General features: G+C 39.6%; 1 protein-coding gene and 1 long non-coding RNA gene across 5 annotated transcripts; one reads left to right on the top strand and one right to left on the bottom strand.

Annotated features, from left to right (window-relative positions):
* Positions 1-23,065: 23,065 nt before the first annotated feature.
* LOC113898451 lies at positions 23,066-31,086 on the bottom strand. Its single transcript, XR_003512656.1, has 3 exons — positions 31,000-31,086; positions 24,404-24,483; positions 23,066-23,836 (listed from the first exon to the last, which is right to left on the bottom strand). It is a non-coding gene; the product is annotated as an uncharacterized LOC113898451 (long non-coding RNA).
* A 50-nt stretch (positions 31,087-31,136) lies between these two features.
* SGK1 (serum/glucocorticoid regulated kinase 1) lies at positions 31,137-143,242 on the top strand. Of its 4 annotated transcripts, XM_027551614.1 has the most exons (14): positions 31,137-31,451; positions 75,741-75,956; positions 114,768-114,843; positions 137,939-138,014; positions 138,457-138,532; positions 138,942-139,046; positions 139,150-139,233; positions 139,335-139,466; positions 139,731-139,843; positions 140,184-140,307; positions 140,747-140,842; positions 141,299-141,454; positions 141,558-141,647; positions 142,043-143,242. In XM_027551614.1, the coding sequence occupies exons 1-14, from the start codon at positions 31,383-31,385 to the stop codon at positions 142,208-142,210; spliced, it is 1,581 nt and encodes a 526-aa protein (XP_027407415.1). In that variant the 5' UTR covers positions 31,137-31,382; the 3' UTR covers positions 142,211-143,242. The 4 variants fall into 4 exon arrangements, with proteins under 4 accessions (XP_027407415.1, XP_027407418.1, XP_027407416.1 ...); XM_027551617.1 differs by lacking the exons at positions 31,137-31,451; positions 75,741-75,956; positions 114,768-114,843 and adding an exon at positions 134,312-135,137; XM_027551615.1 differs by lacking the exons at positions 31,137-31,451; positions 75,741-75,956; positions 114,768-114,843 and adding an exon at positions 136,577-136,896.
* Positions 143,243-144,179: the final 937 nt, after the last annotated feature.

Genomic DNA, 144,179 nt, shown 5'->3' with positions numbered 1-144,179 from the left:
GACTATAAGCCAATTTAAAAAACACATAAAGTACATTCAACGTGGATGATATTTGACATCACCTACAAACTGGCATTCACTACTGGCGCTTGTCATCTACCTCTGTAAGGATTAAATTATAAACAACTGTGGCTGCTGATGCTCAACCGCTCTTGAAAGCAGTTCAGGGTGCAGATCAGGAATGAAGCACTCAGTCCTCTGAGAAAATCTGACAGAGCAAGTGTTTCAGATAGTTAGATACTCTCAGGAGAAGACTTATGCACCCAATTCTTGCATTTCCTCATATCTAGAAAAAAAGCACTAAAATCCTCCATGATGACCTCTGTTCCTGGTGACTAGTCGAAATCTTCTGCAAAAAATATGCGCTTGACTGCATGAACTCCCCCTTCACCAAAATCACAGGTATACTGACCTTCCTCCTACCTCTTTGGAGCAATTTCTCAGAGCTATCTGGAATGCTGTCTCCCAGGCTATAGTCCTCATTTTGCCCCAAATAAAACCTAACTCAGCTCTCACATTGTGCTTTTTTTTTTTTTAAGTATTTATTTATTTGTCTGTACAAGGTCTTAGGTGTGGTGCACAGGATCATCAATCTTCTTTGTGACATATAGCATCTTCAGCTGTGGCATGTGGGATCTAAGTCTCTGACCAGGGATCTAACTCAGGTGCCCTGCATTGGGAGCTTAGAGTCCCAGTCATTGGACCACCAAGGGATTCCCACATTGTGCTTTTTTTTTTTTTTTTTAAGTCAACATATACATCTTTCAGTGGAACATGACATTAACAAACTGATGTTAACAATATCTGGGTTACAAAGTTTGAAACTGAATCATCTTCTTCAACTGTACCTTAAATCCTTAAACTTGGGTGTTTATCATAGTCTCTATTCTACTTCCACCATAGGTGCTTTTGAAATTGTTATTGCTGTTTGCAGTCATGGTTTGTAGTCCTGTTTACTATGCTGGGATTAGCATTCTAGAGAAACAAACATTTTAGAATTTGCATTGGCCTTGTTTTGACCCTCCTGATGAATCACCTTCAGCCGGTGGTTTCCCAGCACTACCACAAGACTGTTTTCCCCCATTACTGCAGAACGCTGTTTACGCTGATTCAAATTCATGTCCAGGCAGGGCTGTTTGAACTGCTTCAGGAAAGAGCACTAAGGCAAGGCCTATAAGTAGCTAACCCCTTTCCCGAAAGTCTAGATGGTAGGAGAGGGTATGAAATGAGACTTTCGAAATAACTCGCTTTCCAGAAAGCCTGAGGTTTTGTTTTCTTTGGATAGTTGATTCTGAGCATAATTCCATGACTTAAAAAAAAAAAATTATTTACTTGGCTGCACCAGGTCTTAGCTGTGGCGTGACGGATCTAGTTCCCTGACCAGGGATGGAACCTGGGGCCCCTGCACTGCGGGAACACCACCAAGGAAGTCCCAATAATTCCATGACTTTTCATTGCTTTGCTCCCAAATAGTTTATGACTGTTGAGAATGGTCACAAAACAGACGGTGGGACTGGGTGGAAGGATGCTGGATGACTAGAAGAGACCCAGCTATTGTACATCTTCTGCAAAGTCCTGCACCCAGAATAAGCACTCCGGTCTGTGTCTGTCAATAGATAATCAAATGAATGAACACATAAAGGAATGAGCAGAAACAGAATACTTAGCTAAACTGTACAGGGAATGAGACCTTGCAAACCCCAGAAGCTCACTTGGGCAAGGGCCTGCTAATTCTAAACACATTACAGTTGGATGGGTTTCCTGGCACTGATCAAGCCCCATCAAACAACCCAGGTCAGAGGTTAAGGATGCAACCCTTCTTCACTGTATTGTTGCTAAATCAGCATGCCTATGGATGACCCTCAATTCCACTGAAATCTCTATTTTACAAATTATCCTTGCTCCAGGCCACTGTTCCTCCACCCGCCTGCTACCTACCTAAAAGCCTTTAACTATTCATTTCAATCTCCTCCCAAATTAAAAGGATTAGGGAGCAGACTTAAAACCAGTTTTTCTTTGAATTAAACACTCTCATGAAAACGAGACCAGGAAATAGGGGCGAGGCAATGGTAAAGAGAAGAGGTTGCAAAGCAATTCTGCTATGTGACCGATTAAATCCCAGGCCTCCTATAACTAACACTGTAAATCTGATGATGCTGCAGGAGGGGCAAAATGGAATCCAAACAATAATAAATGAAGTGTAGTTCAAACAATTAAACCACACTGAAGGGGATAGGGGAGAAAAGAATTAACCTGAGTAACTCTGGGAAATACTAACAAGCTAAACAGATAATAAGAACTGTATTCAAATACACTCAAGTACACTACATCTCTCATGGGTGTGGGCTAGCAATTCTGAAACTATCTTGTATGGGAATACCAGACAACCTTATTTGCCTCCTGGGAAATCTGTATGCAGGTCAAGAAGCAACAGTTAGAACCGGAAATGGAACAACGGACTGGTTCTAAATTGGGAAAGGAGTACATCAAGGCTGTATACTGTTACCCTGTTTATTCAACTTATATGCAGAGTACATCATGAAAAATGCTGGGCTAGATGAAGCACAAGCTGGAATCAAGATTGCCAGGAGAAATATTAATAACCTCTGATATGCAGATGACACCACCCTTATGGCAGAAAAAGAAGAGGAACTAAAGAGCTTCTTGATGAAAGTGAAAGAGGAGAGTGAAAAAGTTGGCTTAAAACTCAACATTCAAAAAACTAAGATCATGTCATCTGGTCCCATCACTTCATGGCATCATTTAGATGGGGAAACAATGGAAACAGTGTCAGACTTTATTTTCTTGGGCTCCAAAATCACTGCAGATGATGACTGCAGCCATGAAATTAAAAGATGCTTGCTCCTTGGAAGAAAAGCTATGACCAACCTGGACAGCATATTAAAAAGCAGAGACATTACTTTGCCAATAAAGGCCCATCTAGTCAAAGCTCTGGTTTTTCTAATAGTCATGTATGGATGTGAGAGTTGGACTATAAACAAAGCTGAGCACCAAAGAATTGATGCTTTTGAACTGTGGTGTTGGAGAAGACTCTTGAGAGTCCCTTGGACTGCAAGGAGATCAAACCAGTCAATCCTAAAGGAAATCAGTCCTGAATATTCATTGGAAGGACTGATGCTGAAGCTGAAGCTCCAGTACTTCGGCCACCTGATATGAAGAACTGAGTCACTGGAAAAGACTCTGATGCTGGGGAAGATTGAAGGCAGGGGGAGAAGGGGATGAGATAGTTGGATGGCATCACCAACTCAATGGACATGAGTTTGAGTAAGCTTCAAACAGGGAAGCCTGCAGTCCATGGGATCACAAAGAGTTGGACATGGCTGAGTGATTGAACCGAACTGGACTGTTGCTGTTGTTTAGTCACCAAGTTGTGTCTGACTCTTCTGAGACTCCATTGACTGTGGCCCACCAGGCTCCTGTTTCCATGGATTTCCCAGGCAAGAATACTGGAGTGGGTTGCGCTTTCACTCTCCAAGGGATCCTCCTGATCTAGGGACTGAACTTGAGTCTTCTGCATCCGCAGCCTGATTCTTTACCACTGAACCACCAGGAAAGCCTCTATGTGTATATTAGGATTGAACAAAAAGAAAATCTATCATGGATAGTGAAAGAAAGATCTCTCAACTGTTGGAAAAATGAGTCACAAATCAGGAAAGGGGACGGTTAGGTAGAATACATCCTGTACTTCACTGACAGTGTAGGATCAGAAATAGAGGCATCAGTATAAACTCATGAATGTAAATGTGTGTACACAGGTGTGCACTCTTAACAGTGATGGCTTAGAATTTATCCCCTCTCCTTTTTTTCAGAGGGCTCCCGTAAGGTCCTTATAGACAGAAGGAAAATATATTTATTCTGTCAGTATTTTTAAGAGAATACCAGGTTCACACTAAGAAATGGCTTTCCAAATGAGGAAATGAGGGTGTTATTAATGAAAAGCAGAGCCTTAGGGCAGCACTGAATAATGGGGTCCAGGAGAAGTTAAGAAAATACTAGTAACAGTAAAAAGGACCAGTATTTTCAAGATGTCTTAATCTAGGAGCCATGTACTAAGTACTGCAAACTCCATCTACTCCATATAATGCTCATAAAATAGTCACACATTTAGAGACCACTGCTTAACTTAAATAAAATCTCTTGATCTGCAGAATTTGTTTAAAGGCTAGTCACACATTTAGAGACTACTGCTTAATTTAAATAAAATCTCTTGATCTGCAGAATTTGTTTAAAGGCAGAAGTCCTCTGGTTTAAAATTTTCAGAAAAGCAAATCTAAACTTTTAGGACACTTTTAGACCATTTTTGAATTAACAGTATCTGATCAAAATGAAAGGCACAACAATTCAAGAGTTGATCTGAGATTCTTCAGACTCAAGAAATTTAGTACAGCAACAAACTCACTTTCTCCAGAAAACTTTTCCTTCTATTAGTCACTTGCACAATTTGAATGAGACATTAGTCAAACAAAGAGGCTTGATACCACACAGAATGAATCACTCCCAATTCAGAGAAGGTGCTGAGGGGATACTGACAAGTAATCTACTTCTCTGTTTCTGAGGAAAGAGTTATTTGTGTGAGATCAAGAAGGAGAGAGGATAACTGTTAACACTTCATATCAAATGAAGACATGAATCAGAGAATTAGCAGGTACCCAAAGACTTAGGTCAGTGGAAAGTATGACGGCAGGCACTCTTCACAACATTGTCTGACCTAGGATTTTCTTGTTTTTGTTTTGCCACTGACTGTGTTGTCTTCCCATTGTCTATAGAAACCTTCAGTTCAGTTCAGTCGCTCTGTCGTGTCTGACTCTTTGCAACCCCATGAACTGCAGCATGCCAGGCCTCCCTGTCCATCACCAACTCCCAGAGTCCACCCAAACCCATGTCCATTGAGTCGGTGATGCCATCCAACCATCTTATCCTCTCTCGTCCCCTTCTCTTCCTGCCCTCAATCTTTCCCAGCATCAGGATCTTTTACAATGAGTCAGCTCTCCACATCAGGTGACCAAAATATTGGAGTTTCAGCTTCAAAATCAGTCCTTCCAATGAACACCCAGGACTGATCTCCTTTAAGATGGACTGGTTGGATCTCTGTGCAGTCCAAAGGACTCTCAGGAGTCTTCTCCAACACCACAGTTCAAAAGCATTAATTCTTTGGCACTCAGCTTTCTTTATAGTCCAAATCTCACATCCATACATGACCACTGGAAAAATTATAGCCTTGACTAGATGGATCTTTGTTGACAAAGTAATGTCTCTGCTTTTAAATATGCTGTCTAGGTTGGTCATAACTTTCCTTCCACGGAGTAAGCGTCTTAATTTCATGGCTGCGATCACCATCTGCAGTGATTTTGGAGGCCAGAAAAATAAAGTCTGACACTGTTTCCACTGTTTCCCCATCTATTTCTCATGAAGTGATGGGACCAGATGCCATGATCTTCGTTTTCTGAATGCTGAACTTTAAGCCAACTTTTTCACTCTCCTCTTTCACTTTCATGAAGAGGCTCTTTAGTTCTTCTTCACTTTCTGCCATAACGGTGGTGTCATCTGCATATCTGAGGTTATTGATATAAAAATTGTAGAAAATTTGTGCCCTACTAAATCTGCCTGCGCTGTACCAAACAAAAGCCCTAAGAGGCCAAAAAAGTTTAAATCAAACTTCAGTTGTTTGCTTCCTTTGCTTGATTGATCTTTCTGAGAAGTTTACAATAGGAAAATCAAGGAAATCTGAAAGATATTTGTTGTTGTTGTTCAGTCACCAAGTTGTATCCAACTCTTTGTGACCCCAAAGACTGTAGAACTCCAGGCTTCCCTATCTCTCACCATCTCCCAGAGTTTGCCCAAATTCATGTCCATTGAATCAGTGATGCCATTCAACAATTATATTGAAAGATATAATCATAAATAATTATAGACCCATCCAGGAGCTATTAATAAAATTATTGTGCGCAGACCTTCTTTGAATTTCAAAGCTATGGACCTAGAAAGATTACCACTATGTATGAAGTTTATATTACAGTTCAGCTGAGAGTTCAGGTTTTTTGAAATTTATTGAATAATGTATTTTAACTGAATAAATTAACATGTGTTGAATATTGAGTAATTGCTAAACCTAAAATCTAGAATTCATTTGTGCAACAGATAATAATTGTTTATGACATATCAGGGAGAAGGAAATGGCAACCCACTCCAGTATTCTTCCCTAGAGAATCCTGTGGACAGAGGAGCCTGGTGGGCTGCCATCTATGGGGTCACACAGAGTCAGACATGACTGAAGCAACTTAGCAGCAGCAGCAGCATGATGTATCAGAGACTCTATCTACTTACTGAGGAAATAGAGACAAATCAACTGGACACTGCTCTAATGAAGCTTATGAATGGAAGAGGCTATATAAACAAATTAAACAATCTGATGCAATATAAAGTGTGAAAAGGATGCAGAAATAGAAAAAGGAGAGAGATTTTCATCCTGGAAGTGTCAGGAGTCTTAAAGAGAAAGTCCTGCAAAAACTGACATTTGAGCTGGTTCTGAAGGAGAAATAGGAAGTGACCAGACAATCATTAGGAGAAAGGAAAGTGGAGGAAGAAAGGGGGCAGGGCTTTCGTGGAAAAGAACATAGTATGTACAGAAGAAACCATGAGATAGTGTCTCATCCTATAGAAGTTAAAATAGCATTATTGATGATTAAATGTGCGAGGTGATAGGGAGCAAGCAGAGCCCTGGGACGACAGGAGCAGACCCCATAGGAGGTCTTCAGCAGGTTGGAGCCGTCTGCAACACAAACACTCTCAGGCCCAGCCTTGAACTAACAGCCAACGGGATGCCAAGGAGAGGCTTGCATTAGTATGAACGTCTCTGGCTTCCCAGGTGGCTTAGTGGTAAAGAATCCACCTGCCAGTGCAGGAGACGCAAGAGATGCAGGTTTGATCCCTTGGTCAAAAGGATCACCTGGAGCAGGAAATGGCAACCCACTCCAGTATTCTTGCTCAGAAAATCCCACAGACAAAGGAGCCTGGCAGGCTACAGTCCATGTATACAGTCTGGTTAGAAATGTTTCTCCCCAGTGTTAATCTTTTAAGAATGTTCTAGCTGTTCTTACCTAATTGGAAACGCTCAAATCCCATCTTGCAATGCCTTTGTTACATGCCCACACTGTACATTATGAAGTTAGTTTGGGGGAGTTATGTCACTCCAAGTTTTAACCCACTCAGATCTTCACTGGGTTGGTATGTGTCTCTGTCTTTTCAGTTGAGGGTCCCTTTGTAATCAACTGATTAATTCAACCCTGTGAGCCCAGTCATCAGTACACATTTTAAAGTTCTTTCAAACAAGATTTGCTATAAAAGATGAAATAGGAAATGTACCTAGCAAGTGAATGAATAATGAAGTTCCTGCTGCTTTTTGTAGACATTCCATTAGATGGAGCAATGCTGGCTTCACCACCAGCGAGAAAAAGTACAAGTAGTTTATACCTGCCACCAGCTCATCCACTCAACATGCTCTGGAAGAATCAATCCCTTTAGAGAAACTCAGATTCATCCATGTTGAGAGCAATATGTTGGATGGCACTCTTAGGGAGCAGTTTTGTCAGCCATATATCACAGACAAGATCTCAGAAAGGCATGGGACAGGCTCCAAGCTAACCATGAGCTGAGATTGCTCCACCAGCTCTTACATCATAGCCAATAAGAAGTTTGTTTTCATAGGAAACTCTCACTACCAAAAGAGCAAGCAAAAAACTAAGCTTCTGGCTTTGACTTTAAAGGAAAGATGCCAGCTTCTAAGCTCATCCTTTAATTGCCTTATACGTAATAGAAGTGGTTGTTAGTGTAGTGAGCAAGCCGGAACAATGACGTGGAAGCCCACGGTTCTCTATTCCCACTATGGAAAGTTCACTGGGCTGTGTGATCTGAAGTAAACCAGAGGATGCAGGAGATTGGAGAAGAGCTCCCTTTCCTTTCAGACACACAGTGAAGTACGATGCCTTTTCTCCTTTGCAAAGCAACCACCAAGTCCTTCTCAGAAAGATGCTACAAAGACGCTTCAACCTAGAACAAGAGTGAGTCATAGTTTATAAAACTCAGTGGTGCTGCCAACCCGCCTCTGCCCTCCCTCACAGTTTTTGTTTTCTTGGTATGATAATTAGTTGTTGGCATTATGAATGTGTCTTCTGAGGGAAAAAAAAAATGTGGGCACGTGTTATTTCTGGAATGAGGATGTTATGTGCCCTACTGAGGTAAGCTATCCACTCAGAGGCCAAGTCCTGGCCAACATGTGGTCACCTAACCCAGAGCACCAGTTCCCTCATGTTATGTTTTACCATGGAACGTGATTTCCAGTTATACTGACTGGCTTGTGCTGAGTTACACAGAAAGCAAACTCTGTTCAGAAGAAGCAGCAGTGCTACAGTTACCCCAAACTTGAAAGTTGTCATCTGGTGGTTTCCAGCCTCAAGACACACTAGAATCACCTTGAGAGCTTTTGTGAAAATACCATTGCTGGGGGCCTCCTCTGAGCAAGTGAGAAAGAATTTCTGGGACTGGGGTCAGCCAGGGCATGGGTGTTCTTTCAAAGCTCCTCAAAGTGTTTCTGAAGGAAAGCCAAGGTTGAGAACCACTGATATCATCCACAAAAACCCTTCCAAATGAAACTGAGATCCAGAGAGGCTGATGGGTTGTCCTAAGGCCCATAACATGGCTTGTTGGTTAGCGTGCCCTCATCTGTGTCTGTCTCCTTCAGGATTATGAAAGCCTTCAGCATTTGAACCACATAAATTTATTTGAACCATATAAATCTAAGTGCCCCACAGTAAATGTTGGATGAGGGCAGAGCCAGGAAGGAAAAGAAGGCTCAGAATCTGTCCTGCCTTTGATCTCACAGCCTCTAAGAAAAACTGTTACTAGTATAAATGAACAGGAATGTTTTAGCCCCCAAATGAAATAATTAAATATCAGTTTCCCCAGACTTCTGACTTACTCATTTCTGGAAAAATCCTGAGTCAGATCACCCCTAAAATTTCAAGCTGAATAATTTACCTCAGCAAATCCAGCTGTTAAAGCCAAGAGCTCGACCTTGTTCAATACCTCAAGCTTCACTAAATTCTTATTTTGTGGCGTTTCATTTATTTCCCTGGTTAAACTTGACAGTTTTCAGTTAGTATCCACTCAAAAGGGCATATTGTCCTTCAGTACCAAGACTCCAGAGGGCAGAGAATCATGGCACATAAGTGCTGTGATTAAGGAGACATAGGCCTAGAATCTGAGAGTTGCTGAGGATTCAGCAGAGGCTTCAAGAGCGTTCTATGACATTATTGGCACTACACACTGCCAGCTACACATCTTTCGCCTTCTAGTCATCAACTCAAGTGAAATCCAGTTCATGAGGCATGGTGTGAGGACTCAGAATTGGGCCACAGACGTCGGGGACCCTGGAACTGTGCATCAGATATTACCGTGTTGGGTCACGTCCTCCCACTTGAAATTCTGACACATTCTGACCAGTTTCCAAATGCCTGCATCCTTTGTCTGAGGGTGTTCTTTGGACCTGAAACCCACTTTACCCACTCATGTAATACACTGGAAGTGCCAGAGAAGGAAAATCTCCCCTCACCCCGACCGTGGCTTTTGACCTCAAACTGGCAGGAACTGGGATGTCTGGCTCCCATTCCCCTCAGGTGCAGGAACTCCAAGGAAGACACACTGGCCTTGTCAATACATGGTCATTTGATTTTAGAAAACCACTTAAACTTTCTGAGCATCCCTGGCTTCAAATGTAAAATAAGGAGATGATTTCAGTACTGCTTGGTCATAGCAGCAGCCAAGGGCTGATTCATTTGACTGCCAAAGCCCTCCTTAACCAGCCCTGGTCTGCTTTCTGCTCCCTTTCCCCATCTCTAAGTGTACCCCTCCCCCATGCTTCTCTCCAGTCACAGAGAGTTTCTTTGAATTCTTACAAGTTGTACATTTCCCACTTGCCTTAGGACTCTTACTCATGCTGTCCCTCTGCCTGGAACACTCTTCTTCCTTCTGTTTATTTGGCTCACTCCTACATATCCTCCAGCTCTTAGCTGAAATGTCACTTCCTGCAGGGAAGCCTTTTCTGACGCCCCGTCTAGGATCCTGCTCTTACATGCTACTAAATATAGTATTCCTGCCATCACGTCTGGCATGCTTTATAGTAATTCCTATTTTCTTCTCGGAGTCCACCTCCCTCCCCAATAACCACCATCACTGGCTTTTAAGCTCCTTCCAGGCAGAAACCCAGTTTATCTGGCTCACCACTGTATCCCTGATACCCAGTCCAGTGGCTGCACGTGGAAGGTACTTGATAAATAACAGTCTCACAAAAAGCATCATTGTTTAGTAAACATTAGAGTTGATGAACCGGAGAAGGCAATGGCACCCCACTCCAGTACTCTTGCTTGGAAAATCCCATGGATGGAGGAGCCTGGTAGGCTGCAGTCCATGGAGTCGCTAAGAGTCTGACATGACTGAGTGACTTCACTTTCACTTTTCACTTTCATGCATTGGAGAAGAAAATGGCAACCCACTCCAGTGTTCTTGCCTGGAGAATCCCAGGGACGGGGGAGCCTGGTGGGCTGCCGTCCATGGGGTCTCGCAGAGTCGGACATGACTGAAGCGACTTAGCAGCAGCAGAGTTGATGAATAAGATTTTGGAATAGAAGTCAAAGCAAAGTTTCCCAACCAGAGGGTCAAGGTACTGCCTCAAGTGGTTTGCACCCAAGATACAACGTTTCCTTCAGCCCTTCTACTTGAAGAAGGGGTGTATGAGTTGGAGCTCCCTATACTCAGATGAGAACAGCTTAATCTTTTTATCTTAGTGAAGGCTGTCACTATTTTTAACATGAAAAATTTTAAAGTTGGAAAACACTTTGTTAAAATAATCCAGCCCAATACTTTTTAAAACGTGGAGTTGAAATTTGGAAAAGAAAATTTAGTAGTGGAGGGGAGGAATAAATTAGGTTAGGATTAATGTATATACACTACTATATATTAATATAAAATAGATAATCAACAAGGACCTACTGTATAGCACAGGGAACTATACTCAATACTTCATGATAACCTAGGAAATGACAACCAACTCCAGTATTCTTGCCTGGAGAATTTCAGGGACAGATGAGTTTGGCAGGCTATAGGCCATGGGATTGCAAAGACTCGGACATGACTGAGCAGCTAACACCTACTTACTTAACCTATATGGAAAAAGAAAGTGAAAAAGAATAGATACATGTATGACTAAATCACTTTGCTATATACCTGAAACTAACACAACATTGTAAATCAACTATTGTTGTTCAGTCACTCAGTCCTGTCAGACTCTGCGACTCCATGGACTGAAGCATGCCAGGTTTTCCTGTCCTTCACCATCTCCTAAATCAACTATACTCCAATATAAAATTTTAAAAAGAAAATTTAGAGCAAGCATTGTACCTGAGACATGTCTGGAAGCAGAAGGCATTGCATTCATCAGCTGTTAAGGTCAATACTGCCTTCATAGGTGGGGCCTTTCTGACATTCCTTGAGGCTTGGTGGCCTGATGGGGGTTATCTCAAAAATTCCTGGATCCTCCAGGGATGGGACCAAGTATTGATACAAAGAGCCACGCCCAACACATTCCAACAGCCATCTGTCCAGAGTACAGTCCAAATTCCTAGCATGCTTAGACCTGGGACCCAACTTTGCCTGTCTTCTCTCCATGCTCATCGTCCTCCGTATCCTGCCTCTCACTTGCCTTATCTGTATTTATCTCCAGGCATAATGCTGCGCACCTCTCTGTGCTGTTCGCCTTGCTCTTCTTCCCCAGTCATAGACTCCTCCCTCTCACAGTTCCCGCCCACTCATTACTCCTATTCATCCTCTGAGATGCCACTCAAGTGGATTGGACGTTCCACTCCAGGCTTCCCCTGTCTAACCCCCTGCCTCCCCCCACCCCACCCCCCGGCGTTTTCTTCCAGTGGGTTTACATATGGGTTTCCTGTGACCTACCTACTCCACCCTCAACCAGACGAAAGGCATTTGAGGACAGGACCCACATCATTTCCATCTCTATCTCCTCAGAGTCACAGTGCCTATCACTAAATAGGTATTCAATAAAAATTTGCTCAAATGCACTAAACATTATGTTTCGTGTGTGTGTGTTATGAGAGAGAGAGAGAGAGAGAGAGAGAAATTTAACCCTTGTCTGGCCAACAATCGGCCCACTTTAAATTAACTGAAGATAACTTGATTACTTCCAAATTGTAATAAAAAAAAAGTGTGCCATGTGCAGTTGAAGTACTATTCAATAATTTGCACAGATGGGCAAAAGTAAACATCTTGGCTTAAAGCCAAAGCAGAACAAAAAGCGAAGTTCTATAAGGTCTACAGGTCTCTTCATTTTGAGTGCTGAGATGGCAGACAACAGCCCTGGTGTGAAACACCTGGGGGAAGGAGCAGCATTCTGGACACTGAACTGCCAAGAATAACTGGCTATTCTTCAGGGTTCTCACACGTGCAAATGGGTGGCAACTGTGACTCTACATTGATAATTCCAAAGAAGTCTGTTTTCTGTTTTAATCAAGCTGAATAGAAGTTGTCCTTTGTTGAGATGAATGAAATCTGCAGTTATGTATTGGAATTCATTTCCAAGGGAGGGGTTATCCTAGAAGCCTTGCTCCATCTAGCACCACCCTGGCGCCTGCCCTAAGCACCAGACCAGCTGTCCACACCCTGGCCAGGAAAGGGCAGGGCTGCCTGCACGGATATCCAGACCCTGGGATGGGGGACCGCCACCCCACTGTCCTGTCCCAGGCTTTCAGCTCTGCCTGAGGTCTTGAGAGGTTGGGTTTGTAGGGATCTGGCTTGTTTAGGCCTTTGGCATACTCCCCACATCCCCTGTAAACCACAATATTGCTATTTATTGAGCAGTTGTCAGATAATGTGCTGCAAATTTGCATAAGACCTATCCTCCTCTCACATGTGGAGTAACTGAAATAATTTTTGAAATCAGTTTTCCAAAGCTGGAGAATAGAAGTGTTGGGTTAACCCCTGGGGGGCAGGGAGGTAGGGGTGATGTATTAAAACTGTAATAATACTTATAGTTTCTTTGTTTTTTCACATATATCAGCTCATTTTATCCCCACAAAAGTCCTTTTAAGCAAACAATATCATCCTCTTACTGATGAGACAGGAAATTGAGACAGAGATTAAGCAAAGGATGGAGAAATGCACTGGTAAGCACGTAATGGTAAGGCTTCCTGGTGGCTTAGAAGTTAAAGCATCTGCCTGCAATGTGGGAGATCTGAGTTCGATCCCTGGGTGGGGAAGATCCCCTGGAGAAAGAAATGGCAACCCACTCCAATATTCTTGCCTGGAGAATCCCATGGATGAAGGAGCCTGCTGGGCTACAGTCCGTGGGGTCGCAAAGAGTTGGACACTGAGCGACTTCACTGACTTAAGCGCGTAATGGGGGTGGAGAAGAAGACCACTTCTTGTCTTTTGTTTCAGAGTTGTACCTAACCCTTAACACACACACACATGTACACACATATGTACACACACACACACACACACACACACACACACACACACACACAGAGAAAGGTTTCACTTTTGGGAAAAAGAAGCCAGGTGGGAAAAGAATTGGAGAAAGCCAGATGTGTAATTTACATAACACAGGTTCTTCGGTACCATGGGAAATAAATTATAAGATCACTCATGGATAATTTAAGTACAAGCTAGGAGGTCTGGTAGACTTCAAAATTGGCTCACAGTAAGGATAACTGTCTGACTCTTTGCAACCTATGGACTATAGGTTGGAATTCCATGGAATTCTCTAGGCCAGAAAACTGGAGTGGGTAGCCTCTCCTTTTTCCAGGGGATCTTCCCAACCCAGCGATCAAACCCAAGTCTCCGCATTGCAGGTGGATTCTTTACCAGCTGAGCCACAAGGGAAGCCCAAGGATAACTGAGTTCTGCCCTGGTTTCTATCTATCTTTGCTCAAAAGAAGAGATTAAAATGATGAAAAGATGAATGTTTTTGCAATTTAACTCCACCAATAAAAGCATTCAAACTGAATTCCATAATAGCAGCAAGAATTCAACTTCAAATGAAGACAGATTGTCTCTTGCTATGAAGTGCAATACGTTGCCCCTAGATTCTGAAGATCACAAACTGTCCCTTAGTCTGAAGGCCTAGATTGTGGATGAGAATACAGGGTGAAAATAGCTCTTATAAAAATGAGCTATTGGTCTTATGAGAGCTGCCGGGGAGTAAAGTACTTTAAGGGATGAATAAACCTTGCAGTCGAAAGTGTCACTTTCATCCATGAAACAACAATGCTGGTTCCTACCACTTGCCCTGGTCCAATAGTTCCTCTTCCTAGATTAACATCACATTGGTTAATAATGACAAGCCAAACCATGCTGAGTGTCGACCTCCATGAAAGATTGTAAAACTATGTAAATCTAAAGGGGGACATCAAGGAAGGTGCATGACACTGAAAATAGTTTCCTTGTTACTCTGATGATTAAGGTTGACATTAGAATGAGGTCAAGCCATGACAATTTTTGTTTTAGTTTGTCAGTAGGCCATCAGGATTATAGTCACTGACTGCCATCATCACCAACTTTCTAGGTGCCAGTGTTAGAGAAACTGCCAATCCTGCTGGGATGACTTAATACTCTATTTCCAAAGAAGAACATAATACTATATTAAGAAATTAGGTCAACATTTAGCTTAAGCATCATTTGTCAGTAGATAATTTTAAGCAAAGGGCAGATGTAAATTTACCTTGACCAAAAGCTCATCATGTGTAATTTGCTGTTACAAATCTATTGAAATATTAAACCACTGGAATTCTGGAAACTTCAGTTTCCTGTACCACAATAGCCTTCATGTATCTTAAACTCGCTTAGGGCCTTGCCCTTTCTGGTTCCCTTGCTGGCTTGTTTCCCTTTGCCCATAGGGCTCATTGCATGGGCTCCTTTAAGCCTTCATTTGAAGTCACCTTCCCAGAAAGGATTTCCTGTTGTTCTTTTTATTTAAAATTTTTATTTTTGGCTGTGCTGGGTCTTCAATGTGGTACATGAACTTTCTCTAATTGTGGAGCACAGGCTCCAGAATGCACGGGCTCAGTAGTTGCAGCGCCTGGACTTAGATGCCCTGAGGCATGTGGGCTCTTAGTTCCCCAACCAGGCATTGAATCCACATCCCCTGCATTGGAAGGCAGATTCTCAACTACTCCACCATCAGGGAAGTCCCCCTGCTGTTCTTACATTTAAGCCTTCCTTCCATGAGCCCTGGCACTTCATATGGCCCTATCCCATTTTCTTTTTCTCTATGATCTGCTTCATTTTCTACCTATTTATTTTATTGCTTGTCTTTCTGTCCCCACTAAATATAAGCACCAAGGACTTTTTTCTCCGCTGCTAAAATTCCTTCTCTTAGATGAATTTCTAGTAAATAGTAGCCATTCAGTTGGATAGACAGATGAGTGGATAGACGGATGGATGGATGGATGAATAGATTGGGTAGGTGGATGGATAATTATTGGACCCATGAATTCTTTCAGTTAACTGGCATCCAACACAGAGAACACAGGTCCATAAGTAAGAAAAGGACAAGCTGATTTCTCAGTTCTTCTCTTGGCAACGTTGTCATACAAGTCAATTATTCAATTCTACCCTGTCAGTCCTGAAACCCTGTATTGATCATATTGCTACATGGTAATTTTTTCACTTATCCAGGAGAGCCATGTGATAATAATCATTTGAGTCAATCCTAACAGAACAGCATTTTATGATTTGGTTAAAAAGAGGGATTAAAGTGGTTATTGAAGATGTGTCTATGGAAGGATCTCAAGTCCTCATGTGAGTTGGATGTAGTATAACATAGACCTCATAGGCCAGACTCTGCATATAATAGGTCACTTGTCAGTGCCAGTTTTTATGCACTTAATAATTATTCAAATTGATCTATTTTAAATGCATTGGGGCTTCCCTGGTAGCTCGGATGGTAAAGAATCCGCCTGCAATGCAGGAGATCCCGCTTGGATTCCTGGGTTGGGAAGATTCCCTGGAAAAGGGATAGGCTACCCACTCCAGTATTCTTGCCTGGGGAATCCCCAGGGACAGAGCAGCCTGGTGGGCTGCAGTCCATGGGTCAAAAAGAGTCAGACACGACTAAGAGACAAAGCACAGCAAATGCATTAGATGCTAGTTCTTATACCTGTTCTTTTCTACTATATATTAGGGATCTTGCAGCCCCCAATGTTCTCACTGAAAGAGGAATTTCTTATTGGTTTTGTTGGGTCCTAATTTGATCTGAGAGTTCTGTCTTCCTCATAAGGTGTCTGTGCCCCTCTCATCTCTGCTGGAGGTGAAGTAGAAAATGGATTTGCAGGAGTTTAGCGCCTAAAGATGGTGGATCCTCCAGTCAAGGAGCAGGAGGGGAAAGAGGAGGCCATCATTCAAAGGCTATGAAGGGAGCTCATTAGACAATCATCTGCCAGATCTGCTTCTTCTCTGTTTCCTAGTCTTAAACATGGAAGGTTCTTCTCTTCCTCTCCAGTTTCTGTGGTAAATTAGTCCTCTCCTCTCCCTTCTCCAGATCTAGGTTTGTTTTTTTTTTTTCAGAAGGGAGTAAAACCCTGCTCCCTGCACAATAATAAGCTCCCACTTAGGACAGAGTTTTCTGTGAGGCTTGTTTTTGACTTCACTGTGGCTGGAGGTGGGATGGGGTTAGAGGAGAACAGCCAGATGAAAGAATATACCAAAAAAATACGCACATTAATATTTCAAGATATAATCCTTTTTTTAAAAAAATATATTTTAAATTCAGTTCTGTGTATTTAGCGCCTTAGGAGCAAAGAAAATTTCTGAAGATATTTTACAAACTGCTGTGCCTTACACACAGAAGATATTCAGTAAAAATCTGCGGATGTGTTCTTTGAAGGAGCCCCAATCTGGAAGCATCTGTGAGGAACACATGCCTAAGAGAGAACGGAAGCTAGTGAACACAAAGTGGTATTACCCATCTTTTTTTTTTTTAAGATTTATTTATTTGACCATGCCAAGTCTTAGTTGTGACATCCGGGATCTAGTTCCCTGACCAGCGATCCAACCCAGGCCACATGCATTGGGAGCACAGATTCTCAGCCATTAGACCACCAGAGAAATCCCAGTGTTACGAATCTTTGATGTAAACACTCCTATCCTGATATCATGGAGGTCCTGACACAAAATGCAAGGTAAGAGTCACACAGCCCAAAGAAATAATATGACAAAACTGTAGAGCAAAGTTTATATTAATGGTGATGATGTGATGATGATAAAGATTTTACTTTTAACTATGTTCCAGGCACTGTTCTAGGTCTTTTACATACATGAACTAATTGAATCCTTATAATAAATAGTCTATGTGATCTATGTTCTTGTAGGAAACATTTGTGTATGACATAAGACAATCGACTCAATATGAAATAGCAAAATAGAAATTGCAAAAGATTAAGGTTTTGAGTCAGTGTCATTTTCCCGTTAAAAGTCTTAATACTCACCCCAGGGAAGCAGCGTATTGCATGATATTATAGACATTTGCATTTTTTTTGTCGTGCTCTAAAGCTCTCCATTACCACAGAAGAGGATTTCCACTCAATTAGATCATGAAGCAGAAGATTATGCGAGTTGAGTCCCAAGATGTAAAAGACTTAAAGAGATTGTGTGTAGGGAAAAACTAATTGAAAGCAAGCAGAGCTGTACTGGAATGTGTGTTCATGCTGTAGTAGTGTCTGCTGTGAGCAGTCAAGTATTTATCCCTCTTCCTTTGTTCCTTCATCTGTGTATCTTGAATGGTACCACTCATTTCCAGTAGAAACGAATCATGCATCCTCAAGTTGGATGGGGCTAGCTGAGTCTAGAGGGTTTCAGTCCTTGAGTATCACCCTGTCTAATGTCAGCACTGTTTATTTAGAATGAAAATTAAATTTCTGAGCTGGGACAAACTTGGAGAGAGACAGCCCCTGAATTTACTGTGGTACGAGTGAACACCCTCAAAAAATATATTAAAGATGCAAATTAGGATAATAAAAATGTTGCCATTTTTATCAGTTATTAAATGTTGTTATTTAATCTGATGTTTCAGGACAGTGGAATTTATGGAGTTATAGGACCCCATGGAATAAGAAAAAGCTGAAGGAAGTGAAGTAAGTTGGAGAAAGACAAATACCACTTATATGTGGAATCTACAAAAATGGTGCAAATGACACAAATGACTTATTTACAAAGCAGAAATAGACTCAGACATAGAAAACAAACTTATGGTAATCCAAGGGAAAGACAGGGAAATATAAATTGGTAGTATGAGATTAAAATACAGCTTAAGCTAAGCTAAGTCACTTCAGTCGTGTCTGACTCTGTGTGACCCCATAGATGGCAGCCCACCAGGCTGCCTCGTCCCTGGGATTCTCCAGGCAAGAACATTGGAGTGGGTTGCCATTTCCTTCTCCAATGCATGAAAGTTAAAAGTGAAAGTGAAGTCGATCAGTCGTATCAGACTCTTAGCGACCCCATGGATTGCAGCCTACCAGGCTCCTCCATCCATGGGGGTTTCCAGGCAAGAGTACTGGAGTGGGGTGCCATTGCCTTCTCCAAAATACAATGTATATGCTACTATATATAAAATAGATAACCAGTAAGGACCTACTGTATAGCACTAAGAACTATACTCAATATCCTTGGAATCCTCCAGGCAAGAATACTGGAGTGGGTAGCCATTCCCATTTCCAGGGGATCTTCCCAACCAAGGGAAGAGATCAAACTTGGGTCTCTGCATTGCAGGTAGGTTCTTTATTATCTAAGCCACCAGGGAAGCCCAGATAAATATATATATATATACTGTATTTCAATAATTTTTTTTAACTGAAGGAAGTAGTATTAAATTCTTCATCTGATTTGGTGGCTGATTTCTTTTTAAATGTAATAACCTCGTGGTGGTCATTTTATTTTCTACTTGAATGACAGTAATAAAATGATGGTCAATTGTGGTATTTAGTTTTCTGAATGAGGTTTTGTTGATTGGATCATTTGATAGAGCCCTGAACTTGTGAGATCAAAGTTTCACGCCCTGAAATTCATCAGAGCTCGTTTACCTTCACTGCCCCACACTGAACCCCAACATAGTTGTACTGCTTGTCATCACAAGGAGGAACAGATGGAAGAGCGTGACTAGGGTAGAGTGTAGACGATGCTCAAGAAATAGTTGTAGAAGGAACGCTGGTTGAAATTACAGCCTCAAATGTTACATTTGGCAGCAGTTATCAATAAATGTCATCCCTTTTAGCTACATTTGGTTCTTCCATATTGTAGAGTATGTCTGAGGATGAAGCAATAGGAGTACGAAAGATACTAAAAATAGTCATTCCATGGGTAGCCAGTGAATCATTCCCTGACACAACTTAAAGTGCAATAAATGTCACCATCTGTTAAGAACCAGCCCCCTACACACACACACAGACACACACACACATACAGAGGGGGTCCAGATCTAGGGGGCACCCCACCCCAGACTATGCTATGTGACATAGCTAGCCAGCCTACACCTCCCCAGCACCCAGACCTGAGAAAACCGCAGCCCTTTCAAAATTGTCTTCCTGGAGCCCAGCAACCTCTTTCTTCCTCCCTCTTTTTGGTGGGGAACATGAAAGGAAATGATTTTATATATCCACTGAGGCAATAGAGAACCTAGAAGGGGCCACAAAAGGCTAGATCCAGCCTATAGATAAATTTTTGTTTCATAGAGAGTTTTTAAAAATTAGGAAATTTTTCAAAAATATATGGTTGTGCAACTTCTATAAAATGTCAGACAACCCAACACCACCAGACTAATGTTTCTGTGGGTGATAATGCACTGGCGCTGAGTAGCAGCAACCCTTTTCACAGGGCCCCATTCATCTCAGTTCCTGACAGTTTCATTCATTTTCTTAGCCCACCTGCCCCCTAACAAGTGTTAAGTTTTTGACTTGGTCTAAACATTGGTGGTGAGGTGGAACATCTATAATAGTGAGAGAAATCTCAAAAATATCAATTCGTTGATCAACATGATTGTAGCAACAGTTTTTTGAGTGTTTGCACACATAGCTTCCCTCTCTTTCAACTTCCCATAGCAACAAGCAAATAAATTGCATGAAACTTCTCATAGGTGTGGAAATATTCCAAATTCATATAATAACTCATTTCAATCTTCTCAGAAACTTTCTGAGGTAAGAATATTTTTAGCTCTATTTTTAGATGAGGAAACTATGGAGCGGAAGTTAAGTAACTTTCTCAATGTCACGTTGCTAGAACACAGTGCAGAGTGAAGAACAAAACCCAAGCAGTCTGACATCAGAGTCTTTGTTTTAGTCATAATATGGTTCCATGCCCTGCATCCATTCAGTTAAAAATTCTGTTCTTCAAAGCATCTCCTAATATCTATGAAATGGGCTTTCCCGATGGGTCAGAGATGAAGCATTCACCTGCAATGCAAGAGACCTGGGTCCAATCCTTGGGTTGGAAAGATCCCTTGGAGAAGGGAATGGCAACCCACTCTAGTATTCTTGCTGGAGAATCCCATGGACAGAGGAGCCTAGCGGGTCCATGGGGTCACAAACTGTTGGACACAACTGAGTAACTAACACTTCTTACTTCTCCTTATAAAGTGCCTAACCCAGTGTCTGGCAGTTAAAAAGCCTTCACAATCTAGTGTTTTAGATACTACTAGAATATTTCATTTAGCATCCTTTTTGTAAAGGCATAACCAGGTCCAACTTAAACTCCTGCCTCCAGCCTGCATGTGACTTCTTTCTCATCTTCTCCTTGTGTTTCTCCATCTGGCAACAAGGACAGAATGCCAGAAGCCACAAAAAAGTAGGTCTCAGCCCCCAAGAAAAGAAATTGTACTTGAGGACTTGTAGTGCAAGGTGAAAGAGGCATATTACTGTTATACTAATACCAGTGAGCATATATTATGTAATATAAATACAAAATTGGCATGTATTTTTCAAAAGATAAAACATGACTTAAAGAAAATCTTTACTTGCAGGTGGTTGCTTTGAGTTAATGTCCTCAGACCCCTCTAAAAACTAGGTCCATAGTCCTGTGAAAGTATGGTCCAGCTCCTGACAGAACACTCCAAATGCTTTCTGCCTTCCATGCCCTGAATGCTCCTTTGTAGTCACCGGTTTCAATGACATCTTCCTCTATGAATGTTTTCAGGTAACAACAGCAACAGCAGCCATATCTTGCAGTGTGCCAAGAACCCTGCTAAACAACTCACATATATCTCTCAATTATTCTAAGAACTCAAAAAGATAGGTACCACTGTTGTCTCATCTTTAAAAACCAGAAATAAGCTTGGAAGGCTTAAATCATGTGTTTCAAATCGCATAGCAAGGAAATGATGAAGACATTCAAACCCTGGCATATTTACTATTAACCATTAGACCCCACTGACTCTAGCACAACAACCCATTGTTTCATTATTCCTCTGTGGTTGATTTGAATATTGGGAAAGACCCTGATGCTGGGAAAGATTGAAGGCAGGAGGAGAAGGGGACAACAGAAGATGAGATGGTTGGATGACATCAGTGACTCAATGGACATGAGTTTGAGCAAGCTCTGGGAGTTGGTGATGGACAGGGAAGCCTGGCATGCTGCAGCCCATGGGGTCACAAAGAATTGGACACAACTGAGTGACTGAACTCAACTGAACTGATTTAAATATGCATATTGAATCAATGAGATAAAGAGGTGAAACTCACTGTCCTTTATTTAGACCATATTTCCTTCCTCACCCAAATAGTATTGATATATATCTAGTAGATGACATAAATATAGTTTAGTATATAGACACTTAAAATTAGAGAGGTCTCATTTTTCATAAGATTGTCATTTACCTAGAACGCCTGGCAACAAAACAAATTTATATTACATTTTAAAGCTTTTCAATGGTCCATTTTATTATAAAAATAGCACACACAGGGTAAAAATAAGAGTATTCCACTGAAAGTACACTTTAAGCCCTTTCAGAAAAGTTAAATATTAGTATTTTGTTCAGCCAAAGCTGAGAAGGGAATCAAGGCAGAACTCTCCAGTAAAACCCTATATTAAAAATTAAAAATAGAAACATAAAATAATAGGCTAGATAAGGAGTTTGTATTTTTAAAATATAAATAAATAAACAGGAGAATTTTTAAAGAATATACTGGTCTTTTCCCACTCCATTCAATAGCTTCTGTTCAAATGTCAAGCCTGTACATCAGTGACAAGATAGTGTAGAAGGAAAGGCCAAATCCAAGGAGAAACAGTCACTAAAATGTTTAACCATTTTAATAGGTGACCTTTCACAGTCCAAGTGATTTTGATTGCACATAACTTCCCCAAATAGCTAGCTTCTCTTCAGAATGTGCCATTATATTTTGAACTAAACATTATTTTCTCCATCCCATCTAAAAAAACCTAAACCTTCCATTCAAATTCTTATAACTCTCTTGACTAGGAACTTGGAGAAAGTTTCATGAAAACCTTATGACGCAAATTCAATTAAATTCTCAGTCACTTGCCAGGATCCTGTTTGTCTGAGCTTATCTCTTTTGATTAAGAAGGTTACTTACAGGGAGAGGTGGTTTGACTGATTTTGTAATCAGTAAAAAAAAAAAAGAAAAAAAGAAAAAGAATAGTCAATAAAAGAAGGAGCTACCACTCTTCACGCAGATTTTATTAAAGAGGCTGTTATAAAGAATAAGGATTGGCAGCCAAAGGCTGGATCTAGGGAAAACTGAGTCATATCCTAAAGAAATGTGACTGATATTTTGTCCTGAACCCTGTGCCTAAGAAATGATTGAATCATCAACAATTACTTGCTGTCCTATTGCTTGATGGATACATATTACTATATTTTTTATTCTCTCTTAAAAAAATTATTTATTTGACTGCATCGGGTCTTAGTTATGACACATGGATCTTTAGTTGCAGCTTGTCATATCTAGTTCCCTGACCGGGGATCAAACCCGGGCCTCCCTGCATTAGGAGCATGGTGTCTTAGCCACTGGACCACCAAGGAACTCCCTCTCTTCTCTTTTGTACAGATTTCATATATTCCTGTGACTGGCTAGATTCAAATGGGGAAGTCACTAACTGTGATTAACTTGGGGCAAGTCAGTCTCTCTCTGGGCCTCCCTATTATCATCTATACATGAAGGGTTTGACTGAAAGATCTCTAGGGTCCTTTGCAGCAGTATGTTACACTCTACAAGTCTAGGAACTGGCTGTGATGAAATACTATTCTTTGTAAATGTCCAAACACTAAGCATTGCACCTAAAATCTATGAAGTATATACTCAGAGATGAATAGCATTTTGTTATGCTCATAAATGCTATCTCTGCTCCACAAAGCCTGAGAGCTCAGCTGAAAAATTTCAAACAGCTGAGATGATTCAAATACTTCAGGGCTGGAATTATCTGAAACATTATCTCTTATGTCTGGTTCCTGGGCTGGGTTGACTTGAAAGCTGGGCTCAATTGAGGCCGTCAACCAGAGAACCTACTCCTGGCTTCTTCATGCAGCTTGAGGTTCCTCACATTGTGGTCTTTAGGCCACAAACCTCTTACACAGTGGCTCAGGACTCAAAGTAAGACAGTTGCAATGAACAAAATAAAGCAATTTGACCTTTTATGACCTAAACTCAGAAGTCACATAACAGCACTTTCACTGTGTTACATTGATTAAAGAAGACACAAGCCTAATCAGATTCAAAGCGAGGGGTCATCAACCAGATCCAACCTGTCAATGAGAGCAAATTGAAGTTTTAGCAACCATGTTTTAAAACTGTCATAGGCAGATATAAACACATAGATATAGAAATATGTACACATATGTGTATATCTCCTTTAATGTTCACAACCAACCAATTAAGTAGTATTATGTTTATTTTTAGCTTGCCTGGAATCACATAACTAGTAAGTTTCAGAGGCAGAATTCCAGTCCATCTATACAAAGCCATGCTAATTCTACTAAACCATATTAACTGGAGGGGAGACCCCATTCATTTCAATGTTTATTATTCCCACTCTAATAGTTTTGAGTTGACGTTATATACATGATGTCTGATTTCCCTTGAAAACAAAATAAGCCAAACTAGATGAAATTGTGTTCAATTTAAATAAGCATAATTTACAAAAGAGATAAACCCCAGTTAAACTCAGAGAGTTTCAAATTGAAGCCAATCCCATTCAGGGATCAATTCACCCTAAGGCACAGCAATTTCTAGGATACTAAGATATGAGGCTCCTGGTTCTTTGTCTCTTCCGGGGCCACTCCCACCATTGGATCTCTACCCAGATCACTTACCCTTTTGATTTGAATTATCTGAGAAGCTGATTCAATTTTTCACTGCATGGACCTCTTAGAGAAAAAGCCAAAGATAGTGCCTGTAAAATGGAGAAAACATAACTCTGTTATAGGCTGCTAATTTCCCTCTAGCATCTTCTCAGTCAATACCAATCCCAGTAGCCTATTGCATCATATACAGAGCATGGCGAGATGAATGACAAGAGCAACCCTCCAAGCCAGTGTTCATTTGTGCTCTCCATAGAGAAATGGTTAATGAACATCTTTTGGACAAATCAAATTGAAAATACAACTTCTGACCTCATTTTTAGGAGTCATATTGAACTTGATCTTAAAGGTTGAATATTGAGAGAAAAAGGAGAGACATTGCTAAAAATATTCCCCACTGCCCAAAATTGCATCCAATAATAAGGTTATAAAATCCATTACCATCTAGAGTTTCTAATTCATTTCTCAAAGTCATTCAGAAGGCAATCTAATTCACAGATGATAATGACCTTTATAGAATGCTCTCCTGACCTGCTCTATTCATTCCCCCTGAGTAGGTACACGTATGTGCACACAGAAGTCTGAATTTGTATGTTCTCCAGGTTTCCATCAATGAGACTTTTACAATGGCAAAGTCTTGCTGCCTGTTGAAAGCATCCTGACTCAGGAAAAAAGAGATCACTGTAATAAGGATCATCAAGTCTAAAGGGAGTTCAAAGGAATATATCTTCTTTAAAATAAACAAGCTTTGTAGGTTTTAAATCCCTTGTATGATTTAAGTGAGGGAGCAGAAATAGATGCATAAATGTGAAATCTGGCAGAGCTGCAAATTCACTGTTTATGTTGAATGAATTATCACTAATATTCAAATGAGCAATTACTAACAAATAGATTTGTCCCCTTGGGCTACATGTTGTCACATTGTCACAAGGAGGAGCCAATTTTTTTAACACCCTCACTTCAGAAAAGGCTACTTCATAAATATGTTTGATATCTTTATTATGTGGAAACAATGAAAGAAAAAACAAAGGAAGAGAGGTCAATGTGTGTGTGGGTTCCTGTGTAGGGGAGCAGGCCCAGGTTAAAAGCAAATAACAGAGAAATGTAGGGAGGTATCTTGAATTTTTAATCAGTTGCTACAGGGTCTCTTGAACTAAGGAACTAAATTTTGCAATTCTATCTAAAAATCTTTCAGGTAATAGAGATAAATAAAAGTCCAGTTTATTTGGTGATCTGGCTAAAACCATACCATGAAAAAAAATGTCAAGTGCCTTAAATGTGAACTAAATATTATCATTAGGTAAGATTTGCTAAGACAAATACAGGTCTTTGTATTAGATTGTTCTTTTTCTTAGAATGACTAGCATATACTTGACATTCAATAGATAGTCAAATCAGATAACATTGAAAATATATTTGCCAATTAGATCATTTTGCCAATTAGAGGAATATAGTTGATAAATATTATCTCTGTGAGGAAGCTGTATATCTCTGAATTGCATGCCTTTTTTTTCTTTTGTAAATATAGTTAGAATGAAAACCAACTCTAAGGCTGTAGTACTTTAGCCTTACTTAGTCTCTTATCTACAAAAGGGATGCCATTCTGCAAAGTTCCATGAACCCATTCTGGTATTGATTCTTCTTATGTACATAATTCTTTCTCTCAAAGAAAAATATCATGAACTGATATTCAAGGCTTAATTTTTCTTTTGTAACTTATCCTTTGATACATGCACGAATTAAATGAAAACTAATTTGGTGAAACCAAAGAATTCTAATTAAAAGAAAGATTCTTTCCTACGTACAAAAATAAATCCATAATTCCCAGTGGGCTCTCCTAACTCCTAATTGCATACCTACCACTATGGCTGGAGTTTTAAGCAAACGATCCAGTCATCCGGGTCAAATAGGAATGTAAAACGTTTCTCATCATGTGGTCTATTTGTGTCCTTTTCTCCTTAGGGACATTTGTCACTAGACAGATCTTTTGTTGTTTATCATTTTTTATGTTTTCCAGGTTGCTTTGGGGGAAAAAAAAGAATTCACATTCCATTTAGTAACTAAGCCTATGACACAAAAACAATTTGGTCTATGGAACGCGAACTTTCTAAAAAGTACTACAGCAGTATACCTGTCTTACTTCAGTAAAACCAAAAATGTCGAGTTAGGTATTATTTTACAAGGCCTTTTTATTAATACATATTATCTGATACTTTTGCTGCAACATGGATGGACCTATAAATTAACATATTAAGTAAAGTAAGTCAGAAAGAGAGAGAGATATCATATGATATCAATTATATGTGAAATCTAAAAAAAAAATAATAGAAATGTACTTAAACACAAAATAGAAACAGACTCACAGACATAGAAAATGAACTGATGGTTACCAAAGGAGAAAGCAGGAGAAGGATAAATTAGGAGTTTGGGATTAGAATATACATACTGCTAAGTCCCATCAGTCGTGTCCGACTCTGTGCGACCCCAGAGACGGCAGCCCACCAGGCTCCGCCATCCCTGGGATTCTCCAGGCAAGAACACTGGAGTGGGTTGCCATTGCCTTCTCCAATGCATGAAAGTGAAAAGTGAAAGTGAAGTCGCTCAGTCGTGTCCGACTCCTAGCAACCCCATGGACTTCAGCCCACCAGGCTCCTCCGTCCATGGGATTTTCCAGGCAAGAGTACTGGAGTGGGGTGCCATTGCCTTCCCCAGAATATACATACTTTTATATATAAAATGGATAACCAATAGAGACTTACTGTATAGCACAGGGAACTATATTCAGTATCTTGCAATAGCCTATAATGCAACAGAATATGAAAAAGAATATGTATATACATGCATAGCTGGATCACTTTGCTGTATACCTGAAACTAACATAACATTGTAAATCAACTATCTATTAATGAAATTTATTTTTTGCATTGATACTTATATGCATTGATGCATTTAAGGTCTCTCTAAGGCCTTATGAGGTAGACATAATGCATTTTGTTATTGTTTTACAGATGAAGAAACATGTTCAGTGAATTGAAGGGACTTATTCAAGGTCATACAATTAGGGAAGGGAGATTAGTAACCAGATCTTCCAAATCTCTCCATGTCTTTTATATATTGGTAGTCAGTCCTACCTATTTGCTTTATTTTATTATTTGTGTTATAGTCTAAACATTATACTTGAGAGGAAAAGTAAATATATTCCAAAAAGCAAATAGAGGATTAAGAGATTCTTTTTAACATGAGAGTTTTTTAATAAAAAAGATGTGTCATCCCAGGGTCTCAATGTCATTGAATCTTAAAGAACTGGGAAGAATTAAGGGTCATTGGGTCTAATTAGAGCTCAGTACATTAATAATGACGGGAGTTTACTTTGTGGTTTAAGAATTTCAAAAATATTTAACAATTCTTACTAACGGCCTGGTGCCAGAGTCACTGATGTTAGCTTTACACAGTGTTTTTGTTTTTTTTTTCAATTCATTTAAAAAACGTTCATTGAATGCCTAGCATGGTCCAGGCACTATAGTGTAGGCTGAAGCTACAGAAATGAATGAGCATGTTCAATGAAAAAAAAAAGTAAGAAAATAAATTACTTAAATTGAAACAAGTTTAATATGTAAGCAAGATGTTGTAAGAGTCCAGGAGTTATTTTCTGTTCTACCATAAGAGGTAGTCTATGGTCCTTTGTAGATACTAATGAGCTTGGCAAAGGAGAAATTTATAAAGAGCAGTCACTCTGAGCCTACCTGCAGGCAGTTTTATTTATGAAAAGAGAGGTAATAGATGAGAGATGCTTGCTTTTCCCTGAGAAGCCAACACAGTACAGTTAAACACATTATCTATTATTACAGATGATCAAAATATCATCTCAAATAATGGGCTACCTGATCTGGTCAGAACCCCTGCCCTTTGCTTCTCCTTCTGACCAGGGAGAAAGAGACCAACCTCTGACCAACCTCTACTTATTCTTTAAAGTTCTGAACTAACTTTGAGGAAAACTTCCCAGGCCTTCCTCTCTAAACCACTCAGCCACCCCTCCAAACCAAGGTGAAGTTAACACTTGTACATATAGAATCATATATAATTTATATCATTCTGATTATATAAAATATAAAGGCAGAAAGAGAAGATGGCAACAGAGGATAAAATGGTTGGATGGCATCACTGATTCAATGGACATGAACTTGGCCAAACTCTGAGAGATGGTGAGGGACAGGGAGGCCTGGTATGCTGCAATCCATGGGGTCACAAAGTGCCAGACATGCCTTGGTGACTGAAAAACAACAGTATATATTGCATAATATATGTTATTTCTAACACACAATAATATATCATTCTTTCAACAATATGTGTTTCTTTAGTGGGCTGTGACTTCATTAGGATATTTGCATTCACAGGACTTACCACAGGATCTAACATAGACTCAGGACAGCGTAGCAGCTCCACAGGGGTGGCATATAGTGGTGAGGAGGCATAGGATTTAGCTTTATCCTCACCTCCTCTATGGTTTCTATCAACCTTCCCTTTTCACTCCAAATAAATGTACAGTGCACTTAAAACCAGTATGTGTGCTGTATCAGTGTGGAATCAAGGCAAGGTCCCTAGTTCCCACTTCCAACAGGGTCTTAGAGAGGCCTTCTTTTGCATATCACTCAAATTCAATTACTATCTCTTAAAATACTTTTAAGGAAGGGGCAGTATGAGAAACAGGAAAGGATTTGAATGGCCATGATTTATTTTAATCAGGTTTATTGAACTGTAATTTATATAGAGTAACATTTTCTTCCTTCATATATAAAGTCTGATAAATTTTGACAAATGCATAATCATATAATCCACCCCATCATCATGATAAAGGACATTCCTACCTGCCTCAAAAATTCTCTTTGGGGAGTTCCCTGGTTGCTTAGCGGTTAGGATTTTGTGCTTTCACTGCCATGGCCTGGGTTTAGTCCCTGGTAGGGGAACTGAGGTCCTACAAACTGCCTAATGGGGACAAAAAAAAAAAAAAAATTTCTCTTCAAACTACCAGAGTTTTAATGAACTCTTTAGAAGAACCCCCAAAAGCTATCACTGCTGGAGTTTAAATAATATACTCCTTGCATCTTGCACAACTTAACATATATCTCCAAAATAAAGCACTTATTTTTCTTCAGTTATAATACCATCATGTGGTTGTGTTACATTTTCTTTTGGAAATCTCAAAGCATTTAGCTAACAAGATTTCATTGTTATTCCCCACCAAACCTGGTCTAGCTCTAAAGATGTATATTCCAATTCAATGAAATCAGTGCATCTCTTTCCCAGTTAACCTTGCCACAGACCGTCTTATAAATATGTTAACAATGTTAGGCATATCGCTTTTAATGAGCTGCCCATTCATTTTATCAAGTAGACATTGTGCCTTTCCCTCATTTATTAACTATATTCCTTTGTGGTGACATTGAAAAGGCTCTACATCCTGGGGACACTTGCTCCATTTGGATATAATAGATACATGGAATGACACAGCACACAAGTGAATGACTAAGTAAATAAATGAGTGAATGAACGAAGGAGTGACTGCCTCCATTTCATGGATGAGGCACCTTCTGAGAGGCACCATGAGGTCAGTTGACTGGCAGAAAGCCACACACTGATGTAGCAGTGCCCAATTGGATGCCAAGATTGTTTTCTTTGCTCTCTCTATTTAGCTATCAACTTTGTTAAAAATCCCCATAAAATATCGACAGGAAAAAGTAAACATGGAAAAATTGGCCACACACAAACTACGTGGCTCTTCAAAATGAATTTAATTTGTAAAGAATAACATGAGTAAAAAATGAGGAAGGGTAGATTTTCACTTAATGGGGGGAAAACGCTTTCCCCTCTTATTCATTTTGAGTCCTCCTTTCTGTTAAATGGATTCAGTGACACTTTTTGGTAATGCCCTTTGTATTTTTTGCATAAGACACTTTGGATATATGCCCATTGTGTTCTTTTTTTAAACAGATTCCTTTAGTGGAAAATACACACATACACACACACACAAACTAATGTTCACAGTTGCCTATTATATTATGACAAGTAGGAAGAGAACACTAGCAAGGTTCTACATAATGAGAGATCATCCATTGTTACACTTTATTTTTCTCCACATTTGGACAGATCGGGAATAAATTTGATTAAATTTCCATTGAGAACCGTCCCCTCCCCGCCCGCAGGAATATGTATCAACAGAATTTCAATGAGCATAAAATTAAAACATTCTGCATGTTATAAGAAAATCTGATTTAAAGGATCCTAACAACAAAAAGAAAAGGGGAAAAAGCTATTAAAGTAAACCTCCCGAAGGGAGTCAACTGCTTTTCAGTGCATCCTGCGCTGATGCCTACTCTCCATCCGCGCTGCTCAGATATTCATGAATCGCTGTGTCTTCCAGCACTGCTTTCCCTCTCCCTCTGCTTTTCTGGCGCGGCTCTCCCTCCCCCTTCCTCCCCCCACCCCCCCTTTCCTCTGGCTTCTGCTCTTTCTTACTCCTTCTCTCAGCTGCTTAACTACAGCTAGCTCCCACTGGAACTTGCACAATCAAAAACAGCTCTCCTCTCCGGCAGCCTCCACAAGCGCATCACCTGGAGCAGAGCGACTCTCCCAGTGCACACGCCGCAGAGCAGCCAGGTAGCTGGGGGCGCGCAGAGGGTGCCCTTCTCCTGCTGGGCAGCAGCCAGAGCCTCTACTCGGAATCCGGGGCATCCTGGGGTCCTGTTGCGGTGATGCCTGCCTTTCGGAGCAGTGATGGAAAGAGAAGAGCCACTGTCGGTGGAAACTGAGAGCGGGGAGAGGTTGCTGCAGTAGCCGGTGCTGCAGAATGTGTGAGTGAAAACCTAAGCCGCGCTGGATTCTCCATCCCGCTCGGTCTTCGTCAACTAGTCCAGGAGGCAAGTCGGGAACCAGATGCATTGACCAGGTGGGGGCCACCCTGGATCTGTTAACCGTGAAGTCCCCACCGTGGAAAATGGTAAACAAAGACATGAATGGATTCCCAGTCAAGAAATGCTCAGCCTTCCAATTTTTTAAGAAACGGGTAAGGACAGGTTTTGTTTGCTTCTTTTGTTTTCTGCTCTTGTCTGAAATGCCTTTGATTGCTTGCCGGAGGTAAGCCCGAGTTTCGGTGGCAAAGCCCCAAATGGAAGTCGTGTGTGTCTGGTCGCAGTTGTCCAGCTGGGAAATAGACCTGCCTTGATGCAGATTTGAGGGTGGGGGCACCTAGGCAGAGTTGCTTTGGGAGGAGGGGGTTGGGCTGAGATGTCCTAAGGATGGTTTAGAGCTGGGAATGGGAATTTCCCAACCAAAGCCACAAGATTACAAACAGTTTCAAAGAGAATTAGCCTGGGTACAGTTATCGGCTAGTTAATTTGGTTGGGGACTAATTCCGTGGTGCGCTCTCGCTCTCTCTTATCTTTGAAGGCTTCAACTTTTCCCACACCTTTCATTCACTTGGTCTCAAGTGCAGCTTTATCATCTTCCTGCCTCAGAAGCATCAGCTTCTAGCTTCCCAGATTCATCTGGCCAATAACTTGCTGAGTCCTTATCTATGGTAAAAATAGCAAAGGACTAGAATGACCTTTCAGAGAACTGATGGAGTCCAGCATTTTAAATCCTCTATTTCAGGTTGCCTCAATTTTACTTGGTACAACCGCCTTTCTTTTCATGGGCAGTGTGAATTCAAGTGATAATATGGGGTTATGCTGCTGTATACTTTTATTTCTTAAATTCTTGTTCTTCTGTTCAGGACGTTAATGATACATTGCTTGTAAATGAGCAAAGAAAAGGGAGGGGGCTTTCCTTGTGTTTCACAGTAAACTCAGTTCATTGTAATGGTCCCACTGGTGGTCTGCGTAAATCTGCAAATTTATACATAAGTGAGAGGTAAGAAATGAATGATTGTTAAGCAACTGATGACTGACATTCTTGTGGAGAGTTTCTTAAGCAACAGCAGCTTCCTCCAGCCCCCAGCTGCCCTGGTCTATTTGATACCCTAGGGCAATTCCATCAAAATGATTCTCTTCATTCATTCCCGGTTCCTTCATTCAGGTCTTCCATGTGCTGCTCCGGAAACACAGCCCTTCACTTAAACCACCAACAGAACACAGTGAACTACACACTGGGCTGGACTATGTCCTGCACCAAGTGGGCAAGCTGGGAAGGCAGGGCTGGGAACAGCATGTCAGTCCAGGTCAGAGGGCCAACACAGTTTCCCACACACCTGTGACTGAATTCCCATCAGTCGAGCTAAACCTTCCCTAAAGTCCATGGGTCAAAACATATTCATTAAAACCAAAGCAAAACCCACGTTGTCCTGGCTTCTGCACCGGAGGCCTCAGCACCTGAGGCCTCAGCACCTGGCAAGGAGGTCTCCCGCTGGAGGAGACTCAAGTTGAATTGGAGCAAGGCAGTGCCACTTCTCAGAGTCCACCATGTTTCTTCATTTTTCCCTGTAGCCAAGATATTTCTTTCCAAGGAAAGAGCACTTTGTAAAAAACAATTTCCAACACAGTAAACAAGTGTTTTGATAATAAATAAAAAATGCCATAGCTCATAACTCAGTATTTAAACTCTTTACTCTCATTTAATTAATTAACTAAATGAATGAATTAAACTCTTTACTCTCATTTAATTAATTGATTGGTGGTACTAAGGGGACAGTGACGGTGATTTTTTTTGGTTGGTTGGTTTTTGGTTTGTGTTTATTTATTTACTTTAATACTTCTCAATCAGATATATTTAATCAACTGAGTAACTGTCAAGTAGATTTTAAGTTTTCTCTTATTTTCTTTGCTATCAAAATGTGCTATAATAACTGTTAATTTACTATCTAGTTTCTTTTTTGCTTAAAAGCAGAATTTAACAGTAGCCTTCAGTTGCTGCCTCTGTAGACCTTGCATTTTGCAAAGAACTAGCCAGGGTACTGATGTCTAACCTGAGTGCTTGCAGAGAGAAAGAACATGAAACCAAGATATGTAGGAGACCTAAGAGACGTGGGTTCTATCCCTCCGTCAGGAAGATCTCCTGGAGGAGAGCCTGGCAACCCACTCCAGTATTTTTGCCTGGAGAATCCCATGGACAGAGGAGGCTGGTGGGCTACAGTCCATGGGGTCCCAAAGAGTCAGACATGACTGAAGCGATTTAGCATGCACACACCCATCCAACCCCGCAGCTTCATCTACCTTTGAATCTGGATCTATCATTTTCTGGAGATAGTATCAGAAACCTCCCCTCTCGATGTTCTTACTCTTCAAGGACAAAACAGCAGAATATGCCTTTGTGTCAAATCACGGAGGGCCCTAAGGGATAAAGTCTTTGATTCTTGTCCATACATTATCATTTCTGAAAGTTCATTTCAGTCTGTACCATGACTTTGCTATAGGTTTTGCTTTTTTATTCCTTTGTTTGTTTGGGGTCTTTAAGTACACAGCTGATATGTAAATAAATGCGTAAAACATTAAGATAATACCCAGGTAAATCCCTCTGCCTTTCTTATCTAGAGGTAAATGTTGACATCTATCTTTCCCAGATCTTCTCTATGCATCTGTATGCATATTTATATACTAGAATGCCTTTGTTCTCAGCTAAGAATAATCCATTTTTCTTATATTCTATTGTTGAAGTTCCACAGATTTCTGCATATTTTATTTTTAACCTACTTAGACAGTCTTACAAAATGAACCTTTGTCCAATGCCCACATTAAACCATGAATAGATCTTGGAAAAAACCCATAGATTTTTTAGGGCTTACTAAAAACATGGGTTTTTTAGGGCTTACTAAAAACATGGAGGTTTGGACCCAAATTTTGATGGCAGAAAGCTTAACTAGTGCTTCCTACGCCTCTGAGATATTTCACAAGAAGCCTAAGAAGGTCGCCAAAAGGGAAGGCAGAATGATCCACCCTGTGATTCATTTAGAAGAATAAGTGTAGCACCATTTATTGAGAGCTTGCTATGTTCTAGAAGTTATGGGTCAAGTGCTTTATACGTATTAGCTCATGAAATCCTCAGAGTCATCCTGTGAAGTAAGAAAACATTAAATGTGCAAAGCATGGCTTAAGAGAGATTAAACAACCAACCCAATATCACTTAACTAAAAAGTAGCAGAGCCAAATTTTTGATTTTCCTTGACCCAAAGCCCATATTCTTAATCCAGACTTTCTGTTTTTGAATCACATTCCCACCCCCTTTTTTCTTCCATAACAGAATCTTTTTTTCTCCCCAAGTAAAAATTTTATGCCATTATGCAATTTATAAAACCTACAAAGGGAACTAGTCTTCAGCTGACTCTCTCGAAGCTTCTTTCCAACCCTCAGTCATGACTGAGGCAGCTCTGGGGAACCCAGCCTCAAGGAACACAATCTAAAGAAAGGCAGTCCTGGTGCTAGTTCCCCCAAATCCTTTGGATTTATGCTTGCCACCGCCATGTCTTAAAAGCTCAACTAAATCAGCTTAATTTCATTTAGTTGAGAATAGCTAAGCTAAACTCGGTAAGAATTCTACTTCCATTCGGTATGTGTTAATGATAAGTTAACATTAAATGCCTATGGATTATTCTTTACTCTTAGAATCTCTGAAAAATTCATTTAAGATAAATGGAAAAATGTCCTTATCAGTTTTATTGTCAAAATCTAAGAGCTTTAAAAGGTATAGGGTTTGCTAAAGATAATCCATTTTCATGGATTTAAAGATTTGTTCATGGTTCAGATTCTTGCATGGACTGTAGCCTGCCAGGCTCCTTTGTCTACTTAATTCTCCAGGCAAGAATATTGGAGTGGGTAGCCATTCCCTTCTTTAGGGGATCTTCCCAACTCAGAGATTGAACCTGGGTTTCCTGCGTTGCAGGCAGATACTTTACCATCTGCGCCATCAGGAAAGCCTGCGTTATGACTCAGAAAACACCAAAAATGATATTATCTTCAACTTGATAACCCATTTTGGAAATTCCTTAGGTATGTAAATCAGTTCAGTTCAGTCGCTCAGTCATGTCTGACTGTGACCCCACAGACTTCAGCAAGCCAGGATTCCTTGTCCTTCATCAACTCCCGGAACTTGCTCAAACTCATGTTCATCAAGTCGGTAATGCCATCTAACCGTCTCATCCTCTGTCATCCCCTTCTCCTCCTGCCTTCAATCCTTCCCAGCATCAGGATCTTTTTAAGACTTCTAAAGACAGAATCACATTATCTTTCATAACATTTCAGAGGATAACTAGGCAGGATGGAATTTTGGATTTGGAATACGCACCTTAGAAACTCTTTCATTGACCTACCTATTTTAAAGATGTAGAAACAGTGCTTGACAGGTCAATCACTTACTCAACTAAAATGGGGCTAAGCCACTCCTCACAGGTAGGCTTTTCACTTCCAGATCAAGTGTCTTTTTTTCTTTTTTTTATGCTCTCAAACTGGTTCAGTGCTTCAGGCCTCATTCATTCATTCTTTAAGAAATATAGTAGGGACAAAATCTAGTTCATCTTCCTAGTACTAACTGCCTCGTGACCACCAATTTTGACAAGACACTTCTTTTGAACTTGTTTTGACTCAGTATATCATGATTTTGTGCATTTGAACAATCAATCTTGCATTATTCTTTGTTTTATAATGACCATCACTTATGCTTACCCCAGTGGCTCAGCGGTAAAGAATTCGAGTTCAATGCCGAAGATGCAGGAGACCAGAATTTGATCCCTAGGTCAGGAAGATCCTCTGGAGTAAGAAATGGTAACCCACTTGAGTATTCTTGTTTGAAAAATCCCATGGAAAGAGGAGCCTGGCGGGTTACAGTTCATGGGGTCACAAAGAGTCAGACACGACTGAGAGACTGACCACCACCATACTTACACAGCCCTAATATTGTTGACCACTGCTCTAAGAGGCCGAAGTATGTTACACATTTAATTTCTCAAACATGAAAAGTCTATGGGAGATACTATTGTTATCCCAATATGGTAGATGAAGAAGTGTCATGGGCCGAGGTAGAGGGAGTAATCCTACATCATACAGCTAGTTTGTGGGAGAGTCAGGGGTTGGATCAAAGCATATGGCTGCAAAGTCTGTATCCTTCACCACTGCACATCCTATCTGTGATGTTAGACAATCCAGTGTGGTCGAAAGAGACTTGAAGAGGTCTGATGGCCCTAGCTTCCTCCTTTCTCTAAAAATGATGGGGAATAAAGCAAAGGGTTTCAGGCTAGTTATTATGTTTCTTCTAGTGAAGCAGAGACATGAGATCAACCTCCTCTGAAGTGGTTATTCTACACCACTGTTTCTAAAACTTCATCCCTTTATATTTTACTTCCTTTGACTGTTCTATTTGTTGCTCTTCAGTCGCTAAGTCATGTCTGACCCTTTTTGACTCCATGGACTGCAGCATGCCAGGCTTCTGTGTCCTTCAACTCCTGAAAGCAGCTGAACTGGAATGATAATAAAAGTCATTTTCTTATGGAAAGCTCTTTACGTCTTCTCAGGGGGCTAGCGTTTACTGAATGTTTCCTAAGGGTCAAGCCTCGCTAGTATAACACTTTACTGGTATAATTGTCACAATCACTCCATTATTCCCATTTCACAACCAAAGAATCTGAATCAGAGGAGTAAGCAGTCCAAGGTCATGGTGCTAGAAAGAGGTATAGCCAGAATCCAAATTCAGGCAGTCAGCTTTAGCACCACCAGTATTTCCATTGAAGCCACTGCAGTAAATGACAGTGAGGCAATCACCTCTGTAGGGATGTAAATTCCATCCAGAGAGGATTATGTGGGGTGGAGGGAAGTGGGGAGATCGTGGTGGTCACAGCTGTGGTGAATGACATCTCCCACTGGACTCCTGGAATGACCTTCCACTGGAAGACAGTAGGAATCAGAAGTCTGTCTTGGATTTATCCAAAATATATTTAATTATACTTCTTGAACTCCTGGTGGCTCAGAGGGTAAAGCGTCTGCCCGCAATGAGGGAGACCTGGGTTCGATCCTTGGGTCGTGAAGATCCCCTGGAGAAGGAAAAGGCAACCCACTCCGGTACTCTTGCCTGGAAAATCCCATGAACGGAGAAGCCTGGTAGGCTGCAGTCCATAGGGTCACAAAGAGTCGGACACGACTGAGCGACTTCGCTTTCACTTTCCTGAAACCACAGTGGAGATTTCAATGGCTTCTACTGTACTGTCTTCAGAAGTAGCTAAAGTCTGAGCCATTTGAGTCACCCCTGTGTGCACTCGAGGGCATAGAACACAACTGCAGTCACCCTGTGCTGTAACCCAGGACCCACCTGGAGCTCCCATAGGGCAGGAAGGTCCTTAAGGATAGAGAACCCGTTACCTTGTTCTCTGTATCCCCTCCTGTGTGTGCGTGTGTTAGTTACTCAGTCATGTCTGACTCTTCATGACCCAGTGGACTGTAGCCCATCAGGCTCCTCTGTCCATGGACCTCTCCAGGCAAGAATAATGGAGTAGGTAGCCATTCCCTTCTACAGAGGATCTTCCCAACCTAGGAATCAAATCTGGGTCTCCTGCATTGCAGGCAGATTCTTTGCCATCTCAACCACTTCTATATTTCTAACTAGTCAAACCATATTTGTTAAATGAACGTATGAATCAAGTAAATCAATGAATCCTTGTATTAAGTGATCCCTAAGTGGTTGCCTTGTCCTCCTGTTTCTGTCTTGAGATAGATGAATGGCTTAGGAAGGTAATGCATTTTAATTCTGTGTTTAGATGTGGATATTATATGTGAGGACTTTGAAAAATAACTTAAATCCAACTCAAAGACAAGTTGTCACTACACTTAGCAGCTGGCAAGGAACCTTGAACTCAGCTCATTTTATGATCAGTGCTCACACCACAACTTCTTTTCTGTAATGATTTCCTTGTCAGGACAAACAAGACAGACACAGTCATGATTCATTACTCTCTTTTGATTTTATATTAATATAAATCACTGACTTCAACAGTATATGTTACGCATTGTATATTCTCTTACCTAGAATCCTTAAAGCACCTTCCCAGTTATTATGGTTTTTCCTCATTTTTCAAAGTGATCTTAGGAGCCCCTTAGTGTGAAGAGAACTTTGAAGTCAAGAGGTCTTTCCTGCTTTGCACAGTGAGTCTTAGGGGGTTTGGACTGGAGCAGGGACTGGTTAGGTTTGGTTGTGCTGGGGGATGACTCTTCAGTAGCACAGTACACAGGTAAGGAGTAGCAGATATTTGTCACTTTGGCAGTTCTCAAGAAAGCCCTGGATAGTTAGGCTCTCATTCTGACACAATGCTTAGAAAATCTTGTGAAAGGAAAGTGAGTTCCTTAAAAGTTCCACTTTTTGGAGAACAAGTACACATAAACTGTTGTAAGAGACATTCTGAGTGCACCCATATCTTATGATCTATAAATGCTTAACAAGATAAAGCAAATCTAAAACAGAGCATGGCGAGTCACTGAAACACATGCCCTCATTTGGAGATTTCTGATTATAGAAGTGTAAGGGGAAGAACTGATAAGAACTGAATGGATAGAAAAGCTTAATCAGTAATTTAAGTGATGCTAAAGATAGTTTTAGAAGTGTAAGGGGAAGAACTGATAGGAACTGAATGGATAGAAAAGCTTAATCAGTAATTTAAGTGAAGCTAAAGATAGTTTTTTATTAAAGGAAATATCATGATGTTATCTTTTTTAAAGTGTGATGTATTTTTATGCACACTAGATAATCCAAACAGTTAAGCAATACTCCCCCCACCCCCGCCCCCGCCCTGGCCGTGCCTCGAAGCTTGTGGGATCTTAGTTACCTGACCAGGGATTGAACCCCAGGCCACAACAGTGAAAATGCTCAGTCTTAACCATTGGACCACCAGGAAATTCCTGAAGTCAATGTTCTTAACACTGGCAGATAAGGAGAAGCCTCCTGGCTTACATGGGATGCTGTTTCCTACCTGCTAACTAGAACCTTGGTTCCTAGCTTGGAGCATAGAATCTTCACCAATGATGGGGTAAAGATGTATATCCCTTGCATGGAGTTGAAGAAGGCTAAGTTCACAGGGCATACAGTTTCTCAAAGGGCTTTAACTGGAGCAGTGGCCACTACTTCTCTGGAGAGTCCCATCCTTCAGAAGTCCAACCCTTCCTAGCAGAAAAGCAGGCTGCCCAGGTCCTTAGACTCAATGCATCCGCCAGAGCTGGGAACAAGAAAGTCATCTGCCAGACACCTCCCCAGATCCTTGGTCAAGGGCAGGTGGCCCCAGCCATTAGCCAACTTCCTCTGGCAGCCTACACAGTGAGCTGGCAAATTTTGAAAGCTTCTGTGTAGGAGGAAGAGAAGAAGGAGGCACGAGGAGGGCAATGGCGAGAGCAGACAGCCAGGGGGGCTAGGTGCTGCCTTGGCTTCCTTCTGCAGCGGCTCCGGCATTTGCGGACAGGATTACTATTAGTGTTTGTTTTCTCTCACACCTATTTCTTCGCAGCATTCTGAAATGATTTCATAAGTATTTACAACAAAGAGAAATGAAAATCAAGGCTGTAACTAGGACGGCAGGAGAATCTTCCCCTGGTGATGCAAGATGCCAAAATATTACTCTAATTGCTTCCCAGAGCCTGCTGTGACATTTTTCTGGGAAGAGTCCGCTGAGCTATTTTTACAGCACGGGGGTCACCTTGGTCTCTTTTGTCCTCCTATGTCAGGGCAGTCACCCAAAATGCCTTTGTTTGGGGGATGACTAGTCATAAGGTTCTTTTCTTTTTCTCTTCCTCTAGCCCTCCTCTTCTTTTCTCTTTTTCCTTTTCTCCCTCCACCTTCCTCCGTCTCTTTCTCTCCTGTCTCTGAAAGACAGGCTCACATCAAGGCCAAAGAGAGGAAAGCTTGACAGAAAATACCCCTAGACTCGTGTTCCACAGGAAACAGGGAACCTGTGTTCTTCTCATTCAGTGGCTTCAGGAATATCTTGCCACCTCCGAGTCTGGTAGAGTGAAATCAGCCAGTATCAAAGATCCTAACAGCTCCAAGATATTAGTTTCTAGAAACAGCAAGGTAAAAAGGGCCCCCAAATAGTTAAAACATTTTAAGACTCAAATTTTTGTGGAACGAACTTTAAAATATTCTGAGAAGGAAAAAAAATCAAATTGTTCGATATGTAAAAATATGTATTTTCAACGTTTTCTAGTCATAAATATCTTTTCTATAGATTGCTTTTTCTGAAAATTGAATATCCTTTGAAGCCTAAATCTTTCTAGACTAGTACTAATTTGGGTTATTTGTGGGGGGAAAAAAGTGTAAGAAAGAAAACTGAGTATGTAGCTTCTAGAATAGTTAAAAAGATTCAAGTAAAGCTAAGCTACAAAACAATGGAGTAGAATGAAAGTAAAGACATTAAAAATGAACTTTCTTTAGAGTCTCTTATAGCTTCTCTGAAACCTAGAATATAAACTCCCTGAGCCCAGAGATTTTGTCTGTCTTATTCAGAGCTTTGCTTGAGTGTCTGGTACATAATAGTATAATATGTAGTAAACATATGTCAATAATATATGTTTAATGGATCAATAAAAACAAAAGGGTTTGGGGAGGGCAGATGAAGTGTAATTATAATAACAATACTCGGTTAAACAGAGAGGGCATTGATAATGAGAAAGAATTTAAAGAAAATCTTAGTGTCCATTTTTCACTGCTTTAAATAGTGCCGACATGGCAACCCATAAAAGTGAAGAAGAACTAGAACGCAAGGCATTAATGAATTAAAATACTCTAACACAGGTAGTGAAACAATGTTTTTGTTTGGTCAGTCTTGGTACAAACTAGATTTGAGCACAGAACTTGAAACTGGATTCTATTTTGATGATTGGGTTAGTATTTTTATGCTGTTAGATGTAAATGATTTTTTTAATATCCTTGTAATAACAAGAAAAGCTGAATGAATATATTGAAAGTGAGAGTGAAGTTGCTCAGTCGTGTCTGACTCTTTGCGACCCCATGGACTGTAGCCTACCAGGTTCTACCATCCATGGGATTTTCCAGGCAAGAATACTGGAGTAGGTTGCCATTTCCTTCTCCAGGAGATCTTCCCGACCCAGGGATTGAACCCGGGTTTCCCGCATTGTAGGCAGACGCTTTACGGTTTGAGCCACCAGGGAAGTATTAGTGTTTTACTGAAGAATATGTTTAGCGGAATTGCAAGGCTTAAGGAGTTAAGAGATATCAAAGACATTAGTCAGTTCAGTGTAGTCGCTCAGTCGTGTCTGACTCTTTGCAACCCCATGGACTACAGCACGCCAGGCTTCCACTCCTGGAGCTTGCTCAAACTCATGTTCATCAAGTCGGTGATGCCATCTAACCATCTCATCCTCTGTTGTCCCCTTCTCCTCCTGCCTTCAATCTTTCCCAGCATCAGGGTCTTTTCCAGTGAGTCAGTTCTTCACATCACGTGGCCAAAGCATTGAAGTTTCAGCTTCAGCATCAATCTTTCTAGTGAACATTCAGGACTGGTTTTCTTTAGGATTGACTGGTTGGATCTCCTTGCAGTCCAAGGGACTCTCAAGAGTCTTTTCAACACCACAGTTTAAAAGCATCAATTCTTTGGCACTCAGCTTTCTGTATAGTCCAACTCTCACCGCCATACATGACTACTGGAAAAACCATACCTTTGACTAGACGGACCTTTGTTGGCAAAGTAATGTCTCTGCTTTTTAATATGCTGTCTAATGGGGGAGCTTGGTGGGCTGCCGTCTATGGAGTTGCACAGAGTCGGACACGACTGAAGCGACTTAGCAGCAGTAGCAGCAGCAGGTTGGTCATAGCTGTTTTTCTGGGAGCAAGTGTCTTTTAATCTCATGGCTGCAGTCACCATCTGCAGTGAATTTGGAGCCCAAGAAAATAAAGTCTGTCACTGTTTCCATTGTTTCCCCAACTATTTGCCATGAAGTGATGGGACTGGATGCCATGATCTTAGTTTGCCATGATTAAAGACATCTATGGCACTTAATTCATGGAGGTAGATTATAGAATTTCTAATTCATCTCTGGGTGAGAAGTAAGAAAAGCTTCCAGAAACTATCTTTGATTTTCATGGAAATGGAATTGTATCGGTTTCTTAGGGCTGCCATAACCAACTACCACAAACTGAGTGGCTTAAGCAATGAATTTGTATTGCCTCACAGTTCTGGAAGCTAAAAGTTTCAGAGGAAGGGATCAGCAAAGTTGGTTCCTCCTAAGGGCTGCAAGGAAAGGGTCTGTTCCAGGCCTCTCTTCTGTGCTTATGGATGGCCATCTTCTCCCTGTATCTTCCCTCTGTATTTATCTGTCCAAATTTTCCCTTCTTAGAAGGACATTGTGTGTGTGCTCAGTCACTCAGTTGTGTCTGACTCTTTGCAGCTCATGGACTGTAGCCTGCCAGGCTCCTCTGTCCATGACATTTTCCAGGTAAGAACACTGGAGCGAGTTGCCATTTCCTTCCCCAGGGGATGCATCTCCTGCATTGGCAAGTGGACTCTTTACCCTATCTCCACCTGGGAAGCCCTTTATAAGGACATTAGTAAGTTGGATTAGGGCCCACCTTATTTTAACTTGGTTACCTTTGTAAAGACTCTATCTCCAAATAAGTTCACATTCTGAAGTTCTAAGGTTAGAATTTCAATATAATAATTTGGGAGCTGGACACAGTTCAACCCATGACCAAAGTTTTTCTTTATCATTAAAGTTTCAGTTATATGTGAAATGGAGAACATCCCAACAGGATGGGCTCTAAGGTATAATTTTTTTTACTTTGTCAAAATCATTTGTAAATTCTAGGAAAAAAATATTGCAGGAAATCTATCACACTGGAGAGTATCAGGTTATATACAGGGGTCTGGTACATGAGAATATGTTTTTAAAAATATGGGGATGTGTTAGAAGTAAGTAGTAATTTAGAGAAAAAAATGCTGCTAAATATTATGTAATAAAGCTTTAGGAGCTTGATGGCTGATAAGATGTCTAATATAGCATCAAAGAGCTTGCAACTAAACAATAATGATCTGTAAATTAATTTCTCCGAAGAATATCAATATAATTGCTTTCTCTTCCAACACTTAACCTAAAAGATTAAATGTTACATAGTAAGAACCAGGACTTGGCACTTACCATATACAGGGCCTTGCTTATCAGCTTTGACAAAGCAGTCATATCTAATTTATTTGTCCATTAGTCAGTTTCTACGTAAAAGGGCCCACACCTTCTCACCTTGCCACTCATAAGATGCTGAAGCCATTGCTGATAATTAGTCTTCTAGGACAAAGGAAACATTAAATCAGTCATCTGAAAGTAACCCTTGGACCTAATCTCAATGAGATGGAATTTTTAAATCTGATATCTTGACAGCTCTTGCCTTATGTATTTTATTCTTTTCCAAAAATCAGGACAATGAAAATTCCTAGCAAAGAAAATTGTCTTTCTTTCTAAAGTCAGTATCTTTCAAATAACAGGTTCAGAATTAGTGTTGAAACGACCCCCATTTTGTTTTTTGTATTATCATCATCAACAGCCAACATGAATTGAACACCTATATGTGTTAGGCATTATGGTAGGAATGCAGATATAAAGATTATATCTTCCTTTAACAAGTACCTACTATATAGCACAGGGAACTAAACTCAATTATCTTGTAATAATCTGTAAGGGAAAAGAATCTAAAAAATTATATATAACTGAATCACTTTACTGTACACTTAAACTATCACAACACTGTAAACCAACTATACTTCAATTAAAAATAAGAAAAAAAGAAATATTTACCTTCAGTCTCCCTATCTTACCCCATCCTCAGGAACTTGGATCACATCTCTCTGGTATATACTGTTTATAATGCCTTGTACTTTTTATTATGGCACTTGTAAATTTGTAATCACATATTGGTATAGCTATTTAATTAACATCCTTAACATTAATTAATATCCTCCTGGACTATGGCTCAAAGGGTAAAAGCATCTGCTTGCAATGCAGGAGACCCAGGTTCAATCCCTGGGTTGGGAAGATCCCCTGGAAAAGGAAATGGCAACCCACTCCAGTACTCTTACCTGGAAAATTCCATGGATGGAAGAACCTCGTAGGTTACAGTCCATGGGGTCACAGAGTCGGACATGACTGAGCGACTTTACTTTCACTTTCACTTTCACTTTTCTGAACTATGATCTCTTTGAGGACAAGGACCTTCTTTCTCTTTTGCTTCCAATTATACCCTCAGGGCTTGGCACTGGGAGGGTTATCAATAAATCCTTGGGACTGGGAGGGTTATCAATAAATCCAATTTATTTATTCAAAAATAAATTGAAACAAATAAAAAGATAGGATATTATGAAATTCTGATAATGGGAGAGAGGAGTTAATCTTAAAATCCCTATTGAAATGAAAAGTCCCTTATATTTAATTCTGCTTTAAATGGAGGCATATGTGAACACTCCGTGTCTGAGACACATTTGTATTCTAAATGACATTTCTTTGGAAGCTTTTTTTTTTTTTTTCCTATCATTTACTGTTCCCTGTGAAGAGATCCACATAATAAATTGCCCTTATAATTTAGCAGTAGGCGAAAGATTCTTCTTTTCTGAAAGAAATCACAGTTAGCATGATATAATCCCACAGGTTTGCCTCAGTTGCCAAGAAACTCAAAGCTAAATTTAAAGGTAAATTTCAGTGAAAAAATTAGACAAATCTTCAGAAATGACTTCTCAGTTGCTGAAGTTGGTTTTGAGCTTGTGTTTTTCTTTTAATTCTGTTGTTTTCACTGTAACCTGCCTCAGATGGTCTCTAAATCAAGATAGATGGTATATATAATATAAAGAAAAAAGCAAAAAGGACCTATCAAGGATGAGTTCCAACTATTAAAAAAGTGGATAATGATTACACAGATGCATCACTATTATGATACACAGCATACATAGAAGAAAATGTAGTTCTAAACTATGAAGTGCTTCTCTGCTGAGTTTTTCTTCTTGAAAATGCTGCTTGCTTCAGACCTAATGAAATTAACCACTGGACCACAGAGTTAATGGGTTTATCATCTTGGCTGTCCTACGTAAGCCACTGGGACTCAAAGTAAAACTGTAGGAATGTTTACTCTCTGTCCCACCAAAAAAGAGTATACTTTTCTTCCCCCAAAGTGTACTATATTTATGTTGTCTATTGTTGCATAACAAAATAACCCCCCTCAAAAAATACCCCAAATTGAATGCTGAAAACATCCCCCCCCCACCACCACTTCTTCTTCTTCTTCTTTTTTTTTTTTTTTGGCTTATTATCCTATGGATTAGGAATTCAGGTTGACTCATTAGAGTCATGAGTGGGTCCGTTCCATGATGTTGGCTGGGTCCTTTCCTGGGCTGTGTTCAGCTGGTGGCTAGGCTGTGCGGGAATGTTCAAGAAAGCTTCACTCTCATGTCTAGTTCCTTGCTCCTCTATTGGCCTCTCTCTCTCTTCATGTAGCTTGACTTTCCTCACAGCATCATGGGCTTAAGACGGTCAAACCTCTTAAAGGGCCACTGGCTTCTGAGAGGATGTATTCTAAGAGAAAAGTGGAATCTGCCAATCTCATAAGGCCCAGACTTGGAGGTTCTACAGTGTGACTTCCACTGCATTTGATTCATTAAGAAAGTCACAGGGCCAGTTCAGATTGGAGACATGGAAACATAAACTTCACCTCTCAGTGGAAAGAGTGGCAATTTACTTTTACTCCTATTGAATATTTCTATTTGTGCCATTGAGTCATAGTGTAATTTTTCCAAATTGTGTCCAATTGTATTGATGTTTATCCCTAAACATTTTTTTTTATTTATGCATTTGGCAGCATAAAGTCTTAGTTGCAGCATGTGGGATCTTTGATCTTCATTGCACACGCAAGATCTTCAGTTGCAGCATGCAGGATCTAGTTCCCTGTGACCAGGTGTTGAACTCAGACCCCCTGCATTGGGAGCATGGAGTCTGAGCCACTAGGGAAGTCCTACCTCTAAACTTCTAAAATCAGAACATTCTGAATTACACTAAAAAGTAGCTTAGTCTCTCAGTCATGTCCGATTCTGTGACCCCATGGATTGTAGCCCACCAGGCTTCTCTGTCCATGGGGATTCCCCAGGCAAGAATCCTGGAGTAGGTTGCCATGCCCTTCTCCAGGGGATCTTCCCAACCCAGGGATCAAACCCAGGTCTCCCACATTACAGGTGGATTCTTTACCATCTGAGCCACCAGGGAAGCCCAAAAAGTAAAGAAACTCCCAAACTTTAATAGGACAAAACTATTAAGACCTTCTAATAGGGATCAGACAAAATAGGGATCAGTCAGATTCTTAGCTGCATTCTTACCAGCTTTGTAATATTGGACAAATGATGGAAGTTCTAAGCCTATTGACTTATCTGTAAAATGGGTTTTAATGACAACTCTTACCTCTTAGAACTGTTGTGAGAATTAAATGATATAATGTGTGTAAAGCATTTGACTTCAGTGCCTAGTATCTACTAAGTGCTCAAAGCATGTTAGATATTATCAAGACAGACCTCAAAATTAGAGACCTACCTTTCTAGCCTTTCTACACTGTCTGTTATGGTGTAAGTTGTGATTTTACTTGTATGTCTACTTGTAAGTATGCTGCTCTCAGACTACTTTGCTTTTGGATTTTATTGCTTAAAGGTCATTTCTCAAAAGACGTATGCATGGTCAGTAGGCTCACACTTTTACTGAGTTATTTAGATGCTTCTGGAGGCTTAAGAACTAGTGAACACAATTAATCTGTCTTCTATGGATACATCTCCCTAGAGCAACTGCAGTGGTCCAGCTTCATTGCTGAAATGATATTTCATTTGCCCAAGATCTCATTAAATCAAATGACACCAAATTACTCTGCTTCCTTAGCTATATGTGCACAAAGCACTGAGGAAAGAACAGATGCCTAAACCCATAGGTCCAACGTGTAATCAGTTATTAATGCCATTCGATCTGAATGTAATGCCAGGTTTTCCTTTCTAATCTGTCTTGCATTGCCAAGTCAAGACTTGATAAGAATTTGAAATTCTAAATCAGAACGCATTGTAACTCATGCACATTCAGATGACTTTTAAAATTCTTTTCCAACTCCCCTTCATGAAAATATTTCTTATTAAAGGCTCAGAAACTTGAATTGCAATGAATTTTCATCCCTCTGAACTCTGTATTTCTCTTGTCATGTGGACATTTATCCATCATCTCAACTTCCTCTTTCTTGGCATGTAGCCCAGTGGACCACTCTTGCATGAAATGCTCGTGGCCCAGGGCTGACCAGGCTGTCCTCCTACCTCTGGGCTATTTCTTAGTTCCATTTCAGGCTCCTCCTCTCCATTCTATGGGATTCTGGGGGAATATGAGAGTGGTTCAGGTTTTGTGGTTGGCTAACTTGCCTATCTCTCTCTCACCATCTCTTTCTCTTTTCTCTCTCCCTCTCATTCTCCATCTTTCTCGCTTTCCCATACACTCTCCTTTCTCTCCCCTTCCTCACCCTCTTGGAACACACCAATTTGTTCATTCCTGTGCTTTAAGTTCAATCCATATGTCTTTCTTAAATTGATCAGTTCTCTAAATGCCTGATTCCTATTCCCAGTTATCTACTTAATATTCCTGTTCAAATGTCTCACAGATAACTTGAATTAATCATGTCCAAAAATTGAACTCTTGATTTTTCTTCCTATCTAATTTTATTCCTTCTCTAATTTCCCCCAGCTCAGTAGCTGAAATTGCCAAAGACTAATTTGTTACAACCAGAAACATAAACATATTCCTCTTTCTTTTCTTCCAACATCAATGCAATAAATTAATTAGCACATACTATTGGGTTTACCTCTAAAACGACTGTTGTTTTTAGTCCCCTTCTCTTTATTTCCAGGGCTTTGGTGCAAGCCACCCCCATCACCTTATCTTTTGGACTCTTTAATAAAAAGTCTTTTTCACTCTCATCTCTAAATCCACTCCTCCTTGCCTTTCACCTCCTTGACTATCCCTTTAAGAAATCTCTGCACTTTAGTCAGATTACAGTGGAGATTTTCTTGAGGAAAAAAGGCAGTGAAAGAGGACAGAACTTCTCCAGAGTCTTGTAGAGAATAGCAAACTTGGCCTTAGAAGCTGAGTTCCTTCTTTGTGACAATAAATCCTTTCAGATATCTACTGTTGTAGTTTGGTTTTCTTGATGTACTTTTTTTTTTTTTTAATTCAAAGAAGTATTTCATTTTGTGAAGAACGGAGGTATTTGGGCCCTCTTGAGAATAGCTGATGCTAATATGCTTTAGTTTAAATTACATTATTCATCCCCACCTACCACAGGGCAAAAATAAAGTCATAGTTTTGCTAATCACAAAGCTACCAGAGGCTTCAAAACCCTGTCAGAAGGAAATGGCCTAATTCTTTCTCTGAGACTAGAATAAACAGACATATCTAGACACTATTTCCAAATTGGAAATCTTTTTTCCAGATTGGAAATCTTTGTTAGTTGGCTTATGAAGCAGAGCATAAAATAATATTAGGAACCATATTTTTGTATAGATTTTACTATAATGTCAGCTGACCGCTTTGGATGGTTTAAGTCCTCCACATTTGGGACACATTCAGCATCCCTAATACCTTATACCCTTTACTCCTTGGCATAACTCATCACCTCTGTTATTTCAGGAAGACAGACCCTAGGCCTCCATCTTGTCAGTCTTACCATTCTTCTATCTGAGAAGTCTTATTGTTGCCCATCCCTCACCCTTACCCACACTCAGCTAAATCCTACACTTTTTTCCTACTCAGCTTCATGAGGTCCATAACACTTAACCAGATGTTAGAAACTGCATGGGTTACTTTCTACAAATGCCTCTTCAACTCTTAGTAAATTCTGACTTATAATAATTACCTTTTAGTGATTGATTATATTTACAAGTACAGGTAGCATTTTTATGGCACTTAATTTAGAAAATGTTCAATGATTTCTTTCTCCCTGTGTCTAATAGTTCAGCAATGCAGGTAGGTGTCCTTAGCTTTTCTTTACCAACAAGGATTCTGGGCATCAGAAAGATGAAGTAACTTTCCAATGGTCACACAGATAAGAAGGTCCACATCAATTGGTGGCATTTGAGATCCTCTTTCCATTATATCACATCACTTCTCTAGCAACTGCTGTGGTTTCTCACTGGGCATTTTATACTCATCATCTATTATTGCAGGAACTTCAGATAATGGAAGTGGAGTTCTTTATTTTCATGCTAATATTTGTCAGATTCTTTGGTTTGGGTTTTTTTTTTTTTTTTTTTTTTTGTCAATTCTATTTTCTAAATAGCTCTAGCTCCCACTTTCCTTACTTCCTGAATGCCTGCACTGCCTCTTCCCTAGCTCAGGCCCCCTCCATTCTTCCCTGAAGAATTGCTGCCACTATTAAACTGGCTTCCTGTGGCCAGTTTTAACACCACAGAATCCTCCAAATTGCAGTCTGGAAGAACTTTCTAGAACACATGTTGGAGCTTGATGTAAATGCACTTTTAACACTTCAATGTTTCATCATAGCTCTCAAAATAAATTCCTAACTCCTTAGTATTGCATGTAAAGCTTACCAACACCTGGCCCTTGCTTACTTCTCTCACCCCTCCTGTCTTTCTCTTTTTCCTTCTCCTTCCTCATCCACAAATCTCATTCTCCAAGCATGTTGAATAACTTAATTTTTTCCATCTATATATCTCACCATCAATCCTGGGGCTCATCATCTGGGTTCACAGAGAGAGATGTCTCTGGATGGAATCCAGAAACTTGGATGGACAAAACTTACATTTATTTTCACCAAACTAATTGAACTTTAGTATTTCCTCCAATTATGAATGTAACCAATAAATGGCAGTAGTATTATTAGGACCTGTAATTTTATCACTAATAGAAATCACAGATATTTTTCATATCACATGGCAACTGTTGAAGGTACTACAATATATTATGTATGATTATCATTACAAAGAAACTTATAGTTGTTATTATCTCTCATCTAAACCTTGGTACCTAATACAGCAAGAAAGAATCACATATAGTGCTGAGTATATAGTACTGAAATATTTAAAAAATTTTGCTACCTGCAGTTTAATACAATCAATTGCCTTTGTAATCCTATATATTTTACTTTGTTCATTAAAACCTAATTCTAGGAAAGGGACCCCTAGGCTTCACCAGATTGTCAGAAGGGTTCAAGGCTCAGAAAAGGCAAGATCCCCTGTCATCATGGTTCCCTTTCCTTAGAATGTTCTTTTGAACTCCACACTCTTCACCTGGCCAACTCTCATTCGTTTCCCTGGATGTGATTTATTCCTTTCTTTTTTTTTTCTTTCAATTTGGCTATACAGCAGGCATATAAAATCTTAGTTCCCCAGCCAGGGATTGAACCTGTGCCCCCTGCAATGGAGGTGCAGAGACTTAGCTACTAGACCACCAGGGAAGTCCCAAGGGTGGAGTTTAAAGGTAACCCTTGAAGGTCTTTTCCATGATCCTCCAAGATTGGGAGAACGTCATGTCTGTTTTTTTGGCAGTGAACTTTGCTCAATTATGGACTGATTTCACTATGGTATGATTATCTTTCAATCAACTGACTCTAACACACATTCAAGTTCTTTGAGGCCAGCTCAGTGGCTTTATCTCTGTTATATCCACCATATCCAACATGTAGAGGTGCTCAGTGGTCCTCTGTTCAACTGATTCTCACACCATTTTAGCAGCATGCCATCAGTGCCGTTCATTCATACAAACATTTATTCTGAATCTCCTAGGTCCCAGGGACTTTCTAGGAACTGGAAATAAAGCAGAGAATAATACAGAAAGAAATTCCTCACCTAGATGCTTACATGCTCACGAAGTGAAGCTAGTCAATAAACAAAATTCATGAAGTAAAACATTTCAGTGACAAAAGAACAACTATGTGATTCTTCTGTTACAAGGTACCTAGAGTACTCAAAGTCATAGAGACCAAAAGTAGAATGGTGGTTGCCAGGATCCAGGAGAGGAAAGAGGGATGCTGCTGCTGCTAAGTCACTTCAGTCGTGTCCAACTCCTTGCGACCCCAGAGACGGCAGCCCACCAGGCTTCCCCGTCCCTGGGATTCTCCAGGCAAGAACACTGGAGTGGGTTGCCATTTCCTTCTCTAATGCATGAAAGTGAAAAGTGAAAAGTGAAAGTGAAGTCGCTCAGTCGTGTCCAACTGTTAGCGACCCCATGGACTGCAGCCTACCAGGCTCCTCCATCCATGGGATTTTCCAGGCAAGAGTACTGGGGTGGGATGCCATTTCCTTCTCCAAAGAGGGATGAGGAGTTACTATTTAACAGGTACAGCCTTTCAGTTTAGGAAGACTGGTGTGAAGATGGATGGTGGTGGTCACACCACAATGTGAATGAACTGCACATTTTGAAATAGTTAATATGGTAAAGGTTATGTGTATTTCATCACAATTTTTCAAAAGTAAAACACACTATATTAGATGGGAAATGTGCTGGAGAAAAGCAAAGATGGGAAGTGGGAAGAAGGAAGCCCTGAGAGAAAAGAGGCTGGGAGAGGCCTCAGAAGTATGGATTTCTTGCTTGTTTTTGCTCAGCGTCTGAGCTTCAAGCACAGACCACCTCTTTGGAAGAAGATTCAGAAAGACCTGACTCTTCTATATGATCATCAGCAGTGGATACGAAAGTAGAGGTTTTTTTTTTTAACATGTGTTGCTAAGTTCCCAAGAACTGGTTGCCTTGCATTCCCCTAATGCCTTCTGGGAAAAGCATACATTCAGTGAAAGAAATCTTTAGGAAGAATATTGGCATCTCTAATTGTTACTTGGACCTACCATTTATCTTTCTCCTCCATTTTTCAGTTTGACATAAGCACTTCTCTGCCGTGCATCATCAAAGAATTATGAGACCATTTGAGGAGGTGAATAGGATTCATTTTTGAAAAATCAGATAATTATATCTGATTTATGTCTCTTGTGTCCTCATAAATCACCTTAATATCCATGCTTCTGTAAGTTTGGTTTTATACTATTTATTTTTCTAACTCACGAAGATAATCAATGGGGAGTCCAAGTCTAATTGTAGTCTTTCAGTGAGTAGATTGACTTCTGGTTCTTTTTTTATTAAAATACAGGCTTTTATTCAAGTAAATACTATCAAATTTTGAGGTTTAAAGGTTTGATTTCAAAGTTTGATCTACAAAATATCAAAACAACTGGCTATAAAGTGAAACTTCTATCCAGTCAAGGTTGTTTATGCTTTGCAATATCAACCACAGAGCCTAGTTGATTTTTTTAGGATATTCTGACAAATAAATAAACACAGACCTCCTAATACTCTTGTTTGCCTCTAATGTAAAATTTCTGCCATGCAAGGACACTGCGACCAGAAAAGTCTCATGAAACATTGTATCTACTACTCCTTTATAATGTCTTCTTATTTAGTTATAAAAATTGCTTAGGAGTTTAAAAAATTACAAATCATTCTCAATGAAATAGTGAGGCTTTCATACCTTACTGGAAACTGGCAAATGATGAGTCATCTTGTCTTGCCTAGATCCTAAAGTACAGATTGCCAGAGCTGAATTCTTTAAATATTAAAAATATTCCTTCCCTCTTCTTACCATCTTCTGAGACATTCAGACAAAAAAACATGGAGTTGAACTGAGAACACAACCTAGAAGCAAGCAAGTTATCTAATTATAAAAATGACATGTGACTTAGAGAACAAGCTTCTGTGATCATGGTGCTACCATTAATTTCCCTCTTTGGATCATTTTTAATTCTTTCAAATAGGAACCCGTTGACATTTCAATCATTGTGAAGATGTATTAGTACCACTTCTAACATTCTTAGAAAATGGAAATATTTAAGTGACTGCTAAAATCAGAATCCTAGACTGAATATGTTATCAGCTTCAGGGTTTTAAGGCCAGCAATGTCTAGTGTCAGAAACTTTTAAAAGTCATTTCTTTCATAATTTAGATGAATTCTGAATCCTTTTCATTCTTTTATCCACTTTCTATATCTATTTAATTTAACATAAAATAATCCATTCTCTTACAACATGTAGTCTATTCCTGGGCTTTATTTTCATAATGAAATTCATTTGTGCACAGTAATGAACCCCATGGTTTCATTAAAGGAAAAGAATTTAACTTGTCTTGCTTTCCTCATCTGTAAAATGGCAAAAGCTCTTATCACCTCTAAGAGCATGATTTGTGAAATGATTTGCTCTCTTGGTGTAGTTTGTAACCAATGCACACACCCACCACTCTCCTTCAGCACAGAGCCTGATGAATTCTCATCTGAGCTCTTTCCAAAAACTCCTCACAGGGCTCTACCCTGCCTAGCTCTCTTCACTCCACAAACTATCCCACACATGGTTGAGCTGCAGAGAAACATCTCACATGCAAGAAGCAGGTGTGAAACTGGCTTGCTCCAGAATTTATTACAAACCCTTAAACCCAAGGTCCTCAGCAGCATGTCACCATGCTTTCCCACTTGTATGTGCGCTAAGTCATTCAGTCGTGTCCAACTCTGCAACCCCATGAGCCTGCCAGGCTCCTTTGTCCATGGGATTCTCCAAGCAAGTATACTGGAGTGGGTTGTCGTTCCTTCTCCAGGGATCAAACCTGAGTCTCTTATGTCTCCTGCAACAGCAGGCGGTTCCTTACCACCAGCGCCACCTTAACTCTCTTTCCCACTTGCCTTTCTTCTAATCCTCCTCCTCCTACTCCCTCTCCCCTTCCTCTGTCCTTCTTCCCCTTCCTCCTCCTCCTCTTTCTTATTCTTCATGTTCCCTGCAATTGTTCATTTGGTCATTCAAATATATTTACTGAGGACTGATTCTCTGAGCAATTTGTAAGGTGCTAGAAGCAGTGATGAGCCAAACCAATGAAGTTCCAGGTAGGGCACTACTTATATAAAGACCTAGGCGAGAAGAAGTGGGGAATCTACGAGAAGAGGTGTATAGGCTGAGCGGCTGGAGTAGAGAGTCTGAAAGTAGGGGCAAGTTTGTGGAATAAAGTGGAAAAAAAAAAAAAAAAGCAATAGAACCTCACAGACTTCCTTAACATTTTGTGTAGCTGCATCATTATTCTGAGCACAATGAGAAACTCCATTGGTTGAACAGAGCTGCGATTCCCTGCAATCTTCCTTCCCCAAAGTTAGTGCTTCTGCAGTTTCTGAAGTGTGGACTACACTCTTCATCTCTCCAATTCATAAGCTTATCTCGAGGACCAATTTCAATAGCCATCTCTTCCATGGAAAGGTTCCTCCTCTCCCTAAACCAGATGAACTTGTATTGAAGCCATTTAGCTCCTTATCTCTTTCAAGTACGACACTTCTAGGGTCTGATATGATAGCTACTAACTCCATGGGGTTATCAAACACCTGAAATGTGACTAGTCTGAATTGAGAGTAAGCTGACGTACATACCAGAGGTTAAAGACTTTTATGAAAATCAAGAACATAAAATACTTCATTGATAACTTCATATTGGCTACATTTTGAAATGATGATATTTGATTATGTTGGGTTAAATAATTATATGTTCATGCTCAGTCGCTTCAGTCATATCTGACTCTTTGTGACTCCATGGGCTGTAGCCTGCCAGGCTTCTCTCTCAGTGGGATTCTCCAGGCAAGAATACTGAAGTGGGTTGCTATGCTCTCCTCCAGGGGTTCTTCCTGACCCATGGATCAAACCCGCTTCTCTTCTTTACCACCAGTACCACCTGGGAAGCCAAATAATTATATGATTGAAATTAATTTCCTCTTTCATTGTCCTTTTTTTAATGCAGTTAGTGGAACGTTTTAGATTATTGATACTTATGTGGTTCACATTATATTTCTAGTAAACAATACTCTTCTCAACTGTATACTTCCTGAATGGTGAATGTTTATTCAATTATGTATTTGTTTATTCCCCTAAGGAACATGCTAGCTCGTCCATAGTAAAGACTCAGTAAATACTGTTTAAATTCATTGCCATTCTCTAAAGTATTTTTTAAAAGTACTTTGCAATTTTAATACACTTGTCATTTTTAGAGATGTGTAGCCAAAACTCCCCAGTGAAAACAATGGGTGGGGAAGGCGCACGGGTTTTTTCCCCTTGGGCCCCGAGAAGGCTGATGTAAAGAACATGTGGTTTGACCATGGCAGACACAGTGGGTCATGACGGATGATTCAGAAGGTTGCTGTTTCCAAAACAAGAATTTTTATTGCAGTATGTGGAAGGAGCATTAAGACAAGAGGATCCTTGTGGTTTCTCACTGTATCTGTGGAAAAAATCTGCGGTTAAGGTTTAAATTAAACTGACATTAAAAGAGCCTTTGTAGTTACAATGCGCATTTTAACATCTGTTGCTATAGCTATACCAACACTGAATATTGTGAGTGATGGTTTAGGAGTGGTGGAATAAAAATGTGGTTTCCTGCCTATGATTTTCTAGGGTTGACTTGGTCTTTTTTAATGATGAGACATAGACTAAGGAAAATTATTAAGCGCGTAGAAAAGAAAACAGAAAGCAAAAATTATTAAGATTCCAAGCACTTCTGGTATGAGGGGAAAAGTATTTAGGACTTCCCAGCACCACAGCTGTAATTTTATGGATTCTTTTGTTTTGGGCAGTTTCAGGTTTAGAGCAGTTTTCCTTATGGTTCATGGAGGCTCTCCCATGGCAACCCTGCACACACATTCTCCTCTCTGTTAAGGGACCTTTGAGGATGAACCAAAAACTATTTTTCATCATAAAATAGTTGGGAACACCTCTTAACCAATTTGTAAAACTGACTGCAAAGATATTTTGTTTTGCGCCCTGGTTAAGATGTTTCATTTTAGACTAGTTTTCGTTCAATTGATTATGGCCAATGGGAAAAAAACCACATTATTGGATTTTCCTCTGAAGAAACAGAGGGGGAGCTGCATCCAGAATTAATAAACACCTCTCTAATATACCATCATCATATGTAGTTATGGTAATGTTGTTTCTGTTTGTTTCTCAATAAATTTGAGTAAGCTCAAAGAACTTTTGCTGAAAATAATTTAATTATGCCAAACATACTGTATATGACAAATTCTAGGATAAAAAGGTGCTTGTATATTTGTGGTGGTGGTATAGTACATTCTGTGGCAAGGCAGCAAAAACGAGTAGATAGGATTCTGAAAAACGATGGACCTGATTCTGATCTTACTTGCTCTGTGACTTTAGGCAAGTCAAGTGGCCTCTCTGAGCCTTAGTATTTTTTATATATATATACATAAAATAGGGATGATGTTGGCTTTGTGGGGCATTATGCATAAGAGGTGATAACTGCACAGTCCCTGGGACACAATAGTTCTTCAGTAGTAGAAAACTGGTTTTAGTGTATTGAGACATTATTGATGGAAACATTGGTGGAAATTTGACATCATTTTTACTGAAATAGAGTTTTTACTTGAATGAATGCTGAACATTTATGAATCTAGAGTAGGGAAAAAACATCAAACTCAGGTTCTGTAACCTCAGATATTACCTTACTCACAAATCATGACATTTTACATACTCACTGTTAATATAGGGCACCAAAAATTCAATAAAAACAAACAAAAACAACCTCTCGAATAATCATTTGAATTTTAGTGTATTTGATAGCATTTTTTTCCCCTCAGAAATCTAGTCTCTGAGAGGAAAGCAAGAAATTCTATGAAAACTGACTTTAGAAAGAACAGTTAATATTTTTCTTCTTGCTCATTTATATGCAGTAACCAAAATTAGTCATTTAATCACTGTTCTGAGATGATGCTTTCTTTACCAGGCTAGTATATGTAGAATTCTGAAATAAGGTCTGAAAACCCGGGTTAACTAGAAAATTAATGTCAATTACACTCAAGTTTTAGAGTAACTTCAAATTCCAAATGAATAAACTTTCCTTCTAGTCAAGGACTAAAAATATTTTTTTCACCACATGTAAAATCTGGAAAATTTTAAATATGTCTGTTAAAAACATCTTCATTTCCAGGAAAATGAGAGAAAATAATTAAGAGCAACATGGAGATTTTAAAAGGTGAAAAATAGTAGTGTAAAGTATATTCAATTCTAAGATTTATGATTTCTCTTCAGCTCATTATAAAATAATACTCTTTTAGAAATTCCTTTTTAAAATATTTCAAAGCCTACATTCTTTTGAATTAATATAATTGCATTTAATTGAATGAAGTAAATGAGAACAGAAACAAGATTATGTTAACCACTATCAGAATACATACAATATCCTTCAAGATAGCTAGACATAGGGACTTTAAACAGGCATAATTTCTGTCTAAGAACTAATGATTAGAGTTAAAAGGTGTCTCATTTTAAATGAGAAAATCCATTATATTCATCTCCAGTGGTAAGCGATGATTATTATATTGTAATTATATTCTGTACTGGCTCCATATCTCAGCCAAAGTTGCTGAAGAGTAGGAAAAATAATTATAGCAAGAAATTCTATGAAGTGTACATCAAGGAATGTAAAACTCGAGGGAGAAGTCTTTCGTGAGAATGGCTTGCATGTTGGCATCCGGGTTGGGTACACAGGGCACACATTAAATATGTATTTTGCAGGCTGATTTCTAAGTCACCTCCTAGCGTTGAAGTTATTTTCATAAGATTCCATCAGTAGTACTGAGAGATGCAGACAGTTGCATTAGGCATTACAACATTATAATACCATTTGTGTATTTCAAAAATAGCCTTTTAAAAAATTCTGTATTCTATGCTTATCTATATAGAATAGAATTTGTTTTTCTGGCTACACTCTCATAGAAAAATTTGTGGAAATTGTACATTGTTAAAGCCATTTGGCTGAGAGGTTACCTAGTTTGGTAAGAAAAACTCTGCTATTTAAGTTTATAAATTTCCTAACCTTCTCCAAGTCCTGATCTGTTACAGAATGGTTGGATAACTTCTGAAAAGCATCAGCTTTATATTTTGCAAAATTAGAACCATGTGAGAAGCTTTACTCAGAGGAAGAATATGCAGCTAGGGTGTTTAAGCTTAATACAATGGTCCACAAATTAGAAATATTATTTAATGAACCACAGCAAAGTCCAGTAAGAACAGTTATAAGAGCAAATAAAATTCCAAAGAATAATAAAAGAGCTGTAAGGAAGAGACTCATTTAATGCCTAGAACCAAAGAAAAAAGCATCATTTGGGCACTTCACAGAATGAAAGATGCTGTCCAGGATTTGTGGAGAGCAAAGTCAAGTGGGCCTTAGGAACCATCACTACAAACAAAGCTAGTGGAGGTGATGGAATTCCAGCTGAGCTATTTCAAATCCTCAAAGATGATGCTGTGAAAGTGCTACAGTCAATATGCCAGCAAATTTGGAAAACTCAACAGTGGCCACAGGACTGGAAAAGGACAGTTTTCATTCCAATCCCAAAGAAAGGCAATGCCAAAGAATGTTCAAACTACTGCACAATTGCACTCATCTCACATGATAGCAAAGTAATGCTCAAAATTCTCCAAGTTAGGCTTCAACAGTATGTGAACAGAGAGCTTCCAGATGTTCAAGCTGAATTTAGAAAAGGCAGAAGAACCAGAGATCAAATTGCCAACATCTGTTGGATCACAGAAAAAGCAACAGAGTTCCAGAAAAACATCTACCTCTGCTTCATTGACTACACCAAAGCCTTTGACTGTGTGGATCACACAAACTGGAAAATTCTTAAAGAGATGGGAATATCAGACTACCTTACCTGCCTTCTGAGAAATCTGTATGCAGGTCAGGAAGCAACTGACATGGAACAACAGACTGGTTCCAAATAGGAAAAGGAATACATTAAGGCTGTATACTGTCACTATGTTTATTTAACTTACAAGCAGAGTACATCAAGCAAAATGCCAGGCTGGATGAAGCACAAGCTGGAATTAAGATTGCAGGGAGAAATATCAATAACCTCCTTTATGACACCACCTTTATGGCAGAAAGTGAAGAGGAACTAAAGAGGCTCTTGATGAAAGTGAAAGAGAAGAGTGAAAAAGCTGGCTTAAAACTCAACATTCAAAAACCAAAGATCATGGTATCTGGTCCCATCACTTCATGGCAAATAGATGGGAAAACAATGGAAACAGTGAGAGATTTTAAGGGTCTCCAAAATCACTGCAAATGGTGACTGCAGCCATGAAATTAAAAGACGCTTGTTCCTTGGAAGAAAAGCTATGATCAACCTAAAAAAAAGTGAAAGTGAAGTCACTCAGTCGTGTCTGACTCTTTGTGACCCCATGGACTGTAGCCTACCGGGCTTCTCTGTCCATGGGATTTTCCAGGCAAGAGTACCAGATTGGGTTGTCATTTCCTTCTTCAGGGATCTTCCCGACCCAGGGATTGAACCTGGGTCTCCCGCATTGCAGGCAGACACTTTACCCTCTGAGCCACCAAGGAAGCCCAAACAGCATATTAAAAAGCATAGACATTACTTTACCAACAAAGGTCCATCTTGTCAAAGGTCTGGTTTTTCCAGTAGTCATGTATGGATGTGAGAGGTGGATCATAAAGAAAGCTGAGTGCCGAAAAACGGATGTTTTTGAACTGTGGTGTTGGAGAAGACTCTTGAGAGTCCCTTGGACAGCAAGAACATCAAACCAGTCAATCCTAAAAGAAATCAACCCTGAATATTCATTGGAAGGGCTGATGCTGAAGGTAAAGCTCTAATACTTTGGCCACCTGATGTGAAGAACTAAGTTATTGGAAAAGACCCTGATGCTGGGAAAGATTGAAGGCAGGAGGAGAAGGGGACAACAGAGGATGAGATGATTGGATGGCATCACTGTCTCAATGCACATGAGTTTGAACAAACTCTGGGAGTAGATGATGGACAGGGAAGCCTGGTGTGCTGTGGTTCATGGAGTTACAAAGAGTCAGACAGGACTAAGTGACTGAACTAAACTGAACTGATAACATGTATACTCATTTCACATACTCACAGAGGGCTCACCTGCCTTCCTGTTACCATCATTTGTTGTCTTTTAATTCTTACCACTTTTTAGATAAGTATGATCATTACCTCTTAAAGGATGGGAAAATACTCAAAAGTTTATTAGCTGCTCAAAATCACACTTATTAAGTCCAAGAAACAACACTTGAAATCAGATCTTCTAACAGTACTAAGACAGTGAGAAAAACATCAAAATTGACAAAAGCTAAAGCTGTGAATGGATACATGGATGAAAAAGTTGGATCGAGATCATAAAAGTATGATTATGGCCTCAATTCAAGGAAGGTGGAATAGAAAATGAGACTGTGAAATTTCCAAAAACTGGATCCACTATTTCATTCAGACCCCACAGGGTGACAGATAGTTACTTAGCAACTAATACAGCAAATATTTGCTGAACTTGATGCACGCAAGACTCTGCTTGGGGTGACAAGTGAAACAAAGATCTCTAAAGTGAAATCTTTATTCTTAAAAAATTTACCATTGAGTAAATGACACAAGTTAAGAAGTTAAGTTGCTGCTATAAGGCATCTATTCACCCCTTTACCCATATATTCATCTACAAATACTTAGACATTTCTATGTACCCTCAAGACAGTCATGAATAAGATATAGGTAATAAAATGATAATAGAAAATATCCTCTGCAGGGTAGAGATGTCTTTCAACAGAGAAAAGCCTCTGGAAGACTGAATGAGGCCTCTGGAAGACTGAGACTGGGAGAAACTCTTCACCTGGGAAAGCAAAATGATCAAGAACAGAGTTGAGGATTCCTAGGAAAATGAACTGAGCACACCAACCCCACACCTTTTCATGCTGGCTCTTATATGTTTCTGGAGGAAAATGACTAGGCAGGCAACAGCTATAATGAGAAGACAGTGATAAGTAAAAATATTAAAGCCTATGAATAAAAAGCACTTGGTGGTAAAATTATAAGTAAATCACTGATCACTCCCTAAGTCAAATAAATGTCAAAATCAAATAAATGTTGTGGAAATCACTGGTCCAAGGACCTGTTGGAAGTTTTAGAGTAGTTCTCAAGGTCTCCTGCAGTCTCTTAGAAAAAGGAATGGCAACTGGCAAAGAATCAGTCCCCCCTCAGGGGAATTCTGAGTATAAATGAAGTCCTCCTAGTTCATATACCCATGACATGTTATTTTCTCCTAACCCTTCTTGTGTGATATTATGGTGAAAAATTCTGTATTTCTCATAATCCCAAGAGAGGAATATACCTCATGGTAATCATCCATGAAAATAAATACTAGCTGGAATCTTTAAAGAGTGCATGAATCATGTTGCCATACAGTATACCGACTCATGTGAGAAGTTTGAAGTAAAAATGTGGGGTTCAAGGAGGAAGATACTTCATGGAGTTGTAATGAGCCTTCATGAAGATGGTTTTACTGTCAGGTTTTCAAGTTTGGGTAAGATTTGACCCTGCAAAATTGAGAAGAGATGAAGAATAAAAGTCACTCCTATTGACAAGAACATATGAGAATCCAGAAGCTCAACAGTCAAAAAATGAAGGATCTGAAGATCAAATCATCTGTTTTGGCTGGTACATGGCAGAAAGGTAGGCGAATCATGGGGAATCAGACAGTAAATGTTACTTGGGCCAGAGCATGGAGAGATTCCAGGTAATAGCTAAACAAAGTGACTTGGCACTTATTCAGTAGAAAATAAAAAGTCATTGAAGGTACTAAGTAAGGAAGTAATATAATCAACACTATGTTTTAGGAAGAAGACACCAGCAGGAAAGTGTAAGGTAAGTTGGAAAGGGGCAAAAGAGAAAGGGAAATGAGCAGGCTGCTGCGATAGTGTTTAATCACCACTTAACCTATGACTCCTGGGTTCCTAAAGAACATTCCCTATGGGACTGAGGAGAGAAAATGTTCTATTGAGCTCACTGTCTGCTGACCACAGTTCTTATTTCAGTGAACAGTGTTTCCTTAATACTCAATTCACTAGAGGCAAGCCTAGAATTCAAATTCCTTGTTTTCATATACTCTGAATTTTTGTTTTGTTTTGGTGGATTTATTACCCAAAGTACCCACCAAAATCCATTTTAAAACTTTTATTTCACATTTTTGAAAGATTCTTTCCTATTTTTTGATTAATTAGGATTAATTTCTTTTATATCAGAATGTGTGCTTAGTTGCTCAGTCGTGTCCAACTCTTTGCAACCCCATGGACCGTAGCCCACCAGGCTCCTCTGTCCATGGGGATTCTCCAGGCAAGAATACTAGAGTGGGTTGCCATGCCCTTCTCCAGGAGATCTTCCCAAGCCAGGGATCGAACCCAGGTCTCCCACATTGCAGGCAGATTCTTTACCATCTGAGCTTGCCAGACCAAGTATTTGCCCTATATTTCTTTATGAAATAAAACTATTTACCTTATGTAACCCTGGACATGGCCAGTCAAATGATTTAACACTTTTTATTATCTTCTGGCACTTGGTGGAGGGTTGAGAGATAGCTGGATTATGGAAAGAAATGAAATTTTGGTCATTATTGATTTCGGATATAAATAAAGACCATAAAATCCAAACTGTAAGAACAATTTGAGTTCAAGCAATTGGACAGTTTTTATGCTATATACAATCTTCATCATATAGTCTGCTCTGTCATTTGCACAAAGAATAACCTGAATTCCATCTTCTCTTTCCCCAAACAAGGGCTGATGTTCAGTTGATATGCATTGGCAACACATACTGATTCTGAAGTACTGAAATATTTCTATAAGGGTTAGTATAGCCACTATCCAGAGCCTTCTGAGTGTTTTCTCCCTCCAACCAACCCAGCTGTTCTTGCCTGCCCCAAAGGACTCTTCAAGAACTCTCTACAATCTAAAAGCAAAGAAGTGAAATTGGAACAGTAGGAGCCCCAGACAAACCTGCCTGGGCCCTACAGACAATGTCTTGTGCTCTGTGTCCCTGCTGTTCAACTGGTGAAATATTTTGAATTATATCTACCTAAAAGCAACTTTCTTTTCCCAGGGAATTATATTCCTTGCATCTAATTACAATAAAAGTAAACAAATTTTTTTAAAAAACTGCTTACTTTATCTGGAATCTGGGTGTGACGTGTCTCTGCTTCTCAGTTCTGCCTCTCACTAGGTGGATTATTATCTCAGGCTTTTTCATGTGACAAGAGATAGGCTGCTGGTATTTCCTCAAGACACTTCCCTGCTGCTGCTGCTGCTGCTAAGTCGCTTCAGTCGTGTCTGACTCTGTGCGACCCCATAGACGGCAGCCCAACAGGCTCCCGCGTCCCTGAGATTCTCCAGGCAAGAACACTGGAGTGGGTTGCCATTTCCTTCTTCAATGCATGAAAGTGAAAGTGAAGTCGCTCAGTCGTGTCCGACTCTTCGCTACCCCATGGACTGCAGCCTACCAGGCTCCTCCGTCCCTAGCATCTGCTATCCAAAAAGAAGAAAACTCTACCTCCCAGTTTCTGTATGAAAAGATTGCAGAGAAGGATCCTGATTGGTGCTGATTAGGTCACGTGCCAACTCTTGAACCAATCACCGTGGCCAGAGGCATGAGATTTTAAACCCTTGTCTTTGCCTGAAAGTTATACATGATGCTCTCCCCATAAAGCTGAAAAGTTTGCTATTTCCTTTTGAGTTTAATGAGGACCATATTACTATAATGCATTAATATGTATTTCTGGATTATATACTCCTTTCTCATTTACTTATTTTTCCTTCAACAACACTTCAGCTGATGAAGCAAAGTATTGCTATGCTTTGGCAGATAACAGCATTTCTGGAAAGGGTGGGATCTCTAGGGATAATGTTTGCTGGACTCTCTCTGATTCTAATTCTTTGTTTTAATATTATTATTAGTTTTTTTCACATCCCCAGAATTCATCTGTCCTGAAAAAAAAATGTCTTTTTCTCCTTCTCCACTTACACAGATTCATAGTAATGATTATTTTCTTCTGTCTCAATTGTCCTGAGGTCGCAGTGAGTTTTCAGATTTCAGCAGTTTTCATAGGACTTTCAAACATCTGCAATTCATTCTGAATCCCTTCTCCCATCTCCCACAGTTTCAGTACCTCACAAAATTCTTGAACATAGTAAGAGACTTACTAAATATCTATTTATTAGCTTTGACTCCCTTCTTGTTTTCAGGGAACAGTTAAATCTTAGCATTTTCTTTATAAAACATGAAGTGAGGGAAAAAATAGAATACTGAAATAGAAACCATTACCAATGCAGCACAAGCATCATTTGGAGGAAAACTGTTTTTGCATAAAATTGAAACTGACTGTACTGTGCAATTTCTTTTATAAGAAGATTCGAGGAAGAAGCAGGAACATCAGGGAGTAGTAATAAGCCCCCATTTTGGATGTTAATCATCCTCCCTTTCATTTAGCACTTGCAATTTAATTAAGGAATGTACACTGTTCAAATAATGAGACTTTCATTCAGTCTGTATCATTGCAATTTAAATGGATTCTCTAACAACTGCCCTTAAGACCATAAGATTATTTTAAGAGCCCTGTGAGGTTGTTCTTTTTTTTTGTCTTTTTTTTCCAGTTTATCTAATGGAGGTAATACAGTTGTGGATGAATGTGACTGGATTGGCAAGCAGAGAGAAAATGTAGTGGGTAAAAATAAATGTCACTTGATCATTTGTTCATTCAACAGGCTAAGCACAGCACACTGTAGAAGTAGGAGTTCCAGACTGTCGTAGCAGAACCCAATGAAGAAATGGCCTTGAATCTGTGATGTGGCTGAAAGGCACTGTGGGGCTTACCCACTCTAAGCTCTTCATTTCACAGATAAGGGCAGTGAAATTAAGTGACTTGCTCACATGAATGCAGAGCTAGAATGGGAATCCTTTTCTCCTAAATCAGTTCATTCATTTCTGTAGAAAACCATTTTTATATTTTAAATGTTTTTTCTGTTCAGTAAACTGTGAGAAAACCCAAATAACTTATAAACTGACTGTTTCACTCCAGAATAACAGGTGACTCAGCAATGAAGAATCCATCTGCCAGTGCAGGAGACGTGGGTTAAATCCCTGGGTCGGGAAGATACCCTGGAGAAGTAAATGGCAACCCACTCCAATATTCTTGCCTGGGAAATCCATGGACAGAGGAGCCTGGTGGGCTACTATCCATGGGGTAGCAAGAATCAGACACGACTTAGGGACTAAACCACCACCACTAAACCACCACTGTACCTAGATTATTAAGGAATTTAACCGTTGTATGAAATAATAAACCTCTGACACTATATTACATTTGGGGTAGGGAAAGAGATGGATCTCAAGGATGATAAGGTAGCATTCCAACAGCAGATGCAGATGGCACTTCCACTCTACATTATCCTCAGGGATAACCCCTCCCAGTGCCCCCTCCTGGGTCTGCCCCACCCCCCGTCACCTCCTGCCCTCCTATCCGACGCCCTCAGACCACTAAGGCCCCATTCTTTTCATGCTTCATTCAGTTTTCCCTGACCTTCACCCAGACACAGAGAGCTTGAAAATAAAATATTAAATTGTTAAAAATCACTGGTGAACCTAAATTTTTTAAAAAGGTCCCCTGGGTTTAGAAACGCACGTAGAAGATGTGCCTCCCCAGGATGCCCTCTGTACACAGTGCTCACTCCTCTCATCAAGGCTGCCTTTCCCCAGCATGTATTCTAACCCATTCAGTTCAGTCGCTCAGTTGTGTCCAACTCTTGCGACCCCATGGACTGCAGCACGCCAGGCCTCCCTGTCCATCACCAACTCCCAGAGTTTACTCAAACTCACGTCCACTGAGTCCTGTGTGTGTACATTTGCGGTCGGTTGTGTCCTAGTTGTCCCTAATGATGACAGCTAGCTTTAGCACTGTTTTACAGCTGTTAATTTCCATGTTGATTCTTAAAGACAATTGCTTCTTATTTTTTCTTCACTGTGCCTTAAATGGTATCAGGCTTTAAGCCAACAAAGAAATATTTCTTTATAACTTACTATATGTTGGGATCCGTGCTCTGGGGCATAATAGTGAGCCTCTTTCCTTGGAAGCTTCAGCTCAAAGTCAAGGCTGACAGGAAATGGGGAGGGGGATGGGCTTAGGAAGAAGGAACACACAAAAGAAACTTTGTAAATGCTACATTAATGAATAAATGAGAAAACAGTGTCTTTCTCCTTGTGAAACTCACATTCTAGTAGGAGAAACAGACAAGTAAACCAGAGTGAATGGGTGTTTCCATTTGAACAAATAAATACCCTAGTGGGTCAAGGGGTGGTGAGAAGTCAGACAATAGCCGACTGTCCCAAGTGTGTGACACTTAGCAAGGCTGACCCAGATGGACAAGATGGGTTGGAGGGAAGAGTTTGTATACAGTTAAAGACTTAAGAAACCAGTCTTTAAGACATCTGCAAATTAATGACATGGTGGAAGAACTGGATGCCCTGGGGACGTGATGGCAAAGGAGAATCCAGATCTTAGGGGAATTGGTATCCCAGGCCAAGGAGTTTAGACTTTACCATTTAGATGAGTGTTCATCAATTTGTGTGTCACCTGTTAGTGGGTGATGAATCGTCAGTGGGTTGCATCATTTAATAAGCATTTTAAATGAATACATTAGAATAGAAAATGTCAGGGCATTTCATGTGAAAAGAGTAAGTTTGGAGGTAGATCAATTGTTTCAGTTATATCTCTCTACATTATTATATACGTGTATGTGCACAGGATTTTCTTCTCTCCTTTTTTCTCTCTCAGCTGCGCCTGCAGCTTGTGGGACCCCAGTTCCCCAGCCAGGGGTTGAACCCAGGTCATGGCAGTGAAAGTGTGGCGTCCTAACCGCTAGACTACCAGGGACTCTACAGGATTTTCTTACAGCACATCCACCCTTACCAAACAGGTTTGAAAGCCACTGCTGCCATAGTGGGGAAACCATTGAAGAGTTTAAAGCTGGGACAAGATCAGCTTTTGCATTTTGAAAAATGCCATGGTTTCAGTAAGAATGGATTAAAGGGTCAAGGCTATTTAGGACTTGGCTTGAAGAAATCAGATAAAGACAATAAAATCATGTTTCTCAGATGGAGAAAAGGCTGTAGACTTGAGAGCTGCCTGATAGAGTGATTTGCTGACTCATTCCCCCTTTTCACCTGTACTGCTACTCTTCTTTTTTGGCCCTTATCATTTCTTTTCTAATCAACGACTCCTGACTCATCCAGTTACTTGTGTCCTGCTGCTGCTGCTAAGTCGCGTCAGTCGTGTCCGACTCTGAGCCACCCCATAGACGGCAGTCCACCAGGTTCTCCCGTCCCTGGGATTCTCCAGGCAAGAACACTGGAATGGGTTGTCATTTCCTTCTCCAACTTGTGTTCTAGACTGGCTCAAATCATCCTTTGTATTGCACTGAAAGATAAACTGGACCAGGCCATTCTCCTGCTTTAAATACTTCAGTGACCACTCATCACCTCACGACCCAACCTTTCTATTAAGCTTCAGTTCCTGCCTCTCCTTTTGGCCTTATTTTCAATACATCCTGTGCAGATTCTTATCTCTGTGTTTTGGCTTTTGTCATCCTCTCTGCTGGAAGTGTCCTTCTTATTTCAATTCACCTGGCTTCCTTTAACTCAGCCTTCAAGACTCAGTTTAACCATCACTTCCTCCAGGAAGCCTTCCTTGATTTCTCCCAATGGGAGAAATGGGCCAAATACCTCCCATTTTTTTCTGTCATGGCACTTTACATAAAACTCTCTCAGGGCTTGGAACCATAATTATAATAGTTAATATAGTAATCATGTGTTCACCCAGTGCCAAGCACTGAGTTTACTTGCATTATCTCATCTAGTTCTCACAAAACCCTGATGAGATTGGTATTATTATTATCTTCATTTTACAGATGTAGAAACTGAGCTTTGAGAAGGCTCGATCAGTTGCCTAAGCAGGGCTTTGCAGCCAGGAAGTGTGGTTCTACAGCTCATGTTTTTAACTATTTGCTACATTAACACACACTATGATGTGATAAACCACAGGTTCCTGGGGTTGTACCCTCTGAAATGCAAGCGACCGCACTCAAAGGTCACTCAAGCAATTACATTTCTTTGTGTCTCCACCAGCCAGCATAATGCCAGGCGGAAGAGTTGAACTTTTGTTAAAACCATTAAATGCTACAGAGTTTGCCAACCAGGTTAACTACTGAGAAGGACCCATTGGATTTGGGAATGAAGTTTGTTGGCATCTCAGTAAAAATTTGTGTTAATGGAATAAGACTCTTTGTCACCTTCTTCCCTTTAGTCCCAGAAAATATAAAGTGATCTATAACATTCGTTTAACGGATAAATTGCCATGGGTTGAGGAGTAAATGAAAGGTAAAGAGATGGAGATGGTGTTTTCATGCAGCTTAGCTAAGAAGGAAAAGGGCTGCAGTGGTGGTGAAAGGGTTTTTAGAACCAGGAGGTTGGTGGGTGAAAAGGTGGTCTTATATGTTTAGTTAGTTTGATGGTTTTTTAGAGATATTGCAAGAACAATATGCTAGGAGACAGTAGCCAAGAGAGAAGTAAAAAATCCTGGAACAGAGGACTGTCAGAGGAGCCAAAGCGTGTGTGGGTGGGTTAGCTGTGGCCAGGCTAGCCAGGTTCTTTCCGGGGGAACAGCCCAGCCTTGCCATTTTCACTGAGTCTTATTTTTTCAATTCAAAAAGCAAATGGCACATACTGTTCCTTACAGATATTACTTGAAATAATTCTCTTCTACTTCTTCGTTTTTCTTTTTGTCTTTTTTCTTTTAATTTTCTCAATCCAAGAAAGACTAATTCAAACTAAAATCTCAGTCCCAGAACTTAAAGGACTGAGAAAAAGTTCACCTCCATTTCCAAAGAATGATTAGGTCAGTGAATTCTGACCTAATTTCTATTTAAAGCTTGGTGGGTGGGATGGGGTGGGGTGGGGTCCTCAATGGGGAGGAGGAGGAAGGGGATTTACAGAGCTGAAGTGTAAGGACTGTGTTTGGTGTTGAATCCTCACAACCTCATGCTGGTAGAAAGGGGAGGGCTGGCAGCTGTAGCAGGAGACGGATCTGAGGGTGTTGGTAACAGTGTAGAACAGAACGGTGAGATGTGGGCATTCTCATTGCTGCCTCTCCCCCCTCGCCCTCCCCACCACACCACCCCTAGCCTAGACCTGGGGAAACACAGGGGGAGACCCTGAGAATCTAGAACAGGATGCAGTTACCTTGGTCAGTGCTGAGAAGAAAGGCCTGGGAAGTCCCAAGGGTGATGGCATGAAAGGATGGGGAATTCCAGAAGCCACTCTGTCTTCTCATGGAGTCTGCTCTGCAGAGCTGTTGCCTTGTAAGGGAAATAGCTATGCAGAGCATATGTGATTGAGGATGGTAGCAAAGTAGTGTTAAGATGTATAAAGGAATAAATATAGTTACGGTAAAAAATAATCAAACAATTCCTGTTTCTATTGCCTACTATTTGTAAGCCCTAAGGCTGGCCTCTGTGGAATCAGAAAGAAGCCTGAGATGTTGTCCTCACCCTTATGCTCCAGTTAGACAGATGACACAGGATAACAACCAGGATAACAGTGAGCATCAAAGTCCCATTTTTTTTTAATTAAAAAAATATTTATTTATTTAGGATGTGCTGGATCTTCTTCGTTACTGCGCGGGCTTTTCTCTAGTTCCAGCAAGTAGGGGTTATTCTCTAGTTGTGCACAAGCTTCTCATTACAGTGGCTTCTCTTGCTGCAGAGTACAGGCTCTAGAGTGCTCGGGCTTCAGTGGTTGTGGCTCCCAGGCTTCAGAGTGCAGGCTCCATAGTTGTGACACACAGGCTTAGCTGTTCTGAGACACGTGGGATCTTCTCAGACCTGGGATCGAACCCATGTCTTCCTCATTGGCAAGCAGATTCGTTACCACTGAGTGACCAGGGAAGTACCAGAATACCACAGTTTTATATAAGCAATAAACACTACAGATGTTCAAAGAAAAGAAAGCTAGATGATGACCACAGATAGCTGAAATGAAGAAATCAGATTAATATCACTGACCTTGTCTCACAGCACTGTTATATTTTAGGACTCATGCTGGGAAGCAGCCCCAGGCACCAAAGTGAGAGGAATTTGCCTTCCAGGATCCTTCTCCTGAATTACATTAATGTCATAACCAGCCTGTTGGCAGGCACCCCTCTGGAAAAGGAATAGGTGCAGAGATTTCTTTTCATGATCAGTTGAATTATTCAAATAATTTTACTGGAAAATTTGCTTGAATATATCTGAATTGAAGGTTATGGTGGCACCATATAAACAAAGTCAGTTTTCTATAATAAAAAACACCCCTCCGGAAATTGCCAAAATCTGTGTCCAACATCAAAGTTTTCTTAGATTTAAAGGAAAAGACAGCTCTTCACTCCCAAAAAACAAAAGGAATGATGCTGCCTTTTGAATTCCTAGATAAGTACCTGAACACTCTATAGTGGTTCTGCATCAGTTGACATCATTATCGGCTAAACATAGTAAATTAAGGATAATATCTGTTTACTATTTTGTAATGGGAAAAAAGCACTAGTGGAAAATCCTTCAAAGCTGGCCAATCTCTTTAATCCCATCTGGTGATTTTCTAGTCAGGGATTATTGCTTGTAGAGATTTTTTTTTTTTTTTTCAAATAAAGAAATTAACAAAACCAGGACAGACTGATTTAGCTAAGAAATTGGCTTAATATTTTGCATGCACACTGTTCAGCAAGAGTAGCTGGGAGGTTAAAAGGCGTTACTCTTTGACCCTGCTGTCTGGAGAGGTAATTGCTGCTTTAAAAAATCTCGTGCAGTTTGGAGAACAGGCTTCCAGAAACCCCAAGTGAGGGAGTTCTTGATTCGTCCAGGGTCAGAAGGATGTCTCACCCCCAGTGTGTGTTTGTTTACAAGGCTAGCCACAAACGGGTGTGTGGCTCTGAATAAAACCAGGACCAGGTGGCCTAGGAGCCGAGACGGCAGCCTGTATCCGGGCATTGATTTTTCTCACACACGCAGCTGCTCCAGTTTTCCGAGAGCCATTGTGACAGGTCTCTGAGGGGCTCCCCAAGCCACTCGCTGTCAGCGACTCCCTCCAGCAGTGCAATTCATCGCCTGAAGGAACACAATAGGCCGCTTGTAGCTGGAAGTCCCTCGGGGCCTGGGGAGAGGTTCTGCACTCAGCAGTTTTGGAGGGCACCTTGCCTGCGTCCAAGGCCGGAGGGAGGGCCCGTGTAACTCATCCCGGTCCAGCCGTTCTCTCAGGCTCAAGCACACGTCATCAACCGCGTCATGATCAGGCCAATAAAGACCCCTTGGGAGGCCCCAGAGTAATGAAACGTGTAAAGGAGTAGTGTGGAGGGATAGGCGGAAGCCAGGATGAGGGCTTAGCCAGAGGAGATAAACCATTTCTAGACAAAGCAGGCGATGGCTGCCAGTCACCGTCCTGTTACAAAATGTATTACTTTGTCTATTTTTGTAACACCTTTTCCCCTAACGGCTCTGGAGAAAGGTAATAGTTATAAACTTTCCTCTCCACATTCTCTGTGGAAAGAGAGGGAGGGTCCTAGTCCCGTGTCTGTGAGACTCCAAACGGGTTAATTTGTTGAAGGTCATTTGGAATCAGAGACCTTTCTAATGAAATGTCACCCACTACCTGCCCCCAGTGCGAGGTGTTAAGTCTCAAAACACTCCCGCTGAGAAGAGTTGAGAAAATCATATATTCAGTTAGTTTACTTGAAATATAATAGATTCTAATAACCAAAGCCCCAGGAATATGACACATGCATCACAAGTACATCCTGGCAAGTCACTGGGCTTTTTCCCTGGAAGACTTCAGCAGAATATGGCTATTGGTTTCAAGCTTCCAAATCATTCAGCTTTACAGCTCGAATCTTTCCCCAGAAATCCCATAAAATTAAAATTGAGTCCTCCCACCCCCTGTGAGCCTGATCATTCTTCTCTGCTTTACTTCCCCGCTTATTATTTATTTAAATAATTTATTCCCTTAATAAATAAATTTATTCTTTTAGTCATAAGTCGAGCTCCATGAGGGTAAGTTTTGGGGGATCTGACTTGCAAATTTTCAGTGACTGGATTATGCCTGACTCGTAGCTGGTCTCCAACAGTGAGTGATAAACCCATGAGTGGAAGTTACTGGATTCTTTTTAAGTTAGACGATACCAAATCATTTTATTTCTACTTCATAGCATTCTATTTCAAACATACTCTACTTGAAAGAATAACTTCAAGGGTCAAGCAGTGATCCTTGAAGGTGTAGGATATATTTGACTAGGGTTTTATTTGGGCACCATTGTTTGCTTGGGGGTTTTATTGTTTATTTGTTCATTTTTAAAATTTAAATTTAAGAACCCTTAGCAAGCATGAGCTCCTAGTTTGCCACAATCTCCAACACTCCCTATTTTTATACCCTAGTCTTAAGGCCTTACAGGTTTCCCGTTCTTGCCAGCCTCTGAAGGCACTGAGTTTGCCAGCTTATATCCTAGTAGAAGCTAGTAGAAATTGACTTGCTTAAACTAAGATGTGTAGTTTTTCCCACCTAATAATTTACATTGTGACTTTGGGCAAATTGCTAACATCTTTGGGTCTCTTTCAACTCTCAAAATATCAACCCTGAATATTTGTTGAACTGATACTGAAGCTGAAGCTCCAATACTGATGCAAAGAGTCAGCTCATTGGGAAAGACCCTAATGCTGGGAAAGATTAAAGGCAAGAGAAGAAGGGGGCGACAGAGGATCACATGATTGGATGGCATCACTGACTCAGTGGACATGAGTTTGAGCAAACTCTGGGAAATGCTAAAGAACAGGGAAGTGTGGAATGCTGCTGTCAGAGGGGTTGAAAAAAATCAGACTTGATTGAGCAACTGAAAAACAACAACGAATGGGTTGTTTGACAGCCTATGCTCAGTCATCTAAACCATTTTGGAAATTCTTAGCTGCTATCAAATAAAATGACAATCCTTTATGTGACTCTTAATCCCTATGATTTCTAACATACAGAAGTTCACAGATCATTTGTGTTCTCTGAAGTGAGATGTCTCTAAATTCTTGTCCCTTTATAAACCACCCTCCCTTTTTTTTTTTCTATAACTTAATGGAAAGTTAGATTCCATCACATGGAAATTCTTCCACTATACATTGAGCAACTGTAAGACCGTATTGCATAAGGCTTAGTCTAGATATAATGGTCCATAAATATGAAACTTTTATTTCAATACACCTAGATTCTTAGTAAGGTCATACAGATATTTATATGATGATAAAGCTGTTTAAAATTCTATTCATAGTAACCCCTAAGTTAAATCTACTTGGCAAAAGAGACATGGAAAGTCAGCCAGAATAGATTGATATTAAAACACAAGATTGGCAACTAATCAGGAATGCTTACCAAACTTCAAGCTCAAATCTCTCTGAAGAAGAATAATAAAAAATATTTTCCATCTCTAATTTAATTTAGTACTTTTTAGATTGATCAAAAACACATTTGGTACCATCATCAGGAAGAAAGTTTCTACTGTAGTCTTTGAGAGTTTCATTTAGACTTTCATTAGTGAATCAAACAAACACTTTGAATGCACCTACTAACATGCTTATGGGGCCCCAGATCGCAAGAAATACTGATGGAAATCTTCCCAGTGTTAACATGAGGATAGTAAATGTAAAAAGATTATTTTAAATGGCATTTAAAAGATTACCTATACATAAAACAATTAAAAGATATGTATGTAACCAAAGGAAGAAATATAGTGACTTTATTTGTTTGAGATTCTTATATACTTTAAAAGAAATTATTCTTTAAAAAAAAGTTAAAGAATAGAACACTGTAAAAAGAAGGAGAACTAAGGCATCCATGATCCTAACAGGTAACATATCAGTTTCTATTTTGCCTGTTACTTTCTTGCTTTGTCTATAGCTTTGGCTATAGATAGTACATGTATTTTTACACTTGCAATTATAGTGATTGAACAATTTTGTATTTGGCTTTTTTCGTATAATTACATTCTAAACATTTTTCATGTTGCCACAGGGTCTTCACAATATTTATTTTTATTGATGGCATAATATTCCATCAAATTGCTTAAACATTCTTATGCTATTGCAATTTTAGTTTATTCTAAGTATTTTTCAAAAAAAATTTAAAAATCTAGTTGTGAGCATTACTGACTAAAATTGAGTACTATGATTTTATTTTTTTCATCCTTTTAGTATACACTATTTTCACCAATTGTTTAACTATAAAAGAATCCTCTGGAGTTTCAAAGAACATGAAAAAGACATATTAAATCAGGATAAATTTCAACTTGATGACAAGTCATAAAGTACTCCCGCACTTGTTAAAACTGCATGCTTGTAAAGCAGTAGACTCTGGATTCAAGATGCTGGGTCCTGCCTTTGCTTGATACCAGTATTGTATGTTGGGGAAACTTGCTTCATTTCTCTGTGCCTTTGTCTTCTCATCTGCAAAATGGGATTAGTAATAGTACCTGTCACGTAAGACTATTCTGGGGATTAAACTAAACTCGGCCTGTTAAATACCTAGAACAGTGTCTTTCGTATTTAAAGTGCTATATAAATGTTATCCTTTAAAATTATTATTTTTTAAAATTTTGACAGCGCTGGGTCTTCGTTGCAGTGCACAGGTGTTCTCTGGTTGTGTGTGGGCTTAGTTACCCCTTGGCAGGCAGGACCTTATTTATTCAACCAGGGATTGAATCCTCATCCCCTTCATTGGAAGGCAGATTCTTAACCATTGGACCATCAGGAAAAGCCCATAAATTTTATCTTTTTGATGTTAGAATAGCTTTACTTTCTTTTTTTCCTCTACTTTACAAGAATTCTACATGAAAGTAAGGGAAGTGGTGAGTTTTAAAACTTTAAGAAAAAAAAAAGTGAGATAATTTCCTAGCCAGGAGCAACTTTGTTTATAATCAAGCTTTTACAGTAGTGAAATATGTATTAATTCATTTAGCAGCAGTTAGACCCTAAGCTCTGGCATTAGTGTTTTCTCTGGTTGGTTACAATACCTAGCAATTCACCCTAGACATTTGTGACTATCATTCTGTCAACATAAACATAATAGTAAGAGTCAACGTAAAATTGGCACCATTTACTCAACACTGTGTGCCAGGCAAAACACTTGGACATTTTCAAACAGTTTAACATCTGGCTCAACAACCTCAGAGGAAATATTATTCCCCGAATCTTACAGTTGGAGAGACAGTCTCAGTAAGTTGAAATGATCAGCCAAAAACCACACACTCTGGGTGAGTGTGAGTAACTAGCATTGATGGATTCGGATTAAGATCTAATAGAGAAGTGGAGAGACTCCTTTCAAGAGTGTCCATCCCACCAAATTTCCCACCAATGCCCCATTAGACATCAAAGTAGGTAAAACACACTTTTTCTTTCCTTTGCACATTGTAGGTACGAAGATGGATCAAGAGCCCAATGGTCAGTGTGGACAAGCATCAGAGCCCCAGCCTGAAGTACACAGGCCCCTCAGTGGTGCCCATGCCACCAGGGGAACCAGACTTTGAGCCTTCCTTGTGTCAGACGTGCCTGGGAGACCATGCTTTCCAAAGAGGGGTTCTCTCTCAGGAGAAGGAGTCGTGCTCGTGGGAAACTCAATCCGGGTGTGAAGTAAGTTTGCTGTGGGTCCATTCTCCTGAAAGGATTCTAGGTCTTTGTGTGTTTTTTTGTATCCGTTCCAGAGTATGCTTTGAAATTTTTTTTTTTTTTAATGCACATTTGTAAAGCTTCTGAAGAGAACGTAGAATTGTGGCCTGTGTTAGCTCGTTGTACTAGCTATTTTTTCAATAGACTTTACTTTTTAGAGCAATTTTCGGTTCACAGCAATGCCAAGAGGAAGGTATAAAGATTTCCCATACATTCCCTAACCCCAGACATACAGTCTCTCCCACTAGCAGCTTCCCCACCAGAGTGGAATATTACAACTGATGAACCTACACGGACACAACATCACCGGAAGTTCATAGCTTACACAAGGGTTCATTCTTGATGTTGCACATTGTATGGGTTTGAACAAATGTATAATGACGTGTATCCATCATTACAGTATCATATGGAATAGTTTCACTGCCCTAAAAACCCTCTGTGCTCCACTTAAGCATCCCTCTCTTCTCCCAACTCCTGGTCAACCATGGATATTTTTGCTATCGCCATTGTTTTGTCTTTTCCCGGATGCCATCCATTGGAATCATCCAATAGGTTGTCTTCATTTTTTATGCTATTTCAAGACTGATACAGCAACGTTTTGGTCAACTAGAAGTTGCTCCTAAGTTGTTTGATCACACAGAGATCAATTCTTGTATGATGCAAGAAATATAACAGTTATCTAAAGTTTGTAACCACCACTGAAATATTTTTTGCTCAACATGATTTGACCCATAACAGAGAACTTTATCAATAAGTTTTCATATATACTTATATTTTTATTTTTCTATACCACTCCCTGAGGTTTTTTTCCAGGGTGGGGACGGGGGGTGGTATAATAATTTCTCTTCTTTAAGAAAGCCAAATAACTGATTTATTTCATAGTTCTAAGATTTCAAAGATTTAATATTGTATTTTTAACTTAAAACTCAATTAGTCTTATTTATTTTGACTTTTTAAACCACCAGATTATATATTTATATTATTACCAACTTACTGACATAAAAACATAACAGTAAGAAAACAGGACATATTAATACAAAGTACAATTAATTGCAAATAATCTTCCACTATATTATTTCAAGTTAGTGCATCATAAGATGATAAATGTTAATAACTCCTCCTTCCTTTTTTTTTAAAGTCAGCAATTTGCAGAGATAAAGAAATCAATTTAGCTGCTAAAAAATAAAGATAAAAAGGCTTGAATCTGAATTCCTTTTAACCCTGAGAAAGGCAGTATCTTTGAAACTGTTACCTCATTAAAAAGTAAGACCCTTCTTTCTAGGGTTATGGGAAATATCAGATGAGATACATATATAATATTTCATAATCTATAAAGTACCATGCAAATAGAAATCATTATTATTTATGTTTGCTGATGTACATGTTAGCTAAGCCTGTAAATCTGTAACACTGAGTTAGACTTCCATGCATAGGTTCGAAGTTTGCTGATCTACTAACATTTATCACAAGGCATTATTGTTTCCCCTCATGAAAGAAATGGCAACCCACTCTAGTATTCTTGCATAAGAAATCCCATGGACAGAGGAGCCTGGTGGGCTATAGTCCATGGGGTCGCAAAAGAATTGGACAGGACTTACCAACTAAAATAACAACAACAACAAATCTGTTGTTTAGTTAGTCACTGGTTCAACTCCATGTTAATCATAAAAGGCAATAAATTGATTTTAAATGCAAGGATTGGCAAACTTCTTCTGTAAAGATTCAGAGAGTAAATATTTTAGGCTTTGTAAGCCATACAGTCTCTGTCACTCTGCTTTAGCTCTGCCCTTGTAGGAAAAGCAGCCATAGATAACACACAAATGAATGGGCCTGACTGTGTTCAAATAAAACTTTTATTTACAAAAACATGTGGCTGCTCCACCAGTCATACTTTGCAGACTCTCAGACTTTTAATGTCTAAAAAGACTGTGCCAGCTCCTTAGAGTCTAAAGAACTATTCATGACTCAAAGGCAGAGAGAGAGCTCTGCAAATCCTCTATAGAGCCCAAATGGCTAGTCCTAAATGTTTACTGGATGGCCTACTAAAATGCCCAGCTGTTGGGAGTAGAGCTAAGTTAATGAATAAATGAAATTCCACTCAAGAAGAAACAATAAACAAAGAACTGGGAGGAATTTTTCTTTTACTTTATCCAGGATTATAGGTGACTCAGTCTCCAATTTTCAATAGATTACCTGGGTTTGACTCGGGCTTCCCTGGTGGCTCAGTGGTAAAGAATATGCCTGCCAATGCAGGAGACAACAGTGGGTTCAACCCCTGAGAAGATCACCTGGAGAAAGAAATAGCAACCTACTCCAGTATTCTTGCCTGGGAAATCCCATGGAACAAAGGAGTCTGGCGGGCTATATTGTCCATGGGGGTCACAAAAAAAGTCAAACATAACTTAGAGACTAAAGAACAACAACCTGGTTTTGACTAGGTGGGTTTTTTTCTTAAGGTCATCACAAACCAAAGAGACACTTACATTTTGACAGTCTAAAAATGAATCTAGGTACTTCCCTGGAAGTCTAGTGGCTAAGACCACGCTTTCACTCTCAGGTTCATGGGTTCAATCCCTGGTCAGGGAACTAAGAGTCTACAAAAAAATAAAAAAGGTAAAGCTATACATTGTGTCCTTTAGGAATTAAACCATGAAATAGTTCCTTGAGAAGTCACCTCTGTCCTTTTAGGAAGTGGAGATGTGTGCTGAGGAGTCGGAGAGGCTGTTAGACGCAGAGGCCTGGTAGTGAATATCTCCAGTTGTCCCCAACAATTCCTGATGTGGATTATTTTAAGCAAGTCATCAATTCATCCTTCCTGCTCAATGTCCCCTCCTATGAAAACTAGGATTATTCATGCTTGTCATCAAGATTCTTCCTAGGAGTTTTTTGGTACTTTGCAGATGAAATGGGGTTTAAAAAGACTTCTGTAAACGTAAATTTACATATAGTGTTCTGGAGTCAAGCAACCCATATTCTGCTATAGCTCTGCCCCAAGGTCAATATATGAACTTGAACATGTCACAAAAGCTCTTAAACACTGTATGATTGACCTAACCTAATTAACTCTAAAGCCCTTTTTAGTCTGAAATCTTGTGGTTGGAATTTGATGACCTATAAATGAGAAAAAACAATATTTGATGTATAAAGCATAGAAATCGAGGTGAGAAGATTTCAAATAAATAAGAAAGCAAACAAAGCACAAGTCTTTTATGCATAATTGTGAGGGTTTTTTTTTTTTTCTGACTTTAAAAATAGTACAGTCTAAATGTTACCTTTAATGGCCAAAATATCACTAAAATATATACTGCTGTTAGTTTGTGCCAGGTCTTGCCAATTGTCTAGTTCAGTTCAGTTCAGTTCGGTTCAGTCGCTCAGTTGTGTCCGACTCTTTGCAACCCCATGAATCGCAGCACACCAGGCCTCCCCGTCCATCACCAACTCCCGGAGTTCACTCAGACTCACATCCATCGAGTCAGTGATGCCATCCAGCCATCTCATCCTCTGTCGTCCCCTTCTCCTCCTGCCCGCATCAGAGTCTTTTCCAATGAGTCAATTCTTCGCATGAGGTGGCCAAAGTACTGGAGTTTCAGTCTTAGCATCATTCCTTCCAAAGAAATCCCAGGACTGATGTCCTTCAGAATGGACTGGTTGGATCTCTTTGCAGCCACCCAGCCTGGCCCACCCACATTGTCTAGTTAGTAGCCTTTAAACATGTCTCTTCCATGGAAGAAACTGGGATATACGTACTGCCAGTAAATCACTCAGAAAAACAATATTGTGATGTTACTAGTAGTGCTATCTAAAAATGGACTGTTTATTAAACAGACCTTTCTGGGAATGCGATAGGAAAATGATAACATAGAGCTATGTATGCTGTTACTGAATTATGCATGTCAGAGGAACTAAAGTTGAAGTCAACTTTTAGTTCTTAGATGGAAACTATACTAGGTTTTCAATGAGTGCATGCTGACTAAGCATATTCATAAATTCTATTCTGCACTTTCTCTCTCACAGCACCTCCAATATCCAGACCATCCTAGCTGGAAAACAAGAAAGGAGTGTTTTGGTTTAGTTTTTCTTTTACATTTATTTTTATTTATTTATTTCTTTGGCTATGATGCATCTTAGTTGTGGCATGTGGGATCTTCAATCTTCACTGCAGCATGTGGGATCTAGTTCCCCAACCAAGGATTGAACCTGGACTCCCTGCATTGTGAGCTTAGAGTCCTAGCCACTGGGCAACCAGGAAGTCCCCAAAAAGGAGTGTTTTGGAGTGGCAGAGGGGAAGGAAATCTGCTGTGAAGGAAAGCATAGGATTGGATCAAGATGGCAGCCTGAACATTTAATGTCATCTCTTCTTCCCTTAAATGACAGAAAACACTCACACACACACATTATAATTTATAATAGTGCTAGAAAACAAGCTATGCCATTGTATGGATAAGAATCTCTGAAAAACAGAAGGCAGGTAGGATTGATAAGAAAGAGGTTGATGAGAAACTACAGTTCAAAAGGATCACATTAAAGACATACCTAACAGATTGGAATACTGTAAGCTTTTGTATTCAAAAGAATACAGTATGTTGAAAAAAGATGTTGATCCACACAAGACATAATAAAAGGAAAGCAAGGTTTCCCTCATAGCTCAGTCAGTAAAGAATCTGCCTGCAGTGCAGGAGAGCCGGGTTCAATTCCTGGGCTGGGAAGATACCCTAGAGAAGGAAATGGCAATCCACTCCAGTATTCTTGCCTGGATAATCCCATAGTCAGAGAAGCCTAGCAGGCTACAGTCTATGGGGTTGCAAGAATTGGACACAACTTAGCGACTACACCACCACCACAGCGTTAACAATATTAATATCAGAAACAAATACAATGTAAGGCAAAAAAATTTTGAAAGGAACAAAGAGGAATATTTCACATTGATGAAAGATAGCTATTAAGAAAAGAAAACATTCACCAACCTTTATGCACTTAGTAACATAACATGGAAATATTTAAAGCAACAAATAATAGAAAAATTCATATCATAGAAGAATATTTTTTTCATACTTCTCCCAGGAATTGCCAGTTCAAGAAGACTGATAATATGTGAGGATAGAGGACCTTAATACAACAATTAACCATATCTGATTTATGCTGAGATTAGTATCCAGTAAAGAATATACTTTATTTTAAGCACACATGGAACAGTTACAAAAACTGACCAAGAATTAGATCACCAAGCGTATCTCATCAAATTCCAAAAAGCAGAAATCACACAGGCCCTACGGCTAATTACAATTTGATAAAATTAGAAACTGAAAACAATATGAGAGTCACACTGCCATTCTCAGCCAACCACCCACCTGGAACTCACAAACATTCTTCCTATAACTCTGGGCTTACAGTAGAAATAAAAAAAGAAAACTAAAACTAAAAACTATTTTAAGTGCCTACAGTTCCACCAGGGAAATGCAAATTGAAACAATGAAATCCATTTGTTTTTAATCCATCAGATTGTCAAAGGTTGGAAAATTGATAATGTCATGGTAAAAGTATAGGCCAAAACACTAGTAGTGGAAGGATTTTTTAGCAATGCTCCTCTATTAAAATTTTTTAAATCTTGTGCCTTTTAACTTACCAAATCTATATCTCTACCATTACCTTAGATATGTACTTATTTGTGCTGATACTGGGGACAGACACAGTGATAGTCAATTAGAAAAGCAAATTAAAGATGAATATGTTTATAGCATCATCACATTTTTTTTTAATTTATCGTTTCTCTCTTCATGTCTGTGTGTGTGTATGTGAATCTATGAGTGTATGAGTGTGTCTATGTAAATGCAAACAAAATGATCTGGAAATATATATATCAAACTGAAATGGTGATTACAGCTCTCCTGGGATTCAAATGGAGAGATGAGAGAGGGGAGAGTAATCAAGGAGTTTAGCTTTGTCAATATTGGTTGAACCTTTCAAGATCATATTAGTGTATTACCTGTGAGTTTGGAGAACATTACGCTCACTAGAAAACTCATTTGTAGAGAGGAAGTTGCACTGGTTGAAATTCAGGCATCACAAAGATGGTTTCACACTATGAGATCATTCCATCACTACAGCACAAAGAAAGGCATTGGAGGAAAATGAAAACATACAATGTTTGTGCTCCCACAATGGCTTACTTATCCTTCTGTCTGTCAATCATTTTCCCCCTGCCTTTTGCGATGTTTGTTAGTGTGCAATCCCCGCAATTTTTAAATCTTACATGTTCATTTTCCTGTCTCCTCTCTGGGTCTTGCCTACATACTCAAAGTTAATGTGCTCTTTTTTTTTTCCTCTTTGCCTTTATTAGCTGAAATGGAAATTTTGTTCATGGAATTTTTTTAACATGAAAAGGAGAGACTAAGAAACTGTAGTCCATGCTGGTTATAAATCACTTACATTCCAGAGACGCTGCATGCCAAGGGCTCATGACTGATTCTCATTAACTTCGCCCTCTCATATGGGATAGATTTGGCTGAGTGAGGATTTTGTTAGACTTCTCTGTCTGTCTTTCGATTGAAGATAGCTCTAAAGATGCTTAGTCAGCAGCCGACAACTGAATCCAGGGCGCTGTGCACAGGTTTTCAGACCCGGTGAAGTCAGTTCCCTGGAAAGAGCTGCCAACTTGGAGAAATTATTAACCACATTACCAACCCAAGAATTAACGTTGAGCTTTTGACATGATTAAATATAAGGTCACTGCCTCTTCTTCATCCTCAGCAAATCATCACAGACAATAATAGAAGGCACTTTTAATTAAGCCAACTTGACACAGTTCTGGGAGGGCATCTGCCTCATGTGGCTTTTTCAGTGTCTGGGATGCCTTCCCTCCATCTGTTAGGCTATTGTGGCTCAGGGAGGTACACCATTACCTTTATATTTCTTCTCAAAATGGCTGAGCTGTTCCTTTGAAGCTCAGGAAGCTAGGTAGTAAAATGATCAGCTGAGGAATAGTTTCCATACTGATTTACTTTCACATGGTCTTGAGTTTTTCTCATCTTTCTTAAGAAAAGGCTATAAATGATAGACTTGAGTCAGCCAGATGGCTTAATAGATTTCTGGTTTCTTTCAAGTTAAATAATAAAAATGGGTTTTTGTGAAGGCTTATAGGCAATAAAGTAATAGTCCTTCCAATGGCCCTCTTCCCCATTTTTCTGCTCTTAGCATGACTGATCATGGTCTCTGGGGTCGGGGGGGTGGGGGGCGTGTCTGGCGATTTCTAAGCTTATCACACACAGTAGTCTTTTTCTGCACCAAATTTTAAGCCATGTCATCTTTGAGAAGGTATTTATCACAAATAGCAAAAGATTAGACTAAAAAGGCAGGGACAAGAAAATGCCCTAGGATGTGATGGAGTGGGTGGCGTTCTGTCTAGAACCAGAGAAGCTGGATTCTTCATGCAGCTCTACCACTGACAGGTCACATGACCATTCACATGCAACTTGATCTCCAGACTGAAGATAAAGCAATGCTGCCCACTTCACCTAGCTGATGAGAGGATGAGAATCAAAGGAGAGAGTCTGTGCAGAAACTCCTAAAAAAAAACCCTCCATAAATAGCACTTGAAACACTGTTGCTGTTGTTTAGGCACTTAGTTGTGTCTGACTGTTTGCGACTCCAGGGACTATAGCCCTCCAGGCTCCTCTATCCATGGGATTTCCCAGATGAGAATACTGGAATGGGTTGCCATTTTTTTTCTCCAGAGGATCTTCCTGATGCAGAGATCAAACCCATGTCTTCTGCATTGGCAGGTGGGTTCTTTACCACTGAGTCACCTAGGAAGCCCCAGTTGAAATATTGATATTATTAGTTGACAAATACACTTAAAGATAATAAAAGCTAAAAAGACTTTAAAACAAGTATATCAGTCTTTTTGTTTTTTTAGATATTTGTTTATTTGGCTGTGCTGGGCCTTAGTTCTGGTGCTCAGGATCTTTAGCTGCTGCATGTGGGATTTAGTTCCTGACCAGGGATCAAACCTGCATTGGGAGCTCAGAGTCTTAGCCACTGGACCTCCAGGGAAGTCCCCAAATCAGTCTTAAGCAAAATGTTCACACATTTCCAAACTTTCCTAATAACAATAATCATAACAACAACAACAAAGAATGCTACCTGGAAAATAATATGTTTTAGGAAACATTGAAAATGACTTAGTTACCCTCTTGGGACAGTGAAAACTCCTATGATCACTATTGCCAATATTTATCTGAATATTATTGTTCTAAGACTGAGGCAGAATTGGAAAAAATAATTAGTTTTGGTTCCCCAAAAAATTGGAGTTTGTTTTTTCCTAGAAAAGCAACTTTAAAAAAAAAAATCTATTTCAGGCAGTGGTATATAAAATAGGAGAAACTCTGCTGGTTTCTTTTGGCAGTTTTTGATTTTTTTTTTCTCCCTTTATTCTATAGTAATTTGGAGTGTCCCAAGTAACTTACAATTCAAGCATTTCTCTTTGGCTAAGAACCAGAGGAAAGATTGCCTTGCTATCCTCACTAAGAGTCACTAGTTAGCTGAAATTTCCATTTTTAGATTTTAAATGTCTTTTACTATAAATCTATCTCTTTTCTGACTTTTCCCCATGATTTTCAAAAATTAGGTAAGAATTATCATAGTAACAATATTGAGATATTTAAACATAATTCCAGTTATTGTACATGTGCCAACTCTTTTTTATTTTTCTGTGTTCTCTTTCAGTTTTCCTCCTTGGGTACCTGGTTTACCCACGATTGTTATCATAGTGTATGTATAATAGTAAAGCTGACTTTATTCTACTTAACCTTTATCGAAAACATTTTTATGTTGTAACATAAATTTAATAATTATTATGGTTAATATTGCATCAAATTGATATCATTTAATGTAACCACAGACCTACCCTTAGGCCTTTCATTTTCTTTTTTTTTTTTTCTGTTTTTGATAAGCCTGCAAATGATTTTTCCCTTCAATCTGAATGACGTTAGAATAAATTGGACCTTAGTATAAATCCAAAGCAATGGAGGAGAGTTTAAAGATGATTATGGTTCTTGGCAAAATACTTTCATGACCAATTTAGAAAAAGTCAAATAAATAAAAATGCCACCAGCATTATATGAATAAACCTGCTCCACAAGGGCTTTACTTCTGAAGGTAGTGACATGTTTTAATTTTTGTTCATTTAATGAAATGACGCTTCAGTGATGTGATATGCATTTCTTTCATTAACAAAAAATTTAAGGACTTTTTCTAATTTTTTAATTCATTACTTCTAAGTCTTCATGGGAACTGTTTTGTTCTATCCTTGCCTCTTTATCTGTCAGAATTCTGCATTTATTTTTGTTAATTTAAATGAATTATTTCTATGTAGTTTGACATTCTCCTTCAACTTCTTTCAAGTCTATCTGTGGCAGATTTTTCCCCCCATTCTAAGAATTGGTTATTATAGCCACATAAATGAGACAGGCTTGGTTTTTGTACTATTAGAGAGGAGGTATCTACATTTTATTGTTGTTTAGTTGTCATACAGACTCTTTTGTGACCCCATAGAAAATAGCTTGCCAGGCTCTTCTGTCCATGGGACTTCCCAGGCAAGAATACTGGAGTGGTTAGCCTCTCTCTCTAAGGGATCTTCCTGATCCAGGAATCGAATTCACATCTCTGGCATTGACAGGCGGATTCTTTATCACTGAGCCACCAGGGAAGCCCAATATCTACGTTAGTCTAAAGCTAAAATAAGCACACGCTCCTCCATCCAAAAAGGTACAGAGCAAGGCCCTGTTGCCAACAGAAGGGCAGCACATGAAAGACTGCCAGGTCCTGGGTGATTATGGCTTCCTGTCTGTGCCACGTGCACCTTTTATGTCTGGCTAAACAGCCTGATAACCAGGACACCGGTTTCTCCTCTTCCAGGAGTACTTCTCTGTTTCCAGTTTATGTTTCCAGGGCTCTCAGAGCCAGGAGGCCACCTTCATCCAACTCAGTGATTCCAGAGGCGAGGACCGGGAATCTGCGGGGGGCGGGAGTGGGGGGGCGGCTGAGGGTGGCGGGGAGGAACGTTCTGCAGGGACTGGAATACAGGAGGAGGCAGCATGGCATCCAGGTCACCAGCTTTCCCCTCTAGGCACTGACCAAAGGACTGCTTTCTCCACAACCTGGCACACACTTCTGCTGTATTTAAGGACATGAGTTAAGTCACAAAAATTATATTTGAGAGTCAGACTTTGGAATAAAACAAGTTTATGCCTGCATTCAGAGCTCACTTCATTTTGATTACCTAAGCTCTCCTATGAGGTACATCCCACCAATATGCCTACTTCCCAGGAGATTAGTCTGGAAAGGAATAAGGGAATCCATCCAGGCTATTTAGGACATAAAATATTCCAGGAAAGTTACTCCCTGTCTTCTCTGGAAATCTCTAGCCAGTGTTACACTTACCCTTGGGTTGGAGCGTATTTCATTGGCTCTTGTTGTATGTAACCAAATCTATCCTGCTTCTAATTAAACTTATTCCTTTTAGTATAGTCCTTTCCCAGAAACCATATGGCTGTTTTCCACTATAATAATATCCCTTCTTAGTAGTTTTGAGACTTTAAAATTTCTAAAAGAAGTCTTTTTACAAACTACTAAAAATCTACAAGCAAGAACAGAATTTAAGGGAAAGCAAGTTTAACTGTATGCCATTTGATTTTTTTGTGTGTCATTATTTCTTGTTCCTCAAAATTTACACCTATATTTTTTCTTGGATTATTTATTGAAATGATAGAGTTTAATTTATCAAGATGTATCCCTTTAGTGTAAACTACCCTATAAAGAACAAGCTAAACAAAAATGTGAAGAATTTTATGAACGACTTACTGATAAGTTTCTTATAATGGTATACCTTAACTCTAAACGTTACCTTTGGGGACCTAAAAAGACTCTTCTTGAAAACCTTCTAAAGACAAAGGAAATAAAAATGATGAATATCACCTTGATATTTCCTATTCACACAAAGTAAATTGCTTCTCGTTCATTCTGTTTACACAGAGAGACTGGGGTAAACACCTAAATGGGCCAAGACACATTTGTCCATGTTGTTCACAATAAATATGTCATTCTATTTTCACTTGTCTTTGTGAGCCTGTAAATAAATCAATCTATTTCTAGGCAAGATTCTAGCAAAGCTCAATCTGGTGACATCATCTCTTTAGAGAATCATGACAACCAATAGAAGTACACTGATATGTAAGTGACTCAGCTGTGTTCCATAAGAAGATTAAACTTTTTGTATCGACCTTGAGTAGCAGACATTGGCTGAAAATGTATTAAAAACCCCCTTGAAGTCAAGCCAAACTACAGCTTGCTATCGATAATTTTAGTGTACTTTTCCAATGTCCATCAGCCTTGATAATTATAAATAAACAATTCTGTCCTCAATTCACTTTTCTTGTGCTGATAGGTGGTTTTCTTTGTGAATAGATTTTATTTTATTTTTTAAACATTTTTTTTTTGTATTGGGGGTATAGCTGTTTAACAATGCTATGACAGTTTCAGGTGAACAGTGAAGGGACTCAGTCATGTATATGCATGTATCCATTTTCCCCAAAACCCCCTCTCATCCAAGCTGCCACATAATATTGAGCAGAGTTCCCTGTGCTATATAGTTGGTTATCCATTTTAAATATGGCATTGTGTATGTGTCCATCCCAAATGCCCTAACTATCCCTTCCCCTCATCCTTCTTCCTGGCAACCATAAGTTCATTCTCTAAGTCTGTGAGTCTTTTTCTGTTTTGTAAGTAAATTCACTGTATCATTTCTTTTTAGATTCCACGTATAAGGGATGTCATACAATATTTCTTCTTCTCTGTCCGAGTTGAGTTTAAAATACCCTTTCAAGAGATTCATCTAGATTTCTTCATAGGGGAAAACACCTCTGGCTGGGTGGCTCCCTAGTTAAGTAACACAGAGAGCAGAAGTTTTAAATCTTTGTAGAGTAGAAAATGCTAAATGCATTAACTTGGTAGAAGAAAAAAAAAATAAGAAAAGAAACATATGAACATTACTATTCTCTACTTGGCTTAGCATTGCCGTATCAACAGCACTGAGTTATTTTTTAAAAAAGCAGTCTGATATTAGCATACAGGCAGACTTTTAAGGCAGTGACTGCCTAAGAAGGATACTAGAATGTGGAATCTCCTCTCAGCCCATGACACAGTCTTGGTTTTTTTCTCTCAACTAGTGTTTATTGACAGCTTCTATTATAGGTCAGGCAATAAGTAGTATCTCACAGAGTACCTTCCAGGAGAGGGGAAAATACTAATAATTAACCAGGCAGTTATAGTACAGTGATACATGGTACCAAAGGAGAAGGTACAGATTGTACTTAAGAGGGTCTCATAGTCCATTGTTGATGGTCAATGAAGGCTTCAGCAGAATAGAAATGTAAACAAAAAATTGAAAGACGGTGTTCGTAGCAGCACTATCCACAACAGCCAAGACATGGAAGTAAGCTAAGTGTCCATTGATAGAGATTTGGATAAAGACGTGATATATATGCATGTATGTGTGTGTGTGTGTGTGTGTGTGTGTATAAACATACATAATCGATATTGCTCAGCCATAAAAAAAAAATGAAATAGTGCCATTAGCAGCAACGTGGATGGACCTAGAGGTTATCATATTAAGTCAGACAGAGAATGACAAATATCACATGATACCACTTATATGTGGAACTTAAATAAATGACGCAAATGAACTTATTTACAAAACAGAAATAGACTCACAGATATAGAAGACAAACGTGGTTACCAAAGGGGAAAGGTGACAGAGGGGAATTTGGCATTAATAGTTACACATTATATTTAAAAGAGATAAACAAGGACCTACTACATAACACTGGAAACTATATTTAGTATATTGAATAAGCTATAATGGAAAAGAATCTGAAAAAGAATGTATATGTTTTGGCTTCCCTGATAGCTCAGTTGGTAAAGAATCTACCTACCATGCAGGAGACCCAGATTCGATCGCTGGGTCGGGAAGATCCCCTGGAAAAGGAAATGGCAATCCACTCTAGTAATCTTGCTTGGGACATCCCACTAGCAGGGGCGCCTGGCAGGCTACAGTCCATGGAGTCACAAGAGTCAGATATGACTTAGTGACGAAACCACCGTGTATATATACCATAAAGTGATTCGGTTTATACATAAGCTATACACCTGAAACTAACACAGCATGGTAAATCATCTACACTTCAATTAAAAAAAGAAACCCAGGCAGATGGGACAAGTTACCAAAAGCCTGGAAAACTCAAGTGGCATAGAGAATTTGGAGCAAGGAAAATGAAGCTGAACTGGGACACAAAGAGTTCGTATCATTATGGCTTTTCACAAGTCATTTTAAATAATTTATGACAATCCTCAGTAAACAAAGGTCCACTGAAATATTTCTATTACAACAGTGTTATCATAAGGCATAAAGAATGGATAGGAGAGAGTCAAATTCCAGAAATTCTTCCACTGGAGATTTATGGCTTTGGATTAAGGTTTATGGCTCTGACCCTGTTGTGGATAAATATGCTTGAGAATTAATACAATAAGCTTGATTCTTGTTTTTCAAAGAAAAACAAGGATTCCAGATTTGGAAAAGGGTAACATTAACCAAATTACTAAAAATTTCCTCATTATTAAAATAGGGAGGAGGATAAAAAAGAAGAGTCTGAAACCATGAATGAACTTTGTCATTTGCCGAGTTTGTCGTTATTTAGTGACTGAAAAGGAAAGATGAAATTAAGATGTGGAAGAATTGAAAGTTTCAAAGTTTGGTAGCTGGAGAGAGTGGGAGACAGAAAACAAGAGAGGGAATACATAATGATCACAAGCTCTAAGCCATTTTGTGTTTGACCTGAGGAATCTAACTGCGTCTTGCAGAGGCAGAGTCTACGTGGACCAGATTTAGGGAGTTCTCTCAGTTGGGAGTGATTATAAGTAAAAAGCTCTAAAAGGCCAAGGAGAGTGGATGTTTTTAAAATGCTTCTGCATTAGCGTCATCAGTCTTTGTATGGGAAGATGACACCATTGACCTTGTATCAATGGTGAGCATGGTTTCTAGCATTAAAGACTGGATTTGTCTTGATCTGTTCATACTCTCTTGCCTAATCTCACAGAAGACTAATAGAACAAATTTTCAGTAGACTTGGAGGGTTAATCTGACTGACCTTCCCTGGGCTTAAACAAGGGCCATGGTCTTATAGCACAATGCTCTAATCAGCTACACTAATCAGATCCATGGTTTACAATACACATGAGGAGAAACAAAATAATAGCATTTGAAGAAGTAGGGGGTTTTATAGTGATTTTTTAGCCACTGAAGAATGCAAAAGTTCCAATTTTCTTCATAATTGAAATCATAACAGCTGTGGGAACTTGGTTATTTATCAAAGATGCAAGGAGGAGTCATAAGGCTTTATTTCATGGATTAAGCCTAAAAGCTGTATGTACTTTCATGAAGTCTCATAATGGATTGGTAATGGTTATTATGGAGGATAATATTTATTTCGACAAGTCAGAAATACCAAGTACAAAAGATGTTTAAAGCACAAACAGCATAGACTGCTTCACAAATGCACAGGCTGAAATTATCTATAATTTCAGTGAATGGCATAAATTGTATGACATAAAGTTGGCTCTGGCTTTCATTTTCATGGTAAGGACAGCTTGTAAATCAGTGGCATGACTCATGGGTCTCGGGGATGGTGCATCAACCCAGCACCTGCTTTCCCAATCAGTCAAGTTACACTCATATCAAAACACAAATAACCGTAGTCTTATTAACCTTAGCCACCAAAATTAATCTTTCAGGTTAAGAGGATATGCAAGTTTAAGCTCAGAGGGTTCATTTCCTCCTGGTGGCGTATACCATACACTTAATTCATTTAAAAAAAAAAAAGTGCTATTTTTTTCTATAGAGCACCACAGGGGTGACTGCCATTCTGGATTCCGTGTTTGTGGATTTGTGTGGGCCATATATAGATACATTTTACAAAAGGCCACAGCACATGTGACTTTGAACCGAGGCCATGTGACAAGCAGCAGCATGCCACCCTCACCTCACTTTGGGGAAGTCCAAGCTTCACAATTACCACACAGGATGTCTCATCAAAGATGGATTTTCCCCCTCTCTCTGGAGGGAACACATTGCTTCCTTGCTCTTCCTCAATTCTACAGTACAAACATGTTCTCAAAACAGTTAGTGATTTTCCCTGTCATGAGTGACAGGGAAAGGGGTGGGGTCAGGCGGTGGGGGTAGGGAATGAGGGGTGGGTGTTGAGGGTTATGGTGTAGAAAAGGCAGTGAGAACAAGACCTCCTAAGCACTCTGTTCAGCCCACCATGTCTCTGGGCATCCTACTTGATAGTGACAGATATTTAAAAAAGAAAAAAAATTATCACCAGCTCACGTTTGTATCCAGCCTGGTTTTATTGTCAGATCTCAGTTCAAAGCCTAGTGCTGACACTTAGCAGCTGTACTCGAGCTTCCTCATCTATAATATGGATAATAATACAAACTGAGTAGGGTTGCTGTGCAGTTTCAACAAGAGAATGTATAGACATGGATTCCATTTCTCTGTTTCCATTCTCCCTCAAACCCCTTCCTAGTTTCCCAAGCCTAAAAGAAATTAAACAGGTCTAATAGTGAATATCATATGGTGATTTTGAATTATGTGTCATGAGCCCAGTGTGCTGTATCTCTTTACTTTGTAATTTGTGTGCATATGCTACTACACTTATTAATCAAAGGCTATGACCTATGTCTTTTTGTTCAGTAAAAAGAGAATTAAAAGAGGAAGTAAAGGTTGCAGAACAGCTACATTATTAAACAATCTTGTGTCCAGGTCACTTTTCTAAAACAAGTCAGCTTTTGACTAGTCAAGGTATCCTGTCAACTTATTTCTGGTGTCATTTCCAAATTTCTTGAATGGAACTGGTGGGAAAACTAGAGGAAAGATCATCAAGGTTGCTTTTCTTTAGGGCAAAATTTTTAGTATTCCCATCCCTGATTCTGAAGCCTGTGTGCTATGCTTAGTCATGTCCAACTCTTTGCAACCCCATGGACTGTAGCCACCGGGCTCCTCTGTCCATGGGGATTCTCCAGGCAAGAATACTGGAGTGGGTTGCCATGCCCTCTTCCAGGGGATCTTCCCAACCCAGCGATGGAACCCAGGCCTCCCTCATTGCAGATGGATGCTTTACCATCTGAGCAACCAGGGAAGCCCATAAATACTGGAGTGGGTAGCATATCCCTTTTCCAGGAGATCTTCCCGACCCAGGAATCAAATCAGGGTCTCCTGTATTACAGGCAGTTCTTTACCAGTTGAGCTACCTAGCCCAATTCTGAAGGCTAGGTCTCTCCTGAATACCTATAATGGACAAAGCTACACAGATTATTTGCTCAACCCACAATGTGACCTGAAATATTCTCACAGAAAAATAATTTCACTGACAGTTTTTTCCCATTGAATTGCAGCTCCTTCCAGAAAGTTGGATTTTCTACATAATCTCAAAATCATCTCAAGCAGGTGTGTCTTTAATTCTAGGAAATAATTACTGCCTGGAAGACTGAACTATTAGGACCTAAAATATGAATAAAACCACAGCTCCTAGAGTTTTTAGATTTTTCTTTAGAGTTTTCTCACATTCAGTTTTAACCTTATCAAGACAATTTTTTTTTTGCCCATAAAGGTAAAAATGCAATAGAATGTTTAAAACATAAATAATAATTATCTATAAATTAATAAGCAGCATCCTAAGCTTTCTGAGAACAAGCCAGACAGTAGAATTCCTTTGTGCAGGGTTAATGAATGGCATAGATTAGAAAACCACTAGCAATTTAATTTCTTCAATGATAGTAGGTTAAAACTGTAAATTAGAATGAAAATAACAAGGCCATAACTCGGTATATAATGAATTGCCCCAATTATACTTTTGTAACGTACTTTTAATTTGCCTCCATTCAGGCAATTTAGAACTAAAACTTAATCATTAGTATGTTAAAGATGGCATATATTCTTTATTATTCTCATGGTCATCCATTATTATTGATTCTACATTTCTTATACCAGAAGGCAAAAACTAAATAGGAAAACTTATCAATAACAACACTTTAAAGTATTTTTTAATTTGGAAGATTTGAGAATCTTATTAAGGATTTTTATCACCAGTTGGAATTCAGACGATCACTATATAATCCAGTTTATACTCAAGGACAGGTTACTATTTTGAAAACAAAAAATTCTAAATGCTGGAAGAGCTATAAAGCTACACTGGATAAATTTCACATATTCAAAATAGCTCCACCACTGGCCCAGGCCACCTATCTGCCTCATTTTTATCCCTGATTCCAAAGTTCCATTTCAACACTGAGTGGAAGAGACATCTGTTAGTAGATCAGCAATCCATCTGCCTGCCTTCACATTCCTCTCACTGCTCCCCTCCTTCAGCTCAGTGATGCCTGAGTCCCAGCATCACAGCAAACACTCCAGCCCTCTCAATCCCTGTCTCAGTCTTCATCCCACTCATCTCTGGCCTGTTGTTTTTCTCAATCAGCAACACCATCAACCTCCATCACTTTCCTTTTCTTCAGCATCCCTGGGACTGTTGTCAGTAAAGGCCATCATATCATCAATCAACTTTTTCCTCAAAACCCTCTCTCCACATTCTTACCTTGTTATGCAAGATGGCAATATGTGCCATGTACTAAATAGGGTTTGTTGCCAATCGTGCTTTGAAAAAGCCAGGTTAGATTTCTCATCACTTCCATTTGGACAGTGTGCTCTGTGAATCCCCAAGACAGAATAGCCTGAATATTATCTGGATTCACTGGACCCAAAAATCTCCTATAAAGAAACATCCTTAGGAGAGTGCTGCCTTAGTTGTGGCTTGGCTTTCTACTGGAGATGACACAGCTTCTCCCGCACTCTTGAGCAGAAATGGCCTCTTTTCCAGCTTTTTCTGCCCAGAGGCCAAAAACTGGGCAGGTGCTCTCTAACAAAACCTCTGAGAAACTTCACCACCTTTGCTCAATAACAGCCTTATCGTCATCATCTACTAACCTCTAGGACAATTCTTCCTATTCCTTAATCACTTTGGTGGCTGATTAATAATTTTCTTGTCTACTCTTTCATAAGCAATCATTCTATGCAAATTCAATATTTGCTCTATGATTCAGCTAATACTAACAATTCAGATCCATTCCCTTCTTCCCATCGCCACTATTGCTTAGTCATGCCTCATTTTTGCAACCCCATGGACTGTAGCCTGCCAGGCTCCTCTGTCCATGGAATTCTCCAGGTAAGAATACTGGAGTGGGTTGCCATTCCCTTCTCCAAAAATAACAATGGTAGTAGTTATAATCACTGATATGTTATTTTTGAATGTCTTCTGGTCACCAATGAGAATCTTTAGCAGCTGACATGTATTATCTTATTTAATGTCCACAAGCATTGTGAGTAAAAGACATGCCATTGCTTCCAATTTACAGATGAAGATAATAGTATTGAACAAGTCCAAGTTTACACAGGGCATTAAGTAGCAGAACCAGGATTCAGAGCCATATTTAGCAGATCCACAATGTTCTCCCTGCTTTATAGCTATTCAAATTCTTTCATCAAAACTCTGTACCTCCACTTCACATCACCAACAGGCATGGACATTTGCTGCATCTTATGATTACCCTATACTGTTTCTTCTCCAAGGTTTTATATTCTGCGGTTCTCTCTTGACTAAGACTTTCTGTGCCCTCCCCCATCTCCTCTCTCTCTCTCTTTTTTTTTTTTTTGACCATTCTAGGTCTGCATTGTGGCACACAGGCTTTCTCTGGTTTGGTGCACAGGTCCAGTAATTGGTCCATGCGGGCTTAGTTGCTCCACCTCATATGGGATCTTAGTTCCCCAACTAGGGATTGAACCCATGTACGCTGCATTGGGAGGCAGATTCTTAACCACTGGACTACCAGGGAAGCACTTCCTCCCTCAGTTTCACTGGCTGTCCTTCTCCTCATCATGCCCTCCATCATTTCTCTTATACCCCCAGTCTTCATCACAGAGATCTCATTTTTATCTGCTGAAATGGCAGGTCCTCTCTCTTAACTACCAGAGATTCCTACGGTGTGTTTGATGTGAGGTGGACCCAACAAGCGGGGCATGGTTTGTAGACAGTTTTGAGCAAATATAACACAGCAAGATTATAAAACACGTTTATCATTATCTGAGAGGTCATCTTCGAGTATCACCTTCTCCCCCAGTGATCTGGTGCCACTAGGGACCAAGCTCTCCCAGAAACAGCTTCACATGCTTGCTGTCATCCCTTGCTTCTCCATAGCCCCTTCTCTCTGCACCCAAAGTATAGCATCTAAAATCACAAACTTTGGGGATGTTGAGATTAGATGGGACCATAAAGTTCATGTAGCCCAAACCCTTCATTTTACAAATAAAGAATGGAGACCTGAAGAGGCCCACAAACTGATATTATCAAAAAGAAATTGCAGAAAGATTAGATAAAGGTAACAGAATGTGCTGATGTCCTTTAAAAAAAGAGATTTGCTTCCCGTTACATCCCTGTCTATTTTTTATCTGCCATGCTGTTGTGGGTTTAGATCTAAGTCTGTTATGAATCCCCCATGCACATATATTTCTCTTGCTCACTCACTGGTTGAGAAGCTCATATGTAATCAGAGGAAGAAGGGCCCACTGCTTTTCACAGCAGCACAATGAGGCTCTTTCTGTTGGGTGGGACACTCAGTCTAGATTTCCTTTGCACCAGATGGCTGTCCCCCAGAGGCTCCAGAGCTCCTGGGATCATTAGGATTCCAGATGTGCTTGCTACTGCTGATCTGGGGTAATGTAATGCCAGTTCTGTTCTTGCCAAGTATGTTTTCAGCTGTTAGACTATATTCAGATATATTGTTTGGCATTCTCTTAATACATATGATAATTTTCATTTTCTGGTTTGATCCTCAAAATAGGCATTATTTAGTATTTAAAGATATTTAGAGTTTAAGTAGTTAACAAACACTGCTGTATGAATAGCGTGTTCTAGAAATGTATTAATGAATATCTGAGACAATCTGATTCCCAGAATTCCAAGATGTCTCCTTTCTTAACACATCGAACTTGTTCTGAATTCAATTATACTCTTTCCAATTTGCAAAATAACTCATTTTTCATGTTCCTCAGTAGGATGTACTTCGATATTAGGGGGAAAAAAGTTTTTACTTTAATGTGCTGCAGATTGAAAACCCTTATTAAGGCTAGTCTGCCTTATTTCCCAGTTGTACTAATTAAAAGTACTAATTATTTCCATGCTAGTATCTCAAGACCATCTTGTGATGCATGAAAGGTATTAAAAAAAAAAAAAAAAAACTGACCGACTTTGGGAATCATATGAGAGAACTGATGTTCTTTAGTCTCAATTAAAAAATTTTTTTACATCAGCCCATTTGACTTTCGTTCTTCTTTGGTTTCAGGTCTGTTCTGGGTTTCTGCCATGTGCCATGTGGGAAGTAGTTGCCAGAATCCTTTTTCTTTATATAGTAGTTAGTGTAATTAATGCTGAAAGGAGACTCACCTCCCTCCTGAAGCTAATAGGCTTCTGAAAAGCAGTTTTCATACCGAATTCTTTTCATTTATGAAGGAGTTAAACCAGATTTTCAGGATCCTTCTTACATCTAAAGTCAGTGATTGTCTTAGACCTTAGGGTCATTTTTCTAATTCTTAAATCAACCCATTTGTTACTCTCATGAGAAATAATCCAGGTGTGCTTAGGCAGGAAGTCAGTTATTTACTTTTCTATGCAAAAGGTGGGAGAATGGAAGAAAGATTATCTTTCCAGCTGGAAGGCAATCCTTTCCCAGAGATACATATAATCTCTTAAAAAAAATTTTTTTTAGATTCCAGAACAATTATACTCTAAATAATTATTAAGGCACATAAACTGAGGGAGCCTTCATATTGGGGGGTAAGGTTTCTATTTACACATTGACAGGTACAAAATTTTGTGAGTTATGTGAATTCTCTAAAGTATATGCTATGTGTGTGCTAAGTCACTCAGTCGTGTCCAGCTGTTTGTGACCCTATGGACTGTAGCCCGCCAAGCTCCTCTGTCCATGGGATTCTCCAGGCAAGACTACTGGAGTGGGTTGTCATGCCTTCCTTCAGGGGATCTTCCTGATTCAGGGATCAAACTCGTGTTTTCTGTGTCTCTCTCCTGCATTGGCAGGAGGGCTCTTTACCACCAGGGCCACCGGGAAAGCCCCTTGTCCACAGTATACTATTCTCAATGGCAAGTTTATTCTATTTTAAATTCTCTGGGTTTGCAAACATGTTAACTTACTTGCTCCCTTCAGTCCACCTTTGCTTGAGAAAAGTGAATATTTGGGGGCAGGCTGTTTCAGTAGATTCAGACCAGACAAGCAGACATAAAATAAAGTCAAACCTTCCTAAGAAGTGAGTGCATGGATAACTGGAATTGAGTTTACTTTATAAAAATAAGGCCAATGAAAATGAATCTCACGAGTGGAATGTGTTCACTCAACAATGACTTTATTTATAAATAATACAGCAGCATTAGAGATGCTTGCTGTAGGTGCTTGTTGTTCAGCTGCAATGATGTGGGAGGTGTAGGGGAAAAACAGCAGCAGTGGCTTCTACCTAAATCCCATTAGCATTTGGGAGTTAATATCCTCCTAATTTTTAAGGAGAAAACTGGAACTCAAAAGGTAGCAGACCATTCCATTCTGCAGTTAGTATAATTAATCTCAAAAACCTTTAACATTCACTAGTTACAATATAGCTATTTCGGACATTTGAGTTGCTGGCAAGCTACTGCAGAATAGTCATTTCTTAATGATTTTTTAAAAATGACTTATCTAGGGCTATTGATAGAAACAGCTAACTCTGGGGATGAACCGTAGAAGCTATTATAGGAAGAGAAAATACCCAATAGTATGTAAAATATGTTGGAACTGAGTCATATGTAAATTTTTTTTTTAACTTCTTTCACTCTTAAATTCTAGTTCCTGGAATCCTCTCTTCACAACTGACTCGCAATTTATTTTGGGACAAAACTGCCAGTTCTATACCCTTTCACTATACATTAGAATTCACACAGAAAAGTCAGAGACTAATGGGATAATCAGATAAGACTGACTAAGGAGCCTTTCATATATGTGGCCCTGTGTTACCATGGAACATCTGACCTCCAAGTCCAGGCTGACCTAAACTTTCTGTGTGTGTGTTTTTTTTTAATTTTACATTTAAAAAATTTTATTTATTTATTTAGTGCCCATGTACTGTGGTATGTGGGATTTTATTTCTTCCTCCTGCAGTGGAAGCAGAGTCTTAACCACTGGACTACCAGAGAAGTCAAACTCTGTTTTGAAATTAAGTTTCATCATGGTTTGTTTGGAAAAATGAGTTGATTAGAAGTACTGAGCTCATAATTTAGGTGAAACACTTGATCTTTTACTTTATTTACAATAGTTATTGTTTTCTACTTCCTTCCTGTCAAAATCTTTCTAAACCTTTTAATAATGAATTTCATGATTTTTAAGTAATCCCTTTTCTTTTTTTCTAAAAGGAGTTTGAAATTACGTTTTCATCTTTACCTTAATTGTTTTCTTTCTTCTCTTTGGTTTACCGTGTTCAGCTAATTTGGCTTCAGAGTGTAGAGTAATTCCCTGGCTTGAAGAAGATTCTCTTCAGGGACTAGAATCTTTGTCCTAGAAGGGATGTGAGTATGTCGCTTCCCTTCAGAAAGAGCCAACCAAAGAAGATACCACACAATAATTATTTTTATGGTTCTACAGAAGATTGCCCAACCTCAACCTGTGTCTCATTTTAACATAGAAATACTCTTACTCTGTTTCAGTTCAGTTCAGTTGCTCAGTCATGTCTGACTCTTTGCTACCCCATGACTGCAGCACAACGGGCTTCCCTGTCCATCACCAACTCCCGGAGCTTGCTCAAGCTCATGTCCATCCAGTCAGTGATACTACCCAACCATCTCATTCTCTGCCGTCCCCTTCTCCTTCTGCCTTCAATCTTTCCCAGCATCAGGGTCTTTTCCAATGAGTCAGCTCTTCACATCAGGCAGCAAAAGCATTGGAACTTCAGCTTCAGCATCAGTCCTTCCAATGAAAAAAGTCAGGACTGATTTCCTTTAGGATGGACTGGTTGGATCCCCTTGCAGTCTAAGGGACTTTCAAGAGTCTTTTCCAACCTCACAGTTCAAAAGCATCAATTCTTTGGCACTCAGTTTTCTTTATAGTCCAACTCTCACATCCATACATGACCACTGGAAAAACCATAGCTTTGACTAGATGGATCTTTGTCTTCCCAACCAAGGAATCGAACCCAGATCTCCCACATTGCAGGCAGATTTTTTACCATCTGAGCCACCAGGGAAGGCCTTACTCTGTTTAACCAAAGCCTTTATACTTCAAACCCAGCCTGTTTACTCTTGTTTTATGCATAATGCAGATAGCCCACCACCTCCTAATAAAAAAGCTCTCCATACACCAAAAAATGTGATCAATTACCATCTGGACTTCTCTTCAAGAAAATGAATAACAGTCCTGTTTACTTGAATCATCTTGCTTTCTTCCTGGTTATCTTTTAAATAATTTCTAAGTTTTCCAATTAAGTCTCCAAACACGGGTTCCAGGAGTTCATGCTTTCAGGGTTATATTAAGATCGTCTATGACTCCTTCACATCATACTCTCATTTTACATTTATTTACTTTTATATTGGTCTTTTTAAATGTCTTATTATTAAAAACATGATTTTTGAATCTAGATTCATATTTGTTTTGAATGCAACTGATTGGTTTCAAGTATGAGTGTCTACATAGAGTAGAGGTTTTAATGCAACATAACATACATAAAATTTATCCAGGAAACATCTATAGAAATTATAACTAGAGCTAAAATATCTGTATGGTTTCTCTATTTAATTTTTGTTCCCAGTATTTCTCTCCATTTAATGTTGGATGAATTTTCCAGTTCTATGTTTTTCCAGCAAGTTTCTGGCCAAAAAAACCCCCCCAGAAACTAGCTGCATAATACCAATACAATAACCAGGCCAATTTAATTTGGCGTCAGTGTGATTATGAACAAATTTAGAGCCTTTTGAAATGTTTTGAGCTATTTCTGCACGAATTATATTTGAATCTCAGGTTTATTGTTCCCCCCGCCTTTTTTTTTTGGAAATTAGGCTGAAAATGATTATAGTAGATGCAAGTATGCAATTTGTAGTCCATTAATTTTGTTAATCCCTCTGAAATTTTGGACCTTCATAACTGGTAACCTTGACTGACACTGGCATTATTCGGTGTGGATCTTTGGGAAGTTCAATAAAATGCTGCCCTGGCATGTGTATTTTCATTTACCTTGGAAGAGAATCAGGTCCATGGGGAAAAGTAGGCAATGGAAAAAATTATTTCCATGGGAAAGTAGGCAATGGAAATAATGGAAATAAAGTCCTAGAGCTTAAAGGAAAATCTTCAGAGGGGAACTTTGACACTCCCCATCCCCTTTTTCTCCATGACATAAAATAAACCTGTTGTGAATTTGTGCTAGAGGGCCTTGTCTTTGCACAGGCCCAGAGAAATCTGAGAACACCAAACTAGAAGAGAAAACTAGAGGTGAGGTACACATACATTCATATTTATCAATAACTCTGTGCTGAAGGAAGCATGAGATTATAGCTCAAAAGGCATATCATTTGTTCATTTATTGTTTTTAAAGTAACAATTTTTATCAGGGCCTTTCTTGATCATTAGGACATTCATTCCAATACTACACTCCCTAGATATGGACAAAGTAGTTCTATTTACATTAAGATAAGCAGATAGATAGGTAGACATTTATAGATGTAGATGCTAGATAATTTTTAAATTATGAAGACAATATGATATTACAAAAAATCAAAGAAGAAATAAAAGAAAGCATCTATAATCCCACTACAGTAAAAAAACAAACATTGCTTCATGCACTGACCTGTCTATCCTTTGTACACAGTTGAAATACAATGTTATATTGTGATTTCTTTTATTTAACATAATATAGGTAACATTTCTCCATATCATCAGAAACATTTCAGAGGCACCATGTGAATAGTGGCTATGTCTTTCTTTACTCAGTCATTTCCTCGTTAAAAATTAGGTTGCTTCCAGTGTTCTGTAATTGTGAACAATGCTAAAACAGCTCTGTGCATATAATCATATGAATTATTTATTAAGGACAAATTACCTAAAATGAAGCAAATAAAAATATCAAGGATCTTAAAATTCTTAAAATAAATTATAATAGCTTTCAGAAAGTGTTATGAAAATTAAAATGAACAGCCTATGAGAATACTAGTTTCCTAAACCCTTGCCAGCATTCAATATTGCCATTAGAAATTAATCTGAATATTATTATGAAAACAATTATCTTTTGAAACCAAATACCAAATTCTAACCAAATACCATCATTGCTAACCTTGTCTTCTTACATAGGAAAGATTCAAATAAGTCTTATTGAAAATATTTGAGCAGGCATTTTCCACTAAGCTTTCCAGTGAATAGCTTGAATTATTTGAGGAGTGTGGTGATAAACCAGTGCATTGTCTTCAATTATAGTCTACTTGAGTAATCCTTGAGGCAGATTTTCCATAACTTCAAAAGCTAAAGTCTAATTCATCTCAGGAGAGTTACATAAACCAATGTGTTCTGAATGACTTTCTTCCAGCCTTACTCAGCAGTTTTAATGCAAGGTCAGATTCTGTTAATTATCACATCGTACTCTTATGCCCTGAACTAAATGCCTTTTTGTGTACAGACTTCTTAGTGGCTTAAACTGGGAAACAAAGTACTGGTGAAAGAAGTGTTGAGTCTGGAAGGAATTGCAAAGCTTCTAAGCAAACCTTTTCCTTTTTATTTGATTTCCCCATTTCTGACCCTAAGGCCGCATTCTTGCTCTTTTCTACAGGGAGCAAAATTTAGAGATATATGTGTAAGCATGCATGTACACACACATGCCTTCACACAGAGGACATCATTGCAAATATATATTTGTGTGCATGTGCCTGGGCCTTTTCTGGAGGACCCATGAGAAAGAGTTCGTGGTGTAGGATTGGGGACAGATAATCAGGAGTAATCCTTCCCCTTAATAATCAACTTAGTTAAGAAATGGATCACTTTCGTGAATATTCAGACAGACTATTCTTCTATCGCTTTTAAAAAACTAAGCATATCTGATCAATATAAATGGTCATAGAGTAAATGTAAGAAAGTGGCGTGACTTGAGCAGATTTTGATGTAGCAGACTGTTCCAATTCATTTTTCTTTATGCACTTGAATGCTACAGGTTTCCTCTTCCTTTTTTCTTAATATTTTAAAAATATATTTTGGCCACACCACACAGCATGTGGGACATTAGTTCCCCAAACAGGGATTGAACCCACACCCCCTGCAGTATAAGCATGGAATCTAAACCATTGTTCTACCAGGGAAATCCAGCTACTGGTTTACTCTTGTTAGGTTAAAATACTCAACAGAAAGCATAAGAGTTTGAGGACCAAGTCAAGGTAACTGACAACCACAGTATACATGAAACCAAGCCTTGTCATAAATCTACCCCTCAATCTCTCTCTTCTGTGACTCCAGTGATTTGTAGCAACCAACCACAGCAGGTATAAGTCCTGAATTTTCCTTCTGTTTGTAAAGAGTGTTTGGAAATCACCATGGGAAACACTTGGGATACACAGAAAATAAAGTAACATGAGCAATCACCTGTATCTATTTGCCTAGGACACAACTCTGTTTTGAGAAAAACTGAGTAATAAGATATATTTAAAAGTAAAACCACAGTTTACCATTCCTTTATATACGAAGTTATCAGTTGATTGCCTACTAAGTTTGATGCTAGTATGCAACTATGCTATAGCACTGGAAACTCGTAAATAATTCAGAGCACAGTCTTTTTTCTACAGAGCTTATAACCTAGTAAGATCGAAATTATAAGTAATAAGCAATAGAAAAACTCCTTTTTGTTCAGGAAGGATACTTCTTGTGCTTTGTTTTGCTTCCTCTCTCTCCCTTTTTTGTTTCTATTTCCTATAAATGGAGAATTATCCTTACTTAATTTCTTAGGATTACTCTGTGAACAGGTATCATCTTTTTTGTTGTTCCATCACTAAGTCATGTCCAACTCTTCGTGCCCCCATGGACGGCAGCACGCCAGGCTCCTCTGTCCTCCACTGTCTCCTGGAGTTTGCTCAAATTCATGTCCGTTGAGTCAGTGATGTTATCTAATCATCTAATCCTCTGCTGCCCCCTTCTCACTTGGCCTTCGATCTTTCCCAGCATCAGGGTCTTTTCCAGTGAATCAGCTTTTCGCATCATGTGGCCAAAGTATCGGAGCTTCAGCTTCGGCATCAGTCCTTTCAATGACTATTCAATATTGATTTTTTTTTTTAGGGTAAAAAAATGTCATCTTTAATCTCCCCACAACAAACTAATGATTGAAACCATAATATATTTTATATCACCTTTGAAGAAAGTGAACACTGATGCTACTGAGAATGAATTTCATTTGTTCTTCTCTTTCAAACAGCTTAAAAAGGGAGATATAAAGCCCCAATTTCCAAAAAAAATAAATTTCAAATTTTCAAATAAGATTTTATTAATATACTCGTGTGCAATAGCTATAAGTCATTTGACTTCAAGTACCTATATATTTGAAGGCAGTGTGGTATAACAGTTAAAATGGGCTTGATAGCTGCAATTACCTTTTCCAAGGTACCTCAGTTTCCTCATCTATAAAGTGGGGATAGTGATAATAATACCTTTCTCATAGGATGCTGTAGGCATAAAGCAAGTTAGTGGATGTGAAACACATAGAACACAGTGCGTCTCCTCCTTTGGTTTAACTGTAGTCCTTTGGCCTGGAAAGCTACAGCTTATTTATCTCCTTACAAGGTTTTCCAGCAACATCTGCCATTTTTCTGAACTGGTTGGGGAATTATCGCTTTGCTTCAGCCCTTACATAACTCCCGGACAAGTTCCAAGGGACATACATTCAGCAAGCAACATACCGTCTGAGACCAGGGACTAAGAATGTGGGCTGTGGGGGCTGGGGGAATTCCGACTCTTCAAACTGTCACTAAACTGGGGTGGGGGTGGAGTACAGGCAACTAAAAACGTTACAAAGCTTTCTTATAATTTTTAACTTACTCCTTTTTGATTGTTTTATTGTTTTTGATTACAAACCTTTGACTGTTTTCCAGAGTTTTAACAAATTTAGTTGATAATTTTTGTTTACTCTTTGATGTTTCTGTCAGGGTCAGGAGCTTAGAGGTGCGTGCTCTGCCATTTGGCTGATGACACCTTCCTAGATAAAATTTTGAAGGTTAGCTTGTCCATACTTTGTTCTTTCCTGCAAAAAAGACAAGAATACCCAGAGGTTGTTCTGAGGCTAAACTGAGTAATGAGGTAATTAATGTGCCTGGCCCATTGTAAACAGTCCTTTTTTTTTTTTTGTTAGTAATTATTATACTGAAATAAACTGACTTGAAATGCTTGATATTCTAAGTTAAGGAAAATTTCAATACCAGGTTGTAGTAACCTTTACTTCCCTTTTAAGATAGCTAAGGGTAGCACTCTTGCTTCTTCAATAGTAGTCTCTTGCCTTTAAATATCTGGAATGTCTATTTGATCCTTGGCCAAACTCTGGATCCACAACTACATTTCATAAATATTATAGGATCTCTATAAGAAATGATAAAATATGAACTCAATTCATCTAAGGATTTCCTAGAGCCCACTGAAGAATAAATAGAAAAGAAAATATAGACAGAAAGAAAAGGTAAAAGTAAAGCTACATGTGGAATACCTGCAAAGGGAAACAACTCATGCAGGATCTCCTTGGAATACTCAGACTCATGCTGTTATTCTGCTTACTTCCCAGAAGTTAGAGCTCAAGTGATCTGGCTGGGATCAGAACCTTGCGTCTCTTAAAGTTGAAATTTAGTACTCAGTAGAACTATCCACTTCTCCACATGTTATATAGATGTTTTTCATTCCCTGGACATTCTCCTACTTATTTCTCCATGGGCCTAATGACCTACCCACTGAAAACCGAAGAGATGTGGGATAAAGAATCATTGTCAAGATGTATGATTAACTTGGCTAAACGTTAACACAGTTTTGCAATGAAAACCTTCCATCTCTGCCATTCAAAACTTTGTAAAAGATGTATTTATGGTGGTTTTGCTTATGCAAAAACTGCATTTCATAATTGTCAGTATTGTTTTTAACATGTGTTTCATATCAGATACAAGAAAGGTCAAATGAGAGCTGGAAAAAAAAAAAAAATGTTGGCCAAATCTGCTGTGAGTGAGTCTTCCAGCACATCTGGGAAACTCTGTAAAAAATTAACATTCTGGACTCATGGGAGGGCAAGATTATTAACTGTTTTTGCAGAAGCAGTCTATGTAAGCCAAAGCATATAAGAAATATTTTTAGATCTGTAGACCATTAAATATTGTACAGTTAGTCCACTGCATGAGAAAAAGAGTGGGCACTTAAATGACGATGTCTAGTTCCATTCACAGAGGAAAAAAAAAATAAACTGTGCATTTGTTGGCAATTGCATTTGACAGTTTAGATTCTATGGTTAAAGTGTTACTAGAGAATTGAATATCAGACTTTTTTATTAAAAGAAAATTGAACATTAAGAGTTATAGCACAGAGCAAATTATAATCATATTGGCCTTGAATCTGACATAGCTTCTGTATAGAGAAGCAGTAGAAATATTTCTCCTAGAACCTCACACAAAGTCTAGATCCAAATTTCTATTTTTTTCTTCCCCTCCTGTCAAATACCTTTTTGGAGGTAAGCTCAAGGAGAAAATTACTAAGAAATATATTTTCATTTGCAATGAGATATTCAAAACATTTGTTTTCCCCAGAAAGCCTAGGTGTGGATGTTTGTTCATCATTTAACTTCAGTCTGGGAATCATTCTTTATGTTACCTTTAGAATGTACAATGACCTTGAAATAAGCATATTTAGTTTCTTCCCTGTACCCAGTAGATAAATACGGCTTAATCCATGTTATTTCTGTTTGGTTGAAGTTGGTTTAAGCATGTTAGAGATCCCTGGGGAGCTTAAAATTATACTGACACTTTAGTCTCCTCTCTTCTTGCCTGCAGCTCTGACACTGGTGTTTATTTTTTAAGTTCCTCCATGATTGAAAACCACTGGAAAGCATGTGCTTAGATGGAGGAAAGAAATCTAATCAAGGGCTAGACATGGATCAGCCATGGACAAATCCAAATGATTTATCAAATGGAGTCTGAATCTATACAGATAGTTTTGAAGATTATTTTTTCCCAGCCACATAGTGTGTTATTATCACAGATAATAATCTGAAAAATGAAAAGCCAATCATTAATAATGTTTCCAACAAATATATTCAGTAATGGAGTATAGCCTATACAATTTTCTGCATTTTTATGAAAAGAAAAAAAAAATGGTTTGGATGGCAATGTCAAAAACTAAATATCAGGTCAGCCTGGGCTGGGGAACAGTGTCTTTCACTCCTAATTATTTATGGGAACATCAGCTACTCTGAGTTGACCCTACTCTAAATCATTTCAGTCCCCCAACACTAAGAATTCAGAAGGGTTAAAGCGCTAGGGGAAATAAAGATACGTGTTAAACCACATTATTTTGGCATAATGACTATCTTTTTAATTTGAATAGCTTGAGTGAGATTTATAGTCCTTATTTTTAACTGTTTAGAGATTAAAAACTCAACCATTCAGCACGTGTTTGTTGAATACCTACTGTGTGCCAAGCAAACCTTTATGACTCATGAAACTTATAAGAGACCATTTTAAAAAATGAAGACAATTACATATGAAATGGTGTTAAGTGCCATGGAAAAATACAAAGCAGGAAGGGGAAAGAAGTTTTCATTTTAAACAGGGTATCAGGAAAGGCTTTGCAGAGAAGGTGATGTGTAAGCAGAAACCTGAAGGAGATTAAAGTTATGCAGATATTGAAGTAGAGAAAGTTCCAGTTTCAGTGCTCAACAATCACAGTGCCTAGAAAGAAGTATTTTTACTTTTGCCAATATTATTTGTACATAGGTAATTCAGTTAACAGAGTAAACTTCTTCTATCAAAAGATTTTCTCTTCCACCCTCCACTTTAACATGATATTCCTATTAACACATTTGACTGTATAATTGTGGACAATAACTGACCAATTATTGAAACCTAGAAGAAGCTAAATCTAACCCTAATTTTAACTTTGCCAATTTTTCCAATAAGGAGACAGAGCGTAAGAGAGATTGTGTAACTTGTCCAGGGTCACGTGCACAGTCACGTGTGGGGCTGCCATGTTTTATCCAGGTCTGTCTGACTCCAAAGCCCATGATCTAAACAGCTATATCTTATTATTTCTGTCAACTTTGATCTAAAATAAATAAGACTTCCCTGGTGGTACAGTAAACAGGAATCCACCCGCCAGCGTAGGGGACATGGGTTCAATCCCTGTGCCAGAAATATCCCACCTGCGGTGGAGCAGCTAAGCCCATAAGCCACAACTACTGAGCCTGAATTCTAGAGCCCACCCGTCACAAGTAATGAAGCCCATGAGCCTAGAGCCTGTGCTCCAGAACAAGAGAAGTCACCTCAATGAAAAGCGTGGCACGGCAACAAAGAGTAGCCCCCGCTCGCAGCAACTAGAGAAAGTCCACGAGCAGTAACGAAGGCCCAGCCAGCCAAAAATAAAGAAAGAAATGAAAATAAACAGTAAATGCAAGGAAGCTTCTCTTAACCACAGTGGATGTATTATAAACAATATAAATAGCTTTTGTATCTTTTTCTGTAAGTCATTTTACCTCCTTCTTCAGAAAACCATTTTCCCATCTGTTTAATAAGAGGCTGAACTAAGTCATTTGTTAAATCCTTTTTACACACAAAATAACAGTATTCAGTGATATATTCACTGTGGTCATTTTAACATCTTTTGAATCCTACCAAATCTTGGAACTGGACGTGGAACAACAGACTGGTTCCAAATAGGGAAAAGAGTACATCAAAGCTGTATATTGTCACCCTGCTTGTTTAACTTATATTCAGAGTACATCATGAGAAACGCTGGGATGGATGAAGCACAAGCTGGAATCAAGATTGCCAGGAGAAATATCAATAACCTCAGATATGCAGATGATACAATACTTATGGCAGAAAGCGAAGAAGCACTGCAGAGCCTCTTGATGAAAGTGAAAGAGGGGAGTAAAAATGTTGGCTTAAAACTCAACATTCAGAAAAGTAAGATCATGGCATCTGGTCCTATCACTTCATGGGAAATAGATGGGGAAACAGTGGAAACAGTGGCAGATTTATTTCGGGGGGCTCCAAAATCACTGCAGATGGTAACTGCAGCCATGAAATTAAAAGACTCTTACTCCTTGGAAGAAAAGTTATGACCAACCTAGACAGCTTATTAAAAAGCAGAGACATTACTTTGCCGACAAAGGTCTGTCTAGTCAAGGCTATGGTTTTCCCAGTAGTCATGTATGGATGTGAGAACTGGACTATGAAGAAAGCTGAGTGCCAAAGAATTGATACTTTTGAAATGTGGTGTTGGAGAAGACTCTTGAGAGTCCCTTGGACTGCAAGAAGATCCAACCAGTTCATCCTAAAGGAAATCAGTCCTGAATATTCATTGGGAAGACTGGTACTGAAGCTGAAACTCCAGTACTTTGGCCACCTGATGCAAAGAACTGACTCATTTGAAAAGACCCTAATGCTGGGAAAAATTGAAGGTGGGAGGAGAAGGGGACAACAGAGGATGAGATGGTTGAATGGCATCACCAACTCAATGGACATGAGTTTGAGTAAACTCCAGGAGTTGGCGATGGACAGGAAGGCCTCACGTGCTGCAGTCCATGGGGTCACAAAGAGTCGGACATGACTGAACAACTGAACTGAACTGAACTGAAATCAATGGCACAGTCAATAAACATGTATTGATTGCCTTTTCAGAGCTAGGCACAATCTACAAACACCATGACCCCAAATAATTTTTACTTAAGAATTTAATTATATGCTTTGGTATGGAATTTATAAAGGTTTGACCTGGATTCCAGTCAAACTAACTCTGTGTGCCTATTTTCCTTTGTGTTTTAACGCATAATTGCAGATGTGTTACTGTTTATTCTGGCAACATTATTGAAAAAAATATGTAAGAAAATGGACTACCTTAAAGCACCCCAAATAATCATATATTGCTGTGCTCCCTACTGATTTCATCTTATTTGTTACCTCCGTGATGCTCATCTCAATCACCAGCATTAGAAAATAAGTTCCACGAGGGCAGGGACACATCCATTACCCATCTGTGCGTGTGGCTCGTATTATTGTACCTACTATACAATTGGTTATCCACAAATACTTATTGAATGAAGTGGGTAATTAAATTAATTTCAAAACTGAGGATAGGTCTAAGTTTTAAAAAACCTGCATCAGTTCTCCACTGAAATGTTAACAGTGGAGACTTGGACTCCAGCCCTCAATCTGTCACTAACTTAAGCTATGCAGCACACCTACTGATCTCATGCCCTACAGCCTGAATGCTACAACTGTACTGAAGCCCACATGCCCTAGAGCCCGTGTTTTGCAACAAGAGAAGCAACTGCAATGAGAAGCCTGCACACCACAACTAGAGAGTAGCCCCCACTGGCAGGAATTAGAGAAAACCTGAGCACAGCAATGAAGACCCAGTGGAGCCAAGAATAAATAATTAATTAATTAAATAGAGAAAAGAAACTGTGATCTCTGATGAGATTCCTCGACCAAGCTCTTGATCAGACTTCTACTGTCCTTGTCCAAACTGTCATCTTTATGAGGGTGGAGGTTAGTGATACCGGATCTGCTGGACTGTGGGATGTTTGCTGCAGTGAGACAGTGTGAGTGGATTCTAATCCTGCCCTGTGTGAGGTGGAGGATTGTAGCCCAGGGGTGGAAGCCAGAGAAACCTACCTGCTCATGACTTTGTAAGTTGAAACCTTACCACTAGATACCCAAAGGGGTTGTAGTCTGAGCAAATTAGAGATAAAGCAAGTGCTCCTAGGAGGACTGAAGACCCAGTACACACACAGGGGACCACCGGGGCTTGGCAAACCTGCCATGCATGCTAGCTTAAACACAGTGCAGATGGTCCCTTTAGCTGCCAGAGACAGTGGACAGCTGAGACCACATTTGACCATCCTCCTGGTCACCAAGTTCCGAAGTTCTGCAGTGTTTTGGACTCCTCTATCTTCCCTCACATTTAGCCTCTCATCAAGCCGTCCCAAATGACCCCAGGCCCCTTCATAACCATCCCTTCCTTCCCATAGTCACAGTCCCCATTCCCAACCTGCTGTCACCCACTACCCTCTGATGGTACAACAGCCCCCTAATCTCCTCAGTTTGGGTCTTGTCTGACTCTGGCCTCTCACACAAACTGCCAAGGCTCTTGAATTTCCTCAGGGTGAAGGTCTCATTGACATTCAAAGCCTTCCACTATCTGGCTTCTACCTAGTCTCCAATCATTTCTCCCAGGAGTCTTCTACTCCCATGAAATTGTTCAACCAATTTGCTAAGGCACCCCTTGTTAACTCGTGCTTCCACGCCTTTGTATGGTTCTGCCAATTTGCACACTTTTCTACTGCCTCCCCACCAATCCAATATTGCCAGTAATTTTTTTTTTTTTGGCCGTGCCACACGGCCTGCAGGATCTTAGTTCCCCAACCAGGAATCAAATCTGTGCCCCCTGCAGTGGAAGCATGGAGTCTTAACCATTGGATCACCAGGCAAGTCCTGTCACTATTCTGAAAACATGTCAGATCTTCATCACTGAAGCCTTGTTTGACAGCTTTGCTCACGCTGTTGCCTCTTCCTTTAAACTGACCAGTTTTAATAACCATGCTACATTCTTCACATCGGGTTTGGAGGTACTTAATATCAGGCTGCATATGATTTTGTGGTTGTCTATGTGCTGTTCCCAAATCAGAACATAAAATCCAAATGATCAAGTTTCCTTTGTGTTCTTATAAACATCAGGGTTGCATCTGGGATTTAAATAAATGATTAATAAATATGCTTTGAATGTAATAAACCCATCCAAGAGAAAAAGATCAAGGAAGGGTTTTCTTCCTCCCAGATACACAGAACTGAATTCAAAATTAATGTTTGCAGGATGGTTTTACATCCCGTGGTAGTATCCAAGGGACATTTCTAAAGCCTTACAACAGCAATTTGAGAAGAAAAATGTCATTTCTCTGAATATAAAGTTTTCTTGCTTACTTTTGAACATCATGTAACCTAAGATGGGAAAGAAGGAAAAAAACCAAAGAGCCTATTGTGGATTTATCACTACTTCAGCCACTTATGACAGGTCTTGTGAAGACTCAGCAGGACTGACATCTGATATAGACTTTTCTCATTCTGTGAAGTACCTAAAACTATGGGAATCAATTTCAGAGCATAACTTATAAGCAATTGCAGTTTATATAATTATGAATGAATTTGCATAAACGTGTGCTAAAAATATACTCCATGAACTCTATAGATACCTTGTTGTGGGTACTTTGGTGCTTGGGAATCATGAAAAATAGCATGTTCTTCTTACACAAAGAGCAAGAAGGCATTCTTGATAACTTTGAGTTTAACAGAAGCAGTGATAAAGAATTATTCATAAGTAAATGAGATTTCAAGGAATGATGTCTGACACAAACACTGCAATTAGAGCTGAATGCAGGAAGAATGCTCATACATGGCAATTTTCCCTAATGGGTCCATAGTTATAAAATCAATTAAAACCTTTCAAGTAAAGAAGTATCAAAGTGTGGATAAGTCACAGTGCATTCTTTACTTTCACAGTACTTTCAATTTACAGGTTCTTGGGAAACATTTTAGTTACTCACATTTGGAAATAATGCTTGTAGTCCTTCCCAAGTTGTTCCTCAAAACCAGTTCCTTATTTCTGGTGCTACTATCTGGCCCTGCCCTGAGAGCTCCTAAGGAATTAGCTCGCAGACCTGAGAGGATTTATTCTGGAGTAGAGTGATCTCAATAAAGAGACTTAAAACCATTTCATGTGGAACATTGGAAGGAAAGAGCATCAACTAACCTGAGAAGGGAAGGTTAACGTGAAAAATATTATCTATTTTCCAATATTCTAGGTATTATATTATCAAAGAGAGAGTAGATCTCTTCAATGTAACTCATGGGTGAGCTAGAACCAGTGAAAAAAATTTCAGGTATCCAGATTTCAGTTCAATTTGTAAAGAATTTTCTAACAAAGGGAGAAATATTTCAGTGGAAGATGTAATTCCTTTGAAGGAATTTAGACTGGGGCTGTTTAGTGAAGTTTGCGGAGGGTTTTTGTTTTGCTGCTCAAAATGTTATCCATGGAATGCTGCTGATCTGATATTCTTTTTTTCCCCCTTGAGATTTAAATTTTAATGGTAATTTTCACCATGATTTGACTTCTAAAATTATGGTTCCTATCAATTAAAAATGTACTACATTACCAGAGACGTTACTTTGCCGACAAAGGTCCATCTAGTCAAATTTATGGTTTTTCCAGTAGTCATCTATGGATGTGAGAGTTGGACCATAAAGAAGGCTGAGCGCTAAAGAAATGATGCTTTCAAACTGTGGTTTTGGAGAAGACTCTTGAGAATCCCTTGCACAGCAAGGAGATCAAACCAGTCAATCCTAAAGGAAATCAACCCTGAATATTCATTGGAAGGACTGATGGTGAAGCTGCAACTCCGGTACTTTGGCCACCTGACTCATCGGAAAAGACCCTGATGCTGGGAAAGATTGAAGGTGGGAGGAGAAGGGGACGACAGAGGATGAGATGCCTGGATAGCATCACCCATTCGATGGACATGAGTTTGAGCAAGCTCTGGGAGATAGTGAATGACAGGGAAGCCTGGTGTGCTGCAGTTCATGGGGTTGCAAAGAGTCAGACACACAGGAGCCACTGAACAGCAACATTACCAGAAAATTCCATTAATGTAGACCATTTATGTACTTATGTATGAAATATTTTGTGTGTATATCTGATGCACTAACAGACATAGAATGATGATTTATTAGTAGATGTTTTTGTTGTGGGTGGGGTTCAGAACACAAGAGGGGTTAAGAAGTCTACCCTCTTAACAAATTTTTGTGTGAAATAATGTTAACTATAGTCACAATGTTGTTAGGCAGATCTCTAAAACTTAAACTCCTTATATAACTGCAACTTTATACACATGGTATGGCAACTCCTTATTTCCCCTTCCCCCGGACCCTGGCAATCAACATTCTACTTTCTGCTTTTACGTTTCACTACTAATGCCTCTAGTAAGTAGTATCATGCAGTATTTCTTCTGTGTCTGGCTTATTTCACATAGCACAGTGTTTTGAAGTTTCATTCATGTCATTGCATATGGCAGGATTTCCTTCTAAGTCAGAATAATATTCCATTGTATGTATATACTACATTTTCTTTATCCATTCATCTGTCCATAAGCATTTAGATTGTTTCTACCTCTTGGCTATTGTGAGTCGTGCTACAGTGAATGTGGGGGACGCAAAGAACCCTTTGAGATCCTGATTTCTACACATCCCCTGATGGTAATTCGGAACAAGAGAAAGAGTTTGTGCCAAGTTGTAAATGAACACACCGCTTCCTTCTTTGATAAAGACTTGCTCTGGAAAGAAAATGCCAACAGAACTAAACAATATAGTTAGTGACAGTCTTGCTGCAGTAAAGGGTATATTTTGACTATCTTGAGAGTACTTTGACTATAGCTGGAATGGAAGAAATTTATCCTTTAAATAATAAACACTAGGGAATTTTCGCAGTAATCAAAATATCACATTGCGATATATATATATATATATATATATATATATATATATAAATGTAACTTCCACTTTAACACTAAGATTTGTATTTCCCCAATTGAAAATATGTTTGAAAGCTAAACATCACAATCATAAAATCGCACACACACACACAAAAAGTAAATAAAATGATCATTGCATGTCTGCAGTTCTCTGGTATTTATTGTAAAAAGTCTATTAGTTGAATATGCATTAGGCAGTCTTTAGGTTAAATAAATAATATATATTGCATATATGCATGTGCTACTATTTTAAATACAGATTCTGTTATAATGATAAAATAAGAATTCATTTTAAAATGCAACTGGATTAAAAGTAGCTCTTCCTTATTATGTGTTTTCCCAAGCATATATAGTGAAAGTACTATCTCTATTATATAGAAGTCCAAAATGTTTTATAAGTGATATAAGAATATACATTACATAGATACATTCACTAATCCTGGTGGGGAGGGACTTCTGCATCCAGGCGTGCAGTTTGCATACCACAAAAGGCACAGGAAGAGGGAGAAAGTGGGAGAGGAATGCTAGTTCCCATACGCTTTGGCAGTAAACCACATCAGGTCTGGGGTCACCATCCATCCCAGTTTGTCCAGGACTGAAGGGTTTGCCAGCATTTGAGGCTTTCAGTGCTACAAGCAGCATAGTCCTGGCCGAACCAGGAGGGTAGGTCACCTTAATCAGGGCAGAGATGTGCTGTATGTGCAAACTTCAACCTTGGAATCTTGCCCATTGATCTGTAGGCCTGAAACAGTGAAGCCATTTTTTCACATCACTTCTTTCCTCCTTATGTTTTCAAGGTGAAAGAGCCAAGTAATCACGCCAACATCCTGACCAAGCCTGACCCAAGAACCTTCTGGACTAATGATGACTCAGGTATTTTTGGAAAAGTACATTCTGGCCCTATGCTCTACAGGAAGTATGCTCTAGTAATAACCCTACATAAAGGCAAGGTTGAGGAAAAATTTTGGCTTTACTTGCTTTTTTCGTTATACCTAGTGCAACACTAGAATGTACCTCACAATCACTTTTTTAAAAGTCCCTTTATAAATCTCTTTTTTTTTTCAATATCTAAAGCATGTATACCATTAAATACAGCTTGATGAATTATGTATATCCAAGTGTTGAGGGAACAAAGCAACGAGTCTATTTCATGGAGTAGAGGACAGAGAAATAGGATAGGGTGGGCAAATACAGGGGTTCCAGTGTCTCTTCCAGGGTGAAGAAAGATTTTAAAAACCCTAAGTGAGAGTGAAAGTTGCTCAGTCGTGTCCAACTCTTTGTGATCCCATGGACTATATAGTCCATGGAATTCTCTTAGACCAGAATACTGGAGTGGGTAGCCTTTCCCTTCTCCAGGGGATCTTCCCAACCCAGGGATCGAACCCAGGTCTCCCACATTGCAATCTGATTCTGTACCAGCTGAGCCACAGGGGAAGCCCATTAAAAACCCTAAGGCAAGTCGTATTCCAAATACTCAGTGGAGGGCAGATGTGACTTGTGCTATCAATCCCAAACTATACATCTAATCAGAATCAGAGGAATGCCACTTTCTGAGTTTGGGGAATATGCTTCTGTTGTATAATTAAAAACTGCACTCCGACCAAAGGTGGAGTGTGCTTTTACAGGAAATTGAAGACGCTTTTTCATTCTTTTTCACAAACACATTGAGCCGTGAGGCCTAATGACATGAAGTAATGACACTAGAAATGAGAAAGCAGCAAAATAATTAAGACAGTGGTACTAGAGCTTTCACCTTCTCTATTTAAATAGGGCCTAATTAAATGGAGAACAGTGGTGACACCTACTATTTGTATTAGGTCTCCTGGTTTTACAAAGTATGCTCGCAAAAATCCAATTCAAGGTTTGGGCCAACCCTGTGAAATAGGAAGGGCAGCCTGTCCTTACACCCATTGTGTGAGAGATGAGATCAGGTGCTGAAAGAGGGTAGCTGACATCCAAAGCTAATGAGCAGAGAACGCCAGGGCTGGTGGTCGGATGGAGAGCCTGCATGCTCGGTTCTGCATTACTCTCCCCCGGAAGAAGTAGCTCTCCTTTGAGAAGCAGCATGAGCTAAATTGGTGCTTTAATCTTTTATTTATAAAAGATTGTCAAAGACCATGCCTATTTGCAAAAGCGGAAGGGGTTGAAGAAGAGAGTGAAAAACTCTCTGCTGTCTTTTTTTTTCAAAGACCAGGCTTATAGTCTAAACTTGTTATCAGTTTAATCTGTCAAAAAAGATGTTCTGTCTTTTATGTCTTTTGAAGAATGATGAAGAAGCATGAAAGTGAATTGGCCTGTTTATGCCATCATTGCAGTCCATTGGTAATAGTATAGCCACAAAATAAACAAACCGTCCACTGGCTAATACTGCTGTTAAGATCGACAGCACTTATGTTGTAAAGAAGCTATATAGAGCAAAACATTACAATCAGAATATAAATGATTCTTAAAGTTAAGTAAAGAGAATGAGATGAGAAGAGAATCTTTACAGGCCAGATCAGAAAATGATGCTCAGGCACTTTTTGGAGATGAAGAAATTATGTTACAAGAAAAATGAATGCAGGACATGTACAGAAATGGTGATAGGAATCATTCAGAACTACTCACCTTAGAAACTCTGAAAACTGTGTCATCAGTGGGGTTACAAAGAGAGTATCCCTTCTGTAGTAGCAGGTCATCTAGTAAAGATTCTTTCCAATAATCAATTCTGAGACTGAGGTCTATGCCTAGTGCTTTGGTGGGGGGAGGTAGTTTTTCAGTTACTGAGACATGGATATTAAAATCTCTACTTGTAGTCATAGAATGATCTTTTGCTTCTTAAAATTCAGTCAATTTTTGCTTTATCTATTTTGAAGTGCTAATATTAAGCACATACACTTTTATAATTGTTATAATTTCCTGATGAATTGTATTCCTCTTTACCTCTGGTAAATCTTCATTTGAAGTTTTTTTTTTTTTTTTTCCTGACATTAATATAACCAAGTCAGCCTTCTGATGCCTACTTTTCACATGGTATATATCTTTTCTATCCATTTACTTTCAACCTATCTGTGTCTTATAAAGTTCTTCTCTTACAGACCTCATATAGTTAGGTTTTCCTTTTAAAGATTATCTGACAATCTCTTCTTTTTACTTGGAAAGTTTGGACCCCTTCAGTTCAGTTCAATTCAGTTGCTCAGTCGTGTCCCACTCTTTGCGATCCCATGAATTGCAGCACGCCAGGCCTCCCTGTCCATCACCAACTCCCGGACTTCACTCAAACTCACGTCCATCTACCCAAACTCACGTCCATCGAGTCAGTGATTCCATCCAGCCATCTCATCCTCTGTTGTCCCCTTTTCCTCCTGCCCCCAATCCCTCCCAGCGAGTCAACTCTTAGCATGAGGTGGCCAAAGTACTGGAGTTTCAGCTTTAGCATCAGTCTTTCCAAAGAACACCCAGGACTGATCTCCTTTAGAATGGACTGGTTGAATCTCCTTGCAGTCCATGGGACTCTCAAGAGTCTTCTCCAACACCACAGTTCAAAAGCATCAATTCTTCAGTGCTCAGCCTTCTTCACAGTCCAACTCTCACATCCACACATGAACACTGGAAAAACCATAGCCTTAACTAGACAGACCTTTGTTGGCAAAGTAATGTCTATGCTTTTTAATATGCTATCTAGGTTGGTCATATGGAGAAGGCGATGGCACCCCACTCCAGTACTCTTGCCTGGAAAACCCCATGGACGGAGGAGACTGGTGGGCTGCAGTCCATGGGGTTGCGAAGAGTCGGACACAACTGAGCGACTTCACTTTCACTTTTCACTTTCATTCATTGGAGAAGGAAATGGCAACCCACTCCAGTGTTCTTGCCTGGAGAATCCCTATGTGTCTATGGGGTCGCACGGAGTCGGACACGACTGAAGCGACTTGACAGCAGCAGCAGCAGGTTGGTCATAACTTTCCTTCCAAGGAGTAAGCTGGACCACTTAACTTAGTGTGATTGTTAGATATAACTATACCGTCTTAGTATTTGTTTTCCTCATGTTCCTTCTTTTCTTCATTTGCTGTTCTTCCTTTTATGACTTCTCCAAAATCATTTGAGTATTTTTAGAATTCAATATTAATTCATCTACTGACTTAGTGGTGGCTCTGAGGATTAATTAATAATTTTCAAAAACCATTATAGAAAACTTGCTATCCCACTCATCTTCCCATCCTTTACATTATGATTCACATATATATTACTTCTACATATGAAATTAAATCTACAGTATAATAGATTTAAAGGAAAACAAGAGGAAAACTATTTTTTGTATTTTCCAAGATATTTACTATTTCTGATGTTCTTTATTTTTTCTTGGAGATCCAGTTTTCCTTGTAAATAATTTCTTTTTAACCTGGAAAAACTTCTTTTAGCATTTCTTATGATGCAGTGATTCTCTAACAATGATATCTCTCAGTTTTCTTTTATCTTTATGATATGCCTTTATAAATGAAAATATTTTTATTTAATCCTTAAAGGATTTTTTTTATAGGTATAAAATTCTGAGTTAGATGACTTTTTTTTTCCTTTTATCATTTTGAAGATTTGGTCCATGGCCTCTGGTCTCTGTAGTTTCTGATGAGAAGTCAGTGATGATTTAAATTATTGCTATTCTGATTATAGTATGCTGTCTTTCACAGGCTGCTTTAATTTGTTTTTAATCTTTGGTTTTTATCAGTTTGTCTATGATGTATCTAGACTAGAATCAATGTTCTTTAAGATGTAGATCTCTGAAGTTTAGAAAGTTAAACATTCTTCTAGTCTATTAGCAGTTTTGTTAGAATTTGGATCTGAGGGATGCAATTTTTTCAGTTGTAGTTTCTACACCATAGCGTGCCCCTTCTTTATCAGGACATCAGCATCCCAACTAAAACTTCTCCTAGACGCCTTCAATTCTGTGAAGTGTAAGCACAAGCCAAAGCAACTCTGCAGCTGTCCTTCTGCAACATGCAAATTTATGAGCCTGCAAATGGATTCTTTACAAAGACAATATTCTAGGTCCAGTATGAATTTTATTAGGGTGTATGTGTGTGTTAGTTGCTCAGTTGTGTCCAACTCTTTGCAACTCCATGGACTGTAGCTCACCAAGGCTCCTCGGTCCATGGAATTCTCCAGGCAAGAATACTGGAGTGGGTTACCATTCTCTTTTCCAGGGGATCATCCCAACCCAGGGATCAAACCCAAGTCTCCCTCATTGCAGGCAGATTTTTACCATCTGAGCCACCAAGGAAGCCCTTTATTAGGGTAACTTTTACCAATTCCTAAAATAATGGTGATGAAATGATTCCACCATTTCCTCCAGAAAATATATATCAGTGAATGGAATATTTCCATTCAAAGCCACCCATAATCAGAGAGTGTTTTATTTTCATTTAATCTAATGTACAGTCTCTTGATGTACTGCTTTAAGTGGAGTTCAGTGTTGAAGATAACTAGTCAAGATGGTTTGATAGAAATAGAAGTTAAATTTAAAAATCTTTTGTTTTGAAGTAGGGAATTACTGAGGGTTAGCTTGCCTTGAAATCTGGTGAAGTGGCCTTAATTTTCATACTCAATCTCTTTTTGCATGATTGCCAGAGGATGGGGCTGGTGTGCTCAGTTGCCATATACATATATGGTGATGGGAGAAACAAAAGTAATTTTTAAAAGCTTTTTTTAAAAAAACACATAATATAAAAGTAGTAGCATATGTTCATTATAGAAAAGAAATGGAAAATTCACCACCCATAATCTTCCCACCATACTTCTTTCATTCTCTCTCTCACTCATTCCCAGCATTTGTTCTGACAAAAAACAAACAGGCTGTACAAGTTTAGGCTCTTTCCTATTATCTTTGTTTTTAGGCTTTGAAACCTGATTTATTTGGTTTTGCACACCTTTGTTTTTCAATCTCTGGTCCTGCAGTATCCTGTAACATCCTCTTAAATGAGAATTTCAAAGTAGGATGAGTTTCCCGACACTTTTGGAATATGTGTTTTTCCAGGTATTATTATTAACAACACAGATAATAGTCTTTACCTAGAGGAAGTCAGATAATGAAGTGGTTAAACAATAAAGTTTCTTTTGCAAGGGCCATGATTTTAGTGGGCACCTGTTTTGCCAGGTAGGAAAATACAGCTTCTTCATGTTCTCCCTGGGTTCTTCCTTGAAGTCACCTTTTAACAAAATGCAGTTCTACCTTTGGGATGTTCAAAATGTCTAGATTTCATTCAAGCAAAAGTTAAAGAGCAAATTTCATTATTATATAAATTTTTCCCAGATGGAAAATTAAATTTTCCCTTTTATTTTCAGGATTATCATTATCTCTTTCTATTTTATAGTGATTCATCACATTTTAAAATTAAGGGCAAATTTGGGGGGATGTACAAATCAAAATAAAGAGGAATATTCATATTTATTTGGGAGCAGTAATATTTTCTGCACCAAATGTAGAAATGAAATGATTCATAGTTTAGAAACATATGGACTACAGAAATATGTCAGTGTTTCAGAGAATACCTAAAATTAGATCATTGAATTAATATAAGGAGAAGGAAAACTTCATTCCACAGATCTTTTAAAATGAAGAAAATATAATTTCTAGATTTTTTTTCTTAAAAAGCATAACACTCATATTTAATATCTAGGAGTTGCTTCATCCCTCAAATATGGCATTATCTGATGAGAATGTTAAATAGATTCTCAAATATGAGAAAATATGAGAAAAGTTAAACACACTCTGCTACAATGGAAACCTTCTATCTGATACTTGTTGGCCAGTGTAGACTTTGTTTCTTGCTATTAGAGATAAACAATTTAATAAAAATCTGTGGATACATGAAGATCTCAGGTAGACTGACCTCATTTACTCAGTTCCTAACTAAAAAAGGTAGCTATCTCAGTGAAACTCACCTTACCCACAGCACGAAATTCCAAATAACACATAATGTCACGGATGGGAAGGGCTTTCCTGATGGCTCAGTGGGTAAAGAATCTGCCTGGAATGCAGTAGACACAGGAGACGCAGGTTTGATTCCTGGAAGATCCCCTGGAGGAGGAAATGGCAACCCATTGCAGTATTCCTGACTGAAAAATCCCATGGACAAAGGAGATTGGTGGGCTACAGTCCATGGAGCCTTAAAGAATCAAACACGACTGAGTAACCGTGCACATGTTGACTGGTGGGAGCAAGATGATGCTAGGCTTTGGAAAGGACAGGGGCATAATCATAAGAACTCTGCATTCCTGGATGCTTTTGACTTCCCCTACCTCTGCAACTCAAACTTTTCTAAATCACACTTGGTATTTATCCCCGCCCCCCCACCCCCCATCTTTGATAAGAAAGCCACAGTCATCCTCAGTTTCCTGAACCACATCTCTTCCAGTCAACTGGACTCACATTAGAGCTGACCGGCAAACCATCTGGTCATGCCTCCCAGTGAGCCACGCATGGATCAGCAGAAAACTGCTCAACACTTCACCTTCTGCTGTGGTTAGTGTTGTGAGCTCTTGAGGAAGGCCTCCTGAGTTTGCCACTAAGTTCAATGCTTATTACCTGTGTGACTTTGCACAAATGATTTCATGTGCAAAAATAGAATATTATAATAGGTCATAGTTTTTGTGAAGGCTAAAGGAGATAATTCAGGTAAAGTTATTAATAATTTACAGCTCTGTCAAGCATATGGTTAGTGGTCAATTTATGATGACTCTTCTTATTTGGAGAAAGAATTATGTCATTTCTACAAACCTGAAAACTCATCCCCCTGCCGTATATAAGGTCTGCAAACTATGGGTTGAAAGAAGAGTACATTTTATTTTGTCATTACTCAATATTCCATACTGTTCTCAACCCATTGCTTGTTTATTCTTTTATTTTCTTCTCCCTAAACTAAGAAGCTCATCATCCATGTTATCACACATAGCACTGATAAGCCTTCTGAAAATAAATATATGGTTGGACTGAAAAGAGCCCTCAAACTGAAAAGAACCTTAGACATTGCTTTGTCATTTATATAAAATATCACCTTTGTCAGCAAGAATCCGTATATAGCAAAAAAAAAACACACAAAAATGTTTAGTTTTGCATAACTTTAACCATTTACACTGATTTAGAGGGTTCCAAGTTCAAGGACTGCTTGTTTAGTACTGTAAATAAGTGAGTTACAAAATGTCATTTCAAAAGTTTTCTGTTTAAGGATACTTAGAGTCATGGGCATCTAACATTTAAGTTTGACAGCAAAATGTTATCAAATCTGATCTCATGACAGTCCTGCTCCCTGGTTTGTGAATGAATAAGGGTGTGGCTATAGACTCAGCCAGTTCAGTCCAGAGAAACCCCCTCTCTCTCCCTTGAATTGTGTCAATTAAGGTTTACAGTTAGAGCAAAGTCTGTTTCTCTCCTTGTTAAACTCATGATTTTCTCTTCCTCTTGATTATGGCCAAAATTATTATACTTGTTATTTCTGCTGTTTGACTCAAGGCTGTGCATGCTCAGCTCAGTCGTGTCTGACTCTTTGCAGTCCTTTGGACTGTAGTCTGCCAGACTTCTCTGTCTATGAAAATTTTCCAGGCAAGAATACTGGAGTGGGTTGCCATTTCCTACTCCAGGGATCTTTCCAACTCAGAGATTGAACCTGTGTCTCCTGTCTCTTGCTTTGGCAGGTGGGTTCTTTACCACTGTGCCATGTTGGAAACTCAAGGCTACACTAGCAATTTTTTCACAATGGCTAATTTTTCTGATTCCCTAACATTCTTTTAAAATATTTACACATCATAGTATTTCCTTGTGCCCATTTTATCCAAATCATTCTTTTCATGTCTAAGATCTTTGATTTCCATAGTATTAAAAGACATTACATTGTGGTCAACAGATGGAATGGTATCAGGAAATTCCCTCACTTAAAATAAATAACCAAAATAGATTAAATGCAACTTAATAATTTTAGTGAAGTTATTTTTCTCATATTTTAATAAATCTTTTCTCATTTTATAAGTTTATACCAGAGTGATGTGATAGTAGATTTTTTAAAAATCTAGTGGATTTTAGTTACAGCTAATGTTAAAATGCCCTCATGCATTTTATTATTTTAAACATGCTGAAATATTCACCTTTTGACAGCTTTCTTTTTGCCCAAGAAAGTGTCCTGCAGTACATGATACATAGACATGAGATAGTCGGGAGGTAATATGTATATCACAGGAAAAATAAATGGAAAAAAAAAGGTTTTTTTAAATTTTATTTTTTTATTGAAGTATGTTGATTTACTATTTTGTGTTAGTTTCATGTGTACAACAGTATGATTCAGATATATACATATGTATTCTTTTCCAGATTCTTTGCCCTTATAAACTATTAAAAAATATTGAGTGTAGTTCCCTGTGCTATATAGTAAGCCTTTGTTGGCCATATATTTCTGTCTTACTGGTGTATATGTTAATCTCAAACTCTTAATTTACCCCTCTCTCCACGCTCCCCTTTAGTAACTTTGTTTTCTGTGTCTTTGAGTCTACTTCTGTAAGTTCATTTGTATCATTTGAATAAAGGGTTTTGGACTGTTTTATCATAATAACAGAAATATTTTAGCCCCATCAAAGATAGACAAAGCTTACAAAATTTGAAGAAAAATGATTTTACAACTTTAAAATTGTACGTAAGAAGAATAGGCCAATGACAATAATGAAAACGGGTTTCCCCTGGGATGAAATGGCCCACAGAGAGGGGTGGGTGCAGGATTAGGGAGTGAGGGTACAGGAAGAAAGGGGTAGGATGGATCCAGTTGAAACTAGGAAGAGGGAGGTTTATGTAAATCGGGATACTCAGAGATGAAAATAGAATTAAAATTTAAGGCAAGGAGACCCAAGCAAACTCATTTGTAAAATGAGAGTTTATTGAAGTAAATCCATTCTAAGATTCTTTCTTGCTTTGAAGTTCCTTTATTCTATGAAGGTGTGAATTTGAAAATAAAAAGAAAATGCAAGAGGATTTAGGGGAAAAAATGGTTTAGACAGGGCTGGGGCCTTTGGAATAGACTTCAATGAATGTAGCACTGAGAACTCTGACCTTTTCTCCTCAGAAACATATGGCAATCAGTTCTTTATTAAAATTTTGGCTCTTAAAAGAAAATTTTATGTTAATATTTCAGCTACACTGTTCTTATAGGCATTAAATTATATAACATACTTGAGTTATCAAATTGTTCTCCCATACCTAATCTTATCTTTCCAATCACCCTGAGGGATTAACTATAATGAATGGGTGTTAACCCTGAGGACACTTAAAAGAAGTTAAGTGCTCTGCCCAAAGCTAAATATTAAGTCATACATTCTAAAACACTGAGCTGGAAACTCAGATCTCCTGGAAACTCCTCCAATTCTCTTTCTACTGCTTCAAAAGGGTAAGTGGGGAGCTTTGTTAAGGAAAGTAGTTTGAATGTGAACACAAGTGGCTGAGGAAACAGCAGTCAAGGAGGAGATTCTAAGTGACCTGTGAGCTTGCCATTGGGTGGGGCACTTGTGAAAAGGAGGAAATTAAGGCAAAGAGGGGGTTTGTTTTACAGAAATTAGATATACTGTATCTCTTTCTGCCTGGCACTCTGCTAGGACAAGGAAGAGTGCCTGTCACTCTATGGACAAGGAAGCAAGAGTTCTCTGCCTTGAAAGCTTAGGTAGACAGACTAGACAGTCACTGGTAGGCTATGAATAAAATAGTGTAAACACAAGTTAAAATCATGATAGTTGCCTGCAGATGAAGGATTGGTTTTTAAAACAGAGAGGCAGATTGTTTTACTGGTTAAAAGTAGAGCTTTTGGTATCAGAACCTACACTTGCATTCTGGTTTTGTTTTTTTTTTTAATTTATTTTTGGCTGTGCTGGGTCTTCAAAGCTATGCGTGGGCTTTCTCTTCATTGCTATGCTCAAGCTTCTCACTGCGGTGGCTTCTCTTGGTGCGCCAGAGCACAGGCTCTAGGTGTGTGGGCTTATAGCTGTGGTGCAGGGGTTTAGTTGCCCGTGGCATGTAGGATCTTCCCTGTGCAGTGAAGTGAAAGTCACTCAGCCGTGTCCGACTCTGCGACTCCATGGACTGTCGGCTACCAGGTTCCTCAGCAGACAGTCTGTGGAGTTTTTCAGGCAAGAGTACTGGAGCGGGTTGCCGTTTCCTTCTCCAGGGATCTTCCTGACCCAGGGGTTGAACCCTGGTCTCCCGCATTGCGGGCAGACGCTTTACCATCTGAGCCACCAGGATCAAATATGTGTCCCTGTATTGGTAGGCAGATTCTTAACCACTGGACCACCAGGGAAGTCTCCTGGTTGTTTTGTTTTGTGGTTTTTAAAATTTTTTATTCAACTACGGCTGATTTATAATATCATGTAAATTTCAGGTATACAACACAGAGACTCATTTATACATATATATATATATATTCTTTTTCGGATTCTATTCAGTATATAATAGAGTATAGTTCCTTGTATTATACAGTAGGTCTGGTTTTGCCAATACTAGCTACTGTTGTTTATCTCTTTAAGCCTCAGATCTTAAGAATGAATAAGGGGTTTATAACAGTTTTTCATAAGGTCATTATGAGGATTAAATGAGAAATTGTATAGAAAGCACTAAAGCATAATATCTGCCACTTAGTATAATGTTGGCTATTATAATAAATGCCCTAAACTGTGGAAGTTACAGGGAGGAACATGTTCATTTCTGCTTATTAGTATGTTAGCATCATCTGGCTAAGTGCCTGGCTTTAGAACATGCAGGAGAACTATTCCTTAAAATAATTTATAAGGATATTTGAACATAGTCTAAGAAAAAACTCTACTAACTGATGCTAGTTGACAATGGTAGAGATAGTCTTAGAAGTAGAGGAAAGTATAGTGAAAAAGAGAAAACTGAATAAATGGTTATTAGGAATATCATAGGGAGGTTCACAGTCCCTAGGATCCTTTTAACACCAACGGAATCTGCTCACAGTTCTATGAATAGCATGAAATGAGGCTGGAGGTGCTGTTCAAATAAAAACTCCAACTTTCATATATATACACAATGGTTTCAAACTTTAAAACAAAGAGAAAAGGAGCATTTAATGTGCTGGCTATGAACTCTCCTATCCTTCCTACGCATGGCCTATGAATACAGTAGATCTAAGGTGAGTAGTGGTGGGGTTATTTTTGGAAATGGCAATGGGTCTATAATGGTCCAGACACATGCCGTCACCCAATCTCTTTGTGAGATAAATGATCAGAAAGCAGACTGTGAATATCAGAAAAAAATTGCTCTGTGAAGAAAAATAATTGGTTCATCTGGGGAGGGCAATATGTTAGACCATGTTCTAACACGACTACCTGTGTTAGAAACTTTTACTATTATTCCTGGAAGTACTCTACTTATATCTGATATATTTGTTCTTTTTTGACCTCTTTCTGGAAATGTACTTTCTAGTGTTTTTTAAATTCTAAAATTTTAACATTTAAATAATATTAATATGGCATATACTGTATATTACATATACATGTACATAATTATCTATAACTGTTTTAAGAAAAGAGATGGAAAAAGAATAGTCATTTTGGAGTATCTTATAAGGTTCCTGTTAACCTTATAGAAACTGATGATCTTAAATAATGAAAGTTGTAAGAAAAGAATATGGAGAGTGGAAAGAGATAGAAAGGAGGTAGAGGAAAGTGGTAAGTGGGGCTTAGACAGAAATTACGTACATTGGGCTCCTTTCTGCTCTTTGGTTATTTGTTATAATTAAAAGGAAAGTCAGAAGGCTGTGGGCCATCAGTGTTGCTTACAAGGGCAGCTGTGGATATAAAAGTACAGTATTTACAAGGAGGTAAAGAGAAAAAAGGAAAATGCTTTTACTTTTAAAAGGTAAATTCAAAGACTTATTAAACAGAACTTGGCAAACTGGGTTTATGTTGGTACATAGAAACGACATGATTTGAAGAGTGAATTTCAAATAGGTTTCTCATGATGATCTATGTTTGTGTTCTAAGGCTTTAGATTTTTAAGGAATAGTTTATGAATTGTGAAGTAGAATCATTGTAGATATTAATGATAGTAATAGTCTGATATCTTTTAAATCTTCTATAAATGAGGATAGAATATAAGGCAGTTTTAAGCATAAAATTCTATAAACAAATAATACCATAGTAACTTCTTCAGTGACCATATTTATTTAGTGTAGAAAGGGAAGTATTATTCATGATTCCTATCTTTTGCTCACATCTGTTTAATTTCTTCTCTGTAATCTTCTTGTGATCTTAAAAGAAAGCTTATTTTTATTCCTTTAGATGTTATTTATACCTTTTGTGAAGTAGTGATTATGAAACAACATGGAAAAATAAATAAAAGAAGTAGTTAATATACCTGAAACATCTGGCCAAACCATCAGTTTCCTTTTTTTTTTAAAGTATTTATTTATTTGGTTGCGGGTCTTTGTTGGCATATGTGGGATCTTCCCTTGCAGTGGTCGCTCAGTTGATGCTGCTTAGGGGTTTAGCTGCTCCACAGCATGTGGGATCTTAGTCCCCAGAAAAGGAGTCAAACCCATGTGCCTCATGGGTCTACAAGGCAGATTCGTAACCACTGGACCACGAGGGAATTCCCAAACAGTTTTATGTCTGAGTGTGTGTGTGTGTGTGTGTGTGTGTGAAAGAGAGACAGAGATAGAGACAGAAAAATAACTAATCTTGTTAAAAGCATTCAATAATCCCAACTCCGAAACAAACGAGTGCTATCAAAATTATCTGATGGGATGACCATATGCTCTTAGAAAATTAGGCTCCAATGGTTACCTGGAGAAGGGCATGGCAACCCATTCAGTATTCTTGCCTGGAAAATTCCATGGACAGAGGAGCCTGGCAGGTTACAGTCCATGAGGTGGCAAAGAGTTGGACACAACTGAGCAACTAACACTTGTACTAATGGCTAATTGTGGATGTTCTGATCAAGGAAATAATAATAAAAATAAAAATAAATTTACTCTTATTAACAAATCTAGAATAAACATTTCTCACTGAAATGTATAATCTAAGCAAACAACTGAATCTTTTAATGTCCATTGTAGGGTTTTAATCTGAGAAATAAAGATAAGTAGGAGAAATTATGTTGGGTCCAGCAAAGAGATTTATCCATCAAATATACCCAATATTTATTGAACACTGATTGTAAGCAAGGCATATGTTTGGAAGGAATGAAAGACAATTACACAAAATAATTCTGCTCTTCAGTGTCTCAAGTTACTAGAAAAATATAAACATGTACATGAATTCCTAAAATTCCTGCTCAGCTGTGGGAGCCATTGCTAGTGGTGACAAGATCAATGAGATTATTGGTCTCACAGTTGGGGATGAGCTTTAAAACTTTAAGAAAAGCTGTTGGGAAATGGGGTTCCTGCCATAACTTCTGCAATTCTAAGAACAGCCAATTACAGAGATATAATGGGCACCTCCCAAAGTAGCAGATCAAGAAGAAGTCAGGGCTTTTTAGGCATCAGAAGGTCTAAAGATGTCATACCCTGACATCTGGAGTATTTGCCTACTTCTCATTACCAAGTTGTGCTGCCATTGAGTAAAATATAATATGTACCTTAGGTGACCTTCTGAATGTCCCACAAAAATTGTGTAGTGTCAAGACAATGCCTTCCATACATTTACTCAATATTTTCCAATTATATTAAGTAGATGTCAGATAGTATAATTAGCACATCACAGTGATCTTTCTTGGAATTTTTGCTCGATGGACTGTTGCAGTGCCCAATTTTCATAGGCTTACAAAGAATATTATAAATTATTAGCTAAAAAGAGAGTGGGAGGACTACAAAACAACAGAACCCAAATAATAAAGTCAGCCAGGAATGTTTTAAAAATAATGAAACGTACCCAAATCTACCAAGCACTAAGAAAAAGCAAATGGAGATGTAGAAACCTCAGGAAATAGAAATCCAGGTGCTCAGTATCGAGTCTGTGGGTTCTTGCGTTTTCGTATCGCGGTGTGAGATGATTGTGCCCTACCCTCATGTGATAGAGGACGCCACAGAGTTCCTGGCAGAATCAGCGAGTCCTCAGCTTTGATCACAAAAATGGATAGCTCCAATATGATACCCCTTTTCCAGGACATAGCTGGGGGCCAGTAGTGAAGGAGAATTCTTTCTGTGTGCAGAACTTAAGAGCAGTGCTCCTGGTTCCTCGTTTTGCTTGGAAGGAGACATGGGATTATAAGATGAATTCGTGTTCAAGAAAAACAGTCAACAACCTGCAAGGACTTTGCATCCTCTTCTAAGCGAAAGGATTAGTAGGATTTGGGTATGCAGGATAGTTGCATCATGTCAGGTAGAAACATGACCTGTCACTGTCCTTTTATAGAGATTAAGTGAGATTTAAGGAGATGAATATGGGTCCAAGTTGACAAGGGCTGGGTTGTTGGTAGTTTTATGTATCAATTTCACTGGGCCGTAGTTTCCAGGTATGTGGTCAAACACTTCTAGATGTTTCTAAGAGACTATTTCTTGTGCGAGATTAACATTTAAATCAGTGATACTCTGCAGAAGAGATAGGTACTATCCGTGGCTCACAGAGACTACTTTTTAGTTGGGGGAGACATATAACAAATGCTCAAAAAGTCAGCTAATAAAACTAATATGCAGGTAACTGAAACAGGGTGAGTGACGCTGTGTAAGTGTTGTTGATTCTGAGAGACAAATGTCAAGAAGGATCCAGTCACGTGAGCATCCAGGGAGGGAAGCATTCCAGGTGAAGGACACGGCACAAGGTTCTCTGAGCCAGATACAAGCTTGGTCTGCAAGAACAGCTAGGCTAGATGGCACAAATCTGGAAGGGAAAGCGGAAAGAAGGATCTAATAGGTAATAGGTAGACAGAGGAGCAACATGAATTGTTTGTGTTGCCTGGTCTTCAAGGAACTCAAAGCCCAGAGAGACACCTGAGAGTTAAATAAGACCCTTGAGATTTAAATAACTAACAGCACAAAATCCTTGACAATGGAGGGAGGGGAGAGGCGTGCAAAGGATTAGCTGACTATGGAGCATTATTAAAATAAGCCACATGACATGGGCCTTCAGAAGCTCCTTTTTAGATTTATCTTTTCCTAGATATCACAGAATTGTACAGTATGAGAGTTGCAAGAAAACTTCCTGCACATTCACTTGAGAAAGTAGATAATCGAAAGGGTTCAACATGCCCAAGCCTGTATTGTAATGGCATTAAGGCATAGCAGGGCCTTAGGAAAAGCAGAAATATACATAAGCATACTTGTGCTTTTGGGAAAGTGCTACTCAAAATTTAACGATTTAAATACAGACTTCGCCCTCCCTGAGTATAGCAACACTGCTCATCTCGGGCATCCTTGTTAGATCCAGGACTTGGCACAAAAGAGGTGCTCCATGGAGGCCTGAAGGATTAAAGAACAGGCCACCATTGGCTGGAGTTTGTGCCTCTCTCTGTAACTGAAGGATAAAGCTAAACAACTAGAAGATGTATCTTTTGTGCTGCTTGTCTTCTCTCACCTGCTTTGATTGATTCTCCTTTCTCAATGGACCCATATTTATGTTCTATTATCTCCCATCCACCTTGAGCAAGCAAAAACTCCCTTGGTTTAGCTTTTGGCTTACTCTCTGCTTTTTCCACCTTAAAATTTAGCTTTTACTTCAAACATTTGGTAGTAAGAATTTATTCTGTTATCATGGCATTTAGTTTTTTTATTGCCTACTCTGGAACATTGTGTGCATGGAGACCAAGGGAGGACAAAGGACTTTGAAAAACAAAGAGGGTAACCTTGTCAAGCCTTTGAAGGAATTCCCATCCAGCTGCTCTGACCTTGACACAGCAGATTAAGTGGCCCGTACCAGGTGATGCTAGTGGTAAAGAGCCTGCCAATGCAGGAGACATAAGAGACTCAGGTTACATCCCTGGGTTGGGAAGACGCCCTGGAGGAGGGCATGGCAACCCACTCCAGTATTCTTTCCTGGAGAATCCTTTGTACAGAAGAGCCTGGCAGGTTACTGTCCATAGGGTCACAAAGTCAGACGTGACTAAAGTGACTTAGCATGCACACACGCCTGCTAGATTATAACTATGCTTGTCAAAATTTTCACTCATCCATCTTCCAACTACATAAATTTCCCCACTCTAACTTCCAACACTTCTTTATATATGCTTGTGTATGCAAATTTGCTCATTTTCAATGAGATGGGGTAGGAAAAAAAGCAAGTATCCTTTTAAGGAGTGAGTGATAGTTGAGTGATCAATCACATTTTGCTTTGAATTAACTTTTCAAAACACATTGTAATGTTTTGCTACTTAAAAGGGATTTTCCTTGGTGGCTTTTAGATCTATTCACAATAGGACTCAATCTACCTTTGAAGGTAATTCTGCACCTGCCCCCTACCAGGTGAAATCATGTTTACTACTGTATCTCCTGCATCTAGCACAATGTCTGATGCATAGTTCTAGAAGAATCTGTGGATGAATGAATCAATGAGTTCCACCATGCCTAGAGCTGTATCAGATAGAGAAGTGCCTCTGCAGACTAATAATCAGCACTCCTTCAAATGAATATGTTTTCTAAGACATTATTAATTCCATATTATTGGAGAGGGGTGGGGTGCAGTGAGAGGAAGAGGGGAGAGGCAGCTAAGATATTTTTTATTTCACCTGAAAGTGCTATTTTCACACTTTAGCAGTAGCAGCAAGAGGGCCATATTCATTTGCTTGTGTGTAAGGTTTGACTAAGGACCATATTTCCAAATTATGCAGAGATGCTACACAACACCTGGAAGTTTGGTGCTCACACTATTTCCTCTGCCTAGATTGACTTCTCTCTTTTGTACCTGGTTGGTCTTTCCAGTATCAAACCAAATGTCACTTCTTTGTGGAGACCTTCCTCAACAATTCTGAGTCTACTGCCCTCCCCAGTAGAAAATTCCTCTTTGTTCTATGGCAGATTTCTCAAACTCTTTTGTCTTAATAGTCATCATGTCATATCATAATTTATGTGTCTATCTCCCCACTTAGAATGAGTGCTTAGAAGTTAAATAACCATATTACTCATATTTATGTTCCTTGATCTTAATATTGGGTTAGCCAAAAGTTCATTTGGATTTTTCTGTAAGATGTTATGGAAAACCCTGAAAGAACTTTTTGGCCAAACCAGTAGTTTTGCTTACTTGATACATGCTTGCAGGAATGAATAAATGGAAAGGAAGGAGGCAGTGGGGGAGGAAGGAAGGAAGGCAGAGATGAAGGATGGATCAGTTCAACATCTCCTGTGATGATTAGCTGAGAGCAGGGCTTTACAGCAGTTGGCATTGACAGGAAGGAGATAGGAGGCAATATTTTAGACTTTGGGGGACCACAGGCTATGCCACTGCCATGGGTAGGAGGTGGAAGAGGCACAGAAGTCTACTTCAGTGACAAAGGAAGGCTACTGGAAGGAGATAAATCTTGCCTTCAAAGCAACTATTGTTACTTCACAATTGTGCCTATCATCTGTCCAACTCAGAAGTAAAAGAACTTGCTTAATCCTTAATAAAGAACAAATGCTGATAGAGGAAACAAAGTAAGGTCTGCAGACTAGACAGCTACATGTCCATTATTTAACAAAACTCTGTTCCAAGGATCTTACAGTGCATAGTCTTGTTTATTCAAAACCACTGTCTAAGGGGAAAAGATAAGCCCTGCATAAATAAAGCCTGTAGTTTTGTGGGTTTTAATAACTCAACACTATTATTCTAGATAATGTGTTCTCTTAGTTACCTGCTGTATCACATTCCTAACTCCTTTATGCATGTCAATTTTGACAATTACGAACAGGGAAGGTAATAATCACTATAGAACCTGTGTTCTATAAATAGACTTTGATTTAACCACCATTGCTAATAATTCAGTTCAGTTCAGTCGCTCAGTCCTGTCCGACTCTTTGCGACCCCATGAACCATAGCACGCCAGGCTTCCCTGTCCATCACCAACTCCCGGAGTCCACCCAAACCCATGTCCATTGAGTTGGTGATGCCATCCAACCATTATTACTATTACTATTATTGCTAGTAATAGCTATCTTGAATAGGCTCATTTGTCATCATCATTTTCTATTTGATGAATACAATAAAAAAGACATGTACTAGGTGACAACCTTCAACAAAAACTAATCCATTTTGTTGCTCTCTAGAGTAATAATTATGTTTTCTGGATGTACTCTCTTTGGTGATGTTCCAAGGAATAGATTTTCTATGCACTAACCAATAAACCAATAAATATGGGACCCTAAACTGTGCACAGGATTGTTCTAGAATTTATGACACTTTGAGCAATATGAAATAATTATATTGCTCTATTATCAATGGAAGATATTGTATCTAAGAATGAGTGATTGAAGACTAACACAGCCAATACATTAAAGAAGTAACTCAAGAGGGGAACTTAATTAGCCAATACATTAAAGAAGTAACTCAAGAGGGGAACTTAATTATTTTGCATGTTTGTAAATTGTAGTTGTATTAAAGTGGGGGAAAATACCATATCTTTTTAAATCCCTAAGATTTGTATGTTTTCATATTTAGACTTCTGAAAAGAAGATAAATCATTTTAGAAATCAATGTCTGTGTCTGAAATTTGCTAGTGAAACCATTTTTTAATTTTATATTGACATTAAAACACTTTAACAGTAAAAAAAAAAAGTTAAGTCCTTTTATGTTTCAAAATACTTTCTCTAATATGTTGAGAAATACGAAGAATTTGTTTTCTGGGCCTTTAAATTAAATGGAAACAGTCAAATCTCAGTAAAGCTCTCAGGTTGCAGTATTTGTAATTCACCAATCAGGAAAAATTTTACTTACTAAGAAGAAAAGCTAAAATAATTTTCGTATTAAGATACACATATATTGGGAAATGTTTTGTTTCAGTGCAAACGTTACGTCTTGGTGAATAATTCCCGTTTGGGAGTTTTGATTTCAGTTTTCCCAATATGAGGAATAAATGCGACGACTGGCATGGAGGAGTGGGGAGGTGATTAGCGTATCTCATATCTAGCCTTCTATATATTTTCTTTGCGTGAGATGTTGTAGAGGAATTACCTGGAACTGATTAAGCCCCAGGAGAGAAGTGGGGGAAACGCTCCTTCGGGAGTTCTTCTCCGGGAGAACGCGAGCGCCCTCTAGACTATTTACGGACAGATTCTGGTGACGCAACCGCGGCCACTTCACCTCCACGGAGTGGGAGGGAAGGGGCCGGATTCCTCCCGGTGGGAGCACTATCTGAACCAAAGAAAGAGGCTGGCGACGGGAAGGAAGAACAGATCAAGCGTCGGAACAGTGGCCACAAGACAACCTAAAGCCTGTGCAGAGTTAGGTGCGCGTCACACACAGTTTCCCCGCCTACCTCCCCCCTACCCCATCCACCCGCCGCCGTGTGTCACCTTCCTGTTCGGAAGTCTTACTAGGTTGCTGGGACAGAACAGGGGGCGCCTGCTCCACCCACCAGGTATCCGGTTGGAAGAAAAGCCAGTCTCAACAACTTGATTCTCCCCGTTAAATGATAAGTTTAGCAGACCGTCTGTCTCCAAAGGCTGTACATTAGGGGAGGGGGAGGGGTGAGCACATCAGAGGAGGCCTTTCGGTTCCAACCACAAATCATATGGTTGTGCCTCTTCTCTATTCCACTTAGAGCCCTCTGACTTAAATTCCTCGTTCCTCCTGGAATGCGGGAAAGAGCGTCTTTGAGAGAAAATGAACCCTGTGCATGTGTTTTGAATTTTTTCTGCTCTGATTTGTGATGATAATCAGTCAGGTTACATTTCTTGTGTGTCTTGCTGGGGGTGTAATAAACCCAGGACACTGATAACTATAATTTTCTGGGTGATGTTGCAATGAAGGGAATAAAGTGGCCCAGTGGTGAACTTTGTAGCTTGTTCCCTTCCTGTATGGAAATTGCCTTTATATATAGTGGGGTTCATAACAAAGCTGGGACAGTCGCCTCTGAGTCATGCTCCCTTGTTATCCCAGCTTTCAGTCTTAAGGCACATAGCAGGGAGGCTACTGTAGCCATAACTAAGCTCTACCTCCAGCCTCCAGAAAGGAATCCCCAACCTTCATATCCTACGCAACCTGAAGAATGAAAGAGGAGGCTATAAAATCCCCTTTGAAAGGTTTGTCAGCTTTTATTACTATCATTTGGATGGAATGGATAGATCAAAGATGTTGCAGAAGATGTGGGGTTACTTGGCATGGGGAGGGCACAGAAAGTGAGTCTCTGGAAGTTTCTCAATGTTTAAAAAACAAACTGGCAGAAACTTTGGTGCAGTTTGGTGTTTCTGGGCATTCTTCAAATTTTGACTTTCTCAAAGGGGGAAGGAACCTCGTGGGAGCAGGCCCCAGGCTAGACTTGTTGAGGTGCAGCATGGGCTATGGGGGCACGGGCAATCATAGAGTCATGTTATATGATTAATCCATGGAAGAGGAAGCAGAAACAGGGCAGTTTCTGTGATTTGGAGTTTCCTAAAAACCTTGCTTTGGGTTGGAAGTGTCCCTTTCAGGCAGTAGTTAAGTGCTTTTTAAAGAGTCGGTGCTGAGCAAAATCTCCCAGCCAGTCTCCAGGATGTGTTGTTTTCTTCTGCCAGTTTCGGGCTGTTGTAACTGAACAAACCAAAAAGCAGCTGAAGCTACAGATCACATTCGGGCAAATGAGGTGGTTGTGCCTGCAAAACAAATTCCTACCCAAGACTAAAGAAAAACCCCTTCACAGGCTATTCTTGGTGTGACAGCTGGTATTTCGGAGTGTGTCCGATCCAGTAGGCAACTTTAAAATGGCAAGGCCGTTGGCAAGTAAGGGGTCATGGCAGGGCAGCCGCCGCAGACATCGCTGACCAGCGCCAGGCGCTCGACCCTGCGAACTTAATAGCTTGCAGCCCCCTCCCGGCTCCTGGCCCAGTCGCTATGCTCCTGGCTTCCCTGCCGGCGCTGGCGCGAGTCCTCGCACCGGCGGTCAAGCTGCAGCTCCCAGGCATCTCCGAGCGGCGGGGTTACTGAAAGGCACCGCACGGCGGTTCTGCAGCGCTCCTCTCCCTCCTTTGCTTTTTGGAGCGGAGGAGGCGCCCGGCCAATGTTTCAGGAGTCACAGTTACCAGGGACTCTAGAGAAAGAGCAAGGTGGTAAAACTCCAGGGTGTGCCCTGAATTAAACCGGAGGAGGGCTAGGGAAGACGAGTACAAACTAAGACTATGGGGTGCGACCTAGCGGAGTTTTCAGTTCGGGGAGCGGGAGAGGGAACCTTGGGAGTCGATGGTGCCCGCGGTGCCGGCTGCGCATCAATCCGGGGTCACGCCAGGTCGGTCCCCTAAGTTGCCACCTCCTCACGTGTTCTTAGCATGGTGGGGATTAAAAATGCAAGGGGAAAAATTACATGCGGAAAGGACAGAATGTTCCCAAAGATTACATTAGGAAAAAAAAAAAAAAGTGAAATGCAGATTTTTTTTTCCCCTTAGTGCAGAGACGAATTTTATTTCCGCCCCCTCCCCTCCACATTCCTGACCTCTCTCCCTCCCCCTTCCCTCTTTCTTTCCTTCCTTCCTCCTCTTCCAAGTTCTGGGATTTTTCAGCCTTGCTTGGCTTGGGCCAAAAGCACAAAAAAGGCGTTTTCGGAAGCGGCTCGGCCGTGCACAAGGGCCATTTGTTTGTTTTGGGACGCGGGGCAGGAAATCTTGCCCGGCCTGAGTCACGGCGGCTCCTTCAAGGAAACGTCAGTGTTCTCCTGTCGCCCCAGTCCTCTGCGCGCCCGGCCGCCGCTGCCCATGGGGGAGATGCAGGGAGCGCTGACCAGGGCCCGGCTCGAGTCCCTGCTTCGGCCCCGCCACAAAAAGAGGGCCGAGGCGCAGAAAAGGAGCGAGTCCTTCCTGCTGACTGGACTGGGTAAGCGCCGCTGCCGCCACGCGGGGACTTGCCTTGCGCACTCTTCCACTAGTTGCTCGGATCGGGAAAGAGGGGCTGGGTATCTGGGGCTGCACTGAGGATGGGACCAGGGAAGGAGGGCGGCGGGAGCCCGGGCACCACGCTGACTCTGAAGATAAGGGCTTGAGGGGCCGCCCTCCCCCGGCGCTGCCGCTCTGCGCCTGAGATAACTGTTGATGGTGCGCTGCACGCCCGGCGAGGGCTCGGGAGACTGCCTTGTGAATTACGGGAGAGGATCAGAGTCGGCGCCCGGGCAAGGGGTGAATCCTAACTGAGGGTTTGAAAAACCAGAGTGGGCACAGAGCCACCCAGATCGCCGCGCACGGGGCAGAAACCGCTCTGATTTCCTGATGTGCCGCGACTCTGATTTCCTCGCAAGGCGGAATAAATGAGAAAGGTGGAAAATTACCCCGGCTGCTCCCTCCCTCCGCCCCCTCCGCCTGCGTTTTTTCCCAGTCTCCGGCCCGGGAGCCAAGGGAGGCGGATAACGGTGCCCGGCCGGGCCCTCCCGGGGCGGTCCACGAGCCCCCCAACCCCTGCTCCCGGCTGGCCCTCTCGTCGGGGCGGAACCGCCCGCAGCCGACCGCTTTGCCGCCAGTCGAGCCGCGCGGCATCTGGGGGCGGGGCCGGGGGCGGGGCCGGACAGCTCTGCTTACTCGTTGTCACGTGGGTCCCGCCCCCGCGGCGGCACAACGCTTATAAAGCAGGAGACGTGGCCTGAGCGCAGTGTTGGCTGAGCCGGTCTCCCTTTTGTAACGACTCCCCGGGCTCTCTCTCTGGCGATGACGGTGAAAACCGAGGCTGCGAGAGACACCCTCACTTACTCCAGAATGAGAGGCATGGTAGCAATTCTCATCGGTGAGTGTAGGGATACGGCTGGACTTCTAGGTTATTTCTAGGTTACGCGAAGTGGAAGTTTTTGAATGCCCCGGATCAGATTAGTGTGTGTGGCGTTGGATGTTACAAAGCCTTTGTCTAAACGTTTCTCCTCTCTAATTCACAGCTTTTATGAAACAGAGAAGGATGGGCCTGAATGACTTTATTCAGAAGATTGCCAATAACTCCTATGCATGCAAACAGTAAGTTTCGGGGGAATTGGGGGAAATAAAAATAAGTAGTAAAGTTTCCATTTACCAGCAGTAAAGATATACTTCCCATTAATATATTGATCAGGAAGCCAAAGACTTTCCACGAGTGGGGATCCCTTTTCTCTTTAAATTCTAATTATTGAAGACATTTAAAATATTAAAATTAATTTGCTGGTTTGGCTTGCACTAGAGATGCAAGGTAAAATTTTCATGTTTTCCCCATTCACCTACTCTCTCCCTTAAGAACAACCCCTATCTCTGTGTTTAACTGGGTTTATTATTTTAGCTACTGTTTTCTTTAACAGTAATTGATTAGGGTGTTTTTAGTTTAAACGCTGAATCTTCCGGAGTTGAGCCAGAAATTCACTGTTGGTGTTGTCTGCCCCCTTGTGGCGAGTTAGGATGTTCTAAGTTGTTCCTTTCCTCTCTGCAGCCCTGAAGTTCAGTCCATTTTGAAAATCTCCCCACCTCAGGAGCCTGAGCTTATGAATGCCAACCCTTCTCCTCCAGTAAGTGTTCTCTGCTCGTGATACATCAATGGAGGGATCTTAGAAATGAGTCAGTTTCCCTACGTGGATGAATTAAAATAGCGTTTTAGTTAGTATCAAGGCAGGAATGCCTTGTTAGTTCATAGCAGACAACTGACATAAGCACTTAAGTATGAATCAGTGGAGCATTTTGAAAGACATATTTCATAAAAGTGTTACCTGCTAAGAACAGCACGATTGTGTATAATTTCCATACTCTGTTTTGCAATATGCACATGTATGGATGAAAGGTATTTTGAAATGTGTTTATAGATGTCTGGGGACCTGCCTAGACATTTGCAGATATCCCATCTCTTACATGGCCTGTACTTCACTCGCAATCTTCCTTTGAAGCAAGGAAAAGATTAAAGGAAGATCTTTTATTTTCCAGCCAAGTCCCTCTCAGCAAATCAACCTGGGCCCATCATCCAATCCTCATGCTAAACCGTCTGACTTTCACTTCTTGAAAGTAATTGGAAAAGGCAGTTTTGGAAAGGTAATTTCATGTCTGAAGCTTTCATTGTTTATAGTCTTTCATACGCTAATTTTACATTCTCCCTGGATGTGAACAGGAAAATGATTTTTAATTTAAATTTCAGGTTCTCCTGGCAAGACACAAAGCAGAAGAAGCATTCTATGCAGTTAAAGTTTTACAAAAGAAGGCAATCCTGAAAAAGAAGGAGGTATGAGCTGGGCTTAGAGATAAGACATTCACTAAACATTAAACTGGAATCTTGGCGCCAAGTTGAAATTTGCCACTAAATCCTCATTGTCCTTTTTCTAGGAAAAGCATATTATGTCGGAGCGGAATGTTCTCCTGAAGAACGTGAAACACCCTTTCCTGGTGGGCCTTCACTTCTCTTTCCAGACGGCCGACAAACTGTACTTCGTCCTAGACTATATTAACGGTGGAGAGGTGAGTGAAGGGGATGGGAACTGACCCCTCGGAGTCTGGGCATAGCCCACTTCATTTAATTTGAGAGGAAACTTTGTAAAAGATAGTTAGGAGAAAATTACCAGAATTAGCATTTCCCTTAACCTGCCAGCATTCAGATAGTTAATAGACTATTTAGGGCTGCTTCCTGCCATTGTCCTCTTTAGTTATATATATGTCAAGACTGATTCAATGCATTGTCCTCTGGCTTGGCAACCCAGGCTAACTCTGTTCTGTCTTCTACAGTTGTTCTACCATCTCCAGAGGGAGCGATGCTTCCTGGAACCACGGGCTCGATTCTATGCTGCTGAAATAGCCAGTGCCTTGGGTTACCTGCACTCTCTGAACATCGTTTATAGGTGAGTTGAAGAGCCCTTAAGGTGCCCTTCTGGTGTAAAGGAGACCATAGGCCAAGCTTTGACAGCACCTTAAAATAATTTGTGTTCAGGCATAATTTGTTCACCTAAAACCAAATCTCCAGCATGTGACTGGTCTTGACTCCCTTCCACTAGGCAACTAGCCAATATGGATTGTGCCTAATTCAGAATAGATTAACAGAACAAGGACTCCCTTTTAGATTTACTAACACAACTACAGTGAATATTAAGTGCTTCTAACAGCCCTAGCAATGATCTTTACAGGAATTACTCATGCAGTGAAATTAATTTATGTGACTACTTTTTTTTTTTTTTTAAACAGAGACTTAAAACCAGAGAATATTTTGCTAGATTCACAAGGACACATTGTCCTTACTGACTTTGGACTCTGCAAGGAGAACATTGAACACAATGGCACAACGTCCACCTTCTGCGGCACGCCCGAGGTAGGCACACTCTTGATTTGGTGCCTGGTCTACCCACTCCTCCAGGAAGAGATCATTGCACTAGTGCCTTTAACTACTGAAAGAGTATTCTTAGAAGTGTTCTAGTCCAGTTCAGTGCAAGTAAAATGCATTTACTCTTGGAGGCATAAGAAATTCCATAGCCTCATGTTGCTTTAATTAAAATGAGCTGTTGATAAGATCCATGGTCATAGAAGGTTTCTAAATTCTCAAGATAGCTGAGGGGTACCCACTAGCTTTCTAAATATCAGGACATATAAGTGGACGGTCAGCCTCAAAGGCATCAATTTTATCAGGAAGTAGTCTAGAGAAATATATCCTCCAAGTAGACCCAGTGTGTCTCAGCCCTTTGAAGGCGCACCCATGGTCTTGGCAGTGCCTGGTTTCAGGGGCTCTGAACTCTCTTTTCCTGGTCTTTCAGTATCTGGCGCCTGAGGTGCTTCATAAGCAGCCCTATGATAGAACCGTGGACTGGTGGTGCCTGGGGGCCGTCTTATATGAGATGCTGTATGGCCTGGTGAGTAGCCCATTGAGAATCGGGGAATATTGCCCTGGGTTGATACATTTCTCCCTCTAGATTCATCTGGGCACACAAACCCTTTTGCAGACTTGATCATCATGTCTCTCCCTTTATCAGTAAGCTTAACAAATGCTGATGTGACAGGCATATTGGTTAAATTATTGGTGTCTTAAGATAAACCCTTACCTGGTGGATTTTTCTAAGTTCACACTTTACTAGGTTTGACCACACTTAATGTATGTGAGAGTGAAAAACATGGCTTATTAGCATCTACTCCCACCCCCCATCAGGGTGGCAAAATACAGACACTGAAAAATCCAGGGCAAAGAAAACCTATCAAGTGATAGACTTTGTCAAATCCAGCTTCATGCATTACAGTCTGAGTCTTTACTGGTAATGAGTGCTCTCCAGAACTTCCAGTTGACTAGTGAGTAATCCTCCCCCTTCTTTCAGCCTCCCTTTTATAGCCGAAACACAGCTGAGATGTACGACAACATTCTGAACAAGCCCCTCCAGTTGAAGCCAAATATTACAAACTCTGCAAGACATGTCCTGGAAGGCCTCCTGCAGAAGGACAGGACAAAGAGGCTGGGTGCCAAGGATGACTTTGTGAGTCACTTTTCCTGTCCTCCTGGGCTGTCTGGGTAGAGCACTAGATCTCACTACCCTTCTTGAATTTTAGGCATCTAAATTCATGTTTCTTTCTCAACAGATGGAGATTAAGAATCATGTCTTCTTCTCCCTAATTAACTGGGAAGATCTCATTAATAAGAAGATTACTCCCCCTTTTAACCCAAATGTGGTGAGTAGCTCTCTTGGGCATGTATGGAAACCCAAGGGCTTCTCTTTTAAGGCAGAGTTGATGGCACTGGTGGGGGTGGGGGGCCCCCCAAGGAATAAATTGGCAGATATTTTATTCATAAACCATTATTTTACCCACAGAAAAAGTAGAACTTCTATCTCAATGAAGCTCACATAATTTTTCAACACATTTATAAATTAAAGTAGCAAAAGACAGACAGAAAACATGACCTTCATAGTTTAAACTTTACATGGCCTGTGGGTTTTGTGCTTGAAATGGTTTGTGATGGTCTCTATATAGCTCCTAAAGCTTGCACAAGAATTTCCCTGCCTTGTCTCCACTGTGAATTCTTGACATGGAGCATGTTTTGTTTTGTTTTCCTCTTCCTGCAACAGAGCGGACCCAGCGACCTGCGACACTTTGATCCTGAGTTCACTGAAGAGCCGGTCCCCAACTCCATCGGCCGGTCCCCGGACAGCCTCCTTCTCACAGCCAGCGTCAAGGAAGCGGCTGAGGCCTTCCTGGGCTTTTCCTATGCACCTCCCATGGACTCTTTCCTCTGAACGGTCTTAGGGTTGGTTGCAAAGGATTTTTTAGTTAACCTTTTGGCAGAGCTGCCAGCTGACAGGACATCTTAAAAGAGAATTTGCACATCCCTGGAAGCTTGCACATCTTGGCAGTCTTATTGCACACTGTTTGCTGGAAGCTTTTCGAAGAGCACATCCTCCTCAGTGAGCTTGTGAGATTTTCCTCTTTATTCTTCCTTCCAATGTGGTGCTATCTCTGAAATGAGCAGTAGAGGGCCGCCCGAGACAGATGCAGTGGTCTCATTGGCAGGCGGACGCTGTTTTGAGAAGGAGCTTCTGGAGGTCTGTCCGGGCCAGGATAACGAATCTTATGAAATGTGCCTTTTCTGATGAGATCGTGTTAGCTCCAAAGCTTTTCCTGTTGCCGAGTGTTTTCGTTCTCTGTTTCTCCTTGTGGACTCCCTGTGTGATCTGCCGTATGAGTGTGGTATGCTTGCTCACAGAAGGACTCAGTTATAGGCATCAATGTGACACTTGCAGGACACTACAACGTGGGACATTGTTTGTTTCTTCCATATTTGGAAGATAAATTTATGTGTAGACTGTTTTTTTTTTTTTGTAAGATATAGTTAATAACTAAAATTTATTGAAAATGGTCTTGCAATGACTTGTATCCAGATGCTTAAAGAAAGCATTGCTGCTACAAATATTTCTATTTTTAGAAAGGGTTTTTATGGACCAATGCCCCAGTTGTCAGTCAGAGCCTGGTGTTTTCATTGTTTAAAATGTCACCTATAAAATGGGCATTATTTATGTTGTGTTTTTTTTTTTTTTTTGCATTCCTGATAATTGTATGTATTGTATAAAGAAAGTCTGTACATTGGGTTATAACACTAGTATATTTAAACTTACAGGCTTATTTGTAATGTAAACCACCATTTTAATGTACTGTAATTAACATGGTTATAATATGTACAATTCTTTCTCCCCTCCCTACCACACACCTTTTCGTGTGTGTGATAAACCAACTTTGGTTTGCAATAAAACCTTGAAAAGTATTTACAGAAATTGTGTCCTGTGCATTATTTTATATATTTCAGTTCAGGGAACAATAGTAGATACATTTAAAATAAAAAACCAGGGAAATGCTGCTGTGATTGACAGTGACTCGCTTCCTCCAGAAGCATCAGCCTCTGACTCCAGAAAAGAATAGGGCAGTCTTAAAGTCTCTCTCTTTTTTTTTTTTTTCCGGGCCACACTGTGCGGTTTGCAGAATCTTAGTTCCCCAACTAGGGATCAAACTCGTGCTCCTGGCAGTGGAAACTCTTGAGTCCTAACCACTGGACCACCAGGGAATTCCCTAAAGCCAATTTCTATCTGGGGGCTTTACCAGCATTCTATGATGTCAGTCATTATCCCCAAATCTATCCAAACAAATCCTTGTCCATTTAACTGCCTCAAGGACAGTCATGAAGTAATGTTCCCTATGTTTATTGCCTGCCCTGTGAAGTTGGCTATTTGTCCCGACCTTTGTCTTGTCTGAAGTAACAGGTAATTCTTTAACAAATACTTGAATGCCTTCACTGGACCAAGCTCTATTCTAAGTACTGAAGATAAAGCAAGAGCAAAGCTGACACATCTCTGCCCTTACAGAGCCTGATGGGAAAGGCAGACTTGGTCAATAAAGCAGTTTGTTGAAATGGAAATCTAGATAATAGTCTGCAAGTCTAGGAGAATGCCACTAAAGAGGATGAGGATAAGTGGCTATGTTCCCAAAATGCTGAGCCGACAGGACTCCTGGTTCCTGAGAGTAACCAGAGCCGAACTGAGTCCAGTGTCAGCTCCGAGAAGGAGCCTGAAGAGACACATCCCCGACTTGGATCAGAAGCCTCTGGAGCTGGTATGCATCCGGCACGGCGTGGGCCCACCTGTACTCGGCCCACTGGAATAGTTGCTGTGGGAGAAGGAAAAAGAGCATTGTGGGAGATCATCATCTTGTACACAA

Source organism: Bos indicus x Bos taurus, chromosome 9 (genome assembly GCF_003369695.1).
Source record: "Bos indicus x Bos taurus breed Angus x Brahman F1 hybrid chromosome 9, Bos_hybrid_MaternalHap_v2.0, whole genome shotgun sequence".
Classification (NCBI taxonomy): Eukaryota; Metazoa; Chordata; class Mammalia; order Artiodactyla; family Bovidae; genus Bos; species Bos indicus x Bos taurus.
Note: the sequence above shows the minus strand (reverse complement) of the source record. Positions and strands in the feature narration are given on the sequence as shown.

Coding starts and splice junctions, on each gene's coding strand:
- SGK1 (XM_027551614.1), top strand. CDS start 31,383: ATGGTAAACAAAGACATGAATGGATTCCCAGTCAAGAAATGCTCAGCC. Junction 140,308..140,746: donor CCTTCTGCGGCACGCCCGAG/GTAGGCACACTC, acceptor CTGGTCTTTCAG/TATCTGGCGCCTGAGGTGCT. Junction 141,455..141,557: donor TGGGTGCCAAGGATGACTTT/GTGAGTCACTTT, acceptor CTTTCTCAACAG/ATGGAGATTAAGAATCATGT.